The 144,179-nt window shown below is 40.8% G+C and overlaps 4 protein-coding genes and 1 non-coding gene across 5 annotated transcripts; 2 read left to right on the top strand and 3 right to left on the bottom strand.

Annotated features, from left to right (window-relative positions):
* Nucleotides 1-6,622: 6,622 nt before the first annotated feature.
* TRNAK-CUU (transfer RNA lysine (anticodon CUU)) lies at nucleotides 6,623-6,695 on the bottom strand. Its single transcript has one exon. It is a non-coding gene; the product is annotated as a tRNA-Lys (tRNA).
* An 11,787-nt stretch (nucleotides 6,696-18,482) lies between these two features.
* GABRR1 (gamma-aminobutyric acid type A receptor subunit rho1) lies at nucleotides 18,483-45,675 on the top strand. The gene is made up of 9 exons (XM_047102708.1): nucleotides 18,483-18,604; nucleotides 33,798-33,904; nucleotides 35,584-35,651; nucleotides 36,655-36,878; nucleotides 37,675-37,757; nucleotides 40,411-40,551; nucleotides 42,451-42,603; nucleotides 44,270-44,466; nucleotides 45,382-45,675. Exons 1-9 carry the CDS (start codon nucleotides 18,483-18,485, stop codon nucleotides 45,673-45,675), a joined length of 1,389 nt encoding a protein of 462 aa, XP_046958664.1.
* A 14,597-nt stretch (nucleotides 45,676-60,272) lies between these two features.
* On the bottom strand, nucleotides 60,273-75,522 carry PM20D2 (peptidase M20 domain containing 2). Its single transcript, XM_047103137.1, has 7 exons — nucleotides 74,995-75,522; nucleotides 72,513-72,661; nucleotides 65,632-65,774; nucleotides 64,181-64,335; nucleotides 61,961-62,096; nucleotides 60,829-60,936; nucleotides 60,273-60,616 (listed from the first exon to the last, which is right to left on the bottom strand). The coding sequence occupies exons 1-7, from the start codon at nucleotides 75,448-75,450 to the stop codon at nucleotides 60,462-60,464; spliced, it is 1,302 nt and encodes a 433-aa protein (XP_046959093.1). The 5' UTR covers nucleotides 75,451-75,522; the 3' UTR covers nucleotides 60,273-60,461.
* A 25,973-nt stretch (nucleotides 75,523-101,495) lies between these two features.
* SRSF12 (serine and arginine rich splicing factor 12) lies at nucleotides 101,496-117,764 on the top strand. The gene is made up of 5 exons (XM_047101521.1): nucleotides 101,496-101,686; nucleotides 110,091-110,212; nucleotides 111,504-111,611; nucleotides 111,766-111,907; nucleotides 117,267-117,764. Exons 1-5 carry the CDS (start codon nucleotides 101,622-101,624, stop codon nucleotides 117,634-117,636), a joined length of 807 nt encoding a protein of 268 aa, XP_046957477.1. The 5' UTR covers nucleotides 101,496-101,621; the 3' UTR covers nucleotides 117,637-117,764.
* Nucleotides 117,765-131,475: 13,711 nt separating this feature from the next.
* PNRC1 (proline rich nuclear receptor coactivator 1) lies at nucleotides 131,476-135,235 on the bottom strand. Its single transcript, XM_047101791.1, has 2 exons — nucleotides 134,561-135,235; nucleotides 131,476-132,563 (listed from the first exon to the last, which is right to left on the bottom strand). The coding sequence occupies exons 1-2, from the start codon at nucleotides 135,098-135,100 to the stop codon at nucleotides 132,120-132,122; spliced, it is 984 nt and encodes a 327-aa protein (XP_046957747.1). The 5' UTR covers nucleotides 135,101-135,235; the 3' UTR covers nucleotides 131,476-132,119.
* Between the last annotated feature and the right edge of the window lie 8,944 nt (nucleotides 135,236-144,179).

The following is a 144,179-nucleotide window of genomic DNA, read 5'->3' on the forward strand; positions in this document are numbered from 1 at the left end:
CATCTGCACGGGTAGTATAAAAACATTCGCCATTAGTAGATTGGATAAAGCACTCAATCCTCACCCTCAGACCTTCAGATGTCATTACGAAATGACATTTGGGTCAGCCATTGAGAACATTAGGTTTGGGATTTATTTTAAAAGAGAAATTGAAAGATAAACCTCGGCTATAGTAAACCATTGTTTAAACCGACCAGGTTTGTGGTGGCAAAGCTCTTCACCCTGTCCATTTAGCCCAAGGCATCCCAGATTCTGCAGTGCACAGGAGTAACCTGGGGGGCTTGTTAACATGCACACTCACATCCAGTAGGTGTGGGAGGGGACCCAGGATCCTGCACTCCCAGCAAGCACCTGGGAGATGTTCCAGCTGCTGGTCTGCAGACCACGCTTCAAGTGGCAAGGCCTTAGAGACCCCTGCTCATCATTTAAAGTTGAGCTTAAATGTCACCTCCTCTCTGTTGATTTCCTGACATCCTCTTCCTTCCCAAAGCAGAATTTATTACTACCTTACTGGCATCCTCCAAGCATTTTATGCATTTGAGCATTAAGAAATTTCCTTTATGTTGTGATTATCCTCCTTAATCCGTGCTTTCCTAGCTCTGGCTAATGGTAGTACCTGGGGAGTTTAAAAAAAAGAAATCTCAGTGCCTAAGTCCCACTACCCCAAGAGTTTCTGATTTTATTATGGTCCGCACTCTTGTAGCCAGGGCAGAGGGGTATCAGAGCACCTGGCTCCGGGGTCCCACACAGACCAGGTTCCGCCACTTGTCACCGACAAAACCCAAAGGCAGAGAAATGAGTGGTGGTGAAGAAGAAAGGAGTTTATTTCAGTGAGGCCAACACTGAGAAGACAGCAGACTAGAGTCTCAAAGACTGTCTCCAAAGTGCTGAAAATACTTCCAGGTTTATGTGAGAAAATGTGGGACAAAGGTTGGTGGGAAAGTGCAGGAGGGCAGCGAAGATCAAATTGCACATTGTCCTGGAGTCAGTCGGAGTGGAGTCTTGCTGGCTCAGGGAGGTGCTTGTTGCCTCAGGGGGTAGTTTCAGTTCCCATCAGAGGATGCTCTGCCTGCAGGGTCTTTTGCCTGAGTTAAGAGATAAGCTGGAAAGAAGAACTTAATCAATTAGAAAATACAGACCAAGGTCAGAATGGAGGTAGTTGAAGTCCTCTTTCACTCTCTGTCTCTCTTTTAAATAACACTGATGCTTTTCTGAAGACTGATACTAAAATCTGAAATAAATTTCTTTGGGAGAGTATTGTCTCAACTTGGTTTGCATGGTTTGCAAACTGTGGTCCCCGGGACCCAGTGGGTTCTCTAGGGGTGCTTCAGGGACTAGTCCAGGGGTGAGAGATGGGAGAATAGGAATGAGCAGAGGGTGTGGGGACAAGGCAATGGACCCAGCCAGAGTGGGGGAACAGTAAGGAAGGAACAGAAGCTCATCCTTCCTCTTTTCCCAACAATTTTTTCATCCTGCTCTTGGGCAAAGCAACCAACACGACAAAGAAGACAGCCTACTGTAAGCAAGTGCCCAGTGTTTTCATCTTTCCAAGAACCCCATGAAGTAGGGTTCACAGAGGAGATAAGAGGTAAATACAGCAAGTTACAGGGCCAGGACTGCAACAGAACTTCTGACCCCAAGTCCTTTCACTTGACATGGTTCCCTGCAAGAAAGCTGTGGAGTCTGAGACACACAGGCCCCCAGGGAAGCCTCAGTCTTCTCCCATCGGCACTGCTCGGATCAATCCCGAAGGTGCCTGGCTTGTTGGTGGCACAGGTGGAAGGGAGGTTAGAGGTGGGAGGGGCAAGTAGGCACCAACCACCCACAGAACTTTAGGTTTCTGCACTGACATCATATCTGCCCAAACTATTTGGAAAAAGCTCCCAGCCCTGGGTCCTGGTCTTTTGGCCTCCAGCCTTCACGCTTCACCCACTTCTTCCCGTCCCCATCACCTCTCCTCTTCCCTAAGAGAGCACCACTGCTCAGCCTCCAGGAGGAAGCTGGCAGCTGTTGGCACGAGGGCCCCATTTCTCCCCTGATGTCTGCTCTGCCATTGTAGGGTTGTAGAGTTGAACATGGCCACAAACCTTTTTCATTCCTCCTATGAGGGGAAAGAGTGCATGTAGGTGAAAGCTGCAGCAGAAGATGCCATCACAGATGAGTCCTAGAATGTAAGATCCACAGGACAGGGGTTTCCATCTATATTCTTAATTGCTGTCTCTCAAGGCATAACAATGTTTGGCACATGGCGGATGCCCAGTAAATATGGAAGGAACCAATGAAGTACCCACTATGTGCTAGACACTGTGCCAGGGGCTTTACTTACACTATGCCATTTCCTGTTAGCTACTGAAATATCCTACTCGTGTTCAGTGTGGAGGCGGGAGGCTGGAGATTCCGTGAATGCATTTTGCTAACCATCTGACATTGAGCAATGTACTTAATCTCTCTGAGCTTTAGTTTCTCCATCTGGGGGGAAAAAAGATGGTAATTCTGGCGTCTTAGGGTGGATGTGAGGAGTGAGTTAACCTGTCTGAAGCACTCAGCCCAGTGCCTGGCCCAGGAAAAATACAATGTAGGCAAAGGAGAGGAGTCTACCCTACCACCCTACCACCCTAAAATGCCCTACCTCCCAAAATATCTGTTCCATCTGTGATTGCAGTCATTTCTTTCTTTTTTTTTTTAAACATTTATTTATTTTCAAGAGACACAGAGCATGAGCAGGGCAGGGGCAGAGACAGAGTGAGACACAGAATCCAAAGAAGGCTCCAGGCTCTGAGCTGTCAGCACAGAGCCCGACGTGGGGCTCGAACACACAAACCATGAGAGCCTGAGCCATGGTTGGCCGCTTAACTGACTGAGCCACCCTGGTGCCCCTGTGATTGCAGTCACTTCTTTTTTTCTTTTTTAAATTTTTTTCAATGTTTATTTATTTTTGAGAGATAGAGAAACAGAACATGAGCGGGGGAGGGGCAGAGAGAGAGGGAGACACAGAATCCGAAGCAGGCTCCAGGCTCTGAGCTGTCAGCACAGAGCCCGATGCGGGTCTCAAACCCACGAACCATGAGATCATGACCTGAACCGAAGTTGGATGCTGAACCAACTGAGCCACCCAGGTGCCCCTGCAGTCATTTCTAAAACAACAAATATTTTAATACTAACCCTGATCACAGAGTATATAAAATTCTTCGCAAGAGAACCCGGTTTACATTTCAGCCAGCCATTTTCATCAAAAGGGTAGATGAAAACTTTGTCATGGATCAGTTCGTGGTTTGGGGGACCACTTTCCTTTTTTAAAATGTTTATTTTTGAGAGAGAGAGCATGTAGGGGGAGGGGCAGAGAGAGAGGGGGACAGAGAATCTGAAGCAGCCTCTGTGCTGATAGCAGTGAGTCCCATGTGGGGCGTGAGCCCTTGACATGGAGCCGAAGTTGGGCGCTCAACTGACTGAGCCACCCACCCAGGCACCCTTTCTGTGAGGAGGATTCATTCTTCATTTTGCAGATGAGAAAACAGACCCAGGGAGGTTGAGTAACTTGCATACTGGCAGACAGCTAATTTTCAAAGGAAAAATGCTTACCCAGATACTCTCTTCTGCCAGTTACAGAATTTAGTTAATACTCCTCAAATGACATGAATTGGTAACAGCATGTGACTCGGGTTAAGACTTCTCCCTTTGTCTGGAGATTCCATCTTCTCAGGCCTGTGACCCACTGGGACACCTACAAATGCCCAGACTTTGGTACTTCATGTGTTTTTTCTGAAGTTGGAAGATGACATGGGTCACCTCTCAGGATTCTTCACTCAGTCATGCTTTTCACTGAGTTTCCTAGAGCATATCTCTGGCCTCAGGAAAACTCCTTTGAAAAAATTGGCTTGGTGTCATTGAATACTATCCAGGTTTATGCATTTGCTTTTAGTGACTTGCTGAATGTCACCTACACCAGTTTCAGTTAGATTCAGCTACATGTAAAGAACATGGCGTTAAAAAGAAAGAAGCCCACAGGGGCAGTCCAGAATGCTCTAGTAGCTCTGTTCCACGTAGTCTTATGAAAACTCAGGCTGTTTCCTGCTCACTGCTTGCTCCCCTTAGAGTGTGGCCCTTGACCTCATGGTCCAAGATGGTGCTAGGAATCCTAGCGATCTTTCTGCAATTGAAGAGGCAGGATGTATGCAAGGGGAGGAAGAAGGAAAAATGAAGCATGCCAGCTATCTTTCAAAGAAAGTTCCAGGGGGCTGTTGCACACTTCCCCATTGGCCGGAACTTGGTCTTACAGCCACATCTAGCTGCAAAGAATGCTGGGAAATGTATTTGCTTGGAATAGACATATACCTAGGTAAAAATAGGGTATTCTGGAAGAAAAGGAAAAATACATAGTGTAGGAAAGAGCAGTTCCTGCCATACCACCCAAGAACACAGCCACTTGCTTCCATGAAGCCCCAGCTGAGAACAGTTAGGAAGGTCATAAGAAAAGACAAAATGTTCAGTCATTGCCTCCTCCCTTCCTCTCACCCAGATACCCTCTTGTTCCTATTCTCAAGTGTGAAGCAGGGCAGAGATACATGGGTCTTTCTAAAGCATTGTGTTGATGCCAGGAGCTTCTGTTACTACTGAGCTCAGAGACTTGGAATGTTTCTATGCCCAGAAATAGGACCTGGGAACTGAGTCCCTGCCATCGTTTATTTTGAAAGAGGGCAGGAGTTTTATTTCCTCCAACTCTGCCAATTTTAGGGACAAGCAAACGGGGTTAGCAAATCTGAGGCCATTCTCCTTGGGATAGACTGTGAGGGCCTAAAGCCTGTGCCCTCACTAACTGTTCCACCTGTTTGCGTGACTGTTGTCTCCAGGGGCTGAGCTGGTCTGTCCCCCTCACACTCTAAGGGGCCTTGAATACTAGAATCAAGAGAACAGAACACCCTCCAAGGTGATTATCAGTCTGAGATTGTTTTCCCAGGAATAATGAAGGGTTTGCCCTGAGTCACCCCCCCCCCCCCCCCCGCATCCTCTTTGTTTTGAGATCTCCTGCTGGCTTGAAGGATGTAAATGTGACACAGAGGAGAGATTCTTCTGAGTTTGAATAACTTTAGAAATTGAGTCGATCAGCAAATATAAGTATATTAAAAATAAGAGGGGCACCTGAGTAGCTCAGTCGGTTAAGCATCCTACTTCGGCTCAGGTCATGGTCATGAGTTTGAGCCCTGCGTGTGGCTCTGTGCTGACAGCTCAGAGCCTGGAGTCTGCTTCAGATTCTGTGTCTCTCTCTCTGCCCTTTCCCTGCTCCTGCTCTCTCTCTCTCTCAAAAATAAATAAACATTTAAAAAGTAATAATAAGAAAAATACCAGAGTGAGGTAAGTAGTTGGAGTCTATTGTTCTGGAGCTTCTTTCTTAATAAAAGAAACAAGACTACATTTAAAACAATATATTGTGAATAACAATGTGTTAGTTAATGCGTTAGTAATTTGGACCATTTGTGTGCCTGTGATTCAAGTTACTGCCTACCTTAAGGTCATAATGTCCAAGAACAAAGCCATCTTTCATTTTCTATAATCCTCTTCTGTTCTTGTCTACTTCATGTTAATCAATAGTCCACATGAATATGGGCATCTACATGGTTGGCATGTCTAGTCATATCTGTATTTCTGGAAAAGCTACCTTTTAATAAACTATTACTGTGTAAACTACCTACAGCTGACAGCTTTTATTGACGTATGTTTTACATGCAATGAAAGGCGCAGATCTTAATTAAGTGTATTGTTTAGTGAGTTTCAGCAAGTGTGTATACCCAGTAACCCACCTTCCTATCAAGAGACAGAACCTTTCTGACAAATCTTATGCCTTATTTCCAGTCAGTCCTTATGTCCACCTCTCCCTAACCTCACAACCACTGCTGTGGGTTCTGTCACCACTAGATTTGTGTTGTCATTTCTCAAACTTCGTATACATGGAGTCATAAGGTATGTACTCTTTTGTGTCTGGCTTTTTTCATTCAACATCCATTTCTGAGTTTCATTCATGTTGTTGCAAGTATCTGTAGTTCATTCCTATTTGCTGCTGAGTAGTATCCCATTGTATGAATAAAGCATGATCTCTTTATCCATTCTCCTGTTGATAGACATTTAGATCATTTTCAGTTTGGAGAAGTAAAGCTTTCTATAATAATTATAATAAATAAATAAATCTGTAAGTAATAAATTTGTAGCTTATAAATAAGGAAACTGACAGGTGTGTGTGAGTATATTCTTGACTTATCACAGAAACATGCTCATCAAAGATACTCGACTAAAGCTCTGAGGCACAAGCATGCATCTGGAACCGTGCTTTGGGTGAATGAGGAGTTTGTGGACGACGGGAGGATGAAGGGAACAATTACCAATTCATGAACTTAAAAAAAGTTTATTTCTTTTTGAGATGGGGGAGAGGAAGTGGGGGGAATTCATGAGCTTAAAGTGTTTATTTTTGAGAGAGAGAGAGAGAACAGGGGAGGGGCAGAGGGAGAGGGATACAGAGGATCTGAAGCGGGCTCATGAACCATGAGATCATGACCTGAGCCAGTTCAAGAGTCCGGAGTCAGATGCTTAACTGACTGAGCCACCCAGGTGCCTCAGAGAAAGGAAAAGTAACCGCCCAACGTGGGGCTCGAACCCACGACCCTGAGATTAAGAGTCTCATGCTCTACCGACTGAGCTAGCTGGGCAGTTCATGTGCTTTTGAAAAGTTGTTGTCTTCCAATTGCAATCAAATGAAGGAAGTAGGCTTTGTCTGAAAATGCTTTACAATTTAGAAATGAGTCACTCCTGATTAATTGCTCCATTTTACAGTGGAGAAAATTCTTGGACTTTTAGTTTTCTTTTGTGTAAAATGGAGGCACTAGTTTTTACCTAGCCTACCTCGCAGGGTTTTTTGTTTTTTGTTTTTTTTTTTTTTTTGAGAAGCAAATGAGAGAAAGCATACAAGGTATCTGTCAGCTTAAAGCTCTGTGTGAGTGCAAGGTGGTAGTGTTATCTTTGACAAATTCACACGGTTTTCCCTTAAAAGCTTACGGTGGAATATTTCACATGTGTCATGCATGTTTTGTTTATTCACTCATTTACCTTCCTAAAAGGTAAACACTATTGCTATCATTCCCATTTTATGGATGAAGAACTCGGGGCCCGGACAGGTCTACCTCTCAGAGGCCACACAGGTATAAACGGCATAAATGGGATTTGAATCCATAGAACTGGCTCGAATCTGAGCTGTTACTATTGTGCCATCTGCCTTTCTAAAAACATGTCATTATACCTCCTCCTAGCAGCTCACTTTACAGTAATCGTCTTCATCCACCGCCTTTATTTCCTTGTGGGAGGGTTGCTATATTCAGATTTGTTGGTAAGTTGTCTCCAAGACATAACAGAAGGAAACTGCAAGTTTGCCTAAAATCTTACTGATTTCCCATTTCGGTCTGCCTGGAGGTTTGTGGTGAGACTGCTGGGTCAGCCATATTCTCAGCGAAAACTCTGCATTTATGAGATAATCAGAACCACCCACAGGATGGAACAGATCCTGTGAGCTCCTACTTTCCCAGGACACACAGTTTGGTGCCCTGGTGAGGTGGGAAACACCCTGCGGCACTGAATGCTAAGAAGGAAGCATCCCCATATCCAAGACCATTTGGTCATTTACTGGCATGTCTATCCTCACTGCCTGGACATTTGGCCTTGCTTCTTATAGACCCCTGTACTTCAGGCTGCACCCCCTTCTGTCCAAGACGCTGTGGACAACTGAGTCAGAAGGCACCTTGCATTTCTGGGTGGGGACTGGGGAGAGGGGATGGACAGCACAGCATTTCTTTTTTCTTTTATTTATTTATTTATTTATTTATTTTTTAAATGTTTATTTATTTTTTGAGAGAGAGAAAGAGCACGAGCAGGGGAGGGGCGAGAGGGAGACAGAGGATCACAAGCAAGCTCAGCGCTGACAGGGAAAGCCTGACGCAGGGCTCAAACTCACTAACAGTGAGATCACAACCTGGGCTGAAGTGGGACGCTTAACCGACTGAGCCACCCTGGTGCCCTTTTTTCTTTTTTCTTTTAAAATTACTGGGGACCACTCCTTAAAAAAAAAAAAAAAAAAGAGGGGCGGGCACCTGGCTGGCTCAGTGGGAAGAGACTACGACTCTGATCTCAGGATCATGAGTTCGAGCCCCACGTTGGGTGTAGAGCTTACTTAAATGAATAAATAAATAAAAACTTAAAATAAAATTCCTGGGGACCACTAATTAACACCTCCAAATTGATCTGAAAATAAAGTTCAGTTTTTAAGCAAAATGATCATGGTTATCTAAAATATTACATGTCCCTAACACTGAAGTTTCAGAATGTGAGTTGTGGAAATTCTAAAGTTAGGTGAAATTTAGCAACTCCTGAAACTGAATATTCAACCCGAGAAGAACAGGCTGAGAAAACCACCTGTGCTGCTTTTTTTAGCATTTTCTGCAGAAAAATTAGAAGTAGGAGTTATGGCCCCCACAACCACATCACCAGGGATTGGCTATCTATCTTCAGCATTGACTAAAACAGGAAGTTACCAGTGGTACCTAAATGGAGCTAATAAGAATGAGAACCTCCTACAACTTTGTAGCCACTTGGAAAAAGCAACCCAAACCAAATTACCCATCTGGATCTGTTTTCTGTTCATAAATGAGGTAGATGAACTTGGGGAGCACCAACACCTCCCCCCAGCCGGAATGGTCATGATTCTATCCATCAGTGACCAAGATATGATTCTATCTATCGTTGATCAAGGACTGCAATCCTCCACTGACCTGTGAATTTATAATCTCATGGGAGCTATCCTGGATGTTCTCCTGCTGGAATGGCAGAGTATGGAGCAACATTTGGGGTGAGTTCAGAAGCCCCTAAGGAAAGCCCAGCATTGGCCCTCAGAGGGCAGAAAGTGGACACAAATCTACAAAAAAGCATTCATTTCACTGACTCTTAAGGGTCTCCAGTGTTTTTTCTCTCCTTAAAGCAAAGAACCAAGTCATTTGAAAAACTGGAGACAAATGAATACACTCTGAAGCTAGCCATTTTGTTTTTATTTTTCAACAGATTCAAAGAGACGGTGGAATTTATGTTAATTTATTTTAAGAAACGGTATGCAATGAAAGTTAATCTGGGAGTCAAGGCAGTCACATGCTACAAAAAGTTAAATAGTCAGACATTAAAAATTGCACAACTGTTACGTCCTTCTTTGCTGCTGCTGAGTTCAGTTTAAGCCTGTTGTTTATTTTATGGTAAAATTAAATTACATTCTTTTCTTCAAGTGTTGAGCAGTTCCAAACGTGGCTTCTTAGTCAAAGAATCCATTCTTACTGTGGCCAAAAAGCCTCTCTTTCATTCAAATGAATCATTTCCCCTAATTAGCAGGGAAGAATCCGGAACTAATTAACTAAAAGATCTGAGATGTCTTCTAAATGCTTTGGGCAACATGTTAAATAAAAAAACTGTGTGACGGGGCACCTGGATGGCTCAGTGGATTAAGTGTCTGACTTTGGCTCAGGTCATGATCTCACAGCTCTTGGGTTCGAGCCCTGTGTCGGACTCTGTACTGACAGCTCAGAGCCTGGAGCCTGCTTCGGGTTCTGTGTCTCCCTCTCTCTGCACCTCTTCCGTTCACACTCTGTCTCTCTCTCAAAAATAAATAAACGCTAAAAAAAATTTAAAAAAGAAGAAGACTGTGTGACAGATAATATCATTTTGCAGACCAGCCATTTCAGGAAGGGGGAGGGGTTAGAGTCAATGGAAAAGCACAGGCTCTGGGATCAAAAGTACAAGTTTTCCTGTTTACTACCCACATGTCCTGGGAGAAATAACTTAATGTCTTGGGGCCTCAGGTTTCTTGTGGATGAAGTAGAAGTAGTACTCCTGTGCCTGCTTCCAGGGCTGGTTCCCGGGGCCAAATGGAACCCTGGATATAACAGTGTTTTGTAAATGCCACAGGACCACTCAACAGCAAACTGCAATTATTCAGCAATTGGGTTGGTTTGAGGACAATGAAAGAAGTACTTGTGTTTTGCATTTAGCTCTCAGACCACATCATGCCACTGAGGGAGCCTCACATCAACACCCTGCTTAAATCCCAGCTACCCCACGAAGGGCTCCAAACGGTCACTGGGGCTTTAGGAATAGATTGACCTCACAGTATTTCCTTTTTTCTCCACAGCGACTCCCCTGGAACTGTGACAAGCATATCAAACTCCACCAACAAGAAACTAGGGGACATTTTATGAGGTTATACTTGAACCTAGAAGCCTCTGTGTTTCAGTTAAAGACAGACTTGGAAATGATAAAAAGGTGCCTTAACAATTCTAACATGATTCCAGCAGAGGGAGACAGGGCTGCACTGGCTCCGCACAGGATCAGTGATGTAATTGATAGATTGACATCACAAACAGCCTTTCTTCCTTCCTTCTTACCTTTCTAATCAGATGACTGTAGTCATAATTAAAAAGAAAATTTTTAATGTTTATTTATTTTGAGAGAGAGAGAGCAAGCAGGGGAGGGGCTGAGAGAGAGGGAGAGAGAAAATCCCAAGCAGACTCTATGCTATAAGAGCAGAGCCCCATGTGGGTCTGGATCTCACAAACCGTAAGATCATGACCTGAGCTGATATCAAGACTCGGGTGCTTTACTGACTGAGCCATCCAGGCGCCCCTGTAGTCATAATTTAAATATCACTAGGTGGAGAAAATATATGGCTGAAGGCCCTTATGAATTCAGCTGTACTTGCAAAACACTTCTAAAATGGGTTCGCATTTTATCAATCATAGAAGCCACTAAGGCGGTTGGAAACAGCAGCAAAGGCAGGTCGTGCATTAGTCTTCACAGTGCACAGACTTCACACCTGTGGTGAGTACCACTGGTGGCTGAGCCAGCTTTCACCCTGTTTTCCTCCTTCCTGAGTCACAGTTCCAGTTTCGTTCAAGCATCTGCTCCATTTCCAATCCAGAGGTGGATCCTGATTATTCCAACTCAATCAGATCACATTTTCCCCAGTGAAGGTAACTGGTCCAGCGATGGACTTATGACCTTACTTGGCCCAGTCAAACTTAAGGGAAGGGCTTCTCTTCCACGCTCTGGGAAGAGGTGTTCTCTCTTTCTCTCCCACTGGATATGAATAAGGAAACTTACTGCCGTTGGCAGCCATATTGCAACCATGAGTAAGGAAACAGAAAACACATAAAAGAATGAAAGAAGGAAAGAACCTGAATTGTTGTTTTTTAAGAACCTGAGTTTTTGATGACACCACTAAATCAAACAAACCTGCAGCCTGGATTTCTTGTTTTGTGAGATAATACGTTCCTTTTTAAACCTGCTTGAGTCAAGCCTCTATTTTTTGCAGATATAGTATCTGTATAGATTGATGGACTCCCTTGGCTTTTGCCAAAGTCACCCAGTAGTCTTCAGTCCATTGGGTGGACTGAAATAGTGGTTGAGGACCACTACTTTTAATTTTTTATCTTTTTTAAAAATTCCAGTATAGTTAACATACAGTGTTATATTAGTTTCAGGTGCACAATGTTGTGATTCAACAATTCTATACATTACTCAGTGCTCACCATGATAAATGCACTCCTTAATCTCCATCACCGAATTCGCCCATCCCCCCAACTCCCCTCTGGTAACCATCAGTTTGTACTCTGTAGTTAAGATTCGTTTCTTGAGAGGCACTACTTTTGACTACTTTTTAAATGATCTATTGCTTTTCTACAGGTCACTTGTTGAAAAGGTTGTTGCAAATTATTTCAGTGATATCATTCTTTTCATTGACATAGCACTTTATAGGTACTTATTATTTATTGCTAGTCCTAGATGGATCTGTGGCTTAGAAGGATTATTCCAAATGAGAGATTGCAGTACAGCAAGTCAAAACATATCCAAAGTCACCCAAGATGTGAAAATACTGAAAATACTGAAAATACTCTGTATGTCATAAGTGCTCTTCTCATTACTAGTTTTAGTCTGATGGAGGGAAAAATTCAAGTCATCTAAAATGGCAAACCATGATAGTTTAAAAAAATAGGAATTGTTAGTGCTGCCTTCCTTCATTCTCTGTTTCAAGGGTGGGAGACTACATACGTATTTTTCTTACTGATTCTGTTGCTAGTTGATGTTCATAACTTCTAATCAAATTAAACTAAAAATTACATTTTAAAAACTCACTTGTGGCTCCTACTGGAAAGAACTTGCCCAAACAGGAAGTAGGGGTTGCCTCATAAGAAGGAGACCAAGTGCCCAACCTCCCAAGGATTTTGGCCGAATGTCTGAGAGATTGTTCAGAGAATCACCAGATAAGCATTCATGAAACATGTATTTGTCTAAGCATTCATGAAACATTTCTTTTTTGACCATAATTATGAGAAATAAAGAATCAAAAAGGAATGTAATTTTTCAACCAACAGTGTACAAAGTCTTGTGCTGGCTGCTGCTGTGATGAAAAGATGAATAAGATACAGTTAATGACATTTTATATTGCCCTTAGAGAAAGAAGGCTAGTACAGTGTATGTGAAATAAGTAGCCAACCATTTTAGGCAGTAGATAATTAAATGTTAACCTGGAGCTAACCTTGGAGGAGCTGGGTGGCTCGGTTGGTTACGTGTCTGACTTTGGCTCAGGTCATGATCTCGCAGTTTGTGAGTTGGAGCCCCACGTTGGGCTCTGTGCTGACAGCTCAGAGCCTGGAGCCTGCTTCAGATTCTGTGTTTCGCTTTCTCTCTGCCCCTCTCCCACTCATACTCTCTCTCTCTCTCTCTCTAAAATAAACATTTAAGAAAATGCCGTTTGCAGTACAGAATAAGTGATACCAGTACACAGAGAGAGAACTTAAGATGAGTTATTGTGATCAGGAGAGGTTATTTTATAAAAACGATGAGCTACATAGGATGGGTTTGGATGAACTTTCAAGGTGAGAGAAAAATATTTTTTGTTTCAAACATTGTTGAACGTTTTCCTATCAATACATGAGTATCTGAAATTGTTTCCTATATTTTGAAATGCTTCAGAATTAAACTTAGAAAAAATTTAAATGTATTTATGTATTTTCTTCCTTAGGAAATAAAAGCATTGGGCATTTAATATGTTCATTATTCATTCACTAAATATTTATTGAGCACCTCCTGTGAGCCAGCTAAGATTCTAAATGATGAGCAAAAGAGATATGCCTCATTGATGACTGAAATCTTGTTCAGGGAGATAACAGTAAATGAGTAATTAGAAAAGGGAAAGAACAGATATGAAATCTGTTTATCACAGGAGCCACTAGGGCATCTCTTATCTCAGATTTCCCTCCTGGCAAACTTCAGTCCAAAGCTGGGAAACCACATTTAGACACTGAGCTCAGAGTCAGAGCAAAATTGGTGTGCATGTAGAGAATGTTCTGGAGTGAGTAACTTGGAAACAGTTCATGAAGGCCCAGGGCCATTGTCTTGGAGCAACCAGGAGTGTGGTGTCTGAAGTTGACCCTCTTGGTCAGTGAGTGCCTTGGGCATGGAGTGTTGGGCTGGTTCTGAGGGCCAGAGGCAAGGAGACACTTGAAGAGCTTAGAAGAAGCAATGAGAAAGCAAACTAGCCTCAACTACTGCCTGTTCCTTTCTCCACTGAAGGAATTACTACCCTGGAGTTCCTGCATTGATGTAGAGAAGGCCATGATAATTGAGGAATAAAAAAAGAAATTAGAAAGAGAGATTGTCGGGGCGCCTGGGTGGCGCAGTCGGTTAAGCGTCCGACTTCAGCCAGGTCACGATCTCGCGGTCCGTGAGTTCGAGCCCCGCGTCGGGCTCTGGGCTGATGGCTCAGAGCCTGGAGCCTGTTTCTGATTCTGTGTCTCCCTCTCTCTCTGCCCCTCGCCCGTTCATGCTCTGTCTCTCTCAGTACCAAAAATAAATAAAACGTTGAAAAAAAAAATTAAAAAAAAAAAAAAGAAAGAGAGATTGTCATGCTAAATAAAGGAAAAGGAGGATTTGGTCAAAAACAGTAGTTTTTAAAATTGGTCTGGAAATACTATACTTGAGTCGGTCAGTGTGGGTCCTCGATAAGCCTTGGATTATGATTTCTAACCCCTCTACCTTCCTGAATCTGGATGTTAGCCCCAACTGGTGCCCTTAGATCACATATACTCTTTATAAACCCCTCTTATGTCCTTGTCTTGAAAAAATGTCATGGATATTCTCTGCAATAGAGTCACATGGTGTTGATGGGAGAAAAAACATTTATTAAGAACACTTATAAGTAGGGTGGCACCTAGGTGGCTCATTCGGATAAGCGTCCCATTCTTAATCTCAACTTAGGTCTTGATCTCATGGTTATGAGTTCAAGCCCCACCATGGGCTCCACACTGGGTGTGAAACCTACTTAAAAATAATAAATAAATAAATAAATAAATAAACACCTATAAGTAGGGAAGTAGCAAAGTGCACATGACTTTTTGAGCCCTCATGATCCCCCCAAGAAGGGTGCTTGGGCTGGGTATGGTTGGCTAGGTCCAAATACAGAAAGGGCTCTAAAACAGGGTTCCTCCCCTTAGGGCTCTGCCATTGGAGCTTTCTGGTGGGGGAAGTGGCCTAATTGGGAAGGCTGGGCATCTAGCATCAGCCCGTCCTTCCATTGAGCTAACTCAGACCTGCTGAGCTGGCTCTCTGCTAAGCTACTGAGAGAAGATTGGAAATGCATATTTGAGGCCATCTGGATTTGCTCTCTTTGGTTATGCCCAGGGTCCTCCAAACAAGAAAGAAATGCATTTTCCAAAATGAGCATCAAAGAGCAATTTGATGGTCCCTTCAATGACTTCTCAACCTGGAGATTTTTATGTACTCAGCCCCAGAATCTTTTTTCTTTGCCACTTTGGCTCTTCAGGTCAGCAACTCCCCACCAATGATCTAATCATGCTTGGCTTGCATTGACTTCTGGAGACATCACATATTCTGCCTTTATTTCTATATGTTGAATTATTTTCAACATCTATTTATTGAGTGCTGTTAAGGGATAATTTATATAAGAAGATCTAATCACAACTTTCATATAACTATGACACATGTCAAAGTTTTTATTTAACTCATTAATTGGTTAGACAACCAATAAGATATTACAACTAGTACATTTGAGGATTTGATTTATAGAGATTTGTATTCTCTACTGGAGAAAAGGAATAGTTTGCATAGTTATGGGCAGAAAAAATATATTACTGTCAGTTTTCTACATGTTAATGTCTACTGTTATGGCGCTGTAAAATAACCTGATCAAAGACAATCAAAGGCCACGTCGTTATAGAATGAGGAGAGTCCATTGGACAAAGCTTTGCATTCTATTGTAAGGACATGCAATAATCTTTTTCGACCATTTCAATATCCGACAGCTTTTCCTGACAGACTTCCTTCCCCCTGTGATCATACATAATTTCAAAGATTATTCTTGGTCACCAAAAAAAGCTGGTCACATTAGCTTTGGCTGATTACTTAAAATAGGGGCATCAAGATTGTTGATTGATCAGAGAGGCCTCTTTCAGCTTGCTTTGCAAAATCTAGGGTAATACAGCATCAAATGGTACCAAGTTAACTCCTACCTACAAGTTATCATAAGGAATCTTAGACTGGACTTTGAAAAGCATGTCTTATTTGTTGTCCCAAGATCCTCCACCAGCCTTTAGCTGCAGTACCTTTGGGCAAGTTCCTCTCTTCCTGAGGTTTTGAAAACTACCCCAATGGCTTACCTTTGAAATGACCTTTCTTACTACCTAAAAAGGGTGGTCCAGGCCAGTTTTCCTCAGAGGACTTTGCAGACGTTGACTCCATAATTACAGCCTAATTTTGTTCTTTATTTTTTAAATTAATTTATTTTTAAAAGATTTTATTTTTAAGTAGTCTCTACACCCAACATGAGGCTTTAACTCACAAGCCCGAGATCAAGAGTCACGCACTACCCACTGAGCCAGGCAGGTGCCCCCAAACTTTGTTCTTTAAAATGGCTTGTCACATCTAGTCAACTGAGTATGACGATGACAATATTTCAGGCAAGGCCTTGATTGCACAATGGAGTCTTTTAGTTATATTCTGGCAAAAAGGAGGACAGATTCTTATGGAACATATGTAAATAACTGTATTGAAAAGTAAAGAGACTAGGTAAGTTTCTGAATTCCAAGGAGGGTAATTGACTGTTGGTGAGAATCATATATCATTTTTAAATGTCTCATTTTAGTTTACAACAGCAGAATTTACAAAATTATTGTGAATAGCATAGAGCATAAAAAGAAAAAGAAAAGGCTTCTTTACACATCCAGTAAATAGAGCATTAAAGCAAATCAACAATATTCCAAATAACCTCAATAAAATTTCCTGCAGCAATTGGTTCAATCTTATATAATTAATTCTCATTCTGATGGATGTCGGGTTAGCAGTTTCATGAAACTGTCTGCTTTTCAACTATAAAGAGGCCTGGAAATCCCAACTAACTTCTGCTAAAGTTCTCTGAAAATTATCCAAGCCATGTCAGCCAAAATTTGAAGAGTCAGTAGTTTGAAGGACCTTGTGCTGTCTTCTTCCATGAGATTCTGAGACTGCTTTTCTTTGATGAAGACACAAACTCTGGCCAGTTGATTATAGCGGTCTTTTGGACAAAAAAAAAAAAGAAAAGAAAAACTATGATGTTTACAAAATTCAGCTGAAGAGGCATGGTTCAGTCGGTTGAGTGTCTGACTCTTGATTTTGGCTCAGGTCATGAATCTCACAGTTTGAGAGTTTGAGCCTAGCATGGGCTCTGAACCAAAAGTGCAGAGCCTGCTTGGGATTCTCTCCCTCTCTCTACCCCTTCCCTGCTCTCTCTCTCTCTCTCTCTCTCAAAATAAATAAACAATAAAAGAATTTCAACTGAGTACATTTTGAAGATCTTATTCATTCATGATCTGATTCATGAATCAGGCAACATCTAATCTAGTAGCTAGGAAAGAGCTCTGAGGAGTTCTATAAAATGAGAGATTTGTAGAAGCAGAAGTGCAGTGTAGGTGGGCGACAAGGAAGTTATACTTGACAAAAAAGTGGACTGGTTAGGGGCGCCTGGGTGGCTCAGTTGGTTAAGTGGCGACTTCAGCTCGGGTCATGCTCTCGTGGTCCGTGAGTTTGAGCGATCCATGAGTTTGAGCCCCATGCCGGGCTCTGTGCTGACAGTTCGGAGCCTGGAGCCTGCTTGTGATTCTGTGTCTCCCTCTCTCTCTGTTCCTCTCCTGCTCACACTCTGTCTCTCTCAAAAAATAAATAGACATTAAAAAAAAAATTTTTTTTAAGTGGACTGGTTATTGCAAGGTTGCTTTTTTTTTAGGGGATGACAAGGGTCTGTCAGGTAGATTACCTAACTAGTGCTAATTAGGCGATTCCTGATTGACTGATTTAAGATTCCATTTCTGGGGACTCCTGGGTGGCACAGTTGGTTAAGTGTCAGACTCTTGACTTCAGCTCAGGTAATGATCTCACAGTTCCTGAGTTCGAACCCTACATTGGGCTCTGCACGAACAGTGCAGAGCCTGCTTGGGATTCTCTCTCTCCCTCTCTCTGCCCCTCCCCTGCTCATGTGCTCACTGTCTCTCTCTCCCTCTTTCTCAAAATAAACAAAACTTAAAAAAAAAAAAAGATTCCATTTCTGGGAGAGCTGAAACTAAGTCTTGATTTGGTGACATGGAGCTTAGCCTAAGTGACTCCATTTTGGGCCCGTTGTTTTTAACAATAGATAACACAGACTTAATGGCTACTGTTAATTTATTTCTGGTATTTTTTTAAATGTGAAAAGTCTAGAGAAGTTCATAATACAAATAATACAGCTGACAAGAAAATTTAGTTCTTTCTATGCAAATGAAGACAAAAAAGCCTCTTCCCCACTAGCCCTCCCAACCTCAGCCATATAGAAAACCTGCCCAGGTAGGAAGCCCAGAGGTTCTGTGGATTCAGTATAGGAAGGAGTGGGGGCGGGGCGCTGTACAAATCCAGCCTTCAGCTAAAGCAAATAATAATGGCCGGAAGCTTAAAATAGATCCAGGGAGGAGCTCATTAACTTGGCATAGGAAGTGGTTCAGCACCTCTGGCATTTCTCATTTTGGAAATTGCTTTGGTTCGTTTTCCTTCTATTCACTGGACCAGAAAATACAGACCTTTACTAACATACTCACCGCATCTGATGATGAACTAATTTAGACTGGTCGAAATAATTGTTTGACAGGAACACAGGGCTTCAACCTCAGTTCAGAAAATCCCTGACATCTGACGTAGGAGGATTTATAGGTTTAGTGGAAATTGCTTTCTCCTGCTCTCCAGATTGCATACTGTGGGTTGATTTTTTTTTTTTTTTTGCATGAGTAAACATCCTTGTAATAATGAACAGACCAATAATGTCTTAAGAGAGAAAAAGAACATCATTTTCCTTTTTGCTGTTTCTTGAGAGAACCATTTGGATTTGGAAACCCATGTTGGCTGTCCAGAATATGAAAGTTGGCATCTTCCTGTTGTGGTGGGGATGGGTTTTGGCCACTGAAAGCAGAGTGCATTGGCGAAGAAGAGAAGTACACGAGATGTCTAAGAAGGGCAGGTGAGTGGACTTTCAGGGATAGAGCTAATGGTATTGTTCCAGAATCATTTCCATAATACTGTGTTTTATGTGGATGCCTTTCCCCACTTTTCCCTTTGTTCTCCTGCGTTTTATGTTTTAGGAAGTTAGAATTATGTTGTTGTTTTTTAATGATGCTAGATTAGGTATAGTGCTACCGTTGCATATTCTTAAATCTCTTATGAATTGTCCTGGGTGAAAGATAGACTCTGGGAAAAAAGAATATATGTATGTTTTTTAAAAAATTAAAGGCATTTATTTGATGTCTGCAACCTAGGTGGAAACAAGTCTGCAAATTCCATGGGACCTTTAATTAGTGAAAATGATTCTGTTAGTTCTAATTATTTCTGTTAGATTTGTGGGTCCTTTTTAACATCTTTTAAAAGAAAACAAGGCAGCTTTCTTCAAGCTGTCTGGCTAGATGGATCATTGGATCATCCCCTACCAGTAAGCGGAAAGGGTGCAAGGATGGACCTGCCTGCAGACCGGACCCTTGCTCGATGCCAACGGTATGTGCCACCCTGGCTGAAGTGGTGTCCGAGCGGCATCTTAGGCAGAAACAGACACCCTCTGACACTCGGTCTCTCAGGCAGCTCTGATGACGGTGCTGGTGATCAAGTGCACACTTGCACACCTGCTTGCCTGACATTTATCAGTAAAATAGCCCATTTGGAGAAAACCTAATCCAGTTCTCTTTACTGATGAGGAAATAGAGGCAGTAAGGGCATCTTGACTCTCAGTTTCTTTATCAGCATTGGGTCCAAATTAAGCTTCAGGTCTCCTTATCTCTGGATGTAAATACAAATAGAGGTCAGAAATATCAATTTATGTGAAAGGAAATCCAGCTTTCTAGCGTTCAGGGCTAATGAGAGAGCTGGGTATCTAGCTCCTCCATGTCCCCCTCCTGGGTCTTGAGAGCCTCCCTACCCCCCACAGGCTTCCGAACAGCCAGCTATGGCTCACAGCACTTGTTTCAGGATATTTTATCAACATCGCAAAGCTAGGAGCTGAAATATCCGGGGATCGCAGTAAATCCTGGACGCTGAGGGGGACTGCTGTGTACAAGCCATATGCCCTGGTTCTGTCAGAGTCAGGAGTTGCTTGGGCAGACAGTGGAATTTGTGGAGCGCTACAGCCATAGAGATTATCTGAACCAAATGTACTCATGAGGATTAAAAGCGACAACAGCAACAAACCCTATTGGTTGTCGTCAAAAACTTCTCAGCCTCTCTCCTAAACCAGAGTTGGAGTGGCGACCAGTTGGTAAATACCAATGATGAAGAGAAGTCCCAGAGAGTGAAACAGATTTTCTTTAAAAAAAAATTTACTTAAAAGAACTTTCTTTTTTTATTATGAAAGTTATACATGACCATTATTTAACATTTTAAAAAATGGGAAAAAATGTTTTAGAAACACACAAAAACCACCTGTAATCCCTAAGCTCAGAAGTTTATGGGTGTTAATGTTAACATTTTTGTGCATTTTCTTTCAATCTTTTATTATTTTTTTCTAAGCATGTCCTGGGTATTGACTAGTTTGGGATTATTCTATACGTCCAGTTTTGTAAACTCATTATATTTATATGGTTTTGTCTGCATGTTTACTTATTTAATGTCTACATAATTATCACTTGAGTGACCGCATTATAATGCAAAATGTACCACCATTTAAGTATTATAAATATTATACATGAATATCTTTGTATATGAGAATAGTTGTTTACATACATGTTTATTTTTAAGTGAGCTCTATCCTCAACATAGGGCTTGAACTCAAGACCCTGGGCTAGTCACATGCTCTACTGACTGAGCCAGCCAGGTGCCCCTACATATGTGATTTTTTAATTAGAATAGACTCCTAGAAGTGGCACAAGAACCTTAAATCTCCAAATATATTTGGCCGAACTGTCTTCCAGATTGGTGGATCCAATTTATATATCCACCAACCAGATTAAGTTTTAATGTGCCTAAATTTTTATTATTTTATTTATTAAAAAATTTTTTAATGTTTATTTTTGAGAGAGAGAGAGAGACAGTGCAAGCAGGGAAGGGGCAGAGAGAGAGGGAGATGCAGAATCCAAAGCAGGATCCAGGCTCTGAGCTGTCAGCACAGAGCCCGACGTGGGACTCGAACTCACGAACTGTGAGATCATGACCTGAGCTGAAGTCAGACATTTAACCGACTGAGCCACCTAGGTACCCATATGTAACCTAAATTTTTAAAGGGATCACTTAATTTCATCCAGAATCTAAACTCATAAGATGCTAGTAGTTTGTATCCAGGCTTCTTTTTGTAATTTATCCTAATGGAATGGGAAGCAAGATGAACACACTCACAGAACAGGGTGAGGCAAGTGCGGTGTCTATGGTGCAGAATTGAAGGAGGCACTTGCATGATCCTGAGAGTGCCTCCTTAGGTTTTTTTCTCACTTGCCGCACTGTAGTCTCCACCCTGGCAAATTATTCAAGTGTTTTTCCCCTCCGAGATCTCCATGGGAGGCACATCCAGGTGGAGTTCCTTTCACAGATCCATGCTTGGTAAACATCAGCATGTCAGGGCATTGAGCAATGTTTCCAGGATGAATCAATAGTTATTGTCTCTCTCTCCTCCCTGGAGGAATGGAGGCATAACCTGTCTACACTGCAGGCCCTGGGACAAATGCCAGCTCTTGCTCTGGGAGGGCAAACTGATCTACCAGAAGCCAGAAGTACTGTTACTATACTTGCTTTGCTATGCTAAAGAATTCAAGTTGATTCTGAAGGTAAAGAGGGTCCGAGTTGCTTCAGCGGACTTCCATTTTTGGAGAGATCACACTGGTAGCAGTATGGTGGGAGGCCGGAAAGAGTGCTAGAGGGGAGACAGAGAAAGTAATCCAGAGTCTATGCCTTAGCCCAGGTGAGGGATGCTGAAAGCCGGGAGTAGGACATTTGTGGAAAGAACAGGACTAGGGGAGATGGATTTGAGAGCTTTAAGGGGCTAGAATTGTCAGAATTAGCTTGGGTGGAAGACTAGTAGGTAATTTGGATTGTGTGACTGGGTAGAGGGTGGTGCCAGGGAAAGGAGACAGGAGGAGGGGCAGATTTGGGGGGAAAGAGGTGTTCTGAATGAACATGTGGACGTGGATGTGCTTTCACAAGATGCTAAGAGATAGCTGTCCAGTTGGAGGCTATAGGTCCACAGCTCAGGAGGGAAATCAAGCTTGGGGATGTAGATTTAACAGGAGTCCTCACAGGAGGTGGTAGGTGAGGCGACCCAAAGACACCATGTTGCATGAAATAAGAATAGGATCAAGGACAGAACCTTAGGGAAGAGCAACATTTAAGGAGAGGACAGAGGAAGGAGCCTTGGTGAAGGACACTGGAAATGAGGGACCAAAGAAGTGGGCACATGATTGGAGTAGAGGGGTGTCAAAGAGGCCAAGACAGCCATTTATTCAAGAGTTGTCAGATGCTTGTTATGGGCCCAACACCACACTGGGCAATGAGTGCTTCATCGGTGACTAAATCGGATCCAGGTTTTGCCCTCAAGAGGCTTACACACCAGAGAGGCATTCCGGTGAAGTGTTAAGTTTCCAGAAGGGGGGAGTGAACAATAGGGTCAGATCACACAAAAACACAGCAGCCAAGAGCCACTGATGACGTCAGAGAAGAGAAGAGCAGGGCGGTGGGTTGAAGAGCGGGGAGAAGATGGGGCGGGTAGAGGTAACTCGTACAAGCAACTCGGCTGTGCCCAGAAAGGCTGCGACTGGTGAGGTTGACAGGCGAGAGCTTTCAGGCCAGAAGAGACCCAGCGAGTTCACGTGATGAAGCAAGGAAGCCAGGGGAAAGGTGGTGATGAGGCAAGAGCTATTTGCTCTCAAATCCCTGTCCTGACAAAGCACAAGCCACTTAATTACGAACTGGGTCTCTGATTGCCCAGAGTGTCTTGGAATTTGATTTTCTCCTGCGTAAGTGCTGTCCACTCTTCATCTTGTCCCCCAATTCTCCAGATGGTTTGCTCGAACTTTTGACTCTCTTTGTGCTCCTGGTTCTTGTCCAGTTATTACCTTTCGCTCAGTCTTGTTTTCTGAGGCCTGTGCTCAGGCTGCTCCCATGCTCATGATGCCCTCCTTCCCTTTCCTCTCTCTCCTGCTCATTTCTTTTCCTGCTCCTATGCTTACCAGAGATGTCACTTTCTTGGAGGAGCCTTCCTTGGCCCTCCTCCACCCCTGCCTCTCAGTCTCAACTGGGCGACTTACTTTGGAGTTTCCACAGCCCAGTCTGTACCATCTCAGAGGACTAATCTCTCAGCATTAGCACTTCCTCCTCATCTGCCTCGGCTTCTAGACGATGAGCTCCTTGAGGGCTGTGTTAGTCCGCTCAGGCTACCATAATGAATTACCACAGACTGGGTGGCTTAAACAATAGACAGTTATTTTCTCACAGGTCTGGAGGCTAGATGTCCATGGTCCAGGTGCCAGCAAATTCGGTTTCTAGTGAAAGCTCTCTTCCTGGCTTATAGACAGCCACCTTCTTCCTCTGTCCTTACATGGTCTTTCTTCTGTGTTTGCCAGCAGGGGCAGAGGGGGCATCTCTGGTGTCTTCCTCTTCTTGTAAGGACGTGAGTCCTATTGGATCACAGCCCCATTATTATGATCTCATTGAACTGTAATTACTTCCCTATAGGCCCTATCTCCAAATATATTCACACTGGGAGTTAGGGTTTCAACATATGGATGGGGGGGTCACAGTCCAGTCCATAACAAGGACTCCACTAGCACCTTTATCCTTGTCTCCCTAAGTTCAAGTACAATATCGGATACATGATAGATACTCAAGAAGTGTTAACCATGAATAAATGAGTTCTGATTTTTGCTATTCCTGTACTTTATTCGCCCCACAAATATGTACTCACTACATTATGCTTCGGGTACTGTGCCCAGGGCTTGGTGGAGGCAATGGTGGTCCCTTGAGATGCTGAGTTTAGTGGAGGTGACAGACATTTAATCAAATAATTTTTACAGACTGTCAGAATTTCAAGGACCTTAGAAATCCCTTCATTTTAAAGATGAGAAGAGAAAAGCCCCCAGATGTACTATGCCTGTGGCAGGGTCATGAAAAATCCCTTCAGAATTCCACATCCCTCTTTTCTCCATGTCCAGTGCCCTCCTCTCACTATCATAAAGTGAGAACAGGACATTACATTGACAGATGTAAGGTTCAGGTTGAACTATATGAAAATGTTTTTCTAGGTCAAAACCAGTTGAATGTCAGCCGTTTTATGTGGTTCAAACATTTTCTGGCTTAATCTTTATAGCAATCTTGTAAAGTTAGTATTATTTCCCCATTTTATGGAAAATTGAGGCACAGAAAGATCAAGTAACTTGCCCAAGGTTTACAGCTAGTTTGTGGCTACCCTGAGATTCACACTGAAGTCTGACTGGTGACAAATCTGAGCTCCTTCCCATGCTATAAGCTGCCTCACTTCAAACAAGTGATTGTGACTTATAATTACTATGACACCAAGTCCCCTTGTGGGCCTTTACTACTCACCCTTCTAGGCCTGGTCCTGCTCCACTTCCAGGTGAGAGGGCGAGATGTGGGGTAAGTGGACAAGTTCACTTAGTCACTTCACTTATCAAAATGCATTGCAAGCTGGCTCCTTGACAAACATACCCTTTATTTGCATGCTTATTTTGGTCTTGTTTTTTTTATTTTTAAAATAGGTTTTTTTTTTTTTTAATTTTTAGAGAGAGAAAGAGAGTGTGAAGTGCAGGGGAGAGGGACAGAGGGAGAGAAGAGAGAATCTTAAATGGGCTCTACCTCAGCAAGGAGCCTGATGTGGGGCTCGATCCCACAACCCTGGGATCATAACCTGAGCCAAAATCAAGAGTTGGACACTCAACCTACTGAGCCACCCAGGAACCCCTGGTTTTGTTTTTGTAAAAGCTGATATATTTAATTAGTGATGGGAATTCCACTCAAAAGACATTTATTGAGAGCCTAAAGTGTTCAAAGGCATGTAGGTACACGGTGGATAGTATATGATCAGTAAACAAAGTTTGCTTATAAAGGGGGTAGCATTGGAAATAGAGACAGATCTCTCCAAGGTCAAAAGTGGTATCTAGAAAGTAGCTGAAGAACTTTAATAAATGGGAAAAATACAACCTGAGAATTCTGATAAAGAGAATAGGTAGAAAATAAATCAAAGCTTTAAATTAAAAGAAAGCAATCCAGTGTCTTCAAATGGGAAGGCATAGGAAATTTATGTTGGGACGTATGTAGAAGATAAAAGAGATGATCTAGGTCAAGATTTTACCAGAGACGCAGGGTGACAAGCATGTTCTTGCTGTGCCCTGTCACTGAGGGTGATAGCAGCCCAGGCCTGTGTGCCAAGGAGCTGCCAGGTTGGTGGGAACAGGAGTCCGTCATGGTGACAAGAAGAAGGCTTGATCAGATGACCTTGAGCTGGGACTCTGAGACAAGATCAGAAGGCAAATGAAATTGGGCTGGTCCACCCACACCAGACACAATCCCTGCTGTCTTTTGGTTCCAGGAAGCTCAGGTCTCCCACAGGTGTGCAGACCTTAGGTGTCCATGAGTATACACATCCTGTATTAGTCAGGGTTGTCCAGAGAAATAGAACCAGTAGGATGCATGTAATATGTATCTGTCTATCTGTATATATGGTATTACATAGATATATTGTGTGATGTACTGAAATATATACGTATGTATGGAGGGAGAGGTGGGGAGGAGGATTTATTCCTTTGAAAGAATTGGCTCATGTGGTTGTGGGGGCTACCGAGTCTGAAACTTACGGGGCAGATAGCAGTCCAGAAATTCAGCAGCAGATGATGTTGCATCTTGAGTCTGAAGACAGTCTGGAGGCAGAATTCCCTCTTCCTCAGCGGACTCAGCATTTTCGCTTAAGGCCTTCATCTGATAGGATGAGACCCACCCACACCATGAAGAGCAACCTGCTTTGCTGAAAGTCTGCTGATGTAAATGTTAATCACATGTTTAAAAATACCTCACTATAACATCCGGGCTTGTATTTAACCAAAAACTGGGTACCATGGCCTAGCAAAGTTGACATATAAAATTACCCATCACACATTCTTAGAGGTTGTGGTTTGAAAAGCAGATTATCGGTTACTTACCCAAAATTCCACTTAATAAGAAATCAAAAGAAATGAACTATTTATACCCAAGGAAAAATACAGAATACTTATTCACTACGTGGAAAAATGCACAGCCTCTATAGCAATTCAAGAAATGTAATATAAATAACATTATGGTAACATCCTTATTAGTTAAATAAAAGTTAAATGCACACGGACACACACACTCACATATACCCTGTGCTGGGGAGTCTGCGAGGAAGCCAAAACCATATTTGTGTGGCTCTGCCAGTGGACTGACCCTTTCCACATTGCCATCCACCCATAGGGCTAGAGCTATAAAGTGCCTTTAGTACCATAGGGATGATGCCTTCTGGAACAGACTTGAAAGGTCTCCAAGCTCCCCCATGACCCAACCCCTTATTTCGCAGCAGAGGAAACAGAAACTGATAGCAGAAACGTGTGGCGTTCTGTCCACAGCCAGAAAAGCTGGGGCTTGAGACTGTGTGCTGGCAGGTATCCTCCCTGCTAGGTCAATGCCCCAGAGAGCAATGTGTACAAAATATCATAGCAGGGTGCCTGGGTGGCTCAGTTGGGTAAGCATCTGTCTTCGGCTCGGGTCATGATCTTCCGGGTCGTGGGTTCGAGCTCCATGTAGGGCTCTGTGCTGACGCTTGGAGCCTGGAGCCTGCTTCAGATTCTGTGTCTCCCTCTCTCTCTGCCCCTCCCCTGCTCATGCTCCGTCTCTCTCTGTCTCCCAAAAATAAATAAATGTTTAAAAACTTTTTTTACTTAAAAAAAAACAAAACAAAACATATCCTAGCAGCCTTACTCAGGGTGGGCACACTGGAAAGCAGCCCTGTGTTCAGTCTCAGGTAAGCAGCAGAGCAAACTTGGCTGGTCTGGCCCATGTCTCCTCCCCAACCTCCCTTCTACCTCCACACAGGCCTCCTTGCTGCTCCTGGGGCACACTGTGCAGCCCCACTTCATGGCCTCTGTCCACTCTTTTCTGGCATCGGGAGGTTGCTTTCTCATCTTCTTCAGGCCTCTGCTTGATTGTCACTTTCAGGGAAATGTTCGCTGGCCATCCATGTAAAACAGCCAGCTAAGTGCCCACTCCCAAGCCCTTACCCTACTTACCATCATAGCTCTGAATTTATGTTCCCTTAAGGTAAGGTGGAACCCTGGCTATGCCCGTGATGATTTCCTTTGAAGTTTTGGCTTGGGCAGGCACAGTTACAGGCAACCCCGAGAATCCATCACCAAAGCCCCTCAGCTAGATGGGGCAGCGGTGGCAAGACTGGCTCCAAACGATAAGAAGGCTTTGGGACTTGGAGCTGCCACATAGTCACTCCATGACTTTAGACAAGTCACTTGACATCCTCGAGTCTGTTTCTTCTGTCGAGTGGAGTCAATTATGTCTGTCACCTCAGGGTTATTGTAAGGACTGTGTGAGCCAAACTATGGGAAAGTGCTTCGGATGTTGTAAAGCTCAGGAAACCCCTGAAGACCCTGGGCCCCACCTATGCCATCTTGTCATGGGCACGGATAAGAAGCTCCTGTGCAGACTGTCATTCTACCTGAACCCCCTTAGGGCTCGTCTCTGCTTTGAGGACAGTTACGCTATGCACATTACCCAGTGACACTCCCCAGATCTGCCAAATGGAGGCCCCACCCAGGGAAAGGAGATCAGTTTAGGGTTTAGGATGTCTTGCTCTGTCTGAGCTCTCACTGGTTTCACACCATTGACGTAGTGGGACACAGCAATGTTCTTAAGTTGGCTTTGTAATCAAAGTTCTAGCACATGGCCAGGAGACAACCTGGAGCTTAACTTCCGCAGTTTTCATGATACCCTTTGTTCTTTGTGACTATCAAGAAGCATTTTCCCATCTTCAGTTTTCTGGCCTCTCTCTTATTTTCCAGATTTTTTCTGCTGCATAATCCTTAAGTTTCCCAAGCTGTAATACATCTGGTCTGTAGGCTTGCGTTCCATTAAAAAAGCTAGAACAGTAAGTGGTTCTCAATACTGGCAGAGGAGGTTTGAAAGCTACTGATGGCTGGGTCCCACCTCTGGTGTGGGGTGTGGCTTGGGAAGTTTCAAGTTCCTCGGGTGACCCCAAAGTGCATTCATACTGAGATACCCTGAGTTAGATGATCTCATGCCAGCATTTTCACCATGCTGGGCAGCAACTATTTTTTTTTCACTGCTCCCTTCCCAATGCGAAGGCCAGTCTCTCTGATGGAGATTGGATTCTATTAGCAGACTCCCGGCCTGACACTTACCGTTTGTTAACATTGCTGCCTACCCACCAAGCAGTGTATTTCCCTCTGCTGACTCTTCTGGCTCAGAATACTTTAGGGAAAGCTTCTTGTCTTTAGCACCTTTCTTGAGTCTCACCTCGTTTAAGCCTTGGCCTCCTTGGCACATTTCTCGCAGGTCCATTCAACTCTTTAGGATACACCTTTAGGTTTACGTTTCTCCTTTTATATTTTGTACGTGTTTTTGTGAAATCTGATTTCTTCACACTGCCAGGAGCTGGGGCTACAGAGATGTACGAGAGAGATCTCACCCTGATATAGCTCACAGTGAAGTGTGTGAAGTGGTCAGAAGGCCCCTGGCCACACAGGCTGGTGCACATTCTAATAAGGCATGTGAAGAAGAGAAGTGTTGATTTGGGCGGGAAGGATGGAAACCTAGGAATTCTTCCAGGAAGAGGTAATACTTGATCTGGGAACACAAGACATTGTCTAGGTAAGGAGTATGAAGAATGGAGGCAAGGAACTTCCAGACAGATGGGACAGCAGGAGCAAAGGCATAGAGGTGTAACCAGCAACTGTGGGGGACAGAAGTGGGGGGAGCTGAGGCAGAGAAAGAGCCTTTATGTATACGTGGCTATTACACATGCCACGAAAACAAGAGTGTTTCCATTAGCTAGTTGAAAGGATTCCTTCCTTGTCAAAATTAAGTTCTCTATCTTCTCAGAGGTGACCTCATCAGCAACGTGAAGTATAACTTATCAGGTGCTCTGCTTTTAGCCAAATGAGGGAGCCATCCAGCGGACCCCTTGCTCATCATGGGTTCCCAACCCTGCTCTACCTAACCTCTGAGAGAGTTCTGAGATGTGCTTTGGGAAAACACCATCCACACACGAGCTGACTAGGAACTATAAGAAGGAAATGTCAGGATGTACCATAGGTCAGAACTTTTCATTCTGTCCAAAAGGATAGGATGAACATGGGTGTTCAAAAAACGTACAGCCCAAAACTTTACTGCCCCCAAAGCTGTTTCAAATGTTATCCTATATCATCATAACTTGGGACATGTCTGTGCTTTCTCCATAACTTCCCAGAGGCTCATTCAATAAATGTGTGGGCATCGATTTTGCGCTGAGCCCATGCTAGCTCTTATGTGAGGGAAAGATAAGCTTAGACCTTTTACATCTAACCCAAATTCCAGGCAATCAGAGCCAAATCTTCCAACAGACCCTCTGTTGGTTGGAGACAGACCCTCTGGATTTGACTCCTGGATCCATCACTTTAGCAAGTTACTCAGACCCTCTGTGTCTTAGTTTCCTCATGTATAAAATGGGAATAATGATAAAGCCTACCTCAAGGTTATGAGGACTAACCCTAGATAATACATGTAATGTAAGTTAGCATAGTACCTGACAGATAGTAAGTACTCAAGCACTGTTGGTTATTCCTATTATTTTCTGTGTGTCATACTTCGTTTCAAGATTAATAATCAGGGGTGCCTGGCTGGCTCAGTCAGTAGAGTGTGTGACTGTTGATCTGGAGGTTGTGAATTCAAGCCCCACATTGGATGTGGAGCCTACTTTTAAAAAAAATGAATAATCATACTTCTGGCTGGTAAAAAGATGCCAATGCCATGTAGAAGATTTCATGATACATTGCAACTTGAGTTTAAAAGCAAGTTACAGTATCTCCTCTTTTTCTCTCTTTCTCCTTTCAAAGGATGAGGGTATATACAGATGGCAAAGATTATTTCTTTCTTTTATTTATTTATTATTCATTTTTGAGAAAAAGAGAGAGTGTAAGCAGTGGAAGGGCAGAGAGAGAGGGAGAGTTTCAAGTAGGTTCCACGCTGTCGACACAGAACCCAATGTGGGGCTCGAACTCATGAAACTGTGGGATCATGACCTGACCATGACCTCTCAAAATCAGGAGTCCAATACTTAACTGATGAGCCACCCAGGCACCCTGGCAAAGATTATTTTTGAATGGTTTTTATTTTCTCCTTTATTTTATAATTTTTAAAACATGGGCACATAAGGGAAAAAAATGTTATTTAAAAATATTAAACATCAATGCAAAAGACTTTGAGAATCTTGTTTATCAGTCTTTTCTAGGCTAGAATCTAGGCTTCACGATGGGAAAGGCAGTGGCGTCTCAGAGCCCAGTTCTGTTTCAGGCTGGCCCAAAGCCAAAGAAAGAACTGGGTCGAGCTCAATTTCCATTCTGAGCCCTTCTTTCAGTTCCTCCTGCTTCCCTTTTCAGATGCCCATCTAGGGGGCCATTTCCTTCCTTCAATTAACATGCATTGAGAGCCCACAGGAACCCAGCACTGTATAAGGTGCTAAAGATAAGACTCTGCCTTTGGTGGCCTGTGGTCTCATCCTGTCCCTGCCGACCATCAGTTGTGATGGCCTGTAGCCCAAGGAGCAGCTCTCCCTCCAATCTTAGCTTTTCCCTATGCCTGGGACCCACTCTTGGGACCCACTCCTGCCGAGCTCCTGTCTCTGTTCCACTTTGCTACAGATGACATAATCCCTATGCATCAGTCCCGATGTGTGTGCATCATTCGAGTCCTGGCAGAAAACAGCAGTGCACTCAAAAGGGCTTAAACAATAATTGAACAAAGGGACTACTCGCAGAGCTGTGGCCAAGGTTCAGAGAACCAACCAGGACTAGGAACAGAAGGAAGCCATGACTACCCACAGGCCTGGAGGGGAAATAGTATTACTGGAAATTATTGAAGATACTGTGATTATCTGTAATTACAGAGCAACACAGACATTGCTAGTCCCTGGCATTGAAGCAGGAAGAGATTGAGGAACAAATGCCCTGCTCTGTCATCTCCTGCCAGTGCCCATGTGGCTGAATCCACAAGCCAGACGGCAAGGATGCCCAAGTGATACAGTCCACCTGGCAATGTGTTACTCTCTGTAGTAACGGTTTCGTGGTAGATTCAAGTAAAGAGTGGCATCAATTTCTGATCTGCCCAAGGGGGAGAGGTTTACCTTCTGGTAAACCGAGGGGGGAGAGGTTTTTAAGTCAGATCTCCTCTGGGCGCCTGGGTGGCGCAGTCGGTTAAGCGTCCGACTTCAGCCAGGTCACGATCTCGCGGTCCGTGAGTTCGAGCCCCGCGTCGGGCTCTGGGCTGATGGCTCAGAGCCTGGAGCCTGCTTCCGATTCTGTGTCTCCCTCTCTCTCTGCCCCTCCCCCGTTCATGCTCTGTCTCTCTCTGTCCCAAAAATAAATAAAACGTTGAAAAAAAAAAAATAAGTCAGATCTCCTCAGACCAGTCTAAGTAATTAATCCTCCAAATCCCTGCTCCTGTGAGTACTGGGAAAATGCTCAGCAAAAGGTGAAATTAATGCAGTGAAGCATCATAGTTTTTTTTTTTTCGTTCATATTTTATTCTGACAATATTGGCAGTAGATCTGAAGGGTGAGGAGTACTTTGTTGATTTGAGTACCTAGACTGTCTCTAGCATGCCTTTGTTTTTAATGTTCATCGTACACAGAGACAGAAGCACACAAAGATGCCGGCAGATAAGGCAAGCATGGCCATCAACACATGCACACCATTCTAAAGATGTTTCTTCCTCACACGTCACCTGTGGTGATTTTCAGAAGCAGTCCCCACCCCTGGTCCATTTGCTGGAGGCAGAAGGTGGGGGGCCAGAGGAAAGGAGAACTGGAAAGGAAAAATGGCGGGGCTCCTGGCTTCAGCTGGGTAAGAGAGAGGATGAGGGAGGCGACGGGGACCAGCTTTCCTCCTCTCGAAGTCCCTAGCTTCTTCCTCCCTTACATCCATAAGCAGCGTAGCTTGGTCCTGGTTCACTAGTTCAAATTCTTTCCCTGAAGTGCTTCCTTTGCTGTGAGCACATTAATTCCCTTACTTTGGAAGGAAACTTCCTTACCAGCTCAGTAACGACAGTGACTTCTTCCATTTGTGTACCTTTTAGAGTTTGAAGAGTACTTGCACGCACATTATCTCATTTATTCCTCACACCTCTTGTCAGGTCACAGAGCTTACCTTCTATCAGTTAAGGAACTGAGTCTCAGGAAACAAGTTGCCTAAAGGCACCACGCAGACAGCGTCAGAGTGAAGGTCAGAGCCCTGTTTTTCTGTCTCCCCGCCACATTTTTTCTCCCCACAATGATGAAGGTTTCTTCAGGAAAGAAGATGGCAAAGGACTTAAAGGTGGACATAGTTAAAAAGGAGGAAACCATATATATTGAGAATAAGATGAGCCAGGGCAGTGGCTCTTAAAGTGTTGTCTCCAGATCAGGGACATCAGGGGCATCCGGGAGCTTCTTAGAGGTGCAAATTCTTGAGCCTCAGCCCAGACGTACTGAATCAGAAACATCAGAAGAAAAGGGAGTTTCAGGAACCTAGGTTTGAAGAAGCCCTCCAAGAGATACTGCTGCATGCCACAGTTTGGGAACCACTGCATCCAGGGGAAAGGTGTGTGTGATGGCACCCTGAAGAGAACACATGACTGGTGTTAGCATAAGGAGGAGCAGGGAAGGTAGTCAGTTATTTCTGTGGATTCCAGAGATGGTGTTGATGGCTGGGTGAAGACTATTCAAGGACATTGAAGCATTGCCTATAATAGCAGAAAACTAGAAACAATTCAAATATCTACCAATTGAGGATGGTCATGTGAATTACAGTGCATCCATGTAATGGATGCTATGTAGTACAAAACAGAACAAGAGGCTTGGGATAATTAGATATGGAAAAAAATCCAAAGGATAGTTAAATAAAGAAAAAAAGAAAAAGTAGGAGAGTTTATATGTTAACTTTGGGTTTTAAAAAGGGGAGAACTGGGGCGCCTGGGTGGCTCAGTCGGTTAAGTGGCCGACTTCAGCTCAGGTCATGATCTCGCGGTCCGTGAGTTTGAGCCCGCGTCGGGCTCTGTGCTGACAGCTCAGAGCCTGGAGCCTGTTTCAGATTCTGTGTCTCCCTCTCTCTGACCCTCCCCCGTTCATGCTCTGTCTCTCTCTATCTCAAAAATAAATAAACGTTAAAAAAAATTTTTTTAATAAAAAAAATAAAAAGGGGAGAACTAAGGACATATATTTGTATTTACTTGTACCTACAAGAAACCTTGCAAAGAAACAAGAAATCATTCAGAGAGATACCTGGGGATGGGAGAAATGTGGTAGAGGCAGAGATGGGAGAGAAACTTTTCACTGCATTTCCGTTTCTAAAATTGTCCAACCCCGTAAATGCATTACCTATTTAGAAAACATAAAAATAAATTAAAATGGCCCTAGGTGTAATCCAGCAGCAGAACAAGAAGCTGCCTCTGATGGAATAAGGATGGTGGATTTTCCAAGGGCAAATCCATCCTCTTTCCACAGAATGGGCCAACAGAGGTCAAGGGTACCAAGCTCTGCCCACACCCACTTCCTCTCCCCTCTAGCTCAAACCCTCCCGGAATGGCCATGGTGCTTTGGAGGGGGATAGACTTCTTAGTAAGGCCAGGACCAGCAGTTATCAGCATTAGCTACACATTAAAATCATCTGGGAAGCTTTTAAGAATACTAACTGCCAGGCCCCATTCCCAGAGCACCCAAATCCAAAATTCTGAGGTGGGGCCTGGGCATTGGTGTTTTTAAAGCTCCTCAGTTATGATTCTAAACTACTGGTCAGTTCATTTCTCTAGAAATCTGGAGAGAGGGAAAGAATATATCCAATAGCTTAAAAGAAGAAATCATACATCCCATCGAACTTGTCAGGATCACATCTGAATGCAAGAAATTTTTTTATCTGCTTTGATTGGAATATGTGCTTAACCCATTTCTCCCCTCTTGGCAGTCCAATTCTGAAACGAAGTCCCGATATCACCAAGTCGCCACTGACAAAATCAGAGCAGCTTCTGAGGATAGACGACCACGATTTCAGCATGAGGCCTGGCTTTGGAGGTATGAGCCACAACTCGCCGTGGTTGTCTTCTCTTTTCGGGTCTGTTCACCTATGCCTGGGTATAAACCGAAGCAAGGGGCCACCCAGCTTTGCTCTCCCCTGGTCAGGTCCATCTCTGTCGTGCTTGGTGGCCAAGATGGAACCCACAGTGTCTTCTGAGCATCACCCCTGCCCAGCCCCATTGTGGGCCCTGCTAAACACATTCTCAGAAGGTGCCTGTTGGCCGACGGCGAGGGTAGGCTAGCTGAGCAGTCCTCAGGCCACTACTCCTGATAAGGAAGGCTTGGGATCAGTGAGGCCAGCAGCTGGCTGCGGGAAGGACAAGGGGAAGATGGGGCTGCTACATCCCAAAGCTGCCTCCTGAAAATACTCTGAAACCACAACCTTGGACTAAATTCATTCTCATCCGGGAGCTGGCAGATGGAACTAGGGGTGTGTATCTGAGGGCAGAGTGTGGTCTGCTGGATTTAATTAAATGAAAATAGCTTGAGAAAATAATGATCTAGAGCAGAGGGATGTCATGGCACTTTGAAGCTTAGCCTGCAGCTGCCAGATTTCAGCCTGCTCAGTGTCAAATAGCGTTTTCATCTACATGGGTTTCTTCCTGCAATTAAAAATTTATTTTAGAAACCGTCCTCATGTTTTTATTTCTTCTAGCCACCTCGACCCAAAGAATAAACAGATTCTAGAAGGGAGTCTTTATTTAATCTGTAACCTGCTGCTGTTAGATCCAAACCTACCTCAATCCATGATAATCTGAGTCTGCTCCATGCCTGCCCCCCATGCCTGAAAGCAGGGAGGAAAAGGGGCAGCAATCTACTTCTCCTTCTCTTTATGGATAGTAAGATTTCATGGCTTAGAAATGCCAAAGGCCACCGTATTGCATCATGTTGCCCTTGGAAGCTACCCCATCCTGTGGCAAAGGTACAGATGTGTGGGCTTGGCCAATGACCTGAATGTGGCTTTGGTTCTGGGTGCCTATTAACCAGGTAGAGACTTTCTCATGGCCAGACAGAGACACTGGCTTCCGTGACACAAGAGGCTGCAAAATCAGGAGGCAAATATAAAAAATAAAGTGGATAACCCCATGCTAAGGCGTAACTCCTTAGATTAGACTCAGCTTTGAGCTAGGTCTTCATTGTGTCTTTAGATAAGTATGTGCAACCAAAGAAGAAAGCTTTATATTAACCTCATCATCTCAGAATCACCTGAATGATTCAGATAAAGAAAACTTTAAAAAAAATATTTACTTATTTTTGAGAGAGAGAGAGAGAAAGCGAGCACAAGTGGGGGCGGGGGAGAGAATGAGGGAGAGGGAGAGAGAATCCCAAGCAGGCTCTGCACTGTCAGCGTAGAGCCCAATATGGGGTTCAAACTCACAAACCACAAGATCATGACTCTAGCTGAAGTTAGACGCTTAACCAACTGAGCCACCCATATGCCCCAAAACTTCTTTTTTTTAAACCTTTGTTGGAATATTCCAGGGAGGCAGCCTATGATCCAACCCTTTGATTTCTGGCTTCATTTGAGCTTGAAATGTGGGGACACCAAACCTTCAAGTCTGACAGGAAACTGAGGAAACTGGGGCTCCAGGGGGGGAAATGCTCCTATGCCTGTCTTTTCTATAGTGAAAATTCAAATAGAAAGAATAAATGCTCTTGCCATGCCCCATTTGCAGGTCCAGCCATTCCTGTGGGTGTGGATGTGCAGGTGGAGAGCTTGGACAGCATCTCAGAGGTCGACATGGTAAAGTGCTTCTTTTTCTAGGGCTGCAGCAGGTGGATTCACACAGGGCCTATGCTGGGCCAGGAGGTCCACACACCCGAATTCACTGGGTCTCACAACTCTCTGGCTATGGGAATGCCCACACTCATTTTATAGGTGGCTCAGGAAGGTTAAGACACTTGCCAAAAACCACCCAATTGGAACGAAGCAGAGCCAGGTGACAAAGCCGATCTCCCTCCCGTGCCTTTTTGCCATCGGGATGGTTCTCTGGGCAAAGGCTCTCAAACATAAACCGTAGGGTCCGTGGTTGAAGCTGCCAGATATCCCACAACTTTAGATCCTATATCTGGCTGCGGAAATGCAGATGAATTGCTGAAAAGTGTCCCTTTTTTCCTTTTTAATGAGTTTGGGTGGAAAAATAGAATGTTCTACAACTCCTTGACTTACAGGACTTTTTACAGCCTTAGCTTAGTTTGGGTTCTCCAAAAAGCAGACTTGAGAGAAGCATTCTAGCACAAGTTGAGAGGTGATCCCAGGAAAATCGAGAAGAGAGTGGGGGGAGGTGAGATGAGGGTGGGGAGGAAGCACATAGACCTGAGCCTCAAGCCAGTTACTACTGGGAATCTCAGTCCCACTGGGGGTACTCCAGGAGTCAACAGAGAACACGCCTCACGGTTATCCCAGCTGAGGGGCCAAGGAGCTGGGGTGCTTAGCTAGTACCGCCCAGCCCCCCACTCGCCCCAATATGTTGAGGGTCACAAGCGCTGACAGTAGCACCTTGTCAGTGTGGAGGCACTTGGCAGGGGATGGGGTGGGTCTCAGGGACACGGGTTCTGCTAGCGGTCTCTTGCTGTGTCCCTCCCCTGCAGTCCCCCTCCTACTGTAGCAAACCCCGGGGACTGGAAGCAAGACCTCTACTCTGCTGTTGCATTCTCAGCCGCTGACGGCTCCATGGGGTGCAGTGTCCTGCTGACACCCAGTGGGTTCAGTGTGTCGGGTTCTCCTCTCTGCCCTTCCCCTCCAGGACTTCACGATGACCCTCTACCTGAGGCACTACTGGAAGGACGAAAGGCTGTCCTTCCCGAGCACCAACAACCTCAGCATGACGTTTGACGGCCGTCTGGTGAAGAAGATCTGGGTCCCCGACATGTTTTTCGTGCACTCCAAGCGCTCCTTCATCCACGACACCACCACGGACAATGTCATGTTGCGGGTCCAGCCCGATGGGAAAGTGCTCTACAGTCTCCGGTAAGGCCCTCCCAGCCCTCAGGCTGTGCCTCTTCCTGTAGGTCCTTTTACACCTGAAGCCTGGGCAGAAAGGCAAATCATTTGACCACTCACACCTGCAGTTTTGCTTTTTTGGCTTTGAATAGCTAGCTGCTGCTTCTTTTTTTAGAAAATGTTTTTTTCTATTCATTTTGAGAGAGAGAGAGCACGCAAGCAGGGCAGGGGCAGAGAGAGAGAGAGAGAGAGAGAATCCCAAGCAGGCTCCGCGTTGTCAGGGAAGAGTCCGATGTGAGGCTTGAACCCATGAACCATGAGATCATGACCTGAGCCCAAATCAAGAGTCAGACGCTTAACCAAATGAGCCACCCAGGTGCCCCTCATTAATATTATTCCTGATACATTGTATACAAATATTGGATATTGATAAAATCGACAAATGAACAGAAAAAATGGAATTTATCAACAAGAGAACAATATATGCTCCTATGATTTCTTTTAGGAAACAGTATCACATGAATTTTTATTTCACAGGTTTATATTGATAGAGGCCATTGCTTTGTTAATATGCTTCAATGTGATAGAATTTACAGAGATAGACACCCTGTTGGCCTCACCCTGACGCTGGAGTTAAACATAAAAACCGGAGTACTCCAATGACTTTATTATACGCAGGCTACTTACCTAAGTCTTGACACCTTGCTTATCAATTATAAGGAGGCAGTTACATGGGAAGGAAACAGAGGCCTTTTCTGTTTGATCATTTTGTACTTGTATTTTGCAGCCTCTGAAAATTTGGATTTTGTCTTTTGGCTTGCAGGGTAACAGTGACTGCAATGTGCAACATGGACTTCAGCCGATTTCCCCTGGACACGCAAACGTGCTCACTTGAAATTGAAAGTTGTGAGTAGACTGTCCTGGACATTAGCACACAAACCGCGAGTAATCGCAAACACCGAGAACTGTCAGTAGCACGAACAGCATGTGCTCCTCCTTCCTGGCTGTGCTTTTCAAGTGATTTTTCAATTATTTATGTATCTTTTTAAAAGTTTATTTGTTTATTGTACGTGTGTGTGTGTGTGTGTGTGTGTGTGAGAGAGAGAGAGAGAGAGAGAGGAAATGTGAGTGGGGGAGGGGCAGAGAGAGAAGGAGAGAGAAGCGCAGAGCCCGACTCGGGGCTTAATCTCACGAATTGTGAGATCAGGACTTGAGCCAAAATCGAGAGTCTGGTGCCCAACTAACTGAGCCACCCACATGCTCCTCAAATGACTTTTTAAGATATTAAACCTAAGTCCAGAGTTGTTTTGAAAATCAGGCATAAGTTTGAAACTAAAACCTTCTGTTCCCATAATGGTTTTAAACTTGGTTCTATGGAACCTGAGCTAGGGAGGGCGGTAGAGGGCTCAGCAAATGCGGATCTCCTTCTGTAGCTGTTTCTACACACTGTCCATCCCGAGAGCTCATTTTTGACCTGTTTAATTGTTCCTCTGAATGAGATTTCTGTGGAAGAAAAGATTTCTTGACAAAAACAAGTTTGGCAACAATCGTCGGAGGGAACTGCCCAGGCGAGCGCACGCCGTGCTTGAGACTCTCAGGCACAACTGAGGGGCATCGGGACACTTGCACACAAAGTCCTGGACAGGTTCAAAGCCAGGCCCCAGGAAGGGCAAGGCTGAGGCAGCATCAAGGACTAACCGCTTCCATCTCCAGCTCTCTACACAACTGCTCTGTTTTTCAGTCTTTGCCCAAACGCTTCCTCTGGTGGGTGCAGTCTGGACTCCCCCAAAACTCCAGCTGTTCTGCTCCAACCGAGCACCTGCCCACTGGCTCTTCCTGGCTGGTGGCCAAGCCTAAGTGAGGAATCTCTTTGGCCCAGGACACCTTTGTAAGCCTACCTGCACTGTGGCAATGGTTCGGGGGTGCCCTGGCTCCAGTCATCTGGGGCTGAGGAGGGCAGGGATGTTGACCCCCCACATAGCAGGGGCCAGATAGACAGCTCCATAGGGCACTGAATGTGGGAAAAGGGAATAATAAATCCTAGGACCAAGGAAATCACTACCCACTGCACAGTGACTTGCCACCTGCTGTCATGTAATCCTCACCAGATCCTGTGAGAAGGTTCCTATTATCTCTGTTACGGGTAGGAGGGGTGTAACTTGCCTGAGGACATAGTGCTAAGAAGGACTAAACTCACTGACTCCAGAACCTTGTTTTCCCTACCACACCCAGGCGGCTCCATCAGGAATGTAGCTTTTTCCAGGTTGCATCAGTCAGGGTACCACAGAGAAGCAGAATATCAGAGATACATAGTAAGAGATATTTAGTGTCAAGGAATTGGCTTACACGAGCCTGGGGGTTGGCTTGGCAAGTCTGACATCTGCAGGACAAGCTGTCAGGAACGGTGGCTGGGAACCCTCGGGTGGGACCTGATCCTGCCCGTGGAGGCAGGAAGGGCAGAATTTCTTCTTCTTGGGGAAACCTCAGGTCTGATCTTAAGGCTTTTCCGTTGATTGGATCAGGCCAACTCAGATTATCCTGGATCATCTCCTTTACTTAAAGTGAACTGGTGGTAGGTGTCACATCCACAAAGCATCTTCCGAGCAACACCTAGATTCGTGTTTGATTGAATAACGGTACTGTAGCCTAACCAAGTGGAGGGGATACATGACACCAACTATCACGCAGGTCAAGGGTAAGAAATAGAAGAAAATAGAGGAATGAAATAGGGCGTCAGGGAGCTCCAGCAAGAATTGTCTAACACATGAGCAGACTGGACCGGCAACTGTGAGGTTTTACCTCAGCTCTGTCCAGGCCGCAGGTAGGTTTGTTCAACCAGAGTAAGATGTGGGCTCACCTAAGGTGGGAGCACCAGAGGGAGTGATCCTTATGGAGAATCACTTGGATTTTTCCCTGGGTGGGAAGAGCAAGAGGAGGCCTGCAGAAAAGGGACTTGTGTCCTGCTGCCATCACTTTGTGGCTCCTTTCCTGCTAGAATGCACCCCTTATTACCTGAGAGTATTGTAATAGGTTCGCCATCAATGGATGCATTCCTACACTTTGAAAGGAGAAAAGAAAGGGCTAAATTAGCCTGGGCTTGTAAGGCTGAACCGTATGCGATACTGCAGCCATTTATCCATTTCTGATCTACAAGCATAGCAACTTCATTTTTTCTTTTAATATTCGTCTGAGAGACAGAGAGAGAGAGAGGAGGGGAGCCGAAGTCTGATGCTTACCCGCCTGAGCCCATCCAGGCGCCCCACAACTTCATTTGTTTTAACCTAATAAATGGCAGGCTGAATTGTGAAGTGAGCACTTTTGCAGGCATTATGAGCATTTAGGCTTGACAGCTTTGCTCTGATGACTTCTGGAAGACTGGGGAGAATTAATGTGGATTTTGTTTTGCTTTGTTTAGACTGTGGTTTGTTTATTCAGACTCTCTTACTACAATCCCAGTCGTCCGTGTGGGAGGTCTGGAGCTGCTTCCACGGAGCCCCACAGGCAGGCCTGTCCTCCCACGGCCGCCGGCCGTGCCTGATGCTGTCTCCCATCCTTTCAGATGCCTATACAGAGGATGACCTCATGCTGTACTGGAAAAAAGGCAACGACTCCTTGAAGACAGATGAGCGGATCTCACTCTCACAGTTCCTCATCCAAGAATTCCACACCACCACTAAGCTGGCCTTCTACAGCAGCACAGGTAGGGGTGGGGGTGGGGGGCAGGGAGTGGGGGCTTGGCTGTCAAGCGAGCAGAGCTTGTGTGCTTGGATTTGAAGCCAAAGGTGGAAATCCCTAAATCAGCATGGCAAACACTGGGGAAGGTGATTTTCAGATACCACCAAAGCATTGGAAGTGATAACCTAGGAAATATTAGTAAAGACTCAAACAGAAGCTATGGGAGGAGGTTTGTTTGAGCCAATTACTTTGCCAGTTTAGCAGCTGGCATCTCACCCCTGATAGGATCTCCAGGGCCCTTTCCTTTATAGACAACAAACAGTTCAATTTTAGGTCTGTTGATTTCCATTCTCTCTGCTCCATTCAACCAATTCTCTCTCTCTCTCTTTTTTTCCGCCCCATCCACACCCCCCAAACAGTCCTCTCTTAACCATACTGCTTGCATAGGTCCTCCTTAAGACCTTGTGAGCCTCAGTGCTCAGGTCGGGGTGGCCTCGCCCCCTCTGGTTGCCTGAGGGCTTGCTCTGTGGTCTTCCTCTGGGCAGCTGAGGGGAACAGCTTTCTCCAACCCTTGTCTCTGTCTTGACTAATCATCTTTCAGGATGATCTTGTTCAAATCTTTATGAAGCTTCTATTGCCAAAAACATCGCATGACTGCACAAAGAAGTGCAACCTTTTAAGTCTTTATAATCTGCAACAGAGGCACTGTTTTATTTCCAACACATGGCAATGCAGCACATCTCATCTTCTGTATACATCACTCAGGAGTCTTGATTTTTCAGGGGATCTCCACTTCACTTTAGCATTCTAACATTTCCTCTTGTCTTAGTCTGTTCGGGCTGCTATAACAAAATTCCATAGACTGGGTGGCTTCTAAACAACAGAGATTTACTTCTCACAGTTCTAGAGGCTGGGAAGTCCAAGATCAAGATGCTGGCGGGTTCAGTGTCTGATGTCTATAAACTTCCTAGTTTACAGACAGCCACCTTCTCCCTGTGTCCTCACATGGAGGAAGGCACAAGGGAATGATCTGGGGTCTCTTTTATAAGGGCACTAATCCCACTAATGATGTAATCACCTCCAAAGGCCCCACCTCCAAATACCATCACACAGAGAATTAGGTTTCAACATACAAATCTGGCGGGGACCCATTCAGTCTATAGCACCTCTACACTCGCTTTCTGGGACTGTTTTACAATGATCACTATTGCATTATAATTGTCTAGGATACCAAGTTTTCAAGTTAATGTCGCCAAGTCTCCATTTTATTTTCAGTCCTCGTCGTCTCCCATTTATCCTGCCTTCTCCTTTTCCTTCCTCTTTCTCCTGTACGTTAGAACTCCTCCATTCATATTTTTTCCTTGTAGAGAACACGAGGGAAGAGCTAAAGCACAGCTGAGCTGGTGACCTTTCACTGTTCTGAAATGTAATGTTATGGTTAGCTGGGTATTTTAACTTTGAAACATTTTCCTCTATAAAGAAATCCAAAGGGGCTTGTTTAAATAAATGTTTCCCAAGCTTTATTGTGCGTATAAATCATGTGGGGAGTATTGTTGAAAAGAGATTCTGGTTCAATAGATCTGGTGTGGGGCTGAGAGTCTGCATTTCCAAGTAATCAAGTGACAGTGACTTTGCTGGGCTCTGTCCCAAAGGATGAGTAATAAGCCTTAAATGGCCGTCTCAAGGGGCTCCATTTATGTAGAAGACAGGGGCCAAGGATTTCTTGAGAGGGACTCACCCATGTGGTTCATGTTATCATATAATCACTCTATTCCATGTTTTTTTTTCTCCCTCCCAATTTATAAAGGTATGGCAAGGTTCCAGGGAAGTGTCTAAGGCATTTACGATTCCCCAGATAAAATGTGTTGTGTGAAGTTGCTGAGTGGCTATGGTGTGTGCTATCTTTTCCTCCTGTGTCCCCCAGGCTGGTACAACCGTCTGTACATTAACTTCACTTTGCGACGCCACATCTTCTTCTTCTTGCTCCAAACTTACTTTCCTGCCACCCTGATGGTCATGCTGTCCTGGGTGTCCTTCTGGATCGACCGCAGAGCTGTGCCCGCCAGAGTCCCTTTAGGTAAGGAACATCTCAAGTGCACGTTCCAGGCATCTGAAAATACAAGCCATTTCTTCCAGATAAAAACAATTCATTTCAAATTAATTGTAAACCCCTGTTAGCATTGTAACTTGGAAAAACCGGGTTATTGATTCACAAGTAAAATGCCATTCTTAAGAACCTATGTGGCAAAAGAACTGTTTCCAGGTCCCCACAAGTGCTAATGTAAATAACCCACCTTCAGTCTTCTTAGAACCATGTTCTGGGGTCAGTGGTCCCGGTGTGTGGGTGCTTTCTCTGCTCACCTGCATAAGAAATCATGTTCTCTAACAGGGCTTCTCAAAAGGTGGCCCAAGGGATCTTTGCAACGGAATCCCTGGGGGGATCTGTTAACAGTGAAGAATCCTGGGGCACCTGGGGGACTCAGTCTGTTAAATGTCCGACTTCGGCTCGGTCCGACTTCGACTCACAGTCAGTGGGTTTGAGTCCCCGCGTTATCATAGGGCTCTGTGCTGACAGCTCAGAGCCTGGAGCCTGCTTCGGTTTCTGTGTCTCCCTTTCTCTCTGCCCCTCCTCCACTTGCACTCACTCTCTCTCTCTCTCTCAAAAATAAATAAACATTTAAAAAAAATTTTAAAAACAAAACAAACAATGAAGAATCCTGGATCCCTTCCACGTGTGTAGCATCAGAATCTCTGAGAAAGGACTAGGAACCTACATTTTGAACAGTCTCCTGGTAATTCTTATACATACTCAGGTCTGAAAATCCCTATTGTGTAAGCATTTCATGGATAGGTACTTGCTATCAACTCTCTTCCCCACTTTTAAATATTTCACCCACTCAGTCACACACACCCCCATTGTTCAGATGATTCAGAGGCTTCAAGGGAGAGGGTGACCCCTCCCCTCAGATTTTAGTGACACTGATTTGGAGTTGGCCCTTAAGGTGACCCCAGTCCCTTGTGATTTGGTGTTTGCCAAACAAACATTCTGAGCTTAATTTGAAATCCCAGGCAAATACCATTGACAAATGCCCTGTCCTGTAACAGTTGTTCTATCGCTTGAATAGTTACTGTGCTAAATAAACAAACATTCTAGTTTTCAAAATCTAATCCCCATTAAATGAGGTTAACATCATTCTTGGCAAAATTGACCTCTGAGTCCTCAGGTCAACATTGCTGAACAGGCAGCCGGGTCCAGCACGGGGGGTGGGTGCCCATAATTGCCCTGATGGCTGATTATACGGGCCCAGGACTGCAAGACCAGCAACAAGGACACAAATACTAAAATATACCTTGTGCTCTTGTTTCCCTTTTGGAGAAAGAGTTACAAGAAACACATATATACCTGCTCATATATATAAACTCTGTTTTAAACAATTGAATGGAAATTCACATCTTGCTGCCCAAATATCTGGGGCGGGCGCTCTACAGGACAAAGTGATACGTTTGCTCTAATGAATATGTTCGTATATGGAGTGAGGAAAGGGTGAGCAGGGGGCAGTGGAGGAGTAAGAGAAGCTTCATAAAAGCTACATCTTGAAAGATGAGTAGGGGGCAGGGACAGAGAGGCAGGGATGGAGATATTCTAGGTCCAAGGAGCAGAAAGGACAAAGAACAGAGGCATGAAGCCACCCAGTGTGTTTGGTGAAAGACAAACACGGGCTTTTTTCTCGCTCTGTGTGCAGGTATCACCACCGTGCTGACCATGTCCACCATCATCACGGGCGTGAACGCCTCCATGCCCCGCGTGTCCTACATCAAGGCGGTGGACATCTACCTCTGGGTCAGCTTTGTGTTCGTGTTCCTCTCGGTGCTGGAGTATGCAGCTGTCAACTACCTGACCACGGTGCAGGAGCGGAAGGAGCGGAAGCTCCGGGAGAAGGTGACCTTACCATAAGTAAAGAAAGTGCTCAGGGATAGAGTCTGGTCCGGCTATGGGCTGTGAGAAGGTCAGACCTTCTCTGTAGAAGTGGGTAGTGACATCCCATCCTCAACCTTCTCCACCGATTGGTGTGGAGATCAAACAAAATAATATGTTAACACAGTGCTAATTTTACCCTGGGCTACATATTTCAGTCACTCAAAAATTTATTTAGCACCTACCATACACCAGGAGCTAAGCCAAGTTAACTAAGACATAGGCCCTTTAATCTTGGTGGTGTTCAGTGTTTAGTGCTAAAAATCGATGACAATTCAACACTGTGAAACAATTATTTGTGAACACAGAGGTGTGATAAAAAACCTTCCAGGGAGGTACATCCTCCATTCTGGGAACTTTCCTTTCATATGTGATCTTGTGCATCTCCCGTCATTTTCCCGATCATCTTCCCTCTCGCCTGGCTTTCCTTTCTTCCCCCTGTCCGCGGTCCCATGGTTATCTCCTCCAGAAAACCAGAACTAAATAAGAGTGAAGTTTCTCCACAATGCTACACCTTTCAATCCCCACCTCATCACATCACACACACATAACATTACCAGAAAACATTTTTATCAGGGCTTACATCCGTTTATGATCTCATGGAGAACAGGGCAATTATCTGATCATGAACATTCTCATCGGTCTCTGATGCAACGTGATGTTTCCTAAGAGTTGCTTTGTAGACTTCAAACAAAAACAGATACCTGCTCTTTTAGAACGACTACAGTGTCACCACCATTATTTTCCCACGACCTGCCCCTAACTGGGAATAAAAGAAACTAGAAACGGCAACCCCGTCCACTATTGCAGTTTCTTGTGAAGGGCTTCCGAGAGATGAAGCTGAGCTGGCATCCCAGTGTGTGTTTGCTGTGTTCGCAGCTTCCCTGCACCTGTGGAATACCCCAGCCACGCGGGGTCATGCTGGATGGCAGCTACAGTGACGGGGAGGTTAACGACCTGGGCAACTACACGCCGGAGAATGGAGAGAAGCCGGACAAGATGATGGTGCAGCTGACCTTGGCCTCAGAGAGGAGCTCCCCCCAGAGGAAAAGTCAGAGAAGCAGCTATGTGAGCATGAGGATCGACACACATGCCATTGATAAATACTCCAGGATAATTTTTCCAGCAGCATATATTTTATTCAATTTAATATACTGGTCTATTTTCTCATAAACACCTGTAACTCTATACATTTCACATTCTTCTGTATGTACCACAGAAATACCTGTATGATGAGAGTAATTTAAGGTTATGATGAAATTAAAGTTCCCACTACCCATTCTTCTCCAGCTTTCCAAAACGACATTGACAAGACACTTACTGGTTTAATCTGCACTTAATAACCATCTATTGTGTCCACAGAATTATACACGGTGCTGCAGGAATTGGACACCTGTAGCAACTGGGGATAGTTGTTACCGGGATTCCCTGGAAAAGCACACTGCCAGCATTGTGGGCACCCTGTAGTCAACCTCTTTTAGACCCTAGGTGCTTATTCACATGAATGATGCCCTTTATGTGCACGTCACTATATTCTCTGGGACTAGGTGGAATTGGGAAGCACCTAAAGATCACCTGCATGGAACATACATGCACCTAAATCCCTGCTTTGGCCAAAATTGATGCTTCACTTTATAGCCTATTACCTATTTTTCAATATTTATTGAAATGCATGTTTATTTTAATGCAAGGCAATAATAGTATTTCTATTTTTGTTTGTGTCTCATGGTTCATGAGGTTTCACCTCTCTGAAGCAAAGCTCTTTAGATTGATACAATGGCTTCTGATTTGGTGGGGAATTTCTCTGGTAGGGAAATTTTAAAGAAGAGGGTCTATGCATGCATTTTGTCAGTTCTGTCATAGAAATAACTAGCCTAGAAAATTTCTGTTAAGTGTTCCTGTTTCATAATCACTGCTTCGTGTATCTCCACCTTGGAGCATGTCCCAGTTCAAAGTGAAGTCCTTTCTCAGTAGTGTGATATCTTCACTGAGGAACTCGGGAATAGACAGATTTTTTTCTACATAAACATTTCAAGAAAATGCATAATTTGAGACAACCTATAACTCATTAGGATGAGAAATGCCCACATAGATTCTGAAGAAAAAAAGAACACCAGAAAGAAAAAGAAATGGGAAGACATCACTGGACATCTCCATTTGACCTCAATGAATACCAGCATTTTCTATGAACCAGTAAACAATGGCCACCTCTTGCCAGAGCATGGGATAAAGGAGAGGGTTCTAATTTGATGTATTATTTAAACAAATAAGTTACTCAGACTAGGTATCTACAGGATCAACACCCACCAAACTTATCCGAACAGCATTTGTTTAAAATTCACTTTAATAAAGTAAATTCTATACACAATAATGTCATTGTATTTCCAAAATTAATTGGACTGAGCATCCATACTACATATTTCTTCATATTAGAGCTATACTTCATTCTAATCTGAAAATGAAACCATATTTGCACAAATTCTACTTACAAGGTAATCTTCCATTTCCCCCAATGAAAACTCATGAAAACAAAGGTTTTTTTTGGCAAACTCAAGACACTTAAAGGGATATAAATGAAATAGCTAAACATTAGCTTTTAGTATTTAAAAAAATTTTGGGGTGGGCGCCTGGATGGCTCAGTCAGTTAAGTGTCTTGAGTCTTGATTTCAGCTCAGGTCATGATCTCATGGTGGTGAGATTCAGCCCTGCATCTGGTTCTGTGCTGAGCATGGAACCTTCTTGGGATTCTCTTCCTCTCCTTCTCCCTGCTCCCCCTCTCATGCTCGGTCTCTCTCAAAATAAATAAACATTAAAAAAAATTTAAACATTGTTTTTTCTCATGCTTATTTTCTGAAACAGTTTCAATCAAACTCTTCACAAACATCTTTGTCACTCACTTCTTCCTCATGACCAGGGCCACTCTGAGTCATCTGGCAAGGTTTCCAGGCCACATGATCTGATTTTCCACTTACTTTGCTTGGGAAACTCATATATGATGCTGTGTTAGCTGCTCAGGCCACCACAACAGGTGGCTTAAACAACACAAATTTATTTTCTCTTAGTTCTGGAGGCTGGACGTCCAAAATCAAGGTGTTGGCGGGTTGGGTTTTTCCTGAAGTCTCCCTCTTTGGCTTGCAGATGGCGACTTTTTGCTGTGTCCCAGCATGGCCTTTTTCTCTGAGCTCATGCACACTGGTGCCCTGATGTCCCTTCTTTCCTTTTCTTTTTTTTCTTTTCTCTTTTCTTTTTGTTTCTTTTTCTTTTCCTTCCTTCCTTCCTCTTTCTCTTTCTTTCTTTCTTTCTTTCTCTCTTTCTTTCCTCTTTTAATTTTAGAGAGAGCATGAGATGGGGAGAGGGAAAGAAAGAGAGAGAATCCCAAGCAGACTCCACACTCAGTGAAGAGTCCAACGCAGGGCTCAATCCCATGACCCTAGGATCATGGGCTGAGCCAAAATCAAGAGTCAGATGCTCAACCGACTGAACCACCAGACACCCCCCTGACATTTCTAAGAGTAGCATTAACACTGGGGAAAAACCACTGGAGCAAGAACACAGGTTCGGGCAACAAATATAAATATAATCTTAATTTTTTTGTTGCTGCAACATAGAATTTAGGTGAATGTAATTCTAAAACATTGTCCCTAAAAATGATGGATTCCAAAGAAGTGGAAATTTTTGTAGGGTGAGTGGTCAATGGAGTTATTTGATAAGGATTCAATAAAGAGACATGGAAATTGCTTTAGGAAATTTACTGGCCACAATAGCAGGATTTCTTTTACACAAAGGCCAAGTTTTAAATCTCATTCAGCCATGTTTTAACAAGATTCCACTTGTAATTTTCCAGTAGGTTTCTTTCTCTTAGACCTTCTATTGGAAAGCAATCAACTTTAGTATTGCCCAATTTAATGATATGCCTAGAAAAATAGTTCAAGCATGAGGAGAGAAGAAAAAAATGATCTCTGAAAATTTCTCAATCTTCACCCAAAATTGGCACCGTTTTCTCATGTTGTACATCTGCACACAACTATCCTTATTTGAAAATGAATTTTAGAGTTCTGGCTTCTCCCCAAAATACCATGACTACAACTTAATATGAACCTGGCTGCATAGTTACTGGCTTTGCCATTTCAGATAGTTAACAATTTTTGCAAAATTGCCTTTAGCTATGAAATACAGCATAATTATACTCAAAATATGTCCGGTGATTTACCTAAAAACTGAAGATTTAAGGTGAGAAGAAAAGCTAGTAAAAAGCTAAAAGGGGCCAGCCAGATGCCTGCGGATGGATATTCCCCTCGCATACTTTCAATTTCTGTAATCTTGTTTGCCTCCTGTGTCCGCCAACTGCCCAGATGGCACCAATGATAAGGGCCCCCCTCCCCTTTTTCTCTTGCCTCTCAAACCCCCTACCATCCCAGCCATAAAAGGAGGCCGATGCCAAGGTTCGGGGCTCAGCCTTTGGAGGTGACTCCACTGGGCCAGCACCAGTGCACAACAGTCTTTTCTAATTCCCTGAGTGTGTGTGGCTTGTCTCTTCCTGGGCGCCAAGTACTTGCTGTAACAACAGTACAGCTTTACAACTATTTTTCCACTTGGTAATACTGTCCCATAATACAATTTAATTACCATGGCATTCAGGTGAAATGTTGGGGTTCAGGAGCGAGTGGTCAAGAAAAAATTCTTGAGACATCTTCGATGCAAAAAAAAAATGTGGTTTTATTACAGCAGGGGACAGGACACTTGGGCAGAAAGAGTTGCACTGGGGTTGTGGAGTGACTGATTATATACTTCAAAGTTGGGAGGGGGTTAGGGAATAGGGTAAGTCTCTAAGGAATTTGGAAACAAGGTTTCCAGGACCTTGAGGGGTCATTTACTGTCTAGTAAAACCCTAGTCATGAGACCCTTCAGATGTATATCAGTGGACCATATGTTTAGAGGATGATTGCTAACAAATTATATTGGGGGGAGGGGGTAGAGGTAAAGTAAGTTTCCAAAGGGATTTTTGCATGTTAAAGAAGACTTACAGGAGCCTGGAGGTCTGGCTAATGTCAAGCTAAGGTTGCCTTTTGCCTCTAGCAAAGTATTAACATCAAGGGAGTTGAGCTTCTAGAGGAAGATCACTCTGGCTGTCTCAAGTACTTGTCAATGGGCTGTAAGTTGTAAGTTTTTGTTTTTGTTTTTTCTTTTTTGCCTTTGTCCTCCACATCAGCATTCCTCAAGTTGGACTTCTACTCTGGGGTATTCACTGCATCTATTTTTTTTTTTTTATGTTTATTTTTTCAAGAGCGAGTGAGCTAGGGGAGGAGCAGAGAGGGAGACACAGAATCCAAAGCAGGCTCCAGGCTCTGTGCTGTCAGCACAGAGCCCAACGTGGGGCTCTAACTCACCAACTGCGAGATCATCACCTGAGCCGAAGTCGGAGCCAACTAGCCACCCACGTGTCCCGCTGCATCTATTTTTACTTAGGATAAAAATACAATTTGATTCTTGCAACTCAAATATCTCCAGAGCAGTAGTGGCATCACCTAGGAACATGTTCGGAAAGAAAGGATCTCAGTACCTGCCTTACACCTACTCAATTAGAACCTGTATTCTAACATGATCCCCAAGGTGATTTCGGTTGGGCAACCCAGCAGCCCGGACGGTGATAGAAGTGAAAGAATTCGCCCAGGGAGAACAAAAGAGAAGTTTACTGAATACACTGCAAGGGAGCAGCAGGCAGGACAGCAAAGGAGAGACTGTCTGCCAGGAGGCAGTGGTGAGGGGCACAGTTACATAGAGTAAGGGGACATATGGAATTTTCTTTTTTGGCAATCTTGGAAACTGTGCCTGGCTGTAAGTAGCCCATTAGGGCCAACGGCTATTTCGAGGTGGGTCACTTAATGAGCCGGTTTGTATTCAGCTCTGTGTTCACTGTGGGCCCTTTTACCTTGCTCAGGTTCCCATTGCTCAAGCCTTTGCCTAAAAGTGGCCTCCACAATTCATATGTACATTCAAGTTATCAATGCATTGAACTAGGATCACATAACCACACATCTTTTATTATCATTCACAGGAAGTGACAGAAGAGCTGCATTCAGACATTCAACAACTCAATATTGAGTGCTTACTATGCGTGCTAAGCACTGTGTTAGGAGTTCTGGCTGATTTGTTGATCCTAAACAAGTTGGTCAAGTACCCCTGCCCCTAAAGTCTACAGCCCTCCAACACCAAACCCAGCTTAAAGAACACAAATGCCTTTACAAAATGGGAAGAAATGTTTGTCCTGGAATCTTTAAAAAAAATATTTCTCCACCACAAACCTCAGCTGACTTAAAAAAATTTTTTTTTAATTCTAAGGGAGTATGAATCTCAAGTTACTTGGGATCTAAATGCAGATTTGGGAGGTGAATTTCCTCCCTTTTCCTTGGGGGGAGGGGCGGAGGGACAGGGGAATATTGTAAAGTTCAAATTATAAAAAGCAGAAAAAACTCATAATCCTATACATCTTTATATAGTTGCCATCAATTTTACATATAAATCGATTTGGGTTCTTTTCCAGGACATAGCATCACCATTTTGCTACTAAAAACTCTTTATATTTTGCAGCCATTAAAATCATTGTATATTTTAAATATACAAGGCAATCTTTCCCCTAATATTGGATAAAATACTGTGGTGAATACTTTTAGACATCTATTCTGGTCCTACTCTGGACTATTTCCTTACATTAACAATAAATGTCTGGAATGGATGTTGATTTGAGATCAATATTGTTCATTATGTTATAGTAGTGTGATTCTAGGCTCCTAGCTTTCTATGGCTTTAAAAATCACAAATGGGATTAAACTATACCTTAGTGGTATTTGATAATATGGGTAATATGGAATGCACTCATACTAGCTTAAGAAAGAAATAGAAGAATACCGAAGAATCTCACAGATAAAAAGTAAACAGAAGTACAGCTGAACCTGCTGAAAACAGGAAAGATGTCAGACAGCTTTTCTTTTTAGGCAGTACAGTAGCTTTCTCACTTTTCTGGGTGATTGCTGTCTTTGCTATTAAGATTGTCCTCAGCATATACATGACATTCAGCTCCAGAGTTATTGTCTTTAAAATTACAGTGCTCATCATCATCTGAATGATGCACCTACCCCATTCTGAATTCCCAGGATACCTAATTCAAGTATCTCCCCACCCATATCAGAATTCCATTTCAGGGGCACCTGGGTGGCTCTGGCTATCGAGCATCAACTCTTGATTTCGGCTCAGGTCACAATCTCGCGGTGGTGAGACTGAGCCCCACATTGGGCTCTGCATTGTCAGCTTCCGGCCTGCTTGGGATTCTCTCCTTCTCTCTGCTCCTCCCTACCTTGCACGTGTGCTCTCTCAAAATAAATATTTAAAAAAACAATTTTTTTTTTAAGGTTTACTTATTTTTCAGAGACAGACAGAGTGTGAGGCGGGGAGGGGCAGAGAGAGAGGGAGACACGGAATCTGAAGCAAACTCCAGGCTCTGAGATGTTAGCACAGAGCCTGACGCAGGGCTTGAACCCACAGACCCGTGAGATCATGACCTGAGCTGAAGTCGGACACTTAACCAACTGAGCCACCGAGGTGCCCCCAAAATATTTTTTAAAAAGATAATAAATATGGTTGTGACAAATCAAAGTGAGGACAGAAAAGGTTTGTTACTGAAATTATGTTGTAATCTTAAAATAAGAAATCTGTGCTTTGTGAATTAATTCAGATCTAAACTTTTGTTAATTCTTTTCCCCTTTGATTTCCTAAATTCATTTTTGGCCAGTCTTGGATCAATAGAGAAAAGAAATCATATTTAGGCCAGGAGAACTCAGTAAGTGACAGAGGGTAGAAGAGCATAGACAGCAAGATGGAGTTACTCATGTCAAGCAGGGGTCTGTGTCAAGCAATAACACAAACAGTAAAGGGTATTGCAGCTACAAGATATTGCCAGGACAAGCAACAACTGACACCCCAAAACTGTTAACAAGCAGAAGCAGAGGAGGTCTGCAGGGCCCAAGACCCATTAAATTCCTTTAAAAGGGGGGAGGGGTTTGCAACAAACTGTCCTGCTCTTCAGACATGACCCCTCTGGTCTGACCACTTAAAGAAGGCAATCGCTGAGGGCCCTGGCCAATTGATACCTGAACAAAAATGAGCCCCTTCACCGCTTGAACATAAGTAGGTGCCAAGAGCTGACCTGAACTGGGCCAAGGCCTTATCTCAACTGTATGCCCACAAACTGACTTTGCGCTGGGATCGTTTCCTCCTCTCTTGTTTGTTGTGTGCCTTTGTCATGCTCTGCTCTGTGTGCTGTGAATGGAACCAAGTTAATCACATGGTGAAATGTCATTGAGTTTTGAATTCTGAATCTGCTTTATAATTATGATTAGCTTTGCTTTATGATTGAATCAAGCTGACAGTGTGGAAAGACGTCACTCACGTGTGCGCCTTCATAGCATGCTCTTGACAAAATGGCAACATCGGAGGCTGGGGAACATGGAGTAAAATCTGATTGGAGATGGTTGCAATCTCTTTCTGCCAGGGATTTTCTATCATAAGCTCTTTAAATGTAGATAGATAGATAGATAATTTTTTTTCTCTCTTAACACACAACCGACGTAAGTGGGTTTTGTGACTTGGGAGGTATGGTTCTCCTACTACAATACATGATCTGCTTGTGAGGAATGTGTGTCAGGTCAGATGACAGAGTATGCAGGAAGTGATCATTAATCCTGAGTCTATATCATTTACAGGCAGTAATGCTTAGATTTAGGTTTGGTATTCCTTGAATAAATTAAGCTCAAAGGGGAAAACATGAAGTTTTTGAACTGCTTTTCATTCTCTTGAGCTAAACAAAATACTTCATCAGACATTAATGACACCACAAATAGATAAAATTCAAGCTCTCTAAAGTAATTTATTGTTCTCAGGGGGGCAATGTCTACTTAGTCTTTGACCTAAACAAGATTCTTGTCTATTTAAGACCCTGACCTTACATTTCTTTCTATTTTATATCTCTGAGGTTTATTTTTTAAGGTGATTTAATACTTTGATCCACTGAACTAACCAAAGCTAATCTTACCTTTCAATCATTGGAAAAAAGGATTGGACTCTATTTTGAAAGACAGCCTAAATTTTTCTCATATGAAGACACTTGTAATTTTTTTCTCTGAGGCACTCGTTCTTCAGCCATCAGTAAGAATCTAAAAACCTGTTCTATTGCATTTCAGTTATTACATGAATTATTTTGTATTAAAGTTGAAAAAAAATTTTTTTAGTACCTTTTTTTTTTCTAAGTTTATTTTTGAGAGACAGAGGGAGCACACAAGCAGGGGGAGGGGCAGAGAGAGAGGGAAACTGAGAATCCCAAGCAGGCTCCATGCTGTCGGCGCAGAGCCGAACTCAGGGCTTGACCCCATGAACCGTGAGATCATGACCTGAGATGAAATCAAGGGGCAGATGCTTAACCAACTGAGCCACCCAGGTGCCCTGAAAATCCTTTTTAAAGAAACTTTAATGCTATAATCATGTATCACTTATCACATACAATTTGCATTGGCATTTTTATGTTTCTGAGACTAGTGACACATTCATTTTTAAACAACAGAACTTAAAAAAATTATATTTTATGAATCAATTATATGAATAATATGGCTTTAAGTTTATTTATTTTGAGAGACAGACAGCGAGCATAAGCACAAACAGGGGACGGGCAGAGAAAGAGAATCCCAAGCAGGCTTCACACTGTCAGCACAGAGCACAGCGCAAGGCTTGAACTCACAAACCATGAGATTGTGACCTGAGCTGAAACCAACAGTCGGATGCTTAACTGACTGAGCCACCCAGGCGCCCCTAGTTTTTTACCTTAGGTAAACTCCATACCACACGTGGGGCTTGAATTCTCAACCCTGAGACCAAGAGTTGCAGGCTGTACTGACTGAGTCAGCCAAGTGCCCCAACATTTATCATTTAAAAGCAGGTCATCACCTGTAAAACTGAGGAAGAGAATAATGTATCACGATTTATTTGGGTAACTACTTTAACTTCATGTATTTTATTTCTCTGTATATACACTGAAAAAACCACAAGATGATGGCTATTAAACATATTTATTATCACTTTAGATTTTTTTCATACACACTTTCGTATGTACATATTGAAATTACAAAAACTACTATCACCTGATGGTAGTAGAGACCGCTGATTTGAAAATATTAACTTGATACATATCAAAATGCATCATCCTCAACTACACCAATGAACTGCAAAATGCCTGATGTAAAAAAGATAAAGTAATGCATCATAACTTATAGTCTTATAAAGCGTTGCTAGCACAAAGATACCGGATTTATTTTACAATGAACATTTATTTTTGATAGTTTCAAGGCTAGTATGCTATGTAGGACATTTTCCAGAAGACTAAAGAGATGCTTCAGGTAAAAACTAAGAAACGTATAAAAAACAACTATCAGAAATGTTAAAAAAAAAAAAAAGTATTAGGTAATCATTCTTTTTAAAAAAAAGACTTTTAATATCAATTTCTTCTATCCAAACAAACTGACACAACTCAGGTATTTTTATTTATTTATTTACTTTTTTTTTTTTTGACTCAGGTATTTTTTTCCTCAAAAATTTCCAAGATAGTAGCTTTCAGATGATTTCCTTTCAGATGAAGTAAATCTTATGAGGACTCACCACCAACCACTAGTGTTTTCAGGCGTAAGTTTATTCTTCTTACCACCCTGGGCTTAGAAGTAGGCAGTCCTTGGGGCTCCTGGGTGGCTCAGTCGGTTAAGCGGCCGACTTCAGCTCAGGTCATGATCTCGCGGTCCGTGAGTTCGAGCCCCAAGTCGGGCTCTGTGCTGACAGCTCAGAGCCTGGAGCCTGTTTCAGATTCTGTGTCTCCCTCTCTCTGACCTTCCCCCGTTCATGCTCTGTCTCTCTCCGTTTCAAAAATAAATAAACGTTAAAAAAAAAACAACATAAAAAAAAAAAGAAGTAGGCAGTCCTCAAGAAATGTTCACTGAACTCAACTGCTGAAATTAAAACAGTTAAAATATCAACATAACATATCAACAACTAAATAGGCCTTTGGAAGACTGGGAAATCAAAACACTTTCAGTTTATACACTTTCATAAACACATGAAAATGCTCTAGTTTATGCTAAATGCTCCAGCCCTTTTGAGTGCTATACAAAGAAGCAATTAAAAGGATAAATTTCCTTAGTTCATAAAATATGAAAAGCAGTCCAAAAAGAGACAAGCTAAATATTAGCTATACTCAGTCCTATTATATGGTATATAGCAACTTAGTAATTAACAGTACCACATAATTGTTTTATTCACATTCTATAGTCAGGCCTGCTTTTAAAGTTAAGTCACTGAAAACATTTTCAGTCTGTAATTAAATTTAAATCATCAAATTGGCTTCTACATTTTAAAGTCTGTTAATTTAACAAAGATGGCTAAAAGTTAATATTGGAGAAAAAGACTTTCATTTCAGGATACAAGCAATGAAAGATCATTAAAAAGGCACGTAATAGGGGTGCCTGGGTGGCTTAGTTGGTTAAGCATCCGACTTCGGCTCAGGTCATGATCTCACGGTCTGTGAGTTTCCTCAAAAACAAGACACGAAGTTATAAATTTTAAAAAGTCCTATTCATTTGTTAACGTCCTAAAACCAAGCAATCCTCTTTTATGTATAAAGAGCTCAATATAACCCTTCCTTATCTAAAAGTGACACTGTTCGCCTGTAACCTAGTGCTTCCTTGTTTATCTTCCAAAATCTCTGGAGATTTAATGCATCCTGTGAGAACCAACCAACCATGGTAATTTAAGCCAAGTACAAACGTTTATGAAAATTCAGCACTGTTACTTAGGAAACGTGCCACTGAAGTAGGAGGGTATAGAAAGAGCTTAGTTCCAAAAGGAAAATCTATGTTACGAAGGAAGCAATCTCCTAAATTCAAATGGCATAATGAATACTGGTGATAACAGGTTCCTCTGGAATGAGATTTTGACTTCGGCGTTTATGTATGTATTTATTTATACTTTTTAGTGTAATGTGGCTCAATTAACTCACTGGTATATAAAAAACAGAAAGGGATTTAAAGAATCTGAATTATACTAAATACTATTAAAGTAAAATAATATAAAATGTCAAGGTAAGATCTAGGACTAAAAAAAAAAAACCCGAAACACCAGGGGCGCCTGGGTGGCTCAGTCAGTTAAGCATCCAACGCTTGATTTCGGCTCAGGTCATGAACTCACAGTTCATGGGTTTGAGACCCATGTCAGGCTCTGTGCTGTCATAGAGCCTGCTTGGGATTCTCTCTCTCTCTCAAAATAAATAAACCTTATAAACAACAACAACAACAAACACCATCCTTCTGGATAGACTCTAGAGAATCAGTTGTCAACCTCTTCTGATGTGATAAATCCATGACATGTTCCAATGAATAAATCCGTATTCTGATCAGAGTTTTCAAAAATTGGAAGGAAAATACAGTATTACACTCAGATGGGACGCAAATCTCAGTGGCACATCAGCATTAGTTCCACACTGTGGCTTATGGCAGATAGTGCTGGTGCAGACTATACCTTCACCCCAGCTGCAACACCACACCTCATTCCCGTTCTCTCATGTGAGAATACTTATCAGAGCGCAAGTGAATCAGTAACAATGGAATCGCTAACCTGAAATTTTCTCTAATTTGTTTTTAAAAAGTAAATCAATCACAAACAAAACACAAAATACTTTGTATGAATAACAATGAACTTGTGACACTTCACAAAAAACAAGAGAATATTAGTGTGTTGGGTTACCTGTTAAAGTTATCGTGGCTTTAGAAGATAAAACTGTGCTCCTTAGAGTACAAGGCTTATAAAAGGAATTTAAAACCTGTAGTTGGGAAATTTATTAAGTTGATAATGAGGAAACTAATTCCATCCATATAAACCGGTGATCTTGGATATACCCAAGTCTCAGCCTGAAGCCTCTGCTGATCTGTCTCTCGTCTGTAATAGCGCTATTTGCAGTTACAAATAATCAGACAAAGCATGTCGTGAAGATCCAGTTCTAAAAGCTGATGTGAAGAGCTGGAAGGCTAGCTTGCATAGAGGAGTCTTAAGGCACTGGGGTAGCTGTGTCTCAGAGCGAAGTAAATGCTAAAAGAAACAAACTTCTGAAGTTCCAGAACTCCAAACGAAGACAAACTGCCCATGCATTACAGCGGTCGGCGCCAGGGCACTGCCATCTAAACCCTTTTCTCCATGTTTTCAATTCAAAGGCTGGAAGTTTTATCTTAGGAGAAGATTTGATGATATGATGGAAGTCAAAGACAAACATTCTATTTTACTGTTATATAGGACAAAGACTGGCAAACTTTTTAAAGTAAAGGGCCATTTTGTTGCAATGGAACTGGAGAGTGTTATGCTAAGTGAAATAAGTCACACAGAGAAAGACAGATACCATATGTTTTCACCCTTATGTGGATCCTGAGAAACTTAACAGAAGACCATGGGGGAGGGGAAGGAAAAAAAAAAGAGAGGGAGGGAGGCAAACCATAAGAGACTCTTAAAAACTGAGAACAAACTGAGGGCTGATGGGGGGTGGGAGGGAGGGGAGGGTGGGTGATGGGATGAGCACTGGGTGTTGTATGGAAACCAATTTGACAATAAACTTCATATATTGAAAAAAAAATAAGTAAAATAAAGGGCCAGGTAGTAAATATTTTAAGTTTTAGAGGTCACATGATCTGGTCTTGGTCTCTGATGCTTTTTTTTCCCTTATGATCCCTTAAAAATGTAAGGATTGGGGTGCCTGAATGGCTCAGGTGGTTGAGCATCCAACTTCAGCTCAGGTCATGATCTCATGGCTCGTGAGTTCAAGCCCCGCGTCAGGCTCTGTGCTGACAGCTCAGAACCAGGGGCTTGCTTCAGATTCTGTGTCCCTCTCTCACTCTCCCCATCCCCCACTGGTGCTCTGTCTCTCTCCCTCTCAAGAATAAACAAATATTTAAAAAAAAAAAAAAAAGGTAAGGATTACTTTTAGCATGCTGGCCATATACAATCAGGTGCTTACCAAATGAGGCCATAGCTTGTAGTCCCTTGATATAGAAGAAAAGCAATTCTCAACTACTAACTGTCCCCAAAATTACACCTGTCTTTTTTTTCAATTTTAAATAATCTCAGATCGAACAGGAACTTACAGGTTCAAAGGACTGTAGGGATAAGTGATCTAACTTTCCAAGTGGGGACCTGAAGGCTCCTGGCCCTGAGTGACTTGCTTGTGGCAGAAGAGGCCAAACGCTTACTTTTCTCTTTCCCCTTATGTTTTTGGAATACACTCAACTTTGAGGAGTTCCTTTAAAACAAAGTACACTAGAGGTTTACTATATTCACAGCTTAAAGGATTTGTTTTACCGGGCACTTTTTTCACATTCTTTTACCATGTTCAAGAAACTCACACTAAGAACCAAGAAAAACTTAGAATACTTTTAAATTAATATTGAGAGAGCATGGGGTCTAAGAAGGCTTAGAATTCTGTCCCTTAAACTCAGTAAACTGGACAGGCTGACTTCTGAGCAGAAGTCTGAATAGGGCTGCTGGGTAAGTTACATGACGCTGACACTCAAAGCAAATGGACATTGCTCCTTTCTCAGTAAGTCCCTCTAGAATATGCTACCAAGCAAACACTTCACAGGAAAAGTCTAACCCTATCTGTCTATATGTTTTCCTAATACAGAAATACAGAATTAGGAATAGCACTTTAATGCCACTTCTCAGAGTTAATTATGTAAAAAAAAAAAAAAAAAAAAAATTCAGGGGCGCCTGGGTGGCGCAGTCGGTTAAGCGTCCGACTTCAGCCAGGTCACGATCTCGCGGTCCGTGAGTTCGAGCCCCGCGTCGGGCTCTGGGCTGATGGCTCAGAGCCTGGAGCCTGTTTCCGATTCTGTGTCTCCCTCTCTCTCTGCCCCTCCCCCATTCATGCTCTGTCTCTCTCTGTCCCAAAAATAAATAAACGTTGAAAAAAAAAAAATTAAAAAAAAAAATTCATTTTCCTTCAAATGGTAAAACTGAAGCTTATTCTTTGTACTGAACTTCTAGTTGTTTCCCACAGCATTTCTGATTAAAATCCTGCTTTTACTATCAATGAAAAGATTCTCTAAGTCAACATAGATATAATCAGATGTTCAAAATGAACTTTTCCTAAATTTAGAATCTGAATTTAAAAATTTTAAATTTTAAAATAATTTTATTATTTTACCATCCTATACCAAAAGAAAGAAAGAAAGAAAGAAAGAAAGAAAGAAAGAAAGAAAAAAAAATCTTTCATGGATCAATTCTAAATATAAAGTTTGAAATCCCCTGATCTTTTAAAATATAGCTCCACAACATATGAATTTATAAAATATTATCACTGATAAGCCATGGATCATCCAGAGTAAGAAATGCCATCGCAAAAGAAATGGAAAAAGAAAAAGAAATGCCATTACAGGGGTGCCCAGCTAGCTCAGTCAGAGGAGCGTGCAACTCTTAATCTTGTGGCTTTGTGAGTTTGAGCCCCATGTCGGATGTAGAGATTACTTAAAATCTTAAAAAAAAAGAAAAGAGACGAGAAGAGAAGAGAAGAAAAGAAAAGAAAAGAAAAGAAAAGAAAAGAAAAGAAAAGAAAAGAAATGCCATTACGTATCAGCTCAAACTCAACAACCACATGAGATCAAGAGTTGAACACTCCTCCGAATGAGCCAGCCAGGCGCCCCTGAAATGTTTCACTTTAGATATGAGGTAATGTGTTTTCTCTGCATCATGGATCATGGCCTCCCTCTTCAGGTAAGAGGAATTTGATTCCCTTAAGACTAAAAATTAAGCATGCCCTCCTCCATTATTAAAAAAGATTCAAGAAAAAAATCAGTACTTCTTAATGATCCATAAGTGGCTCCTAGGTCTTCCTTTTATTCTACTGTATTTAAAAATTCTTCTTCTTGAAGTTGCAATTTAAAGTCCTCCTTGATTCTCTCCAGCAACTCTGGTTTAAAAATAACATCCAACGCAGTCATTGCCAGAGCTTTGGCCGTACGCAAAGTGTAGAACTGAGCTTCTTGTGACCCTAAAAGGTGGAGAAAATAAATGAAGAAACCACCCTATTTATGATAAACTTATACACTGGTTTTCAGGTTAGCTCTCGATATCTAAACCACCTCTTGAAATGCCCACCAGAATACAGTATTTTCTGAGGTAAAGTTAGCTAATGAAAAAACATGGAGCTATTACCACAAAAAGAGAACATATGCCCACACATTCACTTCTAATAACACATACCTGCAGCTTCAGTATATTGTTCTGTATGATTCAAGGCATTAGATCCAATGTAAAAATATGGATGAATCCCAGGAACCACAAAAGTAACATTTCCAAAATCAGTAGATCCTTAGAAAAGTAAGACAATCCATGGGTTTCTAATTGTTAGTCCAATAGATGCCAGACTGTACTTATCCAATCTCTATAGCACCAGACATGATTTGCCACTCCTTTCCTTCTAGAAATTCTCTACTCCTTTGGCTTCCATGACTTGACTTCTCCTGATTGTCTGGCCTTTTCTCTGGTCACTATCTGTCTCCTCTAAATTGCTTCCTTTACCTGTCTCCTAAGTGCTGGCAATCACCAGCACACCAAATACTCCTGTGTTTTCAGTTACTTTTCAGATATTGCCAACTCCTACATCTCCAACCTAGGCATCATTTGGGGGTTCCACAGTCTACTGAACAGTTCCCCTTAGAAATCCTGTACGCACATCAAACTTAACATACTAATAATATATACCAACATAGCATACCCCAACCTGCTTTCTCTTGAACTCCTTATCTCAGTAAATGACATCAACACCCCATTTCTATGGCCAAGTCCTTTTGAGTCCACTTCATCAGCATTTATTGTTATATTTTAGTAGATACATCTCTAACATGGAAACATATTAGAAATGATCCTTTTAAAAAGGAAAAACTCTAAAATAGTCCTCAATATAATTATTTAAATTCTAAGTTGTTTACTAAACAACTAGTAGTAAACAACCATAATAATTACTCCTCAGCAACTGGCATGCCTCCTTATAACTACTTGCTAGCCTGCTTACTGAGGACTGACAATGAATTAAAATTCTATTTCTCCTTTAAGTAGCTTACTTTAAAATTAGAACTAAGGGAATTTAAACACTAGAACTATTTAGAATACAAAGGAAATAGTACGCTATTTCTACAAACAAATCTGCTCATTTAACACTTTACATTCACTGAAGAGTTCTTTAGTTTCGTTCCCCTAACCATTAAGTTTGTGAAAAATATTGTTGAGCAATACCTCCCTACCTTCAAAGCTGTCGAACAAAACCCTCTAACCAAAGATGGTATTTTCCTTCCTCAAACAGTGTAATATAGTATATATGAAAGAACCTGATTACCTGAAGGGCCATTCAACATTGCATCTTCTGAAATAAATTCTATTCCCAGTTTTTTTCCATTTTCAATATAAGCTTTCCATAGGCTCTTATTGGGAAGAACATTGTAATAATCATGTGCTCCACCTTTAATTTCTACCTAAAAAAAATCGTAAGACAAATTCTGAAATAAAAAACTCAAATTCACTATCTAATTTTCAAATCAGCAAGAGGTTTAAGAGGGTACACTTTCCCTTACAGATATAAATTCTCTTAAATATTTTACCTTAAAAAAATCGGTAATAAGACTTCCCTCAGGCCCTATCCCCTTCATGTTACATATGCACCAAACAACATGATGTCACCTCACTCTCCCAGCCAGTAAGTCTCAACTTCGGTAACTTATATAGGGTGTGGGGGAAGCCCAGGAATCTCCATTTTCACCAGGACCCCCAAGTAATTCTGATGCAGGTGGTCCAAAGAGCAGACACTGAGGAACACTGCTCTAGACTGCAGCCTCTTAAAGAAAAAAATTAAGCTTTACTCATATTCAAAATATAAGCCAACACTGACACCAATAACTGGTCCAAAAGATATAAAGGTACCTAGGAGAGACAGGTTTATGATGAAGAAGGGTTGGCTACGGTCCTCATTTATTATTTATTTATTTTTAAAAGTAATCTCTACACCCAATGTGGGGCTCGAACTCACAACCCTGAGATCAAGAGTTGCATGCTCTACTGACTGAGCCACCAGGAACCCCATGTCCTCATTTATTAACTTCAGCGTTTCAGTGTGTCAAGAATTATAAGCAGTTTATAGGTACACAGTTAAGAGGATTTATAGATTTAGTTTTGATTAAATCAAAATGGATAATAGTTCCACAAACTAAAGGCAATAGCCATAACATTAGTAAAAGTCAATTATAAAATGGCAGGGCTGACATTTCTTCTACTCTTAGCAACATCTAAGCTAGAAATAATGACAACCGGGGCATCTAGGTGACTCGTTTGGTTGAGTCTGACTCAAAATAAACAGAAAAGAAAGAAAGAAAGAAAGAAAGAAAGAAAGAAAGAAAGAAAGAAAGAAAGAACATACTTATAATATATAATAGTCATTCATGTATTACAAGTCAGCCAAAATATAAAAAGTTATTAAGAGACTATTTAAAATATAGATTAAAATCCAGTAACAATGAACCTTATCCTAAGGGAATATTATGCCTTGAGATTCGGAGTTAACGGTAATAGTTCATGTGTTTATTCTATCAATATTTATATTTATAATTATAAATAAGGGATAAAGGATTGGCTCCGTAGCTCAGGGGTTAGAACACTGGTCTCATAAATAAGGGACAAAGGATTAATTTTTTACTCTCTGGACACTTACCATATATGCTGAGAATCACTAGTACTGTGAGACACTATTACTATGTGAACAAATCATACATCTGAGAGCAGAAACAAATAAGTTGTAAGTATGAGGTCTAGGCCCTAACTCTTAACAAATATTCTCTTATTTAATTTTCACAAGAACATAAAGTATATTATTATCTCCCTTTTTCAAGAGAAAATGGAGGCCCAAAGTTATTAAATGGTGTTTTCTAAAGTTACAAAATCAGTAGGCTGAGAGGCACAGACCCAGATCCTGTCTCTCCCACTAGACTACAACCTCTGCCCAGGAAAAGACTGATGTAATTCTGAAACTTCTCGTTCTGCTGTATACCCTACGTGACTGGCACAGAAACGTCACTGACTTTATGGTTTAAATGAACAACATTTCTTCACTAACTTCTGCATCTATTTTAACTTTCATTCCAGCAAGCCATAAGTATTTATATCGTTACTGCACATATCTAATAATTTCACCCGAAACAGCTTTTGCTGATTTTGCCATAAAGTTCCCTTTATAGGAACTATACTGAGCAATTCTGAAAACACAACTGCCAATAAGGAAGGCTATATCTTGCAAAAAGGCAGGGAACTCAGCATTATCAAGAATTATTCTAATTACAGTGCAATAAGATGACTATAGTCCTTTCTATGTGGGCATTGAGTAAAACAAATATGAATTAAAGACTTTCACATCACCCATTCACTCGACTGATCTTACATACTCTAAACATTGCCAAATGAAAAAGGGGCAAGTTAGGTTCTAATCTAATTTAATAATACTCTAACTTAACTCCAGCCCATATAGATATACCTCTGATTATAACTTATATTAACTCTTAAAAGTTCTTACTGTACACCCAGTAGCCAAAGCTGCAGCTCTGAAGCAATCTTCTGCCTTTTTGGTCAAAACTGGAAGTTCTTTCATTGAGGGTGCACGGAAGTAATAGATTAATTCAGAATAAGATGGAATGATATTGGGTTTTACACCACCACTTTTTATTATGCCTACAAAAAGAACCAAATTACTGAAATTGAGCTTGGAGACCATTTCTTTAAGTTTAAATACACCCATAGAATTTTCAATATGTACATGAAGAAAAACAATTTCAATTTATTAGCTTCACAGATATACCAATCAATGATTTTTGATGTGCTGTACAAAATTTTCTTTTTTTTTTTTTTTGTACAAAAGTTTCTATACATAGGGTAATGCTTTCTGGCTAAGAGATAAAAAACTGTCTATCCATACTTAATTTTAAGGAATTTAACGATGTTGAGAAATTATGTTGCATGATTATAAAGAAACTGTTAGAAACTTTTATAACAATCTTAAGACTTCTGAAAAGAGTTTATTTCAGTAGGCTTAATAAAGTAGTAATAGTTGTACGTTTTGATAAACTTTTGACTTAAAAGAAAAAAAAATGGCACAAGGTTCTATAATTATCCTCGTACTTCCAGATTCCTATGAATATTTTCAATGGTATTTAGCTCTGGGAACATAATTTTTATACCAGCAAGAAACCGATGCAGGTCAAAGATCACTAAGTGCTATTAACTGTCAAAACAAATACATTTATTTGGAACTACACTGAGAGGAAAGATTTATCCATTCAAAATAATAACTGAAATAGATACACAAAATCTAAATTTATTTGATCTGCTTTAAAAATTATTAATTATTTTTACATATTTCTCTTAGAAAAACTAAGGTAGGACACTGGTCAAAGTGCAATTACAAACTAATTTAAGCCTATAACAAAATCAGGTAAAAAATAGATATTAAAGTATAACAGTCTCCCAAATCATAAGAAAATAACTAAAAAATAAATTCATACCTTTAAGATCATACTTTATTACTGTAGTTACATTAAGGTGATACACATAATTTAAAAAGATGTTACTCATTTTATCAGCACTTGAGAAAATAAAACCAGTAACCATAACTTTTTTAAATTGAGAAAATGATTTGTTACCATTAAAAAACAGTGAGGATAACTGGAAAATGAAGATCCAACTTTCAAATACCCACAGAAAACATGTACATCCTTACATAAAACATTATCTCTAATACTCAAAATGACCATTCCATTTATACATAAATACTTTTTTAATTGTTTTCTTAGCCAACACATACAAACATCCTAGTATCCTGTCACATGAATTTTGGAAACTGTTTAAAAAGTTTGGAATATTCATATAAAGTATATAAAATGTTTACAATTTTTAAAAATCAAATGTTAATTACACGGCACTGAAATATATTAAGCACCATCCATTACACAACATACTTGACATTCGTACCATGAACTCTCCAGGTTGGTTTCATTTGCTGTCTCAACACAGACAGATTGTTGTAGGCGAGAACGGCAGCATCTAATGCATTTACTCCTTCCCAGGGATATGCAGCAGCATGAGATGCTTTTCCATAGTATTTCACAATCACACTAGGAAACAAAACATCATTTGGAATTACTCTTTTCAAAGTCACTAAAGAAAACCCAGGTACCGTAATTAGAATTACCCAACAAGTATTCAGAATTAAGTAACACTGCTGGAATTTTTATTTGCAAATCATTTGTAGAAATACACAGCAATTTATATACCTTAGTTGTAGTTTACTATTATGTAATACAGTGACTGACACAAAGAAAGCATTCCAAAAAAGAGAAAAGAGAGAGAGAGAGAGAGAGAGAGAGAGAATTTTGTTCAACCAACCCCCAATAGAAATTTAATTTGTACACAACTCAATTCAAACAAACATGCAATTCTGTATTAGGCACTGGAATTACAAAAAGAGGGCTCCTGTCTCCTTCTACACTGCATAGTAATAACTCTATATAAAATGTCTGCGAAACTCAGATAATTCTATCTTAAGTGGGGGAGGGCAGGTGAAGGAAAACAGAAATAGGTGACAATCTGAAATGAGTTAAGACAACCTCTGAATACCAGATTACACTCACAATATCCTAAGATATTCTAGCATTAAGTCAGTTGTTCCTGACCAACATTTTATTAGTGTTCCAAAACACCTGCATCACTAATATCTCAAAATTTTATCAGTTATGTTACTGCACTTCCAAATAGTTCTCATACCAATTTAACTCCTCAGATACAATAAAAAATAAGGGTTAAAGAAAGGATTGCATATTAAATAGTTATTTATAAAGATGACTTGTATAGGCAACACTTTTTAAGCCTAAGTAATAGTACCCACATTTAAATTACCAAAAAGCTATTCTAGACTTAGTTTTTTTTTTTTTAACAAACTAGATTCAAGAATCCTTGGCATGCTCATATTCCTTGATGAATTCAAAACATTCTGCTGGCAAAATAAAAACAAGTTAAAAGCATCCAAATATATTTTTAAGATTTTAGGATATTTGTTAGTTCCTTGATATATATCTTATCACCATCACCTTGAAACTGGAATTTTAACAAAACTGGTGATAAATATAAAATGGAAGAGGATGACCTTTATGAAAATGGCTCTAGCACCATTTCTTTCAGGATTCAAATCTAAGTATAATTAACATACAACAAACTATAGGAAAATAAGTGTTAATGGTTATTTTTTTCAGCATTAGTATTTTTAGTGTATTTTAAAACATTTTAGAGAGCATATTTTACTTTTTATTTATTTTAGTAATTTAAATTCATGTTAATTAACATACAGTGTAGTATTAGTTTCAGGAGCAGAATTTAGTGATTTATCACTTACATACAACACCAGTACTCATCACAAGTGCCCTCCTTAAGGCCCATCACCCATTTAGCCCATCCTCCCAACCCCCTTCCCCTCCAGTAGCCCTCAGTTTGTTCTCTGTATTTAAGAGTCTCTTATGGTTTGTCTCCCTCTAAGAGTAAAGTATATTGCAATTCAGGCCTATCTCAAGAAGCAAGAAAGGTCCCAAATACACAATCTAACCTCACACCTAAAGGCACCTAAAAGCGCTAGAAAAGGAACAGCAAATAAAACACAAAGCCAGCAGAAGGAGGGAAATAAGAAAGATTAGAGCAGAAATAAACAATATAGAAGCAAACAAACAAACAAAAAAAACCAGTAGAACAGATCAATGAAACTAAGAGCTGGTTCTTTGAAAGAATAAATAAAACTGATAAACTCCTGGCCAGCTTTATCATAAAAGAAAAAGGAAAGGACCCAAATAAATAAAATCACAAATGAAAGAGGAGAGATCACAATCAACACCACAAAAATACAATTATAAGAAATACTATGAAAAATTGTATGCCAACAAACTGGGCAATCTGGAAGAAATGGACGAATTCCTAGAAACTCACACACTACCAAAACTGAAACAGGAAGAAATGGGAAATTTGAACAGGCCCATAACCAGCAAAGAAATTGAATCAGCTATCAAAAATCTCCCAACAAACAAGAATGCTGGCCCAGATGGCTTCCCAGGGGAATTCTACCAGACATTTAAAGAAAAGTTAACACCTATTCTTCTCAAAATGTTCCAAAAAACAGAAATGGAAGGAAAGTTTCCAAACTCATTCTATGAAGACAGCATTACCTTGATTCCAAAATCAAAGATCCCCCTAAGAAGAATTATAGGCCAACATCCCTGATGAACCCAGATGCAAAAATTCTCAACAAGATCTAGCAACCAAATTCAACAGTACATTAAAACAATTATTTATCATGATCAAGTGGGATTTATTCCTGGGCTGCAGGGCCTGTTCAATATTTGCAAATCAATCAACGTGATATACCACATTAATAAAAGAAAGAATAAGAACCATATGATCCTCTCAATAGATGCAAAAAAAAAAAAGCATTTGACAAAATACAGCATCCTTTCTTGATAAAAACCCTCAAGAAAGGGATAGAGTGAACATATCTTGACACCATGAAGGCCATATAAGAAAGACCCACAGTTAATATCATCCTCAATGGGGAAAAACTGAAAGCTTTCCCCTTAAGGTCAGGAACATGACAGGATGTCCACTCACTACTGTTATTCGACACAGTACTGGAAGTCCTAGCCTCAGCAATCAGACAACAAAAAGAAATAAAAGGCATCCAAATTGGCAAAGAAGTCAAACTTTCACTCTTCACAGACGACATGATCCTCTACGTGGAAAACCCGAAAGACTCCACCAAAAAACTGCTAGAACGGATACATGAATTCAGCAAAGTTGCAGGATATAAAATCAACATACAGAAACCGGTTGCATTTCTGTATGTCAATAATGAAGCAGCATGAAGAGAAATCAAGGAATGAATCCCATCTACAATTCTACAAAAAACCATAACATACCTAAGAATAAACCTAACCAAAGAGGTAAAAGATCTGTATACTGAAAAACTATAGAAAGCTTATGAAAGAAATTGAAGAAGACACGAAGAAATGGAAAAGACAACATTCTATGCCCATGGACTTGAAGAACAAATGTTGTTAAAATGTTGATACTACCCAAAGCAATCTGCACGTGCAATGCAATCCCTATTAAAATAACACCAGCATTCTTCACAGAGCTAGAACAATCCTAAAATTTGTATAGAACCAGAATAGACCCTGAATAGCCAAAGTAATGTTGAAAAAGAAAATCAAAGCTGGAGGCATCACAATTCTGGACTTCAAGCTGTTTTACACAAAGCTGTAATCATCAAGACAGTATGGTACTGGCATGAAAACAGGCACATAATCAATGGAACAGAAAAGAAAACCCAGATATGGATCCACAAACGTATGACCAACTAATTTCTGACAAAGTAAGCAAGAATATACAATGAGAAAAAGACAGTTTCTTTAGCAAATGGTGCTGGGAAAACTGGACAGTGACATGCAGAAGAATGAACCTGGACCACTTTCTTACACCATTCACAAAAATAAACTCAAAATCGATGAAAGACCCACATGTAAGATGGGAAACCATCAAACTCCTTGAGGAGAAAACATGCAACAACTTCTTTGACCCTGGCCACAGCAACTTCTTACTTGACAGGTCTCTGGAGGCAAGGAAAACAAAAGCAAAAATGAACTATTGGGACTTCATCAAGATAAAAGCCTTCTGCACAGTGAAGGAAACAATCAACAAAACTGAAAGGCAATGGACAAAATGGGAGAAGACATTTGCAAATGACATATCAGATAAAGGGTTAGTATCCAAAATCTGTTTAAAAAAGCTTATCAAACTCAACACCCAAAAAATAAATAATCCAGTCAAGAAATAGGCAAAAGACAGGAATAGACACTTTTCCTAAGAAGACATCCAGATACTAAAAGACACCTGAAAAGATACTCTACATCACTCATCATCAAGGAAATACAAATCAAAACCACAATGAGATACTACTTTGCACCTGTCAGAATGGCTAGGAAACAACAGACATTGGCGAGAATGCAGAAAAAGGGGAACACTTTTGCACCGTTGGTGGGAATGCAAACTGTACAGCCACTCTGAAGAACGTATGGAGGTTCCTCAAAAAATTAAAAATAGGGGCTCCTGGGTGGCTCAGTTAAGCATCTAACTTCTGCTCAGGTCATGATCTCACAGTTTGTGAGTTCAAGCCCCTCATCGGGCTCTGTGCTGACACCTCAGAGCCTGAAGCCTGCTTCAGATTCGGTGTCTCCTCTCCCTGCCCCTCCCCCACTCGTGCTCTGTCTCTATTGCTCAAAAATAAATAAAACATTAAAAATTTTTTTTTGAATTAAAAATAGAACTACCCTATGGCCCAGCAACTGCACTATTAGATGTTTACCCAAACGATACAAAATGATGATTCAAAGCACCCCAATGTTTACAGCAGTGCTATCAACAATAGCCAAAGTATGGAATATTACTTGGCAATCAAAAAGAATAAAACCTTGCCATTTGCAACAACGTGAATAGAACTAGAATGTATTATGCTAAGCGAAATAAGTCAAAGACAAATATATGATTTCACTCATGTGGAATTTAAGAAACAAAACAGATGAACATAGGAAAAGGAAAGGAAAAATAAGACAAAAAGTGTATTTTAAACAAACTGACGGAGGGGTGCCTGGGTGGCTCAGTCCACTGAGTATCCATGATCTCACAGTTAGTGGGATTGAGTCCTGCTTTAGGCTCTGTGCTGAGTGTGGAGCCTGCTTGGGATTATTCTCTCTCTCTGCCCCTACCCTGCACATGCACCCATGGTACCCATCCCTCTCTCTCTGTCTCTCAAAATAAATAAATAAATTTAAAAAAATCAAAAGGAAGAGCCAGACCAACAATATATTTAGCAGAATATTTAAGGGGGAAAAAAGAATCCTCCCTTAAAATTCAATTTATATATGTACCTATTTAGGTTTATAACTATGCTCGAAAAGTCCTGGAAGGGGGCGCCTGGGTGGCTCAGGTCACGATCTCGCAGTCCGTGAGTTCGAGCCCCGTGTCGGGCTCTGGACTGATGGCTCGGAGCCTGGAGCCTGTTTCAGATTCTGTGTCTCCCTCTCTCTGACCCTCCCCTGTTCATGCTCTGTCTCTCTCTGTTTCAAAAATAAATAAAACGTTAAAAAAAAAAAAGTCCTGGAAGGATACATGCCTCTCAAGAAGGGACAAGATGCATGAAAGGTGGTCAATATGAACATAGTGTTTTATCTTACTTATTGTTGGAGATTTTTAGGATGAAAAGATCATAATATTTTCAAAAATTAGTTTGTATTCTTGTTCCCTTTTCCATCTTAACAGATGGCCAATGAAAACTCTAAGAAGCCAGAGACTAAGAAAAGGCCTGAGGCCAACGGGGCTGATGGATCAAGGCCAAGAAGCCCAACTCAAAGTCCTAGAAGGCTAACGGGCTGGTAAGCCTACAGCTGCAGGCCTCTTCTAGCCAGAGGCCTTGGCAGAGACTTCTAACCTCTAAGATCCTCTGCAGGTGTTCCAGTATGCACTACCCCCAAAACCAAAGTTGAAAGATTCTTCCTGCTGCCACAGCATCAACTCTTGGTGATAAGAAGGAAGATTAAAATGGTCATCCTGTGAAAACAAGGCCTCGGGTGATTCTGAGCTGGAAGATACGTGAGTACCACCTAGAAGCGCAGCTGCAATGGTTTTATCACTCCCTAGCTCCCACAGAGGAGAACATGTGGTTTTCCCGAAGCAGATCAAAAGTGGCTCCTGGAGACTGGCCCGGTGACTGGCCCATTAACTACTGTGACTGAAACTTCTGGTGTGCAAACTTCAATCCACTTCAGCGATCCAAAAAAGTGAGCTCTTCCACATACAGGAAAATAAATAAAATGTTTCGGCACCGGACAAATCAGAAGAGTACAGATGCAAATTCCACTAAAATCCGCAGCTAGTTTCTGTCTTTTCTCTCAGAAATATAATTTACCCTCTTTGCAAAGAACTCAAATTACAAGAAGTAGACTAGAGAAGTGTGTTTTCTTCCCAAGTCTAATAAAGCTGCCTCTTTTTTTTTTAATGTTTATTTATTTTTGAGAGAGAGAGAGAGAGACAGAGCATGAGCAGGGGAAGGACAAAGAGTGAGAGAGGGAGCCATAGATTCTGAAGCAGGCTCTGGGCTCTGAGCTGTCAGCACAGAGCCTGACGTGGGGCTCGAACCCACGAGCTGTGAGATCATGACCTGAACCGAAGTCGGATGCTCAACTGACTGAGCCACCCAGGCGCCCCTAATAAAGCTGCCTCTTACAAATCTATTCAATTGCAAAGACAACCCATGTCAAAGGATAGATGTTTTCTAGAAACCTAATTGCTCTCAGATAGTTCAGAATAGAATACAAGCGTCAACATATTCTGTTTGCTAGTCTTAATGCTTTTTAGGCACTATTTTTTTAGTGTTTATTTATTTTGAGAGAGAGTGTGCATGTACACAGGGGAGGGGCAGAGAGAATCCCAAGCAGGGTCCACACTCAGCATGGAGCCTGATGCGGAGCTCAGTGTCACGACCATGAGATCATGACCCGAGCCAAAATCAAGAGTCAGGACACTTAACCGACTCAGCCACCCAGGTGCCCCGTGCACTAGGTTAATAGTCCAATTACAAACACCATCTCAAATAGAAGAGGCTTACCAAATGTTATTCAATGGAAATCAAGTAAGGCATCACATCATCATTTTTCAACTTACTTTTTCAATACATAAGTACCGGGTTTTAGTCTCCAGTTAGGACACAGAAATATCTTAATAGTCTTTTCCACTAAGGAGCTTATTTCAACTTGATTACTCACTCATGTTCAGCGACATCAGGTAAATAAACAGCATTCTCTTGGGATGGGTGGGCCATAAAAACAACATCAAGATTTTTAAAAGCCCCTGCTTCAATTAAATCAATTTTGCCACCACCATCTTCTTCTGCAGGCGTTCCCAGGACAACTACCTAGAAGGATATACCTGTGTCAGAGCAAAACAACAACAAAATCCTCGCAGGAAAATATCAAACAGGTTCCCTTGCATAGGTATTCACAACCTACATTAAAGTCCTTGAACTATGGAGAGAGGTGGTGTTCTCTGACACTTAAATAATGCAGTGGGCATAAATCTACAGTGCTAAGTTAACTACACATTTAAATTTACAGTGTTATACCAATTTGGCACAAAGTATGCACTAAAGCTACACCAGGAAACTTTTCCTAATATTATAACTCAATTTTATATAACTAAAGGCAAAGATGAAAAAAGATAAATACTATATACTGAATTAATTCCTCAAAATTCTTTAGGACTTATTTCTTTTTTTTTTTTTTTAATTTTTTTTTCAACGTTTTTATTTATTTTTGGGACAGAGAGAGAGCATGAACGGGGGAGGGGCAGAAAGAGAGGGAGACACAGAATCGGAAACAGGCTCCAGGCTCTGAGCCATCCGCCCAGAGCCTGACGCGGGGCTCGAACTCACGGACCGCGAGATCGTGACCTGGCTGAAGTCGGACGCTTAACCGACTGCGCCACCCAGGCGCCCCTAGGACTTATTTCTTAAAGCTTCTTCTTGACCAAGTCTTTTAGTAATGTATATAATTATTCATAAACACTTTACTGGTTAGGAACGTTCCAGTTGCTTATTAGTTATCCCCACAACAACCCTGTGAGGTAGGTGAGCAGTATATGTCATCATTTCAGAGATGTCAGAGATGGTGGTTTTGAGGCATGGAGTGAAGTGTTTTGTCCCAGGACACACTGCAAGTCTCCAGGCAGAGCAAGGATTAGATGTTCTGATCCTCAGACCTGAACTCTTGATTCCTTACTGAGCTAACTCATTAAAAGATCTTAACTCATTAAACCTTTATAGTGAACATTAAATAAACCTTAACACCACAGTTAGAAACAGCCGACTATTACACAAACTTACTAATTCGATTCCACCAGTTCAACCAGGCAGATTTACTGGTCACCAAACACCTAATTAAACAAAAGAGAACTTTACAGAATAAACATTTTACTTTGATATTTAAGCTTAACTTCTTCAAACAATTTTTAAGAGCAAAGAAAAATTATAAACAACTAATACACTTTCAAGATCATATACAGGAATACAATGAAACAAATTGGAAAAAGTCTTGGCTTGTTAAGGGAATCAACATAAATTCCATTTTAAGAGAGGACTGATAACCTTGCTAAAACTGTGCATTACCATTCAAAGGTGTACATTTCCCAAAGTCGAGCCTTCTTTGGAAGTTACAAAGCACTCGAACTCATAATTGAACCTGCTTTCTACTCTGAACCCTTGACTCCTTAAATTTTAAATTTGATGACTTCAAGTTAAATCTTACTGATGTCTCTGAATCTTTCATAAGTCTGGTTAAAATTAAATCTCTCCCGTGTTTCATGCAATAGCAAAGGACCCGCCCCCCCCAAAACAAAAACCTACCCAGATGCAAAAAACAAGCCGCCAGAAGCAGAAAAGAGAAGGCAGCTAAAGAGAAAAAGCTACAAAAGATGGAACTGTTAAGATAAAAGAGAAAAGTTACTGACATTGGGAAAAAAATGGGCTATAGAATATGAAAATAAAACATCAGCCTTGCCCTTATTAAGCCAAATGTTGATGATTGAATTAGCTCACAGAATGAAGAATACCATCTGAAAAAACACAGTAACACGAGATTAAACTTGCCCTACAACAAGCATAAATGACATTTCCCCACTTAAAGGAGAAATTTCTTAATATCATGAAATAAATATTAAAACTTAAGGATGAACTCATCTATGTAGTATTCATTCACTTCTCCAATTTTTGAGGGAAGGTTTGGTAGTTGCAATGACTGAAAAATTCCTATCCAAATACCAACGATTCGAATCACAACAGCTCCTATGACTGCCACAAACAAAAGAGGTTTTGGAGCCTAATAAAGAGGGGCTGGAGGTTTCCCTACAATAATACTTATTCCAGAGATTGCACAACCTCGTCAGCAAATCGCAGTTAATTCTGTTACCAAAAATAAATCACAACGAAAACCAGGCTTGGTCCTAAATTCTTTCCTTAGGGCCAGTCTACTCAATCGTTTACAACTACAGAAGAGGAAACAAAAATCTGCAAAAAGTCGCTGGGTCGGCACCTTAAGCACTACTGACTTTGATCCAGGAGTTCTGCCTTCTGGCAAAAGCGAGGCCGGGACTCCGAGGGGGCAGGTGCGCACGGGAAGCGCCGGGTCCCGCCGTCCCCCGGTACGACCCGGTCTGGGCAGGCGATGAAAATCCCGCGCCAGGACCCCACCTCACCTTCACCGGCGGAGGCGGCCCAGAGAGCCCCTCCAGGGCTCCCTTCACGCCCAGCGCGGCCGCCGCCCCGACCTCGGCGATCAGGTTGTGGCCGCAGGCGTGCCCGATGCCTGGCAGCGCGTCGTATTCGCAGAGGAAGCCCAGCTGCAGCGGGCGCCGCGCCGCACGGACCCCCAGCGGCTCCCACTCTGCGCGGAAGGCCGTGGCCAGCTGGTAGTGCGGCTGCACTGCCCAAGAGGCAGCTGGAGGCTCGCGCTCGAAGAACCGCGTCAGCACGCCGTGGGCCCGGTGCTCCTCGTAGGCCAGCTCGGGCTCGCTCCAGATCGCGCGGCTCAGGGCCCCCAGGCGCTCGGCCGCCTCGTCAATGCGCTCCGCGGCGCGCAGCTTCAGCAGCTCCAGCTGGGAGACGCCGCTGCAAGCGCCCCCCTCCAAGGGCCGCTCCTCTCCCGGTCTCATCGCGCCTGCAGCCGGTGACCCGCGAACACTCCGCTCGACTGCCCGCTCGGTAGCTGCCTTTTAACTGCACACCCGCTCCAGTGCCCGCGCCCGGCGTCCGCTAGAATCCGGGAGGGGCCCACAGCGCAGCTCCGCTGCTCCCGAGGGGAACAGTCCCGGGGCCCCGCCTCCAGCGCCTCGCCGGGTACAAGGTTCCCACCTCATTTGGCTGGCAAGTGCTCCGCCCCGGGCCGGGAGCGCTGGGAAGAGAGGTGTTCTGGGACTCTCGCTTTCATCTCCTTGGCTGTGCTTAAGACTGAATTGTTTTCAACTCATTACTTTTCTGTTGTTGCTTGTTTCCCACAGCAGCAGAATGAGAACGGCTTTATTGGTTAGTTGGCATCAGAGAGAGACCAAGTGGAACATAGTCCTTGAAAAACGCCACTCCCCTTTCTAAAATAGCAATTTAAAGTTATACAGGGTTTTTAGTTCCTAAAACTAGATGTCAATGTAAATGCTATACAAAGAACACTGGTCTATAGATTCTATACTCTTAAAGTGTTCAGTACTGCCCTCACTTTCTTCTTGAGGTTGCTGTGTTATCTAAAAGTTGCAACTACTCTGTATAGTTTTCTCATAAGGACACTTACTGCAGTATAGTATGGACTGGATATGTAATTAGCAAGTATAGTCTATTTGGGTAGATAAGAACTAAGAATTTAAAAATGAAGGTTTGTTTAAAGCCCAAACCCAAGGGTTAATAAAAAGACTTATGGTCGTCAATATTCATACCATTTTGTTGACTTGGGTTTTTGATTTGAACATAGTAACAGCTATGAAGGACAACATATGACCAGTTTCGTTTGTAATTGATGCTGAACTCATGATGTGTGCAGCTGCTGTGCACAATATCACCGGGTTTTAAATTACCCAGGGAAGAAATTCAAGATACCGTACTCTTGTTTGCCTCCAGAATGAAACCCAAAGTCTGAAGGAAAAACAAACTGCTGTTGATATTCTAAGGTGTTCTGCATCTTGAAAGCTTCCATCAGCTTTTCAGGCACTTCCACCTCTTCCCTTAATTTGTCACAATTTGGTTAAATGGGACACAATATATTCATATAATTAGAGAAGTGCATTTTTTTGAAAGTAAGTCGACGGGAAGCTGCCTACGTGAAGACTCTACTACTGTTTTAACCACTTCATGTGCTAACAATACCAGAGTAAACGTCCTATTCGAACTCTGAAAATACTGTCATTCTCAGTTAACACTTTAACTAAATCTCAGCCCTGATGGTAACAAATGTGGTATTAAATCCCTGGACTCCCTTGTCTATACTTAGTAAATCATACCCTGGTATACCTCTGACAAAACCCCCACCTTTATCTATGAAATATAATATTATTGCTTTATGTGAGCAAAACCAATAGGTAACATTTGTAGAGCATTGACCCTGTAGCAGGCACTTAACATGTGCCACATGCTTTACAGGTATTAACTTATTTAATCCTCATAACAACCTATGAGGTTGTTAATGTGATTATTTATTTTTACAGATGCAGTGTCCAAGATTACACAGATAGTAAATAGTGGACCCAGGATGGAACAGGAGCCAGTCTGGCTCCCCGTGGCCTGCTTGTAGCCACCATACTTTATTGCTTATGTAAGCAGACATCCAAATTCATAAATGTATCTGTAGCTTGTCTATTTACATCAGAACCCACAGCAATCACTTATTTTGAATAAATATGCTGTAGCAACTCTGCCTATTGACATCAGTAGAACCCATGTTTGCTTGTTCTTACCAGACGGCTATAAACAACAACAGAATAGGCATACATATAAATTCTATATAGAAGCTGCTATTTATACTGCTGGTCCTAAATTAACAAAGCTGTCACTTGAGTTGGAGAAAAGACAGATACGTTTCAAGGTCTGTTCCGTTTGTGTGCACACGCATGCACGTGCGTGTTGGATTTCCATTGTGGGCACTCTATATGCCTTGCTCATGGTGCTTTGTACCCTTTTATTTAATAAGTTATGATAATTTGTTGAATGTGCATCCTCCTCAGAAGTGCTAGGGGAGAAAGGAATAAAAGGCGTGAAAATGATTTCATCCATGAGAGGGTGTAGATATTTCACCAGAAAATAAATAAAACTTATAGGAAAACCTTAAAAAATATAGTATAAAGGAATTGGTTCCCAAAGTGCATGGGAATCTTACCGACTATCTTTTCATTTTAACAATATTTGGAACCTGGGGGTGCCTGGGTGGCTCAGTCAGTTAAGGTCTGACTTCAGCTCAGGTCACAATCTCGAGGTTCGTGAGTTTGAGCCCCACATTGGGCTGTCTGCTGTCAGCACAGAGCTCGCTTCAGATCCTCTGTTTCCCCCTCTCTCAGCCCCTACCCCGCTCATTCTCTGTCTCTATCTCTCTCAAAAACAAATAAACATCAAATAAAAAACAATATTTGGAATCTGCACAATTTCCTCCAGAACCAAACCCTGGCACTGGGTGATTTGGGGCTATTACCACTGCCAGCATGCAGAGTAAGCAAAATACGGTGCCACTCTAGGATATTGGTCATTTGCAACATCGCCCTAACCGTCCTCCCCCACCCCCTGCCATTCTCCCCCTGGAATACTTTCTGTTTCCTCCAGAGAACTCTCTAGTTGATGTAAACATGCAACTCAAACTAGACAGCACATTACAAAACCACTTCTGGGCTAAGATCTTCGAAAACCTGACTGTCATTTTGGCAGAAAGTAGTGAGCTAAGAATTCAGCAGAAAAGGTGAATTTTGATTGAGGGTGAAGGAACGTGGAGGAACCGTGTACACACTGATAAAGAAATAAAACTTTATCCAGACAGTGGGCGACTACTGGATATTAAGCAGGGGAGAGGCAAAACTGGATATTTGTTCTGGAAGAATAATTAATGGCTATGTGAAAGATAAATTGGAAACAGACTTTGGTCTGGAGACAAGCTAACCCATTTCTGCAAAATCCCAGGATTCCAGAAACCTTCCACAGGCAGAAGTGACAGGACTTGGTGCCTGATAGAATGTGTCTGGAGGAGGGGAGCGCGATGGAGAGAAGGAAGAAAGTAAGATAACTGAGGTTTGTAGTGTGAACTATGTAGATGGTAAAGTCATTAAACAAAATAGGGGTAGTGTGAGCATGAGGGTTGAGCTGATGGGTGTGCATTAGACATGTCAAGAGGAGGTGGAACCCTCCACCCAAGAGACCAGCAGTGGCACTAAGGAAAGTGGAATAACTAAGGAAAGTGCATTTCCTCGTATCTACTATGCATAATGATTATATCCAGAGGAGAATTAAACTATCTGGGGAGTGAGTGACTAGGGAGGGAAAAAATTTGAGCTGAGGAAGAAACTCTGGGGAAAAAAAAAAAAACAAAGGGAAGGAGCAAGGATGTCTGGCAGAATCTTGCTTCTGCTGGGTAAGATTCTATTACAACTTGTTTTTAAGTTCTGTATAGATTTCTTCAAATGGCCCATGAGGTGAAGGCAGCTATTTCAAAGCCCAGAATGTCCTGGTACACAGTTACTTGAGGCTCCCTTTGGCCTCCATCCCTCCTGGCAGTGAGATTAGCTGCTCTGCTGACCATAACGGTTCCTGGAAATGAGGACAGTGAGGTCGTCTCAGAGGAGGCTTCTCCTCTGCCCTGATTCCCTAGGGCGTGTGTACTACCACACCGCAGAGACGTAGCCTGGCTTGTGCTGGGTGAGAACACTTCTCTCCTGAGGTTATGGTTCAGAAAAATGGAGAGAACTCTTATTGCTCCTCTACCCCTACTGATAAAACGTTTAGAGCTTGGACCTAACGCAGTGCATGAGGGTCCTTCGTAAGATTCCTCTCTCAAGCCATGCGTGTAGCTTGGCCAGGTGCATGCATACCATGGTTAGTAATTACCTTTATTAAGGATTCACTTCTCAAACGTCTTGGTCATTTTGGTGCTCATTATTATTTTTATTTTTGAGAGGAAGTGAGAGCCGAATTTATTAAAGGCAGAGTAGATATAGACAAAGTGTCCAGGAGTCTGGGAAAGGAAAGGAGAGTGAGTCTTACGTTTGCTTGGGGCCTGGGGTTTTTATTGAGGATTGTGGTCTGGTGCTTATTTTAAAGCCGTTAGCAGGAATGGATGGTGAAGATGGTCATAGGGTGCTTAAAATACTCAAAATGTTTTATAAAGGATGTGGTAATGAAGAGTCATCGATAAATAAAAAATGTGTGGTCTAAAAAATTAACAAATAGGGGCATCTGGGTGGCTCAGTCGGTTAAGCATCCGACTTCGGCTCAGGTCATGATCTCACGTTTCATGGGTTCGAGCCCCATGTCAGGCTGTGCTGACAGCTCAGAGCCTGGAGCCTGCTTCAGGTTCTGTCTCCTCTCTCTCTGCCCCTACCCCACTCACACTCTGTCTCTCTCTGTCTCTCAAAAATAATAAATAAAAATGTTAAAATTTTTTAAAAAAAATTAATAAATAGCATCTAGCAAATTAGAGGCATGCTGGTAGATAAAACAAGAAGCAAACTAAACATTTCCAATAAAACTGATAAGGAAAAAACAATTACAATGTTCCTCAAGGGTTTCCACATAAAATGCCTTTCCCCTCTGTTTTGCTGCAAGGTGTGAGACCAAAATAATGAAAGGTTTCTGGAAACCTTTGGCTGACCAGAAAAGATAGGAAAGCCAAGTTAAGTCTTTCTTACTGTTAATATTTTTAAATATTTACTGTTTGTTAACATGACACAAAATAAGCCACTGACAATTGGTTAAACTGAAACTAGAGCAAAACTAGAAGATTTAACGGCTGGACAGAAGCGGTCAAAGGTACAAAGTTATGCAAAGGGTAGTTTCAATTATCCAAGATGACTAAATCCTAGAGGTCTACTATATAGCATAGTGCCAATAGTTGACAATATTAAAAATTTGCTAAGAGAATAGATCTCATGTTAGGTGTTTTTATCACACACACGCACACACACACACACACACACTCATAATAAAGAGGGCAGGAAGAAACTTTTGGAGGTGATGGATATGTTTATTATACCAAAGATTGTGTTGATGGTTTCATAGGTATATACTTATATCCCAAATCATCAAATTGTATACATTAAATACATACGGCATTTTGTATGTCAGTCATACATCAATAAAGTGGTTTATTAAAAAGAAAACAACAACAAAAAGAAGTGCCTACAAAAACCTAAAAACCTTCAAAGGGTTGTACATATTTCTCCCATAGCATGGTGATTTCCACGTTAAAAGTTTTTTGGGGACTCTGATCAACTCTAGGGATAGCTCCTAGCTTAGCTTAAGTAATGGCTGAGAACATTTAAATATTAGTGGTCATTATAACAAATTATTGTTAATTTTACATTTAAAACATGCCTCTAAATTGTGTATCCTGTATTAATGTAGCATCAAGGGACAGGGATTTCATCCCAGCCTTGACACTTTATCTGTGTCTCCTCAGGCGACCCACGTTCTCACCTGTAAATTAAATTGAACTCAGTTATGTATAAGATCCATTCTAGAATAAAGATACTCCCCCAGCCCCAGGACCCCATCTTTTAATCATTCTACTTATCTGCTTCAATAAAACATTTTATTTTTAAAGCACAGTTTGGCAGTACGGTATGCTTTTTGGTTTGATTTAGTTGATCACAGAAGGGGAGAAGAAAGGACACAGTACACTCTAGATTCTCGTTGTTTCTTCCCATCCCCGTTTTCCTTTTGATCTTTTATTTTCTTTTATTTTTTATTTTTTTTAACGTTTATTCATTTTTGATAGAGACAGAGCATGAGTAGGGGAGGGACAGAGAGAGAGGGAGACACAGAATCTGAAGCAGGCTCCAGGCTCTGAACGGACAGCACAGAGCCCGATGCGGGGCTTGAGCTCACAGACCATGAGATCACGACCTGAGCTGAAGTCGGATGCTTAACTGACTGAGCCACCCAGGCGCCCCATGATCTTTTATTTTCTTAAAAAAAATTGTTTAATGTTTATTTTTGAGAGACAGGCATGCACGATCAGGAGAGGGGCTGAGAGAGGGAGAGAGAGGATGTGAAAGTGGGCTCTGTACTGACACCACAGAGCTCCACCCTGGGCTCCAACTCACAAACTGCAAGATCATGACCTGAGCCAAAGTCAGACCCTTAATCGACTGAACCACCTAGGCGCCCCTTACATCTTCTTTTTAAATGACATTTTCTTTTTTCTCTTATTTCTGATTTTTAAATGTAATACATCATGCAAGTTTACTCATCTGTAAAATGGAAATAGTGGTATCTACACTGCCATCTCACAGGTAGGCTGTTGTGAGAATTAAATGGACTCAGTGCATGTACACACTGGAACAGTGCCTGACATATAGTCCTGTAAGCACTCAAAAATGTCAGCTGATATTATTAGATTATTAACATTAGTTTTCTACCTGTTCACCATAAAAATCAGAAAAGTCAGCAAAACACAAAAATAATAAAAATTATTTATGATTTATGATACCATTCATATGATTATTGCTATGGAATAATAACAATTACCATGGAGGTGCTTATGCTTGCAGACTCCTCTCTCTCTCCTCTCTGTCTCTCTCTGTGTGTACCTATATGTGTTCATGTGTGGGTTACAAATGTAGTCTGTGGCTGGGCCCCCTTTGTGGCTCTTATGTTTGTTCTTTTCTCATCCTTAGGCCAGACTGATACATTAAATTCAAGTGCAATCCACTGGTGATTATTACAGTTTTTACTGAATGCTTTGAAGGGCGAGAAAGACAGCATTACATCATACCTACAATGTAAAATCTCCTTAGACTCTTTCAGCTTCTCTCTTTCCCCCTAAGTCGCTCTACCCCTCACGGTGTCTCTTCTCTCCCCTCCCGTGCACCACTCCATGGCTACTCCAGCTGCCTCTGGTTCCCTTGCCCACAGGACTGCTGAAAGCATGCAGACTTGGTTCAGCAGAGTCCTCAAACCAAGGCTCTTCTGGACAAACATCAGCCACCTGTTCACTGTACTAGGGTGAGTCAGTTCATCTGTGTACATGTACTTTGACACATACCAGTGGGAAAGGATGTCCCTAATTCTTAAGTTTAATAATTATCTTTCAAGCCAGGAGAGATCAAAGAAAAAGAACCTGGCAAATCCAAGCAGTGGGCATCAGTGCACTGACTCTCTGACCCCCTAAGCGGTCCACTTGGTCACCATCAGCTCATCAGAGTGTACCCTAAGAGTTCTGGGATGAAAGTCCCAGGATGACCTTGATGGCACCCTGGTCCCTTCAACATGTCCTTTGGCTATCTGAACCCAGGGAAAGCCCTCCCCTTGTATCTTTCCGTTTAAAAAAAGTCCAGGTATACGAAATGCTTTAAATGAAAATGATAGACATCACAACTCCTCAGTCTTTTCTGGGGTTCTTGAAATATTGTTAGCATCTGTAACTTAGTGATGAGCTAAACAAAGCAGATGCATCACCACCATCAAATTACTTAGCTTGTGGGGTGCCTGGGTGGCTCAGTCTATTGAGAGTCTGACTTATGATTTCAGCTCAGGTCCTGATCTCAGGGTCGTGGGATAGAGCTCCACATTGGGGTCTGCACTAAGAATGGACCCTACTTAAGATTTTCTTTCTCTGCCCTTTTCCCAAGCTCACGCTGTCTCTCATCTCTCTAAAAGATGACAATAATAATAATAATAATTACTTAGGTGTGATGTTTTAACTGGAAATATCACCTATGTTCAAAAGTAATGTTTTGATGTTCCTCAAGGCGCTGCCATCTCTGATGCTATGCACCACATCAGACCTTGCCAATCTGTTGTCCCAGAATTTTATATAATGTGCTATTTGTATCTATGCATGTATATACTATATTGGTCTGCTCAGGCTATCATAACAAAATCCCGGAGACTAGGTAGTTTGAACAATAGAAATTAATTTTGCACAGTTCTGGAGACTAGAAGTCCAAGATCAAATTGCCGTCAGGATTGGTATAGTGAGGCCTCTCTTCCTGGCTTACAGACAGCCATTTTCTCCCTGTGTCCTCAAATGGCCTTTCCTCTATGATTGCACAGGGGTGGGTGGGGAGAGGACAGGGAAGGAGAGAGAGAAAGAGGAAGATCTCTGGAACCTCCTCTTCTTATAAGGACACCAATCCTATTGGATTAGGGCCCCACTCTTATGACCTCATTTAAACTTAATTAGTTCTCTAAAGGCCCCATCTCCAAATACAGTCACATAGGAGGTTAAGGCTTCAACCTATTAATTTTTTTGTGGGGGGAAGCACAATTTAGTTCACACCACCTACCAAGCGCCAGAAGTCCCAGATAACTGTATAGCAGCAAAGCAGAGGATTTGTTTTGAATAAAGATCTCATTATAAGCTATAATATTTCTAAAAGGAGACATCTATAGTAAACACATAACTAGAATTAGACAAATTCTTCATAAAGGCTTTCCAAGTATTTTCCTTGAGATGTTGAAAATTCTTTTTTTTAAGTTTATTTATTTATTTTGAGAGAGAGAGAGAGAGAGATTGAGTGTGTGTGTGTGTGTGTGTGTGTGTGTGTGTGTGCACATGTGCACGAGCAGGGGAGGGACAGAGGGAGAGGGAGAGAGGGAATTCCAAACAGGCTCCATCTCACAACCATGAGATCATGGCCTGAACCAAAATCAAGAGTTATATACTTAACCAACTGAGCCACCCAGGCACCACTGAAAATTCTTATATACAATTATGATGACAAGAATTTTAAGGGTTCATTTCCTTTCAAGAGAGCATTCCTTGAAATTTCATGTCCTTTCTTAGTGATAAATGTGAATCAGATTAAGGTGTTCCTTAAAAGCTGCATTTTGGGGCGCCTGGGTGGCGCAGTCAGTTAAGCGTCCGACCAGCCAGGTCACGATCTCGCGGTCCGTGAGTTCGAGCCCCGCGTCGGGCTCTGGGCTGATGGCTCAGAGCCTGGAGCCTGTTTCCGATTGTGTGTCTCCCTCTCTCTCTGCCCCTCCCCCGTTCATGCTCTGTCTCTCTCTGTCCCAAAAATAAATAAACGTTGAAAAAAAAATTTAAAAGCTGCATTTTACAGTCCTATTTATTCTAATAAGTTTTTTATTTTGCTCTAATAAGTTTTGTATGTCAACACAAATTTAAGTATTGTTATTATAATCTACTTGACTTCACTAAAACTAGCTTCCTTTGTTATAAATTAGTTTGGCTTTTGAGAAAAGTTCATTCAAACTGAATTATGAGAGAAGAGATATTTAATTCAGTATTTTAATTTTTTTCAGACAAATATGATTTAATTTTTTAAAATATTTTTTTTTCATTTTTTTTTCAACGTTTATTTATTTTTGGGACAGAGAGAGACAGAGCATGAACGGGGGAGGGGCAGAGAGAGAGGGAGACACAGAATCGGAAACAGTCTCCAGGCTCTGAGCCATCAGCCCAGAGCCTGACGCGGGGCTTGAACTCACGGACCGCGAGATCATGACCTGGCTGAAGTCGGACGCTTAACCGACTGCGCCACCCAGGTGCCCCAAATGTTTACTTATTTCTGAGAGAGGGAGAAAGAGACAGAGTACGAGCGGGGAAGGGGCAGAGAGAGAGGAAGACACAGAATCTGAAGCAGGCTCCAGGTTCTGAGCTGTCAGCACAGAGCCCGATGCAGGGCTTGAACTCACAAATGGTGAGATCATGACCTGAGCCGAAGTCAGCTGCTTAACTTACTAGGCCACCCAGGTGGCCCTTACTTAAAAATGTTTTTAAATTTTATTTCAGAAACAGAGCATTAGTAGGGGAGAGGAGCAGAGGGAAAGAGAGACAATCCCAGGCAGGCTCCATGCTGAGCCAAAATAGGGCTCTATACCACAACCCTGGGATCGTGACCCGAGCCAAAATCAAGATCAAATGTTCAATCAACTGAGCTGCCCAGGAGCCCCTTATTTAAATATTTTTTAAAAATTAAGTCTGCAATAAATATAATAAAATATACACACAAAATATGCATTTTTAGCTCATGGATTAAACATTGAAGGTGAAGTTAAAGAAAACAAACTAAGCAAAATAAGTAAATAAATAAGTAGAAAGACCAAAGTTGCCAACTCATGACCAGTCTATTTGTCTGCTTTCAATTAATGGTTAAGTTTTATGCAAGATCATGTTAAACCACAGTTTCTACATTGCACAATAGGATCATCTATCGTACTGCTAATCTAAGAGAATCTGATCTTCAAATACCCAAGGCTGTGAAATAAACAAACTCCACACACTTTAACCTAGATTCTAGTTTCAAACTCAAAAATTCTAGGAAGTGTTTCCCGTGTCCTTTTTTGACTTTTGAGTACTAATATTTCCATTAGTTTTATTGTATATTTTTAAATCAATATAGAAGCTGAGCAATTGTTTGTTAGTTAACTTTGGTTGACTTGGTATCTGAAACAGCAATAATTAGTAAAGACTTCAGTGGTATTGAGACTCATATATGCAAGGAAATTACATCACTCTACAGATAACCGGCTTAACCAATCCATAATAGTGACAGGACAGCAAGCTTATGAAAGTGGAAAAGCCTTAAAAACTGACCGAAACATCTTTTTGAAAAGTGTTAATTGGTCTATAAGGTAAAAATATTGTGGCAGTGGATTCCACTTTTACCCTCTGCTACTCATACCAGAGAAGTTGGCCACCATCCCTTGACATATTGCCACATATTTTTTTATGACAAAATATAGAACTGATCACAAGAGGGACACCTGGGTGGCTTAGTTGGCTGAGTGTCTGACTCTTGATTTCAGCTCAGGTTACGGCCTCATGGTTCATGAGATCGAGTCCTGCATCGGGTTCTGTGCTGATATTGCAGAACCTGCTTGGGATTCTTTCTCTCCCTCTCTGTCTTCCCTTCCCCCACTCACATACACTCGCACATGCTCTCTCTCTCTTTCTCTCAAAATAAATTAGTAGACATTAAAAAAATTGATCAAAAGAGAAATAAATCTATTCTGAGGGAATTTGTAAGATTAATAAGTATATAAAACATGGAAATTTTCTGGGTATAAAAGTATATTAATATACATGGTTAGAAATAAGTGATTAAAGCATAATATAGATATATGTCTTAAAAATACTTTGTGTATTAATATGTTAGAATTAAATTGCACTGAATTAGCAGAATTAGATGAACATGACTCATTTGGTAAGGATGAGTCTTGGTCAGCAAGATTCTTGGAAACACAGGTCTAACAAGAAGAATGAGACTTCACAGTTCAAAATTCCTGTGACAAGAAAGAGGAAGAAACAGAAGTGAAATTTGGGAAGAATTTATTCAAAAACCAGTGATTAAGATCAAAGAGAAGGGTTGGATTTGTGAATAAAAGAGTGTTCCTGAATCTCAAGAACATTTGGGATAGTGGCTGTTTTTTTCCTACCGCTATTGTTACAACAGCATAAATAAACTAAATGTTCCTGGATAAATATTATTCCACATGTTCTACCCAGGGGCAGATGAACCATGAAGCTCAATGGAGCTTAATCTTCAAGGGCTGAAAAGGGCTTAGAAATGGTTCCACATGGTCATATGTTGGAGTAAATTTGAAGAAGATATTTCAATCACAGTCACCTAAGACTTAAGATCTCTTTCTGTTCTGACTTTCCTTCAGAAAGACTTTCCCTTGGTCATGTCACATTGGAATGGCCATAAACATTTTGGGATCCATGTAATGGGAAATTGAACTGGGTGTACGTTTGGTTTCAGTTACTGGACTATAATTATGTGTATTGTAGTCACCTCTGTGTAGAGGAAAGTACTGCTGGTTGTCCAAGTATAGAAATGACTTCCAGTAATATTCCTACTGTCTGCTATGCCAACTCACCAGGCATCCTGTTACACTGGAGGTGCAGAACCAAAGGTCATATTGCAATGTGACCTTATCCCCCAATGGATGGCACCATAAGTATGTGGTAGAGGAGAAGAAACAAGGTTTGAAATAAATGGAGGTAAAAGCCAGTTATTGGAAATTCTTCCAAACACTAGATATGTAAAATTGTTAGGAAGGCAAGAATATATTTTCATCTTCCTAGCCAAACAGGAAGTACTATCCTTTCGTGATATACTCAACAATGCAATGTATACAATTATAAATGTATCATAGTTTCTCCCCCCTCTTTTGAAGGAGATTGTACATAATAGAATTTATCAGAATTATTGTTTGCAGCGTACAAACTTAGGACTATACACAATGAGTATATCTGTCTATGAAGTCATACATTTCATACATTATACAGGCATTGCAAAGTACTAGATTTTGTCTCAGCATACCTGATGCAGCTGCTCTTGACAAAGGCTGATGACACATCAGTCATTGGAAGAAGATTTAAATGATTCTTGATTTAATGCAAATTACTGGCACCAATAAGGATAACATAAAGCTCATTATATTCATCTGAGATAGGATATGGCAGACAAATTGATTGATGAATGCGGTCTATTAAAAAAAAATAAGGTTGGGGCGCCTGGGTGGCGCAGTCGGTTAAGCGTCCGACCAGCCAGGTCACGATCTCGCGGTCCGTGAGTTCGAGCCCCGAGTCAGGCTCTGGGCTGATGGCTCAGAGCCTGGAGCCTGTTTCCGATTCTGTGTCTCCCTCTCTCTCTGCCCCTCCCCCGTTCATGCTCTGTCTCTCTCTGTCCCAAAAATAAATAAACGTTTAAAAAAAAAAATTAAAAAAAAAAAATAAGGTTGATCACTGCCCAAGAAAACTTGAAATGTCTTGAAATTTGACAGCTCATATGAGGCTTTACTATATTTGACAATAATTCTAAAAATATGCATGACATCAGAGTCATTACTAGTCATGAAATATGAAGCTAAAAAAAACTTTTTCCAGGGGTGCCTGGGCGGCTCAGTCAGTTAAGCATCAGACTTTGGGTCAGGTCAGATCTTGTGGTTGTGAGTTTGAGCCCCATGTCAGGCTCTGTGCTGACAGCTCAGAGCCTGGAGCTTGCTTCGGATTCTGTGTTTCCCTTTCTCTCTGCCCCTCCCGCATTCACACTCTGTCTCTCCCTCGGTCTGTCTCTGTCTGTCTCTCTCAAAAATAAACATAAAAAAAAAAACTTTTCCAGATTATCAATAATAAAAAACAAATTTCAACCAATCATGCTAAACTAAATTTATGCTCCTTATAGAAAATATTACAAACCATTGTCATATGAAGAAGAGATCAGGGATGCCTGGGTGATTCAGTCAGTAGAGCATGTGACTATTGATCTTGGGGTTGTGAGTTCAAGCCCCACATTGGGCATACAGATAACTTAAAAAGTGTGTGTGTGTGAGAGAGAGAGAGAGGGATCAAAGTTGTCTATGGAGTAAAGCAAGAAAGGATAAATAGTACCATAGAGAGGTTCCAGGCACCTGTAATATTTTTCTTCTGGATTTTCTGGTATTTACAATATTTATTAACTTTAAAACATTTGAAGTTTTATTAAGTAATCTCTATGCCCAACATGGGGATTAAACTCACTACCCTGAGATCAAGAGTCCCATACTCTTAACAACTGAGTCAGCCAGGCACCCCAACTTTAAAAAATTTTAAATGACTATTTCCTTTTCTTTACTTCTGTACCTGTAGTAATAGCTATTGCTCTCCTGCCCTGATTCCCTTCAGCAAGACAGTGCACCCATCCTAGCTGCTGCAGTGTTGACTACTAAGGATTTATATCTGTACCCCGCTGTAGCAAACTGATCGTCCACAGCTTAGGGGAGCCACCCTCCCTAGAGATGCCGGGGATCTTGAACTACTTGCATGACTGACTGATGCTCGGGCATAAAAGCCCCTGCCTTATAGCAGGACAATACACACTCTAGAGCTCCCCAGCAGATCAGGCCAAGGCTAGATATCTTCTGAAACCACACCTTTGCTTAGCTTCTCTGGCCTTATCCTGCATCCCTCACTCCCCAACAATTTCCTGAGAGCCAGCCCTTGATAAATCACTTGCTCAAGAATCCCAATATCAGGCTTTGCTTCTAGGGAACCCCACCTAAAAGAGTATCTAATTGTGTCTGCTTTCAGACCGAGCCCACCCTTTGGAGGGATAATGAGGTACCTGCCATTTTGAAGTGACAAGATTAGTTATAAGCCCATATAAGGAGCAGCTAGATCTCCAGATGCCAGCTCTAACATTGCATAGCCAGGCACCTAGGTGGGCTAGGTGTTGGGTGCCTTTCCCATCCCAACAGAAGAAGACAGGTATTCTCACTGTAAAAGTTAAAACAGAGCTCTAGCCTCAGGGATATTTCAGGGAAGTAAGACAAATGGTAAAAAAGGAAGGTTAAGTTAAATTCCATGTATTGAGTTGTGAGAACCTTAGTGCCCTGCCCCTACTCAGCTCCTAGAATAATAGCCAAGCTGGCACCTTCTACAGGAGGATAAAAGGGGTCTCTCTCTCCTGAAAAATAGAACAACAACAAATAAACAAATAAACAAAAACTTAGCCCAGGAGGAAAAAAACCTGCAGTTGCCAATATTTGGGCATCTACAAAATAAGACCTAAGTATTAGTATAGTGAAGCCACCAATTAACACACCCTGGCCAAGCTTCCAATCCATTTTTTGGTGTTTTTCTCTTAAATAAGAACAGAGAGCTGAGAATCACTAGACTTTTGAAGAATGTTTCTACCAGCTCGACCCTGTTGCCAGTCTAAGGGCCTGTGACCATGAATCCTAAAGATACCGCTAACTGACCCCTGTTCTAGTTCTGAAACTCTCAGTTCAAGGGCATATGTTGGCCTGAGAGGCTGCAGGTGATTAAAAATAAATAAATAAATAAGTAAATAAATAAATAAATAAATAAATAAATAAATAAATAAAAAGACTGTGTTCATGCCCAGTGTTTTGCATTGGACAATGCTCTCTCTTGATGTTTATCATCCACTCCGAGATTGACAGGGTGTGCAACTAGCTCTAATGAGGCGGTCTCTGACACATACAGGATTGGCTTAAGTGCAGAACTTCTCCAGGCTCTCAGCTCCTAAAATTACCCAATGCAACTGCTCACCATTTTTCTACTGAAAACAAATTACTAGCTTGCTGCCAGACACTTACTGAGACTACACCACTATTGAAAGACACCTATGACCAAAGATTCCAATACTTTTCTGGATGATACAGAAAAACAATGGAATAAGCAAGGAGCAGCTCAATCTCATTGATTTAAAGTGACTGATATATTCAGAAACGTGAGAAGGCACAGCACAGGAGAGGTTTAGAGAATTCATGGACCAGAGGCATGCACCGTCTGGAGATTACATTGTCATTGCATGCTCTCTCTCTGACAAGGACTGACGTTCAGAGAGATGTCACTAAGTTTCATTTATTGATGGCAATGTCCACATTAACTACAACCTTAGTGATGGAAGGCAAGAGAGTCTACTTATATGTAGTATGGCTGGATGCACATTCCAATGTCTTTGCTTAGATTCCCCTGAAGCAGAGCCAGGGACTCATAAGTGCAGGTGACTTATTTGGAAGATAATTCCAGAAAACAGGGGAGTGATACAGGCAAAAAGGAAAAGCCAATAAAATGTGTGTTATTGAATCACTAGACACAGCTAGGGATCAATCTTGTCTGGGACCCTGTGAAAAACCCCAGAATCCACTTGCAATTATACACTATTGTACACTATTGATAAACGGCATATATAGTTAAGTAAAACACAATATTGATACTATGTGTAGAGAAAAAGAAAGTAAAAATAACTTTATAAAACTGTATAAAAATATTTATAAAACAGTGTTCTGAGAACTAAAGTTCTATTGGATGTCATTTTGAGCACAAGTATAGTCCTTTAAGTAGCAGTTTTTAAAATTTATTTTTATTTATTCTATTTTAGAGAGAGAAATACAGAGAGTCTGAGCAGAGGAGAAGGAGAGAGAGAGAGAGAGAGAGAGAGAGAGAGAGAGAGAGAGAGAATCCCAAGCAGGCTCCATGCTCAGCACAGAGCCCAATGTGGGGCTTGATCCCATGACCCTGGGATCATGACCTAAGCCAAAATCCAATCTGATGCTCAACCCAGTGAGCCATCCAGGCACCTCCTTGAAGTAGCATTTAAAATGCTGCTGGGGGCATCTGGGTGACTCAGTTGGTTGAGCAGCTGGTTCTTGATTTCAGCTCAGATCATGATCCCAGGATTGTGGGATCAATCCCCGGGTCAGGCTCTGCACTGGGTGTGAAGACTGCTTGGGATTTTCTCTATCTCTCTCTCTCCTGCTCTCTCTCTCTCTCTAAAATAATACATACATACCTACATACATATCTACATAGAATGCTGATGAATGACGGGACACCTGGGTGATTCAGGTCAAAATCCCGGGTCATGGGATCAGGTTCTGTATAGGCACCTCTATCCCCACCCCCCTCACCCCACGCTAAGCATGGAGGCTGCTTAAGATTCTCTCTCTCTCTCTCTCTCTCTCTCCCCCTCTCTCCCTCTTCCCCTCTCCCATCTCATTCATGCTCATTCTGTCTCTCAAATAGATAAAATCAGATCAAATAAATAAAATACTGATGAATGAGATTAAAATTCTTTTTGAAGAGACATCATTTTGAAAGTCTCTAGTTTCATGATGTTGGTTCCCATAGTTGGTTCATCTGAAATTTGGATTCACTTCAAAAGAGCTTCTGTTTTTAGGATTCAGAGGTGCAGGAGAAACTCCAGCCCAAGAAGAGGGCTCTCTATAAGTGCTTCCCAGGAAATGGGAAGAAAAAGGAGGTTTCCACAGGAACTATGTCCTTGGATCGGGGGTAGTAATGAACCTCGTATCGGAGCACAGCTGGGTGAATGTGGCCTGGCAGCACAGGAGGCCTGAGCAGAGGGAAAAATCAGCCCTGCTTTCAGACCAAGCCCACCCTTTGGAGGGATAATGAGGGATCTGTTGCAAAGCTTATTGAGATATGGTGACTGCTAGCTCAGGGACCAGATCATTCTTATAACTTCAGCCATCATTTCTTCTGGCCTTGAGTGTCTAGATCTTTCTTCATTAAGTTCTTTTTTTTTTTTTTTAAACGTTTATTTATTTTTGGGACAGAGAGAAACAGAGCATGAACGGGGGAGGGGCAGAGAGAGAGGGAGACACAGAATCGGAAACAGGCTCCAGGCTCTGAGCCATCAGCCCAGAGCCCGACGCGGGGCTCGAACTCACAGACCGCGAGATCGTGACCTGGCTGAAGTCGGACGCTTAACCGACTGCGCCACCCAGGCGCCCCTCATTAAGTTCTTTTATCAGGGGAATTAGTTCCTCCTTCAGGTTAAAGTTTGTTCTCTTCAGCTTTCCATAGGTGCCCACCTGGCTCTGAATTTTTGATGACTCCTTCTTTAGGCTAGTGTCCCCAAAGATGACTCAACCCCAACATTCCCCTTTTGAACAGAGCCAAGCTCATCAAGGGGTTGACACTACCTTGAATTACTTCAGCTGGTGTTTGTGAAATTTTCAGCCAGTGTTTGTGAAAGCTGCATTCTCCATTTCACATACAGTCAGTTTCTAGACAACTGGAGAAGTCTAAACAAATATGAGACCCACCAAAAAGCCAATGACAGATGCACACGCCACTGACTCCAGCTGGAGACCACAGAGGGTAAGGTCCAGATTCCCGTTATCCAGCCCCAGTTCCACAACCACCTCTTGTGGTTTCCCTATAACACCTGAAGCCAAGTTCTACAGTGGCTTGAAGCCCTTCCATGGCACTGAAGCTAGAACAGAGTACTGCTTACATGTCGATAGAAATAAAAGTGGTGATCAAGTTTGGGGAGGAGGGTTACTGGAAGGCAGAATAAGGGAAATTTCTGGGGGTGATGAAACTGTTCTATATTTAGATTAGAGTGTTGGTTACACAGGGTGTATATTTTTTTTTAATTGAGATATAACTGACATACAACATTGTATTAGTTTTAGGTGTATAACATAATGATTTGATATGTGTATCTATGATGAAATGATCACCACAATAAGTACAGTTAATATCCATCACCACACGTAGTTACAAATTTTTGTTTTCTTGTTATGGGAACTTTTAAGATCTACTCTCTTAGCAACCTTCAATATATAATACAGTATTGTTAATTATAGTCACCATGCAGTACATTTTCTTGTAACTGGAGGTTTGTACCGTTTGACCCTCTTCACCCATTTTGCCTAATCACCATCCCCTGCCTCTGGAAATCACCAGTCTGTTCTCTGTATCTATGAGCTCGATTTCTTTTTTAGATTCCACATATAAGTGGAATCACTATTTGTCTTTTTCTGATTTAAGAAATATTGTTTTCAAGAGAAAATACATTACATGCAAGAGACTTTTACCTGATCTGCTTGCACCAGGCTCTGTTTCACTACTCCCTGCAATTCATCCTATGCATCTCTGCCAGAATTATCCTTATAAAACACAGATCTGATTTTCTTAATCCCCTGTTTAAAAACTTTTGATGGAGTCCCATTACCAAAAGAATTAAGACAAAGCTACACACACACACACACACACACACACACACACACAGAACCTCTCAAAATTCGGCTCCTAATCTCCATTCCAACTTCTTTAGCATTCTTCCTCCCCCCCTCCTGCCCCGCCCCCTCTGTTGAGCACACCACACTACCCCCACCACCAGGTAGTTCACTGTCTCTGAAATGTCCTGTTTTTTCTGCTCCTCAGTGACTTTATACTCACCCTTCAATAAATAGCTCAAACATCAATTTTCTCTACCATAACTTGCAGCCTCCCTTCTCCACAGAGAGCTAATGTTTCCATCTTGTTCTACATAGTACCCTGAAATCTTTGTGTACCACTAATGAAACTGTATTATAATGCTTTGTTTACATGTGCATCTCTCTCTAGCTAGAATGTCTCCCCAAATGTAGGACAACTTACCATTGGTGGTACTACTACAGATGGTTTTATGTGTTAAACTGACGCAGCTTTAAATATTGACTTGCATAGGGTGAGAATTGGTCCCCTTTTAATACTCTACATTAGGGGAGAGTTTTAGTTTGGTACTAGTGTGGCTTTAACATCTATTGAATGCTTAATTTCCCTTTTTAAGGGAGGGCAGGCCTCGGTCTTGGAACCTTTGTAGATAAAAGTAATTTGGGGCACCTGGGTGGCTCAGTCGGTTAAGCGGCCGACTTCGGCTCAGGTCATGATCTCGCGGTCCGTGAGTTCGAGCCCCGCGTCAGGCTCTGTGCTGACAGCTCAGAGCCTGGAGCCTGTTTCAGATTCTGTGTCTCCCTCTCTCTGACCCTCCCCCGTTCATGCTCTGTCTCTCTCTGTCTCAAAAATAAATAAACGTTAAAAAAAATTTTTTTTAAAAGGTAATTGGCTAGAATTTACTTTTTTTTTTTTAAATGATATTTTGTAGGGTGCCTGGGTCACTCAGTCAATTAAGCGTCCCAGTTCGGCTCAGGTCATGATCTCCTGTGAACTGACCTGTGTCGGGCTCTGTGCTGACAGCCCAGAGCCCGGAGCCTACTTCAGATTCTGGGTCTCCCTCTCTCTCTACCCCTCCCCCACTTACTCTCTGTCTCTCTCTCAAAAATAAATAAACATTAAAAAAAGTTTTTAGGGGCGCCTGGGTGGCGCAGTCGGTTAAGCGTCCGACTTCAGCCAGGTCACGATCTCGCGGTCCGGGAGTTCGAGCCCCGCATCGGGCTCTGGGCTGATGGCTCGGAGCCTGGAGCCTGTTTCCAATTCTGTGTCTCCCTCTCTCTCTGCCCCTCCCCCGTTCATGCTCTGTCTCTCTCTGTCCCAAAAATAAATACACGTTGGAAAAAAAAAAAATTAAAAAAAAAAAGTTTTTAAATGATATTTTGTAATGACTACCCTCTGTGAAACTTTTAAAATTAATATTGGTGATAGAGTGTTCTTTTAAAATAAAAGTAAGCCAATTTAAAGAAAAAATAGTAAGCCTATTACGGTAAAGAAGTGCATCATGGCAAAAATCTCATAGGATATACAAAAATGACTTAAGTTTGGGGAATACTGGGCCAAGACTTTCAGAATTCGGAAGCATAACTTCATCCCCAGTTCCTGGTAACTATCTTTAAAATACAGTAGATCATCACTAAACATTAACCACTACCTCTAACATTTTCAAGATCCAAGTGCCATTTTAGGGAATATGTTGGGTAAAGTGACAGACCTTCGGTAAGCTAACTTTTTCTGAAAAAAGTTAGCATTGTTATCATATAAATGACCTTTTAAATTATTTCCTAGAGCTGCTATGGAAGAAATCAACTTCAAAAGAGGATATGATCATAAATTTTTCAACTAGATTGTGTGGAATAATGTCTTATAAACCAAAGTTCAGGAGCAATAGAAGAAAGTTTACAATGCATTCTATGCAAATCACCACATTACTCTTTACCTTTGACGTCATGGTACATTTTAAGAAAGGGTAGACCAGAGCAGCTCTAACTAGAGGAGAGCTAGCACCATCTGTTGGGGAGTGAGTTGCCAGCACAAGAGAGATTCACTATCAGGTGGCTTCATTAATCCTCAATTTGTTTCTTCAAAATACTTTTCATCACACAGATTGCAAGACATTCACACATACCCAAGTACAAGTTAATTTTCAATCAGTTCTTGTGCTCCAAGTTGACAGTTAAAAACAAAATTAGTTCAGGAGCACCTGAATGGCTCAGTCAGTTGAGCATCCAACTCTTGATTCTGGCTCAGGTCATGATCCCAGAGTCATGGGATCAAACCCTATGTCAGGGTCCCCAGACTCCCTGCTGAGCGTGGAGCCTAATTACGATTCTCTCTTTCCCTCTGCCCCTCTCCCTTGCTCATGCTCATTCTCTCTCTCAAATTAGAGAGAGACAGACAAAGAGTAATGCTGCAACAAATGCCCTTTTTAAAAAAAAAAACTAGTTCATTAATCTGATTAAGATACACTAGTCTTTCATGATTTGACTCCTTAGTTACAGACCTGATAATTAACCTGTTTTGATCCATTTAAGAAGCGGAAGAAAAATTAGTTATATTATATAGCCACATGCACTACAGGATTGCTTCAAAATAAAAGATGTTGCTTGGTCTCATAAACCAGTCTTGGCATCTTTCGGTCATTGATGGCAATTAGAAATTTGAATTTCAAACTTTACTAGTTATCCAGAAACAGTGTCATATACTTTCACACTTATCCATAAAATCTGCCATTGAAATTGAGAGGGTTGTGTTTCTCCTGTCTACCATTTGGAATAGATGCTCCAAAGTCACAAAAAGAGGAGAGATAGCCAGCTAAGATAGCCCACTGCCTTAGAGGGCAGGTAGGTGGAGAATGACAGCACGTCCTAAGTGCTCAGATTCTAAATGACAAGTTAGCTATCAGCAATCTCCTCCAGAGACAGGGCTCAAGAGTAAACATTAGAAATAAGTTCTTTGTGCCTCTATTTTAAACATAACTTATAGATTACTGATTTTGAAGACTTGCTCAGCAAGACAAATTTTAACAAGTTAAAAAAAGATTCTTAATTTTTCTTACTATTTTCTTTATGGAAGTGTGATTTCAGTGAAAAGTTTAAAATCTGTTTACTTTTGAAAAGTGAGATAAAGAAATGTTTGTATCTAAACTGGAAATAACTTTATCGACTTTCCTAAAATATTTTCCAGTTGAAGTCTGTCTCTTATGGGGAAAAATCATAGATCATAACTTTTATTTATTTTACTTATTTTTAGTGCTCACTTCGACAGCACACATACTATTTATTTTTATTGAGATATAATTGACATATTATATTGTACGAGTTTAAGGTGCACAACAGTGTTGATTCTACACCTTTGTATACTGCAAGATGATTACTACTGTATCATTCACTAACACCTCCATGCTGTCACATAATTATTATTTTTTTGTGGTGAGGATAGACTGACATTTTTAAAATGTATTAAATGGAGGGCCACCCGGGTGGCTCAGTCAGTTAAGCATCAACTTTGGCTCAGATCATGATCTCGCGGTTCATGAACTTGGTTCGTGAGTTCGAGCCCCACATGGGGCTTGCTGCTGTCAGCGCAAAGCCCCCTTAGGATCCTCTGTCCCCTTCTCTCTGCCACTCCCTGGCTTGCACTGTCTCAAAAATAAATAAACAAAAAAAACCCCACAATAAAATGTATGAAATGGAAAGCAGTAGTTACTGCAAAAAAACCCAGTATATTAAACTCTGCTATGAAAGAGGGACAATAGTTATTAAACAATGGTCAGCTTTTGCCAGTGGTATACTCCTTGGGAATTCTCTGGCAATTTAGAGAGAACATTAACTCTCCCAAGCCTGTAGGATACCATTGGTAAAGAAAGCAATGATTGATTTACTGAATGGCACCTAGCTAAATTCTAGGACTTAGGGTAAATATGTAAATGTTTGTGAGTCTAGTGACAGGCAGGGTATTTAGTCTTGACTTAAGCCTTTTCCCCACTGCTTTAAGAAGGCAAAGTACAGTTTCAACAGTTACTCATCGCAGCTGGTTTGAGGACCTGGTCAAGACACTGGCTAAGCCTACTGTTGTATAACCTTCTTTCATTGTCCGTTCTTGACCATGTCCCTCGTTGGGCCTTCCAACTAGAAAACAGCTTACTGACACTTCTTTATACTTCATATTCAGAAACAGGAAGTGCATACCTTTTTATGTACATAATTATGGCTCCACAACTAAATTAATTTATTAAATAGCGTACACATTTAAGGTGTGCAACATGATGATTTGAGATATATACACAGTGAAATAAATACTACAGTCAAGCTATTTAACACATCCATCTCCTTACAGTTACCATTTCCACAATTTACTTTAAATCAATTCCAGCTACTTTCAAAGTTCAAGTTTCTAACTGAAACTTTTATAGTTTAAAATCCTTTCTTCAGATACTTCTAGCAATAGGAACAACAACAACAACAAAAACCCACTCCTCATGCACTGTAAGACTTTTCACATACTCCTACAAAAGCTTTTTTTTCAAACTGCAAAGAGCTTTCTAGGGCTTTTCCAATTTTATTTTATTATTTTTTTAAAAAATGTTTATTTTTGAGAGGAAGAGAGAAAGAGTGTGAGCAGGGGGGTTTGCAGAGAGAGAGAGGGAGACACAGAATCCGAAGGAGGCTCTAGGCTCTGAGCTGTTAGCACTGAGCCTGACACTGGGCTCAAACAAACTGTGAACCACGAGATCATAGTCCGAGCGGAAGTCGGATGCTTAACTGACTGGGCCATCCAGGTGCCCCAGGCATTTCCAATTTTAAAAAGGATTTTAAAAATAATAATCTGACAGTATCAAAGGTAAGAAGAAGAAAGTAAAATTCAGAGTATAATGCCTCCACTCAGAAAAAAAATCCTATTTACATCTGGGCACATAAATACATATATTTTTAACTAAGTAAATTCACAGTTTACATGGAGTTTTTACCCTACTTAATATGTCAGGCAATAGGTTTATTAATGACTCATTTCGCACAAAATCAAGTCTCTTTTCCCCACAAGGTCAGTGTAACGGGTTGAATGGTGGCCCCAGAAAAGGTGTGTCCAAGCCCTAATTCCCATATATGACCTCATTTGTAAAAACAGGTCTTTGTAGCTACAATTAAGGATCCTGACATGAGATAAACCTGGATTATCTGGGTGGGCACCAAATCCAATGACAAGTATTCTTATAAGACAGAAGAGGAGACGGTCATGTGAAGACGGAGGCAGAGACTGGAAATATGCAGCCTCAAGCCAAGGAATGCCTGCAGGCACCGGAGACTGACTAGAAGAAGCAAGGAAGGATTCTCCCCTAGAACCTTTAGAGAAAGTGTGGTCCTATTAACACCATGATTTTACACCTCTGACCTCCAGAACTGTGAGAGAATAAGTTTCTCTGTCTTTTTTAAAGATTTTATTTTTAAGTAAATCTCTACACCCAATGTGGGACTGAACTCACAACCCTGAGATCAAGAGTTGCATGCTCCACCGACTGAGCCAGCCAGATGCCCCATAAATTTCTCTTGTTTTAAACAACTGAATCAGAGGTAACTTGTTATGACAGCCCTAGCAAACCAATATAGTCAGCATTCCAAACTTCCCTACTATAAACCAGGTCTGCTCCCCAGCCTCACTTTCCTGTTCTTCAGCTTTTGGCTTGTTTGCCTCCCATCATTCCTATATCTCCTCAAAGTCACTGCATATGCTGTTTTCAGTGCATGGATTGCTCTTCTTCAGTCTTGAAATACCTCCCCAAGACTTCGGGTAAAAATTCAGTAACACTCTAGTCCTGTTTGCCAACCACTATAAGGTCCCCTCTCCTTCAGCATAGAGCTCTTACCACAGCCCTTGTCATCATCTATGTCTTTATTAGTTTTTAGATTCTCCCTCCCTACCAAATTGTAAGCTCTATGAGACTAGGAATGCCGACCACACCTCCTCATCCCTTTTATATTCCGTGTAGTCCTGTGCCTACTGTGCCAAAGTAATTCTTTTTTAAATGAATGGCCACTGTTCCAGAAGCGGTTCTAGACCTTGGGAAACTCTCACAGCCTTTGAGTCTGAGCTGTGTAGGTCACCCTATTATTTATCCTCCAAAATCTACCACTTCTGAGAATAAAAAGGAGTGCTATCAATAATTATAAGTTACCTGGGGGTGCCCGGATGGCTCAGTGGGAAGAGTGCATGACTCTTGATCTCGGGGTTTTGAGTTCGAGCCCCATGCTGGGTGTAGAGATTACTAAATAAACAGAAACGTATAAAAATAATAGACAAGTTACCTTGTTACAGTGCTGGGTAATACGCTGTGCCAATGATAAGAGTAAACCTGAAAGCACAAGTGTAACTAGAAAGGGCTGGGCTACATTTTGGAGCAAGGGAAGGAGGATACTTTAAATTTGCTTAATCACCAGGGCGCCTGAGTGGCTCAGTCGGTTGGGGAACCAACTTCACTCAGGTCATGATCTCACAGATCTTGAGTTCAAGCCCCCTATTGGGCTCTGTGCTGACAGCTTAGAGCCTGGAGCCTGCTTCGGATTCTGTCTCTCTCTCTCTCTCTCTCTCTCTCTCTCTCTGCACACCTCCCCCCCCCCCCCCCCCACTTTCTGCCTCTCTCCTTCCAGAGAAAATAAAAATTTAATTTGCTTAATTGCCACTGCCTTTTCATTGCTTTCTTCTACATCACGTCCTCATTTGTTCGTTTATTGTTGCACCCTCTCTCTACAATAAGGGTTGGGACTTGGCCTGTAGTGTTGCTATATCCCACACCTAACACATTCCTGGTGCATAGTAGGCACTCAGTAAACATCTAAATGAATGTATCCACAGCAGAATAGTGTGCCCTAAGTGAAGAATCAAAACACAAACAAAACCCCGAATCCTCACAATTTTAAAGCCTTATTAGGCTCAGGGCTAAAGGAACCGTAGGCTGAACTAGTGCCAAGGTCTTGGGCTGAGGATGTAGGGTTGAAGGCCCCACGGGCCATCCGCTGTTCAGCAGTTGAACTCTACCTTCACGACCACCCACTCCGACGACTCCCAACACCCTCTCTCCGGATCCTCTATCCCCCGCCTCAGTTTCAGCTCCTCGACCCCGCTGGCCTCCGCCCTCCTGACACTCTCTGACCCCAAGCGCCCCCTTTCCAGACCCCTCGGACTCCAGCCTCCAAGCTCCCCTCCTTCCCGGATCCCCGCGTACCTCGGCACCGCCCCTTCCCCAGATCTCCTCGGAACCTGGGACCCTTCCACACCGCCCCCTCCCAGATCCTCTCTTGCGCCGCCCCTTTCTTCTCAGATTCCCTCGGTCTGCGGGACCCCGCGCCGTCTTCTCCCCGGATCTCTTCGGACCCCGGGACTCCCGCACAGCCCCCTCCCCGGACCTTGGCGGACCCCAGCACCGCCCCCTCCTCGGATTCCCTGGATCTTCAGGACCCCGCGCCTCCCCCTCCCCGGATCCCCTCGGCTCGGGCTCCGCCCCCGCGCGGTCTGCACGGACAAGCTCGCGCCGCGCAGCGCCCCCCCGCCCCGCGCCCGCCTCTGCGGCTGCGCGCTCGCGGGGCCGAGGCCGAGGGGAGGGGGTCGCGCAGGGGGCCGGCGGAGCTGCTGTGGCGGCAGCGGCGACTGCGAGAAACGGAGCGAGCCTGGCGGCCGCGGGCAGGCCCAAAGGCAACGGAGGAAGCGGCCATGTCGCGCTACACGAGGCCCCCCAACACCTCCCTGTTCGTCAGGAACGTCGCAGACGCCACCAGGTGAGCGGCGGCTGCGGCCGCAGGTTGGCGCGCGGGGGAGGGGCCGGGTAACGGCAGCGTCGCGGAGCCGGGTCGCGGCCCCCGGCTGTGCCCGGCGCCTGCCCGGCCTCTGGCTGGGCCTGTGCTTTCCGCGGAGGCGCCCTTCCCGGGAGCTGTGCGAACCCTCGGGCTGCTCCAGGCCGGGGCGGGACTCGCGCCTCCCCTCTCCCGGCCGGCGTTCCGCCCCGGCGCAGCGCACCCCCCGGGGCCGGGCCCCGCGCCCGGGAGATCGGTGCCCATCCTCTGCTTGAGGACCCGCGGCGCGCAGGCTTCTGCTTTCCCTGTAGCCAGGGTGCCTCCCCGCCCCTGGCCGAGAGTGTTTTCCCTCGGGCCGGTGCCTGCGATTCGACTCCTTTGTCGCCGTGCCCCGATAAAGCTGCGCGTCTTGTGTCCTAGATGAAGAGGAATTGGGGATGGTGAGAACGTATTATAAAATAATGCGTAGTACCTTGGGCCTTACTCTTCCCGTTCTCTGAGTGTGGTCTACTTACAAGGGATGCTGGTTACATTTTGCTGCACAATACAAAGGATGGCTTCAGTGAAAGAGATTTATGTTTTTCTATAAAGTTCAGAGTGCAGTGTAAACACCCATGATAACGGTTTGGATAGACTTCCCTGGTCCAGTGAGATGCTCTCGGTCCACACATCCCCCTCCCTGCCTTGAGAATTCTTGCCTATATAGTGCTTAAACATAAGTATTAAGGAATGACCTCTTCATCATAAAGCACTTTCTCCCTTAACAGGAGCCAGAGGGAATGAATGATAGAGGGTGGGATAGGGGCATAAATAGACGTTTCCATTTCACTGGTTTTACCTAATTTATTCGCCGCTCAACCTTTTTAGGTATGCAATATCATCTTTATAATACACAAGGAAAACGTGAAGCTTAAGAGTTTTAATGATTTAACTGGGGCTTAATGGCTTCAGATATTCAAATATTGGAGCCCTTGACTCCAGAGCCATCTGGAGTAATCATTGTCGTTTACCTTTGAGGAGTAAATGTTCAGTATTTTTTTATTTGATCCCTACTATTATGTATGTCACAATTATAGAGTGTGGGTTAATATACCTTAATGACATCTAAAAGATGCGTGTGTTTATATTTCTCCTCTCAACCTGTTTATCAATACATAGAAAACAAATATTTATAATTTGGGTAGAGTAAAAAAAAAAAAAATGCCACAGTTAAAGACCACCTGAATGCTAAATAAGCATCTAGTCTCTCTAGTGTGTCTACAAAAAAGAGAGAGATAGAGGTTTCCAATTCCAGTAGCCACAGGGGCTAGCCAGGGTAATATGAATGAGTAAAGTTGTTGGGTTATAAGGCACAATAGGATGGTGTGGATTGTAGCAAATAGAAAAGAACTCATGCCATATAAAGGGGATGGCAACTGGTACTACTAGCTGCAGCTAATGACTACATAGACATTTGGACTTGTTGCCACAAAGTCCTAATTTTCTAAAGAAACAGAAACCTGTGTTTGTGTAAACTCTGTTTCAAAATGCTGGCATTTATTAAATTGAATTATATGAGATTCCTGTTTTTGTAGATTTAAAAGCTGTAAAATATTGGCAGTTTTATGTTTCAGCACACCTTAAGGCCAAATAAAACACATCACATGACACATGTTTTCTGATCTAGATAATCACCATGAGTAATCAAGACTGAAAATTGAGATTTATTGATTTCTTTTTCCAGTTTTTTCACCACTTTTTAGTACTGCCACTGGGGGCAATCATCTAGATTTGTATTAATGGAATAATAATCGCTGACATTTGTTGAGTATTCCCTATGTGTTAAACACTGTACTAAACATTTTGCATATATTATCTTACTAGATTTTCCCAATAACCCTGTAATGTATGTTCTTTATTAATCCCATTTCACAGATTCACAGATTAGAAACTGAGGCTTGGAGAAATTAAGTTTCTTACCTAAAATTGCCCAGCTGCTGAGTAGTTTTGTGAAGGTAGAATCATTACGTGTTAACCTATATTAAAAGCTTTTTTGTACAGGGTGGCATGCAGTGTAAGTTAACTGGTAATATGGCAACTATAACAAAGCCAAATTTTAGTTAAAATACTTCTTTGTGCCCCTCCCATGTGTGTGCTCTCTCTCTCTCTCTCTCTCTCTCTCTCTCACACACACACACACACACACACACACACACACACACACAAAATAAATAATACAAACTTTTAAAAAATTTTAAAAAGGGGGTACCTAGGTGACTCAGTTGGTTAAGCATCCCTCTTTTGACTTCAGCTCACGTCATGATCTCACGGTTCGTGAGTTCAGGCCCCACATTGGGCTCTGTGCTGACAGTGCAAAGCCTGCTTGGGATTGTCTCTCTCTCCCTCTCTCTCCCTCTCCCGTGTGCTCTCTCTCACACAAAATAAATAAACTTAAAAAATTTTTTTTAAATGCTTCTTTGCAGTAGCCATTTTAATATGTGACATAAAGCACAAGACATTAAAAGGTATTATGGCTTAGCTTAAATTTTTTTTGGAATGAAATTGAGTATCAAAACTAAAGAAAGACTTGGGGCGGTTGGGTGGCTTAGTTGGTTAGGTGATCGACTTCGGCTCAGGTCATGATCTCACAGTTTGTGAGTTCGAGCTCTGCGTCGGGCTCTGTACTGACAGCTCAGAGCCTGGAGCCTGCTTCAGATTCTGTGTCTCCTTCTCTCTCTGCCCCTCCCCTGCTCACGCTCTGTGTCTCTCTGTCTCTCAGTAATAAATAAATGTTTAAAAAAAAAAAACAAAACTAAAGAAAGACTTAAAAATACATTTTAGGGGTGCTTGGTTAGCATAATCAGTGGAGCATGTGACTCTTGATCTCACAGTTATAGGTTTGAATCTCGCGTTGGGTGTAGAGATTACTTTAAAAAATTTTTTTAAACTTTAAAAAAATGTTTTTAAATACATTTCATGCTGTTTTAATTTGTATTATTTTTCTTTTCACTGGTGAAACAAGATCTGGTTCAGGAAGAATATTACTTTTAATATCTTTGCTTTTGCACTATGTAGAAGAATAATTTTTTTTAAATGTCAGACACAGTTTTCTAATGGAACAAAGTAATGTCCAAATCCCAAATATAACATTCTCATTTTGATGCATAACATCATGTTAGGTTGGGAAGCAACCGTCAAGTACCTCGTTTGACATAATTAGTAGCATTCTTTGGTTACAGTGTGTATGAGACTATATTGATATTGATGGTGATACGGAAAAAGCATTAAACAGAATTCACCAAGATTCATGAGAAAAAGTGTCAGCAAACTGGAATAGAAGGGAACTTCCCCAGCCCAATAAAGGGTACCTATGAAAAGCCTATAGCTAACAAGATACTTAATGGTAAAAGCCGAATGCTTTCCCCCTAAGATCAAAACAAGCCAAACATGCCCACTCTTACAACCTCAATTCATCATTTTGTTGCAGGCCCTAACCAGTGTAACAAGGGAAGAAAAATAAATAAAAAACATAAAAATTATAAAGATAGAAGCAAAACTTGTCCTTATTCTTAGGTGACATGTTTATGTAAACCTTAAGTAATGAGTTAGTAAGTTATCAGAATACCAAATAAACTTATGAAAAATCTATTTCTCTATATTAGCAGTAGACAGTTGAAAATGAAAATTTTAAAACAATTTCATTTGCCTTAGTATCAAAAAACAGACTTAGAAATAAGTTTAACAAGAACAACAACAAAACATGTAATAAAAACCTTTACACAAAAAACTACAATATAGTGCCAAGAGAAAGAAGACAACATAAATTGATATACCGTGTTCTTGGATTCGAAAACAAAATGCTAAGTTATCAGTTCTCCCCAAACTGATTATATTATAGATTCAAGACATTCCTGATCAGAGGCTGTTAAAAAAATAGAAACTGGGAGCGCCTGGCTGGCTCAGTCAGAGTATGCAACTCTTGATGTTGGGGTTGTAAATTCGAGCCCCATGTTGGATGTAGAGATTACTAAAAAAAAATAATAAATAAATTTGAAAAATACATGAAATAGGAACTGACAAGTTAATTCTAAAATATATTGATATGGAAAGGATCTAGACTAGCCAAAATAATCTAGAAAAAGATCACTGAAGTTGGAAGACTTACGTGACATAAGACCTACTAAAAATATATAGTAATCAAGACAGTGTGATATTGGCCTAAGGATGGACAAATAGATTAATAGAACAGAATAGAGAGTCCATAAATAATCCACACTTACAGAGTCAGCTGATGTTTAACAAAGGTACCAGTGGAAAAAGGAAAAAGGAAAATCTTTTCAACAAATGGACAGTGCATACTGGGGAAAATGAACTGCAGCCTCTACTTCACATCACAATTTGAGCTGGATCATCAATTGAAATGGAAAAGATAACAAAATAAAGCTTTTAGAAGAAAACATAGAAGAATGTCTTTATGACCTGGGGATAGGCAAAGATTTCTTATAGGGCAAAGAAAGCAATTACCATAAAAGAAAAAAGAATATTGAAAAATTAGATTTCTCTAATTTAAAATTCTTGTTCATTAAGAAATGCTATTGGGGCGCCTGGGTGGCTCAGTCGGTTAAGCGGCTGACTTCGGCTCAGGTCACGATCTCGCGGTCCATGAGTTTGAGCCCCACGTCGGGCTCTGTGCTGACAGCTCAGAGCCTGGAGCCTGTTTCAGATTCTGTGTCTCCCTCTCTCTGACCCTCCCCCGTTCATGCTCTGTCTCTCCCTGTCTCAAAAATAAATAAAAACGTTAAAAAAAAATTTTTTTTTAAAAAAAGAAATGCTATTAAGAGAGTAAATAGCCATGCTACAGACTGAGAGAAAATATTCACAAAACATACACAAAGCAATACAGAGGACTTTTTTTCAGAATATGTAAAGAACTTTTACAACTCAATAATAAAAGAGACAAACATTAAAAATGGGCAGAAAGCTCCAACAGACACTTCACAAGGAAAATTAGCACATGAAAAAGTGCTTGAGATCATTTGTGATTTGGAAGTGCAAATTAAAACCACAGTGAGAGGGCTCCTGGGTGGCTCAGTTGGTTAAGTATCCAACTTTATTCAGGCTCAGGTCATGATCTCACTGTTAGTGAGATCAAGCCCCATGTAGGGCTCTGTGCTGACAGCTACCAAGTCTGCTTGGGATTCTCTCTCCCTCTTTCTTCCCCTTCCCCTTGCTCTTCTCTCACAAGATAAATAAACATTAAACTGAAAAAAACCACCACAGTGAGATTCCACTTAACTCCCACTTCAATGGCTAAGATAAAAAACAAAAAAACCAAAAATCTGACAACCTAGAAAGTGCTAACAAAGATTAGCCTAACTGAAACTCATACATTGTGGGTGGGAGTATAAAATGGCACAGCCACTTTGCAGGACTGTGACAGTTTCATAAAAATTACAGTACATAAAAATTACACATCCTCTTTAACCCAGAAATACTGCTGGTAGGTATTAACAGGAAACAACTGACCCATAACACATGAAAATATGTTGCACCTAACTGGTTGTTAGGTAAATTAAAATTAAAACATTAAGATACCCATTCACTTTATATGCTTCAGGATGACAAGAATTAAAAATGTTAATGAGAGGTGGAGCAGTGGAATTCTTACGTAGGTTTTGAGGAGTATAGATTGATTTGGTCACTTTGGAGAACATGTAGTTCTCTTCATGTAGTTCAGTAGAAGCTGAAGATCAGCGTGCTCTCCGGCCCACCAGTTGCATTGTGATGCATCCCAGGAATCTAGCAGAGCTCTGCATGGCACTTGTATCATAACATATGCTGCACATAGTTTGCAGTTTAAAAAACAGATAGCATCTTAAATGTTTATCCACAGAAAGATGAATAAGTAAATTGTGATTTATTGATAATACCAATACAGAGTTAAAATGAGTGAACTAGGGCTACATAGAGAAATTTCAAGGGAGGAGAAGGAGTAAAATTATATAAATAGTCTGATACCATTTATATGAAGTTTGACATATACAAAAACACGTAATTAGGGATATATTAATTTACAGTAAAAATACAAAATTATGCAGAGGAATAATAAACACCAATGATTGTCTCTAAGGTAGAATAATACATCTTGTTTCTAAAAAAATTACTGAAAATGATGACAGATATTGAGATATAATAAATCTTGGTGGATACATAAGTGTTTATTGTATTCTCTATTTTCTGAATGTCAAAATAGATGACACCAAAAATACAAAAATAAATGAGAGCAAAACAACAGCTAATAGCTGTGGCAGTGGTGACAATGGGAGCCAGCTCTTTTGGAAGTTTGGCTTCTTCAGATTTCTGTCACCCTTGGCTTCTGGGATTCCAAGCCTCCGTGACACACATTGCCCCAACCTCCATTACACCATCTAGGATCCTTTTCCTGTCAGGCACTCACATTTGTTGAAGGGATTGGTTGCCTCAGAAAATTCATTTGAAGTCTAGCTTTGCTGCTGGCTATATGTACCTCTGGGCAAGGTAACTTCTCTCATTCTCAGTCTCCTTGACTATTAAATGGTAACTCAATATTTTGAGTGCCTACTTTGTGCCAAGCAACAATGCTAGGTACACTGGTGAAGACACCTGCTTTAAAAGGGATTCTCAACCCTGATTCTCAGAATTGCCTGTGAAACCCTTAAAAAAACTAAACCTATTTGGGGCCCACCAGGGGAAGTACTAATTGTGTCCAAGGTTAATGCATCAGGCTGGAGTACCTGTTTTTATAACATCTCCTTCACAAATGATTCTAATACTCAGGAATGGCTGAGAGTCATTACCCTGTTGTCTTGTGTTCTCCATCACAAGGCTGGCAGCAGGAATGTTGTTCTCCATCACATCGCTACAGGCTGGCCAGAGTAGGTGCTCAGTAAGTATTTGTTGAATGAGTAAATGAAAGAAAGACATTGTCACTACCCTCCAAAGATAATAGTTTCAGGGAAGGCAGACAATTAAACATTTTATAGTAAGTATTAAATGAAAAAAAGTACAATAAAGAATGTCATGTCAGTTGCACTGTGTGGTGAATTCACATCTCTAGCTTTAATCACTGACTTTTAGTCTTGAAAATAAATTTATTTAATAATAATTTTCAGTTGTTTACAGTACTCTTTTTTTCACAGATTTTATTTTCTTTTTTTGAGTGATCTCTACACCCAACATCGGGCTCGAACTCACAACCCCGAGATCAAGAGTTACATGCTCTACCTACTGAGCCAGCCAGGCCCCCTGTTTACAGAGCTCTTACGGATGTTCGGCCATCACCTCAAATCCAGCATTTCTTTTGCCTCTCTCCTCCCTCATCAATCTAACTTCTCTTTTCCAGCTATCTAATTTTTGTCACGGACACTGTCTTTCTTCCATTTGCCCAAGCTAGCAGCTTTGCAGTCATCTTGAGTCTTCTTTCTGCATAATATGTTTTGAAGGACTCTTATTTCTTCTGGGCCATGTTTTGTGCTCATAGCTTGATGCTGAATCTCTAAGATCTCCATGAGGCGGTAGGGTGCAGTGATTCAGAACACAGACGAGTGTCAGGTTGTGGATGTTTGATTCTAGTTCTATCATATGCTGGCTTGCTGACCTTAGGCGAATTCATCTGTCTGTGCCCTCACCTTTAAACAACCATAAAATTGTTAGCATTAAGGTGAACCGTAGCTGGATTGTAAATGTACTCTAATTGTCAGCTATAAATGCTAAGTATTTTGTCTCTTCAGTTTAAGTTGTTGCTCCATGAAGACAAATAAGCTAAATATTCCTTTGGTGTCCCCCTTTTAGTACCTGTCACAGTAGAAGGCATATAGGAGGTTTAAAAATACTTATCAAATTTAAGAATATGGTAGTTATTTTGCTTTATGTTTAATAGTAAAACAGTTTTCTTTAAAGCCTGAGAAATAATTTTAGGACTTCTTTAGCAGCTAATCCTTGCCATCTGAAAACAAAATTAACATAAATGTGAAATTATAGTGAGGCAAATGAATGTGTTCTTAATGAAATAGTTAACAGAACTTTTTATATTGACGATTGAAATCTCTTTTAATAAAAGTCACTTTCAAAGACGGAGAATAACTTTCCTTGGTCATTTTTTCCCCAATCCGAACAGCCACCTGGAGTGCTTATAAAAATACAGATTTCCAGCCCCTAATGCAGATCTTTTAAATCAGAATCTCTACAAGTGAGGCCTGAGGATTTGCTTTCTTTTTTCCTCCTTCCTAAACCCTGGGTGATTGTTACGACAATTTTAGATAATACTGGTCTAGATAATACTTTCTTTTGAAGGTTTCAACTGGATTTCCGTAGGCAAAATATTTTAATCCAGCTATTCATATTTCTTTGCCTTATTTCTAAAACACTTCAGGCCTGAGGACTTGCGCCGTGAGTTTGGTCGCTATGGCCCTATAGTAGACGTTTACATTCCACTTGACTTCTACACCCGCCGCCCAAGAGGATTTGCTTATGTTCAATATCCTTTGTTTTACTGTGTGCATGTGAATGTACTGTATATCTGTGCAGATATGCATGTGTATTCAGGAGCATATGTTATGAGATTAATATTGCCTAATTAAATGTGTTTATTTCTCTATCTCAGAAAATCTAAAGCAGTCCACAGTAGCTGGCAAGCACCCCCCAGTTTGAACCAACCTGTTAGCTAGAATCCAAGCATAAACCAAGCAGGCGAGAAAAAAGGCACCTAAAGTTCAAGCATCAAGGAGTAAAGAGGGAGGGTGGACACAGATATAAAGACCTGGAAGAGGGGAAGTCTTTATCAAGCAAAAGACAAAGCCAACACCAGGTTGAGACTTCGGCTTTCCTACATTTATTCAGAGTTCCAGAGTCAAAGCCAAGTCTGATTTTGTTGGTTCTGCGTCTCTTATAAAGTCCATCTTGCAAGCCTTAAAGAGTAAAGGTCAAGGTTCAAGATCAAGTGACATTGAGGTAATTGCCAAAGTCTCATTTTGTATTGCGTTTCTTGAGCTTTTTCTGTTTTCTATTTTTAAAAAATTAAACCAGTGAACAACCTCCTGAAAAACAGCTAGTCATTTTCTATAGTTTATTTCCATTTTAGTTAGGTTTAATATATAATTTACGTAGGTAAGGAAGTTTAGTGGGGTATTACAAACCAATATATGTAACTCCAGATGTTCACAGATTGCTTTTGTGTATTTTTTATAATTATATCCCAAGTAATAAAAACATAAAAGTATTTTAAAATAGTAGGTTCAAAAGTAAATATCATTTTCAAAGGTGTAATATTTTAAGTTACATGTCTCTTTGCAGTTTTGTTTATAGTAAGTAATTTTTCCTAAATGTCATAATCAAAAAGCCTTTTAGTTTTTAGTGAAAGAGTAATTATAATTTCAGAATAAAGGCTTCTGTATGCTGAAAAACCTGATGAATCTTTTACCTGAAAGAAGGGAGAGCCTAAACAATTTTTTTTTTTAATCCTAGCCAGTGTTGGACTTATTTTTTTCTCATAACATGTTCTTTCACATTATAAATGCATACTGCAGCTACACTAATGTGTGCATTAGAAGTGTAGTTACACGTTTGTTTCTGTTCTTACTTTTAGATAGATTCTTCTAAATCATAAGGGGACGTTTTGTTTTCATAATAAAAGTGAAATTTCTGATTATATATATATATATATATATATGATGTGAGCTTAATAACTTGGAGTTTTTTCCTATTAATTTCATGTCACATATAAATAATTCAATAAAAATAATATTTTTACTTGATATCTGACGTTCAAAGTATCCTTAACAGCTAGTCATATTTGAAGATGTTCGTGATGCTGAAGATGCTCTTTATAACCTCAATAGAAAGTGGGTATGTGGCCGTCAAATTGAAATACAGTTTGCACAAGGTGATCGAAAAAGTAAGTGTGACTAAACATTAGATCTTGTTTATTCAGCAGAATGAGTTTTAGCTCTGACAGATTTTTTTTTTTTATTTTAAATTCTTTCAGAAAAGAATACTATTTGAATAGCTGTTACTGAGGTTTTCAGGTAATAAATTATTTCGTATTCTAGCACCAGGCCAAATGAAATCAAAAGAACGTCACCCTTGTTCTCCAAGTGATCATAGGCGGTCAAGAAGCCCCAGCCAAAGGAGAACTCGAAGTAGAAGCTCTTCATGGGGAAGAAATAGGAGACGATCTGATAGCCTTAAAGAGTGAGTACAAAATACAGGAGGATTGAAAACTTAATTTTCTACTTTTTCTGGAAAACATTTTAAAGGGTTTTCAAAAACAGGCCTCAGAATCATTTTGTATAATATACATAAAGGTCAACATTTTTAAAAACGATATGCTCCTCTCTATTTGAAGTGTATTGTTATTTAACTTGGGTATATTGGGTACCTTCCAGTGTTTTTATTTCATGACAGACTTAATTTTAAGCTTTTTAAATAGAAAAGTAATATGTACTGAAGAAAAAACAAAAAATTTTAAAATGTATACTTGACATATAAAGTGGAATTAAAAAAAATAAAATTTTCCTAACTGAACAGAATAATTAAGAATTTAAGTTCGGGATGACTAAAAACTCATAAGAAATATAATCACTTGTGACAGGAGATTGAACTTAAAATTAATGTAAATCAATATATTTATAAAAGGTAAATTATTTTCAAAAACAAATTATAGGTATGGTACTATTCTAAGAAAACATGAAAATAGTAAGTTTTTTCAGAAAAAGATATTTGCAGGTTATTTATATTGCTAGCCAGGACTTTGTTTCTGTTAGAATAATAGTAAATCACTAATAATAAAAAATAATTAAAAAAATAGTAAAACACAATGAAAATTAATTAACTTGAAGTTATTTAAATAATAACTGAAATTGTATTAGCATTCTTAAATTCTTAAATAATTGTATTTATCTTGAGTTTTAGTGCTGTAATTTTTTCATAGACATGTAGAATTTTAAGGTAAATTTTCTTTAAGAGTGATCAGCATTGGGGTTCAGTCAGTGGAACATGCAACTCTTGCTCTTGATCTTGGGGTCATAAGTTTGAGCCTCATGTTGGGTGTAGAGTTTACTTTTTTTTTTTTTAATGTTTATTTATTTTTGGAGGAGAGAGAGACAGAACATGAATGGGGGAAGAGCAGAGAGAGAGGGAGACACAGAATCCCAAGCAGGGTCCATGTCAGCACAGAGCCTGACACGGGGCTCGAACCCACAAACCATGAGATCATGACCTGAGCCGGAGTTGGACGCTTAATCGACTGAGCCACCCAGGTGCCAAGTGTAGAGTTTACTTTAAAAAAAAAAAAAAAAAAAAAGAGGTGCCTGGGTGGCTCAGTTGGTTAAGCATCTGACTTCAGCTTAGGCCATGATCTCATGGTCCATGAGTTTGAGCCCTGCATCCAGCTCTGTGCTGACAGCTCGGAGCCTGGAGTCTGCTTCAGATTCTGTGTCTTCCTCTCTCTCTGCCCCTCCCCTGCTCATCCTTGTCTCTCTCTCTCAAAGATAAATAAACGTTTAAAAAATGTAAAAAAAAATGATCAGCATTTACACGAATATCCTTTTTTCTGTGAGAAATAAGAGCACTCCTGGGCCACATGTAGTACACCTAAACTCTATATAGGCCCAAATAACTTCAGATCAAAGATCACCAGGGCTGCTCACTTTCACTCTGATCCCTCCGTTCCTCAACTCCAAGAGCCTAGCCAAGAAAAAGCGCAGTGTATGGTATATGTACCAGAGCTAGAGAGTTAATCTTTGCCCCAGGTTCCCAGATTTAAAAACAAGACTGTGGAGTGACCTGGCTCCAATCCCTCCAGCCAAGTGGAAGTCAAAGATAGGAAGTGAGAACTACATCTACCTTCTATGACTTTTTAATATCCAGGAATCCTGATTGCTAGAAAATATGGCCCTGTCAGGGCTCTAGAATCTTACGTATCAGTTCAGTACCTCTCCTTGTGTGTGAACAAATATGTTGATTTGGCCCATCCTTAGGGAGGCATGAAGCAGGGAGGAAGCCCTAAGCACCTTTTATAATCCAGGAAAACACAGTCAGGATTGAGCCACTACCGAGATTGGTGAAGAAATATTTAGAAACAGTCCTATCTGGAACATGATCTCTTTTATCATATTTTCTCTGATAGTATAAGAATATAAAACCTCCTTTGCATCTATGGAGAACAGTCAAGTTTGTCCGTGGCTAAGGGAAAGCCATTTTCCCATTGATTGATTATTTGAGATTTAGCTCTGATATATAGTTTCTATATTTAAAATACAAAATTATATTAATAGCTCTTAAAACATAGTGAAAGCAAATCAAGATTTTAAAAAACTTTTACATGCCTTATATATAGGAAAGCCACACTGATAACAGTGGTACTGCTTCTGACTTTACGGAGGATATAAGGGAGTAATGTTCAACAGTTTATATTACTATGAATTTTATATTTATATACTATACACATATAGATTATATATGTATACATATAACTATACATATGTAGAAACTATACATATATATTTTAGCATAAGTTTAGAATGATACAGGTGGTATGTATAAAATGAATGAGTTATTTATTTACTTATTTTTAAATGAATGATGTTTATATCAAAGATTAAAGGAGGTATAATATTGTGCCTAACGCAACACTGTTGTAACTTAATAATATCCATTGGCCCTTGTGAAGAAGACAAGTTTGTGAAAGAAAAAAGAAAAGTAAATTGCCCATTTTATTCATTAGGAATGTCAGTTGTTTCCCAAATGTATTAAAGCCATAGTTAACCAGTTTTTCTCCTGATTAATCAAAAAACGGCAAATATTCACATCATTTTATGCCTTCTAGTAAAAGTAAAGTATAACACTTAGCTGGAGAAAATTTAACAATGTCTATTGGGGCGCCTGGGTGGTTTAGTTGTTTGAGTGTCTGACTTCGGTCAGGTCATGATCTCCCAGTTCGTGGGTTTGAGCCCCACATAGGGCTCACTGCTGTCATTGCAAAGCCTGCTTCGGATCCTTTGTCCCCTTTTTTCTCTGTCCCTCCCCCACTTGTGCTCTCAGTCTTAAATATAAATAAAACATTTAAAAAATAGGTTATAGTTTAAAAAAAAAATGTCCATCAATTATCCCAAATCATCATGAAGTATCAGGAATAGAAAGAACCACATCTTCTTGTAACAATGCTGTTTTGCTTTGTACTCATCATAAGATCATTGCTTGATCTCTCTGACCTCAGTTTTTTCCATTTGTAAAATTATAGTATAAAGAATGCAAATCTTACCTAGTTCTCATGACATTCATAAGGATCAGATTTTGTGTGTGCATATGTGCATGCAATGAATGAAGTAGTGTATGTATAAGCCTAACATATACTATAAGTAAATACAGTATAAGTGCTATTATCTTAGACTAAAAAGAGGTCTCTTATTTTGTCTTTAGTGGATATGGATAAAAAAACAAACTAGTGGGGCACCTGGGTGGCTCAGTCACATGAGTCTTATTCTTGATTTCAGCTCAGGTCTTGATCTCACGATTTGTGAGTTTGAGCCCCACATTGGGCTCTGCGCTCTCAGCATGGAACCTGCTTTCGATCCTCTGTCTCCCTCTCTCTGCCCTTCCCTTACTCACATTCTTTCTCTTCAAAATAAACAAACACTTAAAATTATTCTATCAAGAATGTTACTTGTTAAATGCATTAAGAAGCTGACTGGGAAAGCTATCACTTTGTTAACAGTTTTACTTAAAGTAATAAAACCTTTGTTATATAAGCAAAAGAAAAAAAATTACTCTATCGTTTCTTGATATTTATAGTCAGCTGTCAGTCTTAATGTTGCTCCTTTACAGGTAATGTATCTTATTCTCCAGGGTTTACTGAGCTGCTTGAAATAGTGAGTTGATGCTTTTCATTAGTTTGGGAAAATATTAGGCTATTATCTCTTCAAATATGGCTTCTGCCTCATCCATTTTTTCTTTTTGGCTATGTGACTGTGTAGTACATATCTCTTAGGCTTTGTTCTGGATTTCTTAAAATTCCTTTTCTCTCATTGTGTTTCAGTATATATGTTTTTCTAATAATCTGTTTTATAGTTCAGTTCACTTTTTCTTCTGTATATAGATTGCTGTTAAATTTATCTAGTTAGTGACTTTTACATTTCAGATATATATTTTCAGTTCTTAAAATGTCCATTTGTTTCTTTTTACAGATTCCAATATTCTGTTGAATTTCTCCATTTTTTAATCTGTTTTGCCTGTCTTCTTATTTTCTTGAACACATCGGTTATAGTCATTTTTAAAAATTCCTGTCTGAATAATGCCAATATCCAAATTACTTTGGGTCTGTTTTTTTTTGTTTTGTTTTGTTTTGGTTTTTTTTTGTCTTGTATTTCCTTAGCTTTTAGTCATTTTTATCTATTTTTGACATATTTCATGGATTTCTTTATTGGATGTTGAACATCGTCGATGAAAACTTGCAGTGCTTTGGATGATATCCTCCAAAGGAAGTTTCTTCTAGTAGGTGGAGGAGTATTGGCAGATCACCTTGATCTTTTCAAGGCTTGTTTGAGGCATTGTTAAGACTGATCGGTAGGATATGGCCCTTCTGGGTTCTTAATTGAAAGCCTGGGTTGTTACTCAAGGCTCTTTGACCTTTTGGGGGTTGAACTCCAGCCTCTCTCCCCAGCACTGTGTGTCTGATAGAATTTCATCTTAATTCTTGAATCTTCCAACTGCTATTTTTCTTGACCTCTGGGAGTCTCATCCTTTATGTGCACAGCTTAAAGATGGCCAGTGACTTGAAGAGAATTTGTAGGCAAATTTTAGGAGATTTCTTGTCTGCCATTTTCTCATCTCTGAGATTTTGCCTCTTTAGTCCCAACCATTTTGGTAGTCCTGAATCCTAATTTGTCTGTTAATATGCTTAGTCAAATAGCCATTTTCTGTTTGGGTTCAGTTCCACCATGCCAACATTTGGAACATGGTCTTTGTAAAAGAGCCATGGTTTGTAACCCCTCAAGTTCTGCTAGGGTTGGTTGGTTATTCTCTAATACCTTTAAACAGTTGTTTTATAAATGTTGTTTAGCTTCTTTATATAGGTGTTTTCCGTGGGAAGATTAGTCTAATACAAGTTGCTCTATCATGGTGGGATTCAAAAGTCCTGCATTTGGTTTTGGTTTTGGTTTTTATAAGCATTATTTAATAAACTTTAAATAGTTACTTTCTCTCTGTCTTTTTTTTAATCTTTTTTTCCCTTCAGATTTTCATACCTCTTAGGAGTTGTATAACCCAGATTTATTATGCAGGGCATTTTTCAGAACTGACCTGTATCATAAGATAAATCTAGCAAAGTAAAAATCTTTTGGTCATACATTCTAGTATAACAAATATTACAGACTTGGTACTTACATTTGAACTAAAAGCATGCATAGCAAAATTAAAATTGTTTCTTTTAGTTTATCCAGTGAAATCATAACTAATATTATGTAAAATGTATACATTCCTGAAGTTGCTGTTTCTAAACCTATTAAATGTTTTTGTGTGAAATATATACTGTTAACATTATGGATATTTGCAGGTCTCGACACAGGCGATTTTCTTATAGCCAATCTAAATCTCGCTCCAAATCACTACCAAGGCGGTCTACCTCAGCAAGGCAGTCAAGAACTCCAAGAAGGAATTCTGGTTCTAGAGGACGGTCAAGGTCCAAGTCGTTACCAAAAAGATCCAAGTCAATAGGAAAATCACAATCAAGTTCACCTCAAAAGCAGACTAGCTCAGGAACCAAATCAAGATCACATGGAAGACATTCTGACTCCATAGCAAGATCCCCTTGTAAATCTCCCAAGGGGTATACCAATTCTGAAGCTAAAGCACAAACAGCAAAACACTCTCATTTTCGATCACATTCCAGATCTCGGAGTTATCATCATAAAAACAGCTGGTGAACAGCAGCAGAAGAGTGCTACATAGTCTTGAATATAAGTCATTAAACCTCTCATTATGCTAAATAAAAATTCTTCAAGGCTTATAGAAAATGTGAGTTACTTTGGGCATGTGCAACAAATAAAGTCTCTCTAGCTTTGGGTTAATAAAGATTTGGTCTCAATTTAAAGGGCCCATACCACAAATTATGATGTGTCTGATGTCACCATTTTATGGACCATTTTTTGTTTACCTTGTGGCAGAATGGTACTTTTCAAAAGAAATGGGTAAAATGAAATTAATATAGAAAATTCTACTTGGATATTAAGTATTAGTAATACTGATACATTTTACATAAAGATTTTTTACTTTAAAGCACTTTTACTTTCATGTAAAAAATAATGACTGTATAATTGCAAACGGAAGACTTAAACTATTTGACACCTTATGTCTCTGTTGTATCTTCTCTTTAAACTTGGACCAATTCCTAGTGGCTGTTAGTTCATATTACAAAATTCTGACATTCCTAAAAGAAGAATCTATATAGAGATCAAGAATTCAAAAGATACATTCTCTCCTGAGCTCAAAAAAGCTTTTATTTTTACCATGTGGAACAGTATAAAGTTGACATTAAATTACATCCTGTACTGTGTTCATTCACTTCAGAAATATCAAAACATATAAAAAATACTGAATTTTGAATGGTTGGAGACTACTCTAAAGCTTGTATACAGCACTCATAATCCAAAAATACTCATATTAAGCCTTATACATTTGAAGAGTAGTGGTACATTTTGTATAAAAATCATATTTTATAACATTATTTCTACATACCTACTTTTCATCTACTGAATTTCTTCTTAGAGCTCTAGCTCAAGACTTTAAATTGTGTAGAATAAGTCCTATTATTTTTGAAAGTGTTTAGTAACTTGTAGTAAGGAATTCAAGACTGCATCCTCTATAAGCTTTGTGGTATTCAGATTTACTTTACACTGCCCTTCATTTTTATAAACCAAATAACTTTATTATTGCTTTTGTAGTTGTTAAAACTGAGAATTTCTTTAAAAATGTGTTTGTAGTTTACGTTTTTCAGAGGGTTTTGGTAGTATTTGTGATAAAATGGTTTTGCATATGATTATTATAGGGAATATATTTATAGAGTTCTACTTGTGTACTTTGTTGAATTATATTGAAAATTAAAAGTTCTCAGTCCATACAGTTAATATTTGTATCTAGAGTGCATAAGAAAAATCTGTCTTCTATTTTTGGCGTATAGAAGCCAGTGTTGCTTCTATTTTTTTTTTTAATACAAATTCCATTTTTCTTTGCGTTTTAGACCCTATGTAAGAAACAACTTTACAAAATAATATGCTGGTGATATTTGGACAAGTACCATAAATTCATGTATACTGTACAGTACTTTCTGGATACATTTTCTCTGATCATAGTAGAATTTGTTTCAAAACTGCAACTCTTTGAAGTGTTCAGCTGTAATAAAATTTAGTTATAAAATTACATGGCACTGTTGAAAATCTAAAGGATAGTCCAAAGAAAGACAAATATTAACAGTAATGTTTTATATTTTCTGAATAAATGTTTGGGTTTATCCACATACATACGCAATCATTTGAAATGCTAAGTAAGAATTGATTATAGTGTCTTTACTTTTCATTTAATTATATCTTAGTAAAAAGTTAATACAGCAATTTCTTTTTTCTTGTTTTTATTTTTTTCATATGGCAGTGTTTCTGAACATGCTTATCCTTTGATTTACCTCTGATTTGGTTTTCCATTGTAATCTTTAGGCTTCTTAGGAGGATCCTATTTGATTTGATGGAAAAACTGGAATAATAGTTCAGACTTTTTTGAGCATTGACTTGACACTGCTTTATAAGTTTTATATGATTCACTCATCATCACAACAGCTGTATGAGATAAATACCACTGCAGATAAGGAAAGAGAGATGCAGAGAGGTTCAGTGATTGCATTAGGTCACACAGCTATTAGATTTTGGGAGTCGTCGGTGGCTGGACTCCACACTGCCTCTCCCTGTTATGCTTTTTGGAAGAAGTCTTTGACAGATAATATGCTAAACTAAGATAATGTTTAGAGGGAAAGGAGAAAATAGAATTAGGAAAATAAATGATTATAAGTGAAAATGGGTTCTGTGTCTTAGTGGAAATCGACACGTGTGCTAGTTCCTTGAGAAATTGTCTTCTGGGTATATCTCTATTCAGGATTCACTTTGGTTATAGCATTGTTTCTTGAACCATTTAAGGGAGGATACTTATGGGTGAGATTGTTAATAAAGCAAATGTTTTACACATCTGTGATCATTTTCTTTAACGATAATATATTTACTCAGGTACTTCTCAAGTTTAGCATAGGGGCACTATCTACATTTGTTCAGGATCAGAGGATAAGTTAATGTCAAAGAATATAAAACTGGCCACTACAACTGCTTGTTTTCTTTCTCCTCATGAATAATAATTTCCATATAGGAGCTGATATTTTGTAGCTGCAAACAGTGGAATATGGCAGATTTTTTATTTGGACCCTAGGATTTAACCTTTGTCACTGGGGTAGCTTACTTTTAAATGAAAATAAATTCAAGACTTTATTATTTGTAATGTTTACTTGAGATACAACTATTCTAAGACATACTATTATATTACAAATAAGGATGTCTGCCTTTATTCTCATCCCTTTTTTGCAAAAGGCAAAATTAGTAAAAATGTAAAGGAAGTATTTAGAAATACTTTTACACTTCCTCTAAACTATATTAAAATTGTAATTTCTTAGAATTAAAAATTAAGTATTTTCCAAACAGAATACTTGGAGTATTTGTATGTAGATAAATATATGCTATTTAGGGGCGCTTGGCTGGGTCAGTTGGTAGAGAATGTGACTCTTGATCTTGGGGTGGTGAGTTCAAGCCCCAGGTTTAGGGGCTTGAATATATATGTAAACTCTACCCTCAACATGATACTTAGTAACTTAAGCAGTATGGTCTGGTGCAGAGATGTTAATTTGGCATCGTAGAACCAAAGCTTTAGGTCTATCCCCTGTAGATTTTCAAACAAGCCAATGACTCCCAAGAATTTAAGGACCAGTGGTTCAGTGAGATAGGGATTTTGGACTCATAACTTATCTACAGATGACTAGAAGACACTTTCAAGTATTACATGAGGATTATACACCTTATCATCTAAATCACTCCCTTGATGAATGGGGGTATTTATGATCATATTGTGAACTCTGGCATTGGTTTATGAGGTCAGTTTAGGCCCTCTGGAAAATGTATGTCTTGTATACCTATAAAGTTAAGCAAATTGAATATAAAGATAATTGAATCAATAAGCCTTTTTAGAAATGTATTCTCTGACAGAAGTGTTAGATATTCCAGGTTGATTCAACTTATCTCAAGTTAATACAATAATGATGTACCATTTTTTTTTTTTTTTTTTACTTAAAGGAATCCTGTGGAAAAAAGATTGAAATAGGAAACAGACTATTATACCGCATCAGTAGTATTTTCCCTCCAAAATTATAATGTTTTTATTCTGTTTAGAGTAAAGGGATATATGAGTCTTACATTCTAGGAATATACTGCAACTGTGAACTTAAGAAAGAAATAGTACCAACTTGTGAGTAGATAGACGGTTACTGTTTTATAAAAGTAGGTGATTTTAAGTATATGGTTCATTTAATTTAAAACACCGTATCCAACCTACATATTTATAGTAAATAGATTACAAGTTAAAATCGAGGATATCTTGGGGTACCTGGGTGGCTCGGTTGGTTGAACATCCAATCTTGATTTCGGCTCAGGTCATGATCCCAGGGTCGTGGGATCAAGCCCTGCATTGGGCTCTTTCCTGAGTGTGGAGCCTTAAGATTTTCTCTCTCAAAAAAGAAAATTTTTAAAAAAGTGTAATTGGGGGGCGCCTGGGTGGCTCAGTTGGTTAAGTGCCCAACTTTGGCTCAGGTCATGATCTCACGGTTCGTGAGTTCGAGCCCCGCATCGCGCTCTGTGTTGACAGCTCGGAGCCTGGAGCATGCTTTGGATTCTGTGGCTCCCTCTATCTCTGCCCCTCCCCACTCTCATGCTCTCTCTGTCAAAAATAAACGTTAAAAAAAATTTTTTTTTTAAGTGTAATTGGAACACAAAGCAAAATTACTATTCTAGTTTATGAGTGTACTTCTATGAACTAAATGCCTAAATCCTATGCACTTTTTAGAAAGGGCATAGCAGAGTTAGATTGAGGAAAACCAGAATTCTTTGCTATGATGATCACTTGTTTCCTAAAGAAATAACTACATTCTAGTTTTCTTAGCTTAACCTAATACTGTAGACTTAAAATGCTGTTGACTTTAATTTCAAGAAAAATCTCAGTATAAAATAGTCTTCCAAGCCCCAAGTGATAGCCAACTTCTTTTAATAGTAAGTTAATATTAAGTAAATAAATTTTAATGGCTTTTTTGAGGGGAAGGGATTAAGAATCATTTCTATTACATTGGTGAGGCAGTATCTACTTTGTGAAAATAACACTTTACAAGTTGAGAACAGTAGTCTGTTGAAGACCTTTTCAAAATTGACATAAGCTATACAACTGGTCAGACTCTTCTGGGCAGTATTATATATTTTTAAAATATTTATTTACTTACAGAGTGCATGCAATCAGGGGAGGGGCAGAGAGTGAGAGAGGAGAGAGAAAATCCCAAGCAGGCTCCTCGCTGTCAGCACAGAGCCCCACATGGGGCTTGATCGCATGAACTGTGAGATCAAGACCTGAGTCGAAATCAAGAGTTGGATGCTTAATTGAGCCATCCAGGCGCCCTATAGGCAATCTTATTATTTTAAAAATGAGAAGGATTGTTATTTAAGATTACTTTAACACATTGTGAAATATTTAATTTCAAAAGAACCTTGCAGAAAAGCATTGATACTCCTTATTGTCACTAAACCTTCAAATTTTGGCCTTAAAATATTAAATGTAGCTGAATTAAGAATACTAATGTTCTGGTTTTGTTAGGGTATTCTGTACAATTTTTAATGGGTATATAAAGTCGAACCATTTTTGGCATTGTTTTATACTTTGTAATTCTCTCTTAACATAATCTACTAAATGAGTTTTTTAAAAAAATACCACTTAAAAACATGATGAAAAATTTTTATTCTAAAATATCTCATGAAAAGTACTTTATACAGAGCTTTAAGCTGCCTGTTAGAGGTCAAATATAACTGATGCTCTTTAAGAGGTTTTGTTTGACTGAAAAGGTGGCAGTTTTTGTCTGAAACATGTCTGTCATTGAAAGTGGAATTATATCTCTTAAGGAATAATTTTAAATACTTTTAGCTTTCCATTGGCACCGCTGGTATTAATTCAGCATTAAAGGTTTCAAGAGTAGGAACCAACCAAGAGTTAAGCGTTTTACACTCCCTTGCCCTCCTACTCCCAAGTCACTTCAATGCTAACCAGCCCTTAAGCCATCTCCTTTCTTCTCTTTTGGGAGTTGTACATATTTTCTTAAAGTTGTTACACTGTAGATACTTTAACTTTGCTCTCAAACCATGGACAGTTATAAGTCCCCTTCATAATCTTTATGTAGTTTCCATCTACCTCTTCATCCTCCCTTAATTAAACTTTCTTCAAGCATTAACATTTATGTCAATATTAACATTAATGTCAACTGTCAGATTTCCCAAATAAGCCAATGCTTAAATACATTATCCTCTCTCTAATCTTTCAGTTCTTATTTACAAAGGCTTTGGTGTTTGTCATTAACTAGAGTTGTTCTTATAGAAGTGTTATAACCAACTAACCAGACTATTTGAAAGTGCAAAGAAAAAATAACCAGAGATGTACAGTTTACAACCTCAAAGATTATTTGTCCTGTGTGGTACATGTAAGCTTTTAAAATTATTGGCATATTACTCAATTTACATATAATGTTGGAATGAACTAGTAAAGCAGCCTTCATGTTACCCAATTCTATTAACATTTTGTTACAAAACTTAAGTAAAAAAATAATTCTGCAGTGAATACCCGTATACCAACTACCTAAATTCTACAATTAACAGTAGATTGTACTTGCTTACTATATATATTACATATATACAGTATATCCATCTATTTTCCAATTATGTTGAATTTAACTGTAAAATTTTGAAAACTGGAGTGTTCATAGAGTATTTCAGTTAGCTAAAAAATGATCAGAAAACAGTCGAATAACTTTATAAACCTAATTCTTTGGAAATTCAGGTTGTGGTCTCAAGCATCAGATTACAGGAACTTAATAGAACACAGATGATTAAGGAATGCACAATGAGTAGGACCTTTGGAAAGCTAATGGAAAAGGGCAATCTGATCGTTGATATTAACCCTTTCATTCTAAAATTCAAGAGCAGTAAATGATCGCTTAAAGAGTAAGGATAATTTCAACCATTGATAACCCTTATTTTATAGCAAGATGATCCCTTGTAATTGTAGATCTCCAAGGTTTTGATAGGAAGAACCAAAGCTCTCTATGATTCTATATTGCTAAGTACAGTATATAATAAAGATCTTCCTGTTTAAAGATCTTACTGTTGGGGCTCCTGGCTGGCTCAGTCGGAGCACACAACTCTTGGTTTTGGGGTTGAGTTCAAGCCCTATGTTGGGTATGAAGACTACTTAAAAATAAAACCTTAAAAGAAAAAAAAGATCTTACTGTAGAAGGCAATTCTGAGTTCAATTTCAATAAGACATTTGCATGCTGGAAATAATCAAAAGTCATCAAAATGTTTTCTACGTGCCATACCCTCTCCAAGACTCCAGACTGCTAAGAACCCATTTGTAATTTGGTTTTGGCAACTAATCAAGATAATTTCTAATTTTAGAATAAACTATTTGTAATAATTTAGGAGTAGCTATGGAGGAGTTTCATTACTATCTCTTATCTTTACAACCAGATATAAAATACCACATATTTTCTGCCACTTTATGTATTAGACTAGAAAAATTACTTCCCTGAATCCTTTCTTATCCATAAAGGCTATTATTGTGTGAATCACTAAAGAAATGAAGTATTTTCATTATTATTATCAATGTCTTTTAAGTTATTACATGTTCAAGATACATGATCTAATTAAATGGAGCTTGAATATACCATATAGCTTCCTTTGACAAAGGTGCATATAATTTTCCATGAAGGTTGCTTCTGCCAATCCTCCCATTTTTTCTGTTCCTACCATTACTTAATTCAGAGACTGGAATTAATGCCACAATGCATGATAAATTATTCCTTGAACAGAAAGAACTTTACATTTGTGTCACCGATTCTACACTAAGGGAACATTACTATAAATTCTGCTTTAGAAAATGAATTCTAAGGGGAGCCTGGGTGGCTCAGTCGGTTAAGTGTCCAACTCTTGGTTTTGGCTCAGGACATCATCCTGGGGTCATGGGATTGAGGCCCGCATTAGGCATGAAGCCTGCTTAAGATCCTCCCTCTCTTTCTCTCTCTCTCCCTCAAAACAAAACAATCAAACAAAAAAGATAAAATGAATTCTAAGATCTCAACAATGGACCCTCAGTAAACGCAACCAACACCTTTTATAAATCTTAAACTGTAATTCTATTTGAGATTATAGCACGAGTTTAAACTTGATAAATACAGTTCCTGGGTGTTAGGAACATTACTTCTACATTTCAGCGTATTTAATTTAGAATTCCAAGATAATTGCAAAGGATATGAAAAGTAACAATCTGAAAACAGAGATTAATTCAAGACAACCTAATCCAAGAAATTTAAAGAAAAGGGATTTAGTTGAAGCATAACATAGATTATCCATAACTCTTAAAAATCCACCCCATACCTACAAAGAAGCTTATCTAAAACTTTAAAGTTTCTTTCAAAGATTAAATTTGTGTTTATAAACAGCATTCTATAAAATGTACTCTCAAATTTCTGATTAAAAAGAAGTAGTTCCTGAATTATACATGATTTGCACATACACACTTCTGCCATCTCATCTCAAAACATACTGTCTCCATTTGAAAATCATTGTAAAAAAATTGTATTTGGTGATTTTTGGAAGATTTATGGATTCAGGAGAAAAAGGAGTACAAAAAAACAACTTTGAGGAGTTAGCTCAGGAATCGGATGCTCAGCAAGACAGGCCCGTGATTTTAAAACGTATTTAGTTCAGCAAATGTCTTTCAAAAATTTAATATATGGGAGGATGATGAAACCAACAGCCTTTCCATACCCAAGTATGTGTAGAAGCCATGGAAACTGGGGAGCCTTCCACCCTCTAAATAAAGGACAATGTATTCGGCAATATGATGGAGGGTCATTCGGAGATGGGAGATGCACAAAAAAGGGAAATAGAAGTATAAAATGTTAGGGGTGCCTGGCTGGCTCAGGAGGTAGAGCATGCAACTCTTGATGTTGGGGTTGTGAGTTCTGAGCCCCAATTTGGGCCTAAAGATTACTTTTTTTTTTTTTTTCAAAGTTTTTATTTATTTTTGGGACAGAGAGAGACAGAGCATGAACGGGGGAGGGGCAGAGAGAGAGGGAGACACAGAATCGGAAACAGGCTCCAGGCTCTGAGCCATCAGCCCAGAGCCCGACGCGGGGCTCGAACTCACGGACCGCGAGATCGCGACCTGGCTGAGTCGGACGCTTAACCGACTGCGCCACCCAGGCGCCCCTAAAGATTACTTTTAAAATAATTTATAAGAGGGGCACGAGGGTGGCTCAGATGGTTAAGCATCAGACTCTTGGTTTCGGCTCAGGTCATGATGTTGCAGTTTGTGAGTTTGAGCCCCATATTGGGCTCTGTGCTGACAGCGCAGAACCTGCTTGGGATGCTCTCTCTCCCTCTCTCTCTGCCCTTCCCCTGCTTGCTCTGTCTCTCTCAAAGTAAGTAAACTAAAAAAATAAAATAAAATTATAAGGGGCACCTGGGTGGCTCAGTTGGTTAAGCATCTGATTCTTCTTGATTTCAGCTCAGGTCATGATCTCTGTGTTTGAGCCCTGCATGGGCTCTGTGCTGACAGTGCAGAGCCTCCTTGGGATTCTGTCTCCCAAGAGAGGCTCTCTCTCAGACTAACAAAAGAGAAGTAAACTTTATTATTTTCTCCCTGCACCAAGTGGGCCCCCAATATCAGAATTCAGAACTTAAATTGGAAAACGGTTTCCTAACAGACTTTTACAGGTACGTAGAGAACCAACCAGCATTTAACACCATTCAGAGGCAATACCAACAAACCAATTTGCTATCATAGGTGAAGTTCAGAGTCCATGGGAGGCAGAAAGGGTGAGGTCAAGAGTACTGTTAAGTGTTAAGCCTTATGAGGGAAAAAAAGAGGCTACAGGAAGACAAAATATTTCATATTTCAGTTCCATTTTCATGTTGTAATTAGTGCTTCTGTGCACTTACCAAAGCTATACTTTCTAGGCCTGAGCTATTTTCTACTTGCTGTGTATTTCCATGTGGCTATCCTAAACGCCCCTCAGAACTCAACATGCAAATCAAAATTACCTTCTATAATTCGGATCCCCCTCTAGAGTTCTAATTGCTAGTTTTAATCTCCCTAACTGCCCAATTTAAAAACTCTTTTCTGGGGCCCCTGGGTGGCTCAGTGGGTTAAGCAACTGACTTAGGCTCAGGTCATGATCTCGCGGTTTGTGAGTTTGGGCCCCGCGTCGGGCTCTGTGCTGACAGCTCAGAGCCTGGAGCCTGCTTCGGATTCTGTCTCATTCTCTCTCTGCCCCTCCCCCACTCTCTTGCTCGCTCTCTCTCAAAAATGAATAAACGTTAAAAAAAAAACCCTGAAATAAAAACTCTTTTCTTACCCTCCATGCAGTTGGTTAAGTCTTAATTCTAACTTCAAAACATCTCCCAAGTATAAGTCCATGCCTGGGTATTCCCTCTGATAATGTCCTTAAGCCCATTTCTTTTATTTTAAACTACTGACATATACTTTTTCCTCAAGCTTTTCCTTTCCAAGCTGTTCTCCATATTTTCACCCGTTTTCTTTTTAAAGCAGGAATCTCTTTCCCTTATTTACCTTTGATGGCTCTGCCATGCCTGCAGAATAAAGTTGCAACTCTTTGGCATGACATTCAAGGCCCTTCAGGTTATTACCCCAGTACACCCTTCAATATATTGTATCTCCTTTCTCTGCAAGTCTTCCACATCTTTTTACACCACTGTCCATGCACTTTTACTCTGACAATTATTTTTCTTAACATGTCAAATACTATGTCAAATATCTTAAGGCCCAATTCAGTGCTGCTTCTAAGATACCAGATTCTGAAGTAGACAATCCCTACTCACCAGAATTAGTCACTACCTTCTGGTAATAATGACTTGTTTTCACCCCCTCAGGCATTTGTTGTTGTAGGGAAGGGGAATGCAACCTGTATTTTAGTTACATTTGTCATTTCTTCCCCAGCCACCTGTAGTTAGCTTTCTGTTCTGCCATTTATCCTTGTATTTCCTGAACATACTTCACACGTAAGCCCCCGCACATTAATGCTGCTCAGAAATGTCACAAAGGAACTGAGAAATGTCAAACAAGGGGGGAAGGGGTGTTTTGAGACAGTTTTATTTTCCAAAAGACAGGGACTCTGTATTAGTTTCATTGTTAGAATTTTTATAATCTTACACAGAAATGTGTTATCAAAACTGCAGGAATGAACCATTTTCTGGAATCAGACTGGGAGAGATGTCAGATCTAAGCCAACTCATTGGTTTCAATATTTGTAACACATTGCTAGAAAAAAAAAACCCTAAAAACTAGTGACTAAATATTGAGGAAATTTTCAAACTATGGTCAGAATTTCTAAAATTGATTTTCCAACTATTTGTGAAGGTATTTGCATCTATTTGAGCAGGAATGGCAGGAATGGAGATTCACACAAAATGTGAATGTCAAATAGAAGTTCCTTTGCATCTTTAAACCCTTCTTTCCCTTCCTTTCTAGAAGGGATTGCTTGGTGTCCCCATTCACAATTTGCCTGCCTTTATGCTACCACTTGAAGGCCTCCTTAATCTCAAAAGCAGCCCTTTTTTGGATTCTTAAACCATTTAATATGGTTCTTTCTCCAACTGTGCCTCTGGAGGAACCAGGAATAGGGCAGAGGTGGATGGCTTTGAGTCAGGACAACCCAAACCCTCCCTCAGACATCTAAATGCTTTGCTTTTGAGAAGATGGTGGGGGTTGAGGGACGACAAGGCATCCAAGAGTCTAGCCTATCTACCGCAGCAACAGCTCCTCACAATTTCACCCTGACTTGGGTGGGCTGCCAGTTGCCCTCTCCCAGATCCATTCTGGAGCCTGATGCTGAGGGGCACAGCACAGGGATAGGGCCTAGGTTTTGTTCCTTCTCATCACCAAAAGTTGAGTTAGGGCTTTGAAAAGAGGGCAAGTAAAGACAAAAGCAAGTAATGTGGGTTTTAGCTAGCTTGATCATGTTCCAGGGAAAAGAAATACAAGTGGTTTTCCCCAAGTGTGGTATGACCTGACCCCATTTCACTTCCACATTTGTATGACACACAAGCTTTATACTAAAATAATGCGAAGGAAAGGGGTGATTACATAGTACAGTTGATCCCTGAACAACATGGGGGCTAGGGGTGCCAACTCCCATGCAGTCAAAAATGCACCTAACTTGGCTCCCCTAAGACTTAACTAATAATAGCCTACTGACCAGAAGCTTGGTAAGAGTCCGTTAACACATATTTTCTATGTATTACATACTGTATTCTTACAATAAAGTGAGCTCCAGGAAAAAAACAAAAACAAAAAAACATGTACAGTACTATACTATATTTACATATGTATTCATAAAAACTCATGGGTAAGTAGACTAGCACAGTTTAAACCCATGTTATTCAAAGGTCAACTGGATGCCTAAAAACCTGAATTCTGGTCCTAATAAAATGTCCATTATTTGCCTGATACATTCTAGTCTTTTAACTCACAAACCACATAAACCACCTTAAAATCTGTATTTTAACTTACAAACCACCTTTAAGTTTGAAAACAATGATTCCTGTCAACCTTCTAATAGTGCGATTTGGTCTTTTACCTTCTTTTTCCTTTATCTGCCTACAAGGACACTAAAATACTTAGCACCAAGATTAATGCAAACAAAAGTCCTATGGTGTTACTGTATCAGCAGTATGTGCCACTTTATCAGTAGTAGGAGTTGAGTAGTATCAAATTGTATTCTTATCTAAAAGCAACTTCAGCATAATACCTCACATCCAGGTATGTTCTAGAGTGAAGTGCCACTGCATAGAACAATTTCCACTCACATATAAACCTTTCAGCCCTTTACAATGATGAGCCCCTTTACCAGGCTACTAGGTAAAAACTTAGGCCCGAAGCTGGTGACTCTGAAGTGTTTGCTTTATATACCCACAAAACCAAACAGTGACAGTAACATTGGAGGAAATGAGAACCCTCATGAATGGGCTTAATATCTCTACAAAAGGAGCCCAAGAAAGCACCCAAGCCCCTAGACTCCCATCTATGGACCATGAAGTGGGCTCTTAGACATTATCTGCTGGTGCCTTGATCTCAGACTTTCCGGCTAACTGGATTGAGAAGTAACTTTACATAAGCTACCCACACCTTCCACTGTCACAGCAGTCCGAAGAGACTAAGGCTGCGGAATACCATTTTACTATAACGTCAAAATTAACGTTTTAAGTTTGCTAATACTTTTTCACAAGGTCAGCTGTAGTGTAATTCAGCCAACTTTATTCACTCTTCAAATTACAAAACCCATTACTTTATAATAACCTATTTCCTTTACCAGTGTTAACACTTCTTGAAAAAATCTTAAACTTTTACAAGATTGAAATCTTACTGTTGTTAGTTTTTCTAATGCATTTAATGCTAGCTATGTATAACATATATAATAACAAAGTATAGCTTTCTCTACATACATGCAAGAATGAAGCATTTTATAGCCAGGGCCAAAGAATGGTTGGCTGGATTATGTACGAACTGTGTAAACAAGACTGCAGGCACTTCTGTTAACTAGTTCTCAGGTTTTGTGGTGGCTATGTAACAAGTTACCATACCCTCCTGGCACAGCTCATCAGTAACAGTGATTCTCAGGTTGTGTCCACACCACCCACTTTTGTATAGCCAGAAAGTCTCCCCTCCTGCATGAACCAAATGTGCAAGACCTAAGACTTTTCTTGAAAAGATAGTAGCACCTTATCTATTCCACCATATATACCCTCTTAACACTCTTTTCCCGTCTAAGTATTGCCTAAAACTCAAAAAAACAAAAAAAAAACAAAAAAAACCCACAACCTTTTTTGTTATTCAAGATAAATTTTAGCTCTGTAGAACTAAAAACCACAGGGAAAATTCGTCCTTTAGAACCTTAGAAAACAAAGTTTGAATTTTAAAGTAAAACTACATAAGCTACTATATTTCTTTTAGCAAACTCTAGAATCCAAATCTCCACCTACTTTAACATCAATTACACTTCCTTTGGTTTAAGTACCACCATTCAATATCATAAACCAAACCAAGTGTCATCTTCTTTCATTGAAATTATATGGTAAGTCAAACGGTACTTTATGAAAACAGTTCATATATAAAAATATACTTTAAGTTATAAACTAACCAGCTTTACTTTCGACAAGTTTCCATTGCAAAATGGGGAATTCCTCCCCTTAGAGGTAGTACGGTGAAATTATTGGACCCTCTAAATATCAGAAGGAGGAAGGACAATTAGTAATAATACTAAGACATTTAGCCAGTAAAATGGAAAGTTAAAAATCCATCTCCTAGTCACACATTCAAACATGAAAGTCACACACAAAGAATCAAGACTAGTATAAAAGGGGGGGCCAAATTATATTATTATTTAAAAATTTGATTACAACCAATTTTGTTGGCATTAAAATTAGAGGTATTTTAAATTTGAATGGATAAACCAAAACCCAGAAATTAAGTTTGGTAAAAATGGGAATAGGAGTTTTCCAGTAATTACAGATTAGAAGGCAAAAATCAATTTAGAGAAACAAACAAACCCCATGTTTACAATGATTGTGCCACAGATTTAAACTTCAGTAGTGCATTAGTAAACTGTTCACATTTAGATCTTCACCTTGAGATTAGACAGCTGTTTCTTTAAAAAAAAATCTCAGTACCTTGTGCAAATAAATCAGTCTTCCATGTGCCTTAGCACACTTAAAATTTCTCCACTGTATATATACAAAACACCTACCATTTGGTAGGGCAAAATACATACTTTCATAACAAAACTATAATGTACCTCTCAAGTATGAACAATATACACATAATACATGGTATACAGTATTTACAAAATATAAAATATAATACAAGTTGTTTGTAATTTTTGAAACTCCTTTGCACTTGTATGTTACAAGGCAAATTTCCATTTCTGTACCAATTTTCTTTTCAAGAGTCCAGGGATTTTGGAAAAAAAATGTTTTACAGACATACTGCAATCTGAGATCTAAGTTTGAACTTTTAGGAGAGTTTTTAAGTGTACTGCCATCAACTCCCTATTTTGGTTGGAACTTTCAATAGTGCTTCCCATCCAGTGACTAGGAGGCTTTGGAAGAACACTAGGAGAAGGTGGATCACTAAACTTTGCCCCAGCATAATTTTCCTTTTGGTTCACTTCAGTTAGAAATGCGGATTTCTTCAAATGCATATTTTTAATGTTCTCAGTATTTTTAAAAGGCTTTTTTTCCTGCTTCTGAATTATATCAGATGAAACAGAATCCTGCCAAAAGTTATTTTCATTTCTTTTTGCAGAGGTGATCTTGGTTAGTGGTAAGTTATATTTGCTTTTCTGTCTGTTTATCTTTGGTTGTTCACACAAGTGTATACCATGAACAAGCTGGCCGTGGGGAATGGCAATTTTCTCCGATTTTCCCATCTTTGATTTTAAAACCTACAAAGACAAGGAACATAAAAGTGAATACAGTTCATGATAAAAATTAGTCACGAACCTCACAGCATGTATCTAGTATATTTTCTTCTCCTGGACTTTAGTTTCCTGACCTGACTAAATGTTTATGTGCTCACTGCACTTAAAAATAAGCACACATCTAAGTTTACTACTAAAAATATAATCACCACTGCCACCAATATGGAATGTAGGGAATCCGTTCTAAAATGTCAAAGGGAAAAAAACCCAGTAACCCCAAGTTCATCTTTCTGTAACTGTAAGAGTAATGAGGTCCCTTCCAAACATATGCAACCTCCTTTCTTTGACCAAAGTCAGAGGTTTTACAATACGATAATGCCAAGAGAAATTTTCACATGCTTTCATTTTGGTTGGCTGAATCTGGTTAAAAATAAAAACTATGTTTATAGATTACTATTTACCTTTTAGACAAATCCTCTTAAAATTATTGCAGAATAATTTGATTAGTAAGAACTGTATTTTAAGTGATTAAGTGTTTTGATAATGGCTAACACAGAAAAATTACCTCCCAACTTCTGAAAACAAAATTTCAAATATTTAAATATAAAAATTTAAATACTAATCACTACCTTTTCCAAGAATACATACTTATAGCAAATACATAATAAGAAAATTGCTTCCGCCTGCCCCCACTTCCTGGTTTAACTGCTTCAAGAAATTTGCGACACCAGTTCTAATCACTTTCGTAACTCAAGTGATCCTCACAGAGAGCCACGACCCAATGGAAAAGTATACGGTAATTCATCAGGATCACTGCCCTTCCAACACTTGGAATATGGTAGGGTAGCGGGACAAAAATAGAAAGCTGGGGCACCAGGTAACATTCCATGTCAGTAACTGCCAACAGCGTTCCCTGGTTTTAACAGTTCTATAAAAGAATATTACTGGTAACCAGGAAACAAGACGTACAAAAGCTCACTTTTACATTATTACTCATATTTCAGAGCCACGGAATTTTAAAACCGGAATCTAAGATAATTAAGTAATCACGGCGGTCAAATTTGACTTTTTTCCAAGGGTACAGCGAGAGAAACTACAAATCTCTCCAGTATTCTTCTAACAAGAAATGGCTCTAACTTTTGATCCTAACCCAACACTACGGAAAGTGGGTGGCATAACGCCAATTCATCTTATAACTTCTAAAATTTCATCATTCTGGACACAAGTAATAAAATTACCTTCCATTAATGAAGCCCAGTACAGTATAAAGTATATGTAAACAATTCCACTCATCTAATAGACCAGCAAGCAAATGTTATCGTTTCAAAGAGGCAAGAACTGCCACCGCTCCTGCCAACTTTTAAAGATAAAACTATAGCTAAGCAGGTCTGCCGGCGAGGGACACAGCCCCAGTTGGGCCGGCGCCGCACACGGGGCACCTCTCATCGCAAAAAAGCAAGCCAAACAGAATGGAGCCGCTTGTGGCCCACCAAGTCCCACAACCGGTCGGTGAAACAGTGCACGCGCACCGGCAACTAGTCTTGGAACTACCGACGGTCTGGGAGCCGAAAGCGGTCGCCCACCCTTTCCCCTACCACTGCCAGCCGGCCTCGCCTCCTTCATGAGCGCCGGAGCGCTGCGCACGTAGCGCGCGCTGACGTCAGCCTCCCGCGGGCCCCTTCCCTCCCCCACCCCACCGCGCGCCCGAATACCGAAACCCCCTGGAACGCAGCCAGCCTTCTAAATCGGGGCTGTTGCTGGGGCGCAGCCGCTCCTCTCATTGGCTGGTTTCCGGGAGCCAATCAGCAGCGCCAGCGCATGCCTCCCCCTCCCCCTTCTTCCCCGGGCTAGAACAGAGCGGGCGTCACGGAAACTTCCCTCCCGAGTAAACAGCCGCCCCTCACCCCGGCCCCCCCTCTTCCCGACCCCTCGGTGCAGGGCCCCAGATTCCAGAGCTCGGCCGGACCCATCGAAGGGCCGGAACTCCCCAACAGTCCCCAAGTCCCTCTCGCGGCCCTTACCTCTCTTCTGAATGAGGGTTGGCCGGGCACCGCGGGCGGCACCGGGCCAGGGAAAAGGCTCGCTTCCTCAGTTTGGGTTGCGGCCGCAGGACCCGGGGCCAAATTGGCGGCCTGGTCCGGGACTTCCTGCGCTCCGCTCGGGCCCGTCGCGGGGCTCCGACCGCCCTCGAGGCTCGGCCGGTGCTGCTGGTACTGATGGAAGCGGCTGGGCAGCTGTCCCGCCGGGCTGGCCCGCACCCTCTTCTTTCGCCGCTTCTTTGGTGCTGCCCGAGGGGTGCCTCCCGCCGTAGCTAGACTACAGTTGGACAGAGGTGCTGGGGCGCGAGGCTGCGGGGTCAGACAGGGACCGTCTCCCCCTAAGAAGTGAGGGAGGAAAAGGGTGGGAGGAAGTGCCCGGGGGTCCGGGATCCGGGGTAAAGGCGGCGGGGCCGTGGTCACCATCGGCAGGGCCCCGAAGTAACCGCGGGCGGAAAAGCCCAGGGGCGCAAGACGGCCACCCAGGACAAGTGGCTCCCGCTGTGGGACGGAGACGACGGTCATAGCTCTAGGAGGAAAGTGGCTCAGCAAGAAGAGAAGGAGGAAGTGAAGCCAGCGATCACAGGGCGGCGGCGGCGGCTGCTGCTAAGAGAGCCCGAGTGGAGCGCGGACCATGGCTCGGGCGGTGGCGGCGCAGCAACAAATAGCCTCAGCCTCAGTGCCGAGTGTTGTTATCAGAAGCTCCGCCCTGTGCCCGCCCACCTTCCTGCGAGAGCCCAATCAGAATGCGACGGGAGAGACCACGCCCCTCCGACTCTCCCTCCACAGCCTCCAACAGACACACACAAACAACCAGCTTGCTGCAGCCCCGCACAAAGAGCGCACATTGCGCAGGCGCTGCCAACGGGCTCTTTCGGGAAGAGTCGGTCCCGCGAACAATGAAGTTCCGTTTCAGCCCCACCTCCCCCACCCTTCTTTCTAGCCCCCGCACCTTGCCCCGAAGGCAGTGGTCGGACTGCTAGGTCTAGGCTGAACTGGGAAATGGGGATGGGGGCGGGAGAAGAGTCGAGAAACATCAAGGCCACTAATGCCTCCTCAGCCACTGACCTTGGGAAGTATTTTTTATTTCAATCCCAACATTATTACATTTTTTTTTTAAGATTTCAAAGAACGTTATAGGTATTTTGTACTTGGCAATCGGTCCACATTTAATTTATATTTGGCGAAGTGTGGCTTACGTTTTTTTCATTACTCAGGCTACCAATGCTGTTCATTAGCCAAGGTAACCAGAGTAAGAAGGGAATGACTTACTGATTGAAATTGGCCCCTTCGTATATAAAGAATTCCCCCATGAATACGTAATTGAGCATTGGAAATATTACTGTCTTTATACCTGAAGGTTTGGGATCACGAAACGGTGCCTGACACTGAGGAGGAAGCAAAGAAGGAGGCTTGCGTCTCAAAGGAGAAAGTGAAACAGCTCTGCAACATAACTGTATTTTGCTAGCTGTGTGTTACGGAAATCTCACGTTCATCATCTCCCCTCACAGAGCTCACACACAAAAATTGTGGCTATTTATCAAGCACTTTTGTGCCAGAAACTGTTCTTTACATAAATTATGTCATTTGAACCTCACGACAACGCTAAGGAATAGGTACTATATTTTAAACCCCTTTGTAGGAGAGGAAACCGGCTTAGAAAGGCAAAAGGTACTTGTCAAACATCATACAGTAAGTTAATAGCAGAATTTGAACTCCAGTCCGGGGATGGCAAGACCAAAGTTTTAACATCATCCATACTACCTGCCACACTAGATTGTAGGTTTTTAGGCCACCACGATAATCTTACGCATCTCTGTATCCTCAGCCTCTAGCCAGTATTTTTCAGCTTTGTAGTGCTTAATAAATGTTTCGTGGCTGTTAACAAAGTTGGACAGAGGGAATATCTAAAATAATGCATCCAAAACTTTATTCGTATGGTTTAACCCCCTCATAAATTGAGGAAGATCTGTATAAACTTTTCATATGACATTCCATAATTACTGATTGCTAGGTTTTATCATTTTTTGCTGGATTTTACTCATTTTTGTGTTTCCAACACGATGCATAGTAAGTGCTCATATTCACTGGATGAAAGGAAATAGTATACTTCCAGAGTTGTAAAAGATCCTACAGAACCTTTAATTCAAATCCACTGGTCTGCAAATTAACAATGGGTTCCAGGTCAGGTGAGGAGAATGGCCTGGCAAAATTTGGTGGAGAAGAACAGGCAAAGATTACAGAGACTCTGGAATGATGTAATTTCTTCTTCTGTTTTTGTAAGAGTCTATACTTTTTCGAAGCACTTTTTCATCTAACTCATTTTATTCTTACCCCAATCCTTTAAAGTAGAATAGAGATAAGTTCTATTTTACCTATGATGTAAATGAAGCTCTAAAGATAAAATAACTTACCTAAGGGTCACAAAATGAGTCAGCAACTAAATCCCTTGAACTCTTAATGCTTAGTCCTCTTTTCACTATATCCCAAGGCCTAAGGTTTGGCTTTATCTGCGGGTAATATCACACTGTCCCAGGGAATAATTTACCCTCCAGGAGGCTGCTAACTGGTAGTCAGTTCATAGGGGCCCTTGATGGAGGACACCTATTTGTGTGTATCTCTTGGGTGAATGGTGGAGTTATTATGTGGTATGTAAGTTTATATTTTTGAGGTCTGAAGGGTAGGCCTCATCTAAGACCCTGGATTCTGTCCTTTAAGAAAGGTAGCCTTGCAGATGCAGCCACATGGGTGATGGGTGTTAAGATGGCGCCCACCATGAAGAGACAGGGAGCTGGATCACCAGAGAGAGCAATCCAGGTTTTGTAAACCAGATTATTGAATTTCATGTCACTCTTTGTGGATAGTTCCTATAGATCCTTAGCCTTTAGGAAAGACTATTTTAATACTCAAACCTGTTTTCATCTGTGCTGTATGATATAAAGGAAGAGGTTAGATGCTCTTGTCTGGACCCAAAGGGCTAATCATGGAGGTAGCAAGACATTCCAAGGATAAAGCAAGTTTTTTTTTTTTTTTAATTTTTTTTTTTCAACATTTATTTATTTTTGGGACAGAGAGAGACAGAGCATGAACGGGGGAGGGGCAGAGAGAGAGGGAGACACAGAATCGGAAACAGGCTCCAGGCTCCGAGCCATCAGCCCAGAGCCTGACACGGGGCTCGAACTCCCGGACCGCGAGATCGTGACCTGGCTGAAGTCGGACGCTTAACCGACTGCGCCACCCAGGCGCCCCGGATAAAGCAAGTTTTGAGAGGACTCTCAGGGTTCTTGAAGACTTTTGTTCCAGTGCATGTGTTAGTTTTATTTTTAAGTCAACAGTTTCTCTAGAGAAAGTTTTGGGTTTTTTTGTTTGTTTGTTTTGGTTTGGTTTTTGTTTTGTTTTGTTTGTTTTTTTAAATAAACGATTGAGGGGTGCCTGGGTGGCTCAGTTGGTTGAGAGTCAGACTCTTGATTTCAGCTCCAGTCTTGATCTCAAGGTCATGAGTTCAAGTTCCACATTGGACTCCACACTGGGTGTGGAGCCTATTTAAAAAAAAAAAAAGGTAAGCCACTTATTAAAGAGCAGGGAAAAGAGTTAAAGCCATATGTGAAATAAGCAGTTTACCTGCATAAACACTTCAGAGCCCTCTGGGTTTCTCCGCTCTCTCTCCTGTCTACCTTTATCTTTTACATTTTACTTCTGTCCTTCTCTCCCTTTCTCTGCCTTGAATATTATTGTTCTCTCCTCCTGCTCTTAGTGTTTTTCTTTCCCCCTTATTGTGGTTTTATTTCCATTTCCTCTATCTACTGCTTAGATCTTAAATGTCTAAGGGACACTTGTGTGAAAAGAGGAACCCTCCAAGTTATACTTTGCATAAGCTCAAATTATTAATCTTTCATATCTGTGAAATAATATTCCTCTAACCACTGAACACAACCAGGAAATCAAAACATTTAAACTTAACAAGTGAAAATTTCTCTGACCTTTAAGCATTGATCACAAACCTTCTCAACATACTCTGAAGTTTAACTGGAATTATAAGGTTTAGGGGCACCTCAGTGGCTCACTTAAGCATCCGACTCTTGATTTCAGCTCAGGTCATGATCTCATGGCTCATGAGATAGAGCCAGGTGTAGGGCTCTGTGCTGACAACATGGAGCCTGCTTGGGGTTCTCTGTCTCCCTCTCTCTCTGCCCCTTCCTCTCTCTCCCTCTTTTTCTCTCTCTTAAAATAAACAAATAAGCTTTAAGAAAAGAGTTATAAGGTTTATATTTAGAAGCAAACAATATGCACAAAATTTCACAATGACAAAATTGATACTTAAATTGCTACTAAAGTACTATTACCACAGGTTGAAATTAATGTCTTTGTTATCCCTATACTTATCCCTTTCTGAGGTGCCAGTCATTTTACCACATTCATTTCTTAAACCTTCCTAACAGGGGCAGCAGGCCTATGTGGGTTGTACTTTGCACAGGGTGCCTGGTCAAAGGGGCAAGGGAGTACTGAAATACAGCTGTCACTCTGCTTTTAAAAGCCATCTTTCCAGGAGCTACCTGGAGGATGAGATGTCTTTTCCTTATTGATACAAAGGTCTTAAAAGGGCTAGTGGCAGCCTTGGGGTACAATACTATAGATACATGATTCTATTTCATTCTACATATAAAACCAAAAGAAAAAGCCTATTATTTAGACCAGATGGGGTTTCAGCCAACTTAATCTTAGTTGGGTCATAGGCTTGGTTGTGCCTCCTGGCTGGTTTTCCTTTCATATAAAACAAAAAAAAAATGTTTTTAATGTTTATTTTTGAGAGGGGGGGGCGGGTAGAGAGGCAGAGAGAGAGACGCAGAACCCAAGCAGGCTCCAGGCTCTGAGGTGTCAGCACAGAGCCCGACGCGGGGCTCGAACTCACGGACCACAAGATCGTGACCTGAGCTGAAGTTGGACGCTTTACTGACTGAGCCATCCAGGCGCCCCTCATATAAAACTTTTTAAATCCTTGCCATTCACAGAATGCACCCTAATGCTTCTGAAATGATGCCTTTTTTTTTTTTAAGTTTCATTCGGCCATCCTTTTTTAAAGCATTTTTAAAAATATTTATTTTGAGAGAGAGAGTGAATGAGTGAGCAAAGGATGTATAGAGACAGTGAGAGAGAAAATCCCAAGCAGGCTCATCACTGTCAGCACAGAGCCTGATGTGGGGCTTGATCTCATGCACCAGGAGATCATGATCTGTGCAAAGATCAAGAGTCCGGGTGCTTAACCGACTGAGCCACCCAAGTGCCCTTATTTGGCCACCTTACAGAACCCAGTTTCTTCTTATTATAATATATTGAGATGGATTGTTCATTTGTTGCAAATTGATTTTGCCTCATTAATTTGTTATAATTAATAAGCTCATCGAAAGTGTTCACCTTTCATAAGACAGGGAGGGAGTCTATGCAATTAGTTATCTTTAAGACATTTGGTGAATTATCATCATGAAACACACTATGGAATTCTCTTTCTCCTTGGTCATTTTCCTACCCTAGTGCTGAAAACTGTTGGATCTCTTTTCTACCCAGTTGTTATGTGTGACAAATGATGTGGAGCAGTTCTTTCTGTAGTTGGTATAGTTTATATTTTTTTCCAGGATTTTTTGGCTGATTCCCAATTTCTTGTTTTCATCCCTCCCTACTGTTGCAATTAGAGAAAAGGAATGCCTGCACTTTATAAACCATTATATGCTTTAGATTTTTTAAAAACCCAATACATCTAACTCTGTATTTATTCAACTTAAGCAACATATCTATGTTATCACATCTTTTATAGCCAAACTACTTTTTACTAAATTGTAAACTTTTTTCCTTTGGAGAATCATCATGGACTTTCATAGATTAACATAGTTTCAATTATCTAGAATCATTTTCCTTTCCTGATTAAATCTTTAGATCTTGGCCAGTGAAAGTCCTTTTAAGATGGTTCTGTTATCTCTTCAGCACTTCTCCCACGCATATTTGAAAACATTCTTGTTTTATATACACAAGACGATGTTCCAGATTATCTTCAGCTTTCTCTACCCCAAAACACAGAATGAACTGTTTTATAAAGAATCTTAGTTCCACGGGGCGCCTGGGTGGCGCAGTCGGTTAAGCGTCCAACTTCAGCCAGGTCACGATCTCGCGGTCCGGGAGTTCGAGCCCCGCGTCAGGCTCTGGGCTGACGGCTCAGAGCCTGGAGCATGTTTCCGATTGTGTGTCTCCCTCTCTCTCTGCCCCTCTCCCGTTCATGCTCTGTCTCTCTCTGTCCCAAAAATAAATAAACGTTGAAAAAAAAAATTTAAAATCCAAGAATCTTAGTTCCTTTATGTGAAGAAAAAGATTAGTGGAAAAATTGGGGTATCAAGGATGAAAATGACATTGTTTTTCATGAGCACAGATTGGGATTAGAATAATATCACTGCTAGGCCATTTTTGGACAAAATTGGAAGCCATTTCTTTTTCTTTTCTTTTTCCTTTTTTTTCTTTTTTTCTTTTTTGAGAGAGAGCAAGTCAGGGAAAGGGGCACAGGCAAAGAGAGAGAATCCCAAGCAGGCTGCTCCACGCTTAGCACGGAGTCTGACTTGGGGCTTGAACCCATGACCCTGGGACCATCACCTAAGCTGAAATCAGGAGTTGGATGCTCAGCCAACGGAGACACCCAGGAGCCCCAGAAGACATTTCTTTTTCAAGTCATGAGTCTACATTGACTTTTTAAAACTCTAACTTAATTCTAACACTATGAAAAACTTTTAAAACATTTATTCCATTATTTAAAAAATTTAGTTTTCTTACCAACATAATCTTAAAAATTTAACCCCTCACCCAAACTGCAATTGTGTCCATGTGTGTATAATCCTTATATGTCATATCAGTTATCAATTGTATAATCACTTCATTATCCTTGATATCTTAGCCCTTCTATTTTGTCTCTTATCTCTTTCTCCCCTTTTTATCTTTTAACTTTTCCTACCGTTCTTATTGTCACTCTGATTTTATCTCCCCTCCCTTAAATATTGAAAGTGTGGAATTGGAGCATAATTCCTGCCCCATAGTGTTTTGTAACTCTCAAGAGTTATTGTCGTTCTCATGATTTAAACTCCTTGTAAAACTTGGGACATCCAGGCCCATCCCTACTTGCAACTACTCTCGATCAAGTAATTAAAAATGTAATACCAGTTTTGTGTGTGTGACTTCACTCTGTGGAATATTGGCACATTTTTATTGACTATTGATATATCTTTAGTTAAGCAGTGTTCTTATAAGTATTCCAGAATGATGTTCTACATCATAACAAATGGAGAAGGGCAGAGGACCACAGAAAAAAGCAGTTGGGACAAACGTTTTATAATTTATCAAGGTTTGAGTAAAATTATACCCCCTTTCCTTTTTTATTTTTTTTAATTATTTTTTAATGTTTATTATTTTGAGTGAGCGGGGGGGGGGGTGGAGAGGGGCAGGGGCAGAGAGAGAGGGAGACACAGAATCTGAAGCAGGCTCCAGGCTCTGAGCTGTCAGCACAGAGCCCAACACAGGGCTCAAACCCATGGACCCTGAGATCATGACCTGAGCCGAAGTCGGACACTTACCTGACTGAGCCACCAGGCACCCCTCCCTTTCCTTTTTTAAAGAAAACCTTCATTCCCAGAACTCATAGGAGACACAGGAATAACAATATAGTGCCTAACAGACTAGGAATAAAGTTTGGAAACTCGAAATTTATTCAAGATCCCATGCAACTCTAGTTACTAGGTAATTTTGTCACTCTTTAGCAGATGTTTGTTGATCCTTACTCTAAATGCTCTGGTATTCCCATGAGTCAACTACTCTTTCTGTTTGTGCTTTTTGTGTATTTCCACATCCACTATCACTACCAATTAACTCACTGTTTATCTAAAGTTCAAATTCCAGAGAGAGAGAAAAACTGATTGGTCCAGTTTGGATTGGTCCAGATTGGATGATTGGATGATTCATTACCATCACTGGTTCAAATGAACTTTCTTAGACCTCCTCTTGGTGGCTGTCGGCTAGGATGATGAGCCAGGAAGATGAGGCACCTATGAATAAAGAACCATTTAGGGCCACTTCAGGGACTGTACACATGACAAGCATTGAGGTTTGGCCAGCCTAGTACATTTCATAACCTACCTTCTAGGTCCCAAACATCTCTCTTCTTGTACCTACAATTCCCAGGAATCCAAGGGAAGTAAGAGAACCTATAGAAACTCTGGGGATCTCTGACTTTTCTTGGAAAGCTGGATTTCTGGTGACACTGTCTCGTTATCCCTGGTGAAACAACAGCTGCAATTGAGTGGAGGCTGTCCTTTCAGTTAAGGCCTGTGCTTAGCCAACTCATTTCACTCCTTTACTCACCTGACTCTTTAGGCAACTAAGCTTGAAACTCTTCTAAAAAGAGATGGGAGGCAGTGAGATACATGGCAATAACTTAGCTGTGAGCCACCTGAGGACTCTGGCTAACATAGTCCAAGGAAATGGAATGGTGGACATGGAGATAAAGGCCTGAGCCCTGGTGATTGACAATATGAGTTGAATCCAGAGATCAGGCAGGTGGGATGGATGAGGGTGAGGAGGGGTAGGGAGAAGGGAGAGGAAAATAGATGGCTCCCAAACTCTCAAATCTGATTGATTTGGAAAGAAAAGATAGCCTTAACAAGAACATGAAAACCCAGAGAGGACAGTTTGGGGAGAAAATATAATTGCTGTGATTTAATAAAGTTTTTGTTTGTTTGTTTGTTTTTAGTAAGATTTTTGTTTTTGATGTTCTTCATTTTAAAGCCAAGAGAATTAAAATTTTTGTTTTGTCTCTCAAAAATAAAGAACCACCACCCCCCCAGCAAATTAAGTTTTTATTTGCCTATGAAGCCCCGATAGAAAGTGTTCTTACTCTTATTCAGTGCAAAAACATGAAAATCCATTTGTTTAATAAGTCTGGTTATTTCTGACAATTTCGTTTGACATTTCCAGAAGATAGGAGTTAAACTATTTCCAGGAAATTTAAGATAAATTAAGGGAAGTAGATTAAAACATATCCTATTAAATCATCTTTATTTTTCAGGTCCCAGAGTAATCGGTTCAATCCTGTCCATCTAAGTAGCTAAAATTCCATGGGGAAAACAGCCTATTTCATTTTTACAAAATACTGCAATGTCCCAATTTTTACTTGAACTTAGGGTGATATGACACAGTAGAATTTCAGACGCTATGGCTCTTTCAACCATGTGATGTAAAAGGTTGCAAAATGAATACTTGTTTTAGAGAAATGTTTGTGATTTTTAAACTCGAGCGAGACTGGGTAGAGTTTGTTTCTTGTTTGTAACCACAGAGCACAAAAAGCAAAAATGAGATTTGGCCAATGAAGTTCTGCTAATTCTTTCTAAGAAAGAACATTCCCATGTCCTTATAACATCCAGAAAGATTTAAGATTTGTACAAAAACAGTCAAATCCTCATTGTCTGATTTATCTTTACTGTGTCTTTATTTTATCCTTGGAAATTTAAGATTTGTACGAGAAGATAAAACTAACATTCCCCGAGTCATATCATTTTTTAAAAGCCCTGAATGTACAGAG

This window comes from Lynx rufus, unplaced genomic scaffold, assembly GCF_022079265.1.
Source record: "Lynx rufus isolate CCGP_SWC_20201006 ecotype Redwood Valley unplaced genomic scaffold, mLynRuf1.p SCAF_6, whole genome shotgun sequence".
Lineage (NCBI taxonomy): Eukaryota > Metazoa > Chordata > Mammalia > Carnivora > Felidae > Lynx > Lynx rufus.

What these genes read in the sequence shown, in the direction of transcription:
- GABRR1 (XM_047102708.1), top strand. Translation starts at nt 18,483, where the DNA reads ATGTTGGCTGTCCAGAATATGAAAGTTGGCATCTTCCTGTTGTGGTGG. An exon ending in GCATCTCAGAGGTCGACATG is followed by an intron (nt 35,652 to 36,654) that starts GTAAAGTGCTTC and finishes CTTCCCCTCCAG; the next exon opens with GACTTCACGATGACCCTCTA. An exon ending in GGCCTTCTACAGCAGCACAG is followed by an intron (nt 40,552 to 42,450) that starts GTAGGGGTGGGG and finishes TGTGTCCCCCAG; the next exon opens with GCTGGTACAACCGTCTGTAC.
- PM20D2 (XM_047103137.1), bottom strand. Translation starts at nt 75,450, where the DNA reads ATGAGACCGGGAGAGGAGCGGCCCTTGGAGGGGGGCGCTTGCAGCGGC. An exon ending in ACCAACCTGGAGAGTTCATG is followed by an intron (nt 64,336 to 65,631) that starts GTACGAATGTCA and finishes TTCTTTTTGTAG; the next exon opens with GCATAATAAAAAGTGGTGGT. An exon ending in CTTTGGCTACTGGGTGTACA is followed by an intron (nt 62,097 to 64,180) that starts GTAAGAACTTTT and finishes GATTTTTTTTAG; the next exon opens with GTAGAAATTAAAGGTGGAGC.
- SRSF12 (XM_047101521.1), top strand. Translation starts at nt 101,622, where the DNA reads ATGTCGCGCTACACGAGGCCCCCCAACACCTCCCTGTTCGTCAGGAAC. An exon ending in TCAATATCCTTTGTTTTACT is followed by an intron (nt 110,213 to 111,503) that starts GTGTGCATGTGA and finishes CTTAACAGCTAG; the next exon opens with TCATATTTGAAGATGTTCGT. An exon ending in TGCACAAGGTGATCGAAAAA is followed by an intron (nt 111,612 to 111,765) that starts GTAAGTGTGACT and finishes TTCGTATTCTAG; the next exon opens with CACCAGGCCAAATGAAATCA.
- PNRC1 (XM_047101791.1), bottom strand. Translation starts at nt 135,100, where the DNA reads ATGACCGTCGTCTCCGTCCCACAGCGGGAGCCACTTGTCCTGGGTGGC. An exon ending in AACCCTCATTCAGAAGAGAG is followed by an intron (nt 132,564 to 134,560) that starts GTAAGGGCCGCG and finishes TTGTCTTTGTAG; the next exon opens with GTTTTAAAATCAAAGATGGG.